At 37.9% G+C, this 144,179-nt stretch overlaps 1 protein-coding gene across 1 annotated transcript; it reads left to right on the top strand.

The window, feature by feature from the left end:
- The first annotated feature begins 13,062 nt into the window (after nt 1–13,062).
- On the top strand, nt 13,063–87,536 carry LOC135081571 (dopamine receptor 2). The gene is made up of 3 exons (XM_063976314.1): nt 13,063–14,435; nt 85,250–85,334; nt 87,477–87,536. Exons 1-3 carry the CDS (start codon nt 13,180–13,182, stop codon nt 87,534–87,536), a joined length of 1,401 nt encoding a protein of 466 aa, XP_063832384.1. The 5' UTR covers nt 13,063–13,179.
- Nucleotides 87,537–144,179: the final 56,643 nt, after the last annotated feature.

Consider the following 144,179-nt stretch of genomic DNA (forward strand, 5'->3'; position numbering starts at 1 on the left):
TGAATGGGTATGATAACAGATTTCTTAAAAACATCAGGAAAAGACCCCGTTTCAAGGCACAAATTACAAAGGAAAGTCACAGGCGGGGTTAGGAGATCTTTATAACGTTTAAGAAAGCGGGATGAGATGAGGTCATATCCCACGGAGCAACTGGATTTGAGTCCCAGTATCAATTTTTCTACCTCTTCTTCATCTGTGGGAATAAGTGCGATGGACTCATGGCAATAAGTGGAGGAAGTTATGGTAGCAGCAGAGCACAGCATCTTAGTAGCAAGATTCCTTCCAACATCAACAAAGAATGAATTAACTTTATTCACACCTGCCTGAGGATCGCTGTCCGTGATCAAGTCTAGGGGATCATTATTAGTCTGCTTAAAGTGTGTTACGTTTCTAATGACTTCCCAAAGTCGTTTACTGTTATTACCAGCTTTAATGATCTCCGACTTATCATATGCACGTCTAGCCTTTTTCAGTAAGGAGTTACAGAAATTTCTGTATCGCTTGTAGATAATGACAGCATTAATATCGTCTGGGTTTCTCTTTACTTTTTTGTGAAGACTATCTCTATGACGCATACATCTTAGAAGACCAGGCGTGATCCAGGGCTTCCTAATGCTCTTACGACAGGAGATCTTATGCAATTTCGTATTGACATGAATGGCACCTCTGAGAAGGTTAATCAAAGACTCAGCAGCCTGATTCGGATCTGAAATTTTATAAAGTGAATCAAATTCTATATTTTTCATGGAAATATCTAACCCAGGGTAGTCAAGTTCAGGCCGAAGTTTAAAAGAAGGAGTAGCTCTTTCTGGTAGCATTAGATTAATGGCTACACTGTCATGATCGGTTATGGATGATTGGATAACAAAGCAACTTACTCTTTGGGATGATACTTTAACCATGATATGATCGAGACAAGTGCGGCCATGCGTAGGAATAGTGTGACCAGTAGGCCTAAGATGCGCGCCGTGATAACTTTTATCGACGTCAAAATGTATGAGCAAAATCGATAAAATGGCGTGATAACCGCTTATTGCGGCGCGCATCTTAGCCCTACTGGATGGATATCAAAAGTTGCTAGTAGGTCGAGATAATCCCAGGAGCGGCCATCCTTAGTGTTGGCCACAATATCGATGTTAATGTCACCCATCAGTATTATGTTTTTGTAATTAGTGAGCTGTGAGACAACAGAATTTAGTGATTTAAGAAAGATTTGGATATCCTTATAGCCAGGAGGACGATATATTGCAATAACAACAGTCGAGCTGCTAACCTTTAATATTAGACAATTGGCGTCGTCAAAATGTGGCTCTTCCGCAGACACTTTAAGATGTGATTTATAATAGACAACAACCCCTTCATTTTGAGTCAAGTTACTACTGGTAGAGACACAATTGTAGCCATCAACTTGTGGCAAACATTTTGACGATAGTAGCCAACACTCAGTCAAAACCAATAGATCCCAGTTGATACTAGTCCTGACTATAAGCGTAATAAAATTGTCAAAATTACATGAGATGCTCCTTATATTTTGTGAAAGTATGTTAAGAGTGTTAGGTGCGCCAAGAACAGTAGCCTGACACTCCTCTGGGTCACAAGAGTAGGCAGGAACCGTTTTAAATGAGTCCAAATCAGAGATAACCAAGTTACAATCAGGATTGAGATTATCGAATTTTAATAAAGACAATTGCATATTGGTCGGATTGCATTAGTTTGGAGCCAGATAACTCTCCAACAGAGTCAATACCACAGACATGATATGAACCGACAGTGTGTTCGAACGTATGAGAATAGATGAGAGCATTGTGAGTTGTGTCTATCATTGCGTAGTTAGATCCAGAAGTCTTTGTAAATGTGACAGAGCGATAGTGATATTGTTCATGAGTACACTTGCATAACACAATAGATGTAATAAAAAGATCAGCACAATTAACTTTAGTGATATAACAATTAATAAAGAATACAAATACTAAAAACAGAGATTGAAAGTTCAAAACCAGCATGCTAATACGGGTTATCTGCCCCACAGTACGGCTCAGAGAGTCCATAAAGTATAAATATATATAGAATATAGTATAAAGCTTGACACTTAATATAATATTTTGAGTATAGAACCTAATTCTGTAATCATTAATATCATTCAGGCTTAAGCAAGCGCTTAAGACAAGCCATAGAGTTGATAATGATTGACTTTTGGCCTTCTCTTTCCCGAAGAAAAATCCGGCCATTTTGTGTCCAGCAATATTTATAGTTGTGCGCATGGGCGAAATTCCTTGCTTCGAAAAACAGTTGTCTCATGCTGCCCGGTAGATGATCCGCAATAAAAACTGGACTCCTCTTACCGCCATGTCCCAGATGCTCCGTGTTAAGTTTTTCGAGGGGAGGTCGCTCTTTATTAAATGTACGACAGGCTTCCAGCACTTTGTTTTTGAGGAGAACGCTTTGAAACTCCACTATAATAGGCCTGGTCAGGCCTTTCTTTCCTGGCAGCCGGTAAACATCCCGGAGGTCGCTTTGACTTACAGTAGATCGTACAGCATCGCATGTTTTCAAGACGATGGAGGCCAGCCTCTCGTTAGTTTCGTTTTCTTCAGCGGGCACGTTCCTTATTTCCAGAGCAGACGAACGTGAGAGACGCTGGAGGTCCTCAATCTTCTTTTCTAAATCCATTATGTGGTTCTGTGTTTCTACACGTTCTTTCTCTAGCCTATCAATGGAGTTCTTCATGCTCTCGAAGCCCTGGTTTATAAAATCTAGTGACTTTTCTATCTCATAGTTGACCCGTTGTATGTCCACGTTTTGTTGTTTCACAACAGCTATGTCAGATGTTAGCTTTTCGAAGGATGCATCCTGTTCCTTTTTCCATGTAGTGAGGAGGCCCATGATCCTGTCCTCCAAGGATTGAGTGGCCTTAGTAAGCAAGGGGCTGGACTCTAGCCGTTGCCGCTTGGACCTCGATGAGACATTTGTGAATTCTGGATCACTTTGTACTTCCGTGATGTCTGAGGTAGATGAACCACGTACCATGTCTGTCCCTGAGGATGATGGAGGCGAACGTTCCATTCTAGGCATGTCGACTGAGTGCTTCGGCTGGATTTGAAGTTATAACACACGTCACGCGGTCAAAGCGGAGAAAATATTAGTACAGCGTATACAAACACACGCAGCAGTGTCGTAGCACGTTTGGACGAACTCGTAGTCTCTACGCAGATCTCGTAGCGTTCCGTAGCAACTCGTAGCACTGATCAGAAGGGCCTGCTTAAATTTGCCGCGGCCGCACACTCACTTGTTGGTGCATTGGATACAAGCTCGGTCCGGGGCGCAACTTGCCGAAGAGCTCCAAGTTCAAATCCGGCCGTCGACCAAATTTTGGTAAGTGTAAACTTGATCGCTCCACTGCGGCGCGCGACACAAGGGTGCTCCGGTCACCAGCGCAGTCCGAGGGGCGAAGTCTCCGAGAATTTGTCGAGCACCAAAATCAAACACACAACACGTCCGCACCGCACCAAAGCCGAGAGGCAAGAGGAAAATTAAAAAAATCAAAATGATGATATCAAATTTCTGACTTCACCATACCATTTATATGACCATGTTAACATGGTCTAGTGTCGGCTCATATACCCATTTACCTAACATCCTGTATATAAAAGAAAGTCGTGTTAGTTACTCCACTTATAACTCAAGAACGGCTGAACCGATTTAGCTGAAAATTTTCAGGGAGGTAGTTTAGAGCCAGGAGAAGGACATAGGATACTTTTTATCCCGTTCGAAATTAAAAAAAAAGTCTGCTTATTTATTGCCATTAAGGCGGAACAAAGTTCGCCGGGTCAGCTAGTTTTAATATAAAGTAAGAAAACTTCTCAACGCACATTTCGAGCGGTTTTTTTTTCTCTCCTGAAATTTTTTATTTTCGGTACTCCCGAGGTTTTTACTCGTCAACGACGATAATATCTATGACATTACAGACTTTTAAACATATTCTTATACGGTTACAGATGATCGCCTTAACTAAATACAGGCATTAATTAAATCTTGGGTCTTATATCGCATGCAATAGTTGAAGCCACCAAACTTTCCTATTGGCTTTCGGTAAGGAAAAGCGACTTTTCCCTGTATATCACGGGAAACAACGGAACGAACGGTGACGTGTATTAATTATATCGCTAAACCACCGGCTCGTTCGCTGCCGTTGTAATTTATCAATCGGTAGTCATGTGTAAGGTTGTAGATATTTTATCTTTCGTTTCGTTCGTTCGTTTGTTTCATCCAAATGACGTCCACTGCTGGACATAGGCCTCCTCCAAGGTTTTCTTTATCAACCGGTCCTGCGCTACCCGCATCCAGGCTCTTCCCGCGACCTTCACTAGATCGTCGGTCCACCTAGTGTGTGGGCTGCCCACGCTACGTCTTCCGGCCCATGGTCGCCACTAGAGAACTTTTCTTACCATGGGCCTCATAAGAAGGCTCAAAGTCACCCAAAGAGCGAAGGAGCGGGGTATGCTCGTAGTTTCTATGTGTGATCTTTCGTTTACTGTAAGATATTTTATTAACGTCTTTGGATGTAAGTTATGTTCCATATTTCTTTCATGACAATAGTTACCTAGGTCCTGTTGATTATGTATTTTTAATCATTTGTTTGTCTAAAGTGATAGTCTGCGTCTCTAAGAACTTAAAGTACAATTAATGTATGCGACATGATTAAATCGAAGTCTATAAATTGCAACGTTTTCTTCAGACGCGTTTTTATATTAACGCAGTTTTTTATTCAGTTTTATTCTAGAACTTTTCACATAAGAAACTTAGCAGTAAAATAAGGTCAAGACTCAAGTGACAGTCGATTTATCAAATCCAGTTTTTCAATCAGTAAAATATCGAGAACAATATTTCAACATTCTTTCATTAATTTAACGTGATCGTTAATTAATTTCGTTATGATTCGGATGAATTATTTTCTGAATTTTCCACAGTGAAACTATTATCCGCCAGACAGGAAATGTAATTATGACGGATATTAATTACGAGGTCTATCAGACCGCGTACGGAGGAACGCGTTCTCAAACATTAATCACTTGGGAGTGTCACAGTATCACGAGAACAGCCAATTGACAAAACTCAAGTACTCATTAATACTTTTTTTTGGTGCAGACACGTATTAAGTAGATATTTCATTTTTGTTATAAAATAGCACCTAAATAAATTACATTAAATGCCACAGTGTGCCGCGTGCTTATTACTCGTATACTTTTATGAAGATTTAAAAAATCTTTTTTAAATATTACAAAACCTACAACTTGACTGGCTATATCATTTAGACTGTGTACCTACGGATATTTGTACGGACGAAGGCATATCAGGCTGAACCAGAAACACTGAGATCTTTTTCATTGTAATAGGAGTTATTATGCAACAAAAAACATAGTTATGTAAGTATTAAAGCTGAGTTGCACCACCTAACTTTGACCGTAACTCTAACGATAACCGGTGTTTTTTGTATGGAGTTCGACAGATTTTTGACTTTTGTCAAAGCTAAAGTAAGATGGTGCAACACAGCCTATAAGTACCTATTCTGTTTTTTTACATTGCCGGCCCTTTGCCCCTTTCTCAAATATCCCAATAAGATATTGTTACGACCATTCTTGGAAGTAGTAAGCCTATTATAGAAACATCTACGTCTTATGTTCACAATAATTCAATAAATAGTTGTGCCGTCAGTTATCTCCAGGTGGCAGTTCCTTATAAAGAACGTTGTGTAACCCACGAGCACTAATTGTTGAAAGTAGTTTTATTTAAAACATAAGACAGAGTACACACAACCCCCATTATAATTCAATGATTGTACGCCGTCAGTGCCCGTCAGCTATCTCCAGATGGCAGTTCCCCTAATTACCCCAGGTCTATCGCCGTCTATAGCCGTCGCTGGAGTTCGTTAATCACCCGACCGATCAAGATGTGGCAGGACTTGTCGGATGTGTGTCCCCCGCCTAAATAATTAAGTGCGAATTCAATCGCTCATTTTGAATCAGATAAATTCGGGAAATGGAAGGAATGTGCCATGTTAAAGTAAACGATAAGGTGTAAGTTTTTAGACTGCTTTTCCAAATGTGCGTAAATGCGTAGCAAAGCTGTAAAACGGGCAGATCCTTGGTGGAAAAGCAACCTTATAGTAGGTATATCTAGACTTAAATATAGCAAGTGACAACACTAAGGCTGGGTTGCACCATCTTACTTTAACTTTAACCGGTTATCGTTAAAGTTACGGTCAAAGTTAGGTGGTGCAACTCAGCCTAAGTTTAGACACAGGTCACGTGGAATTATCTGTCACAAAATATCTTTATCACGGGTTTCAGGTATACAAGATTTTATTTAGAAAGCAGGTACACTATGTAAGAAAGAAACATAAGAAACCATGAACAAAAGTAACGGATAGTCAGCATTTTTTCAATTTAAACTGATGTAATCACACCCAATTGTGTTCAGAGATTAATTTTTATCAAATCTTACTACAAATGCACCTTTATTATCTTACAAACAATTGAGTTACAATGTGACTAGGAGAGATTTGCCACCCGCTGCGCAATGAATTCAGAAAAGGAAAAACTGCTCTTTAGGGCAAGACAAATATCACAGACGTTTGCTTACTCTATGGGTGGGTAAACGACTCCTTGCTATTAGGGAGATTCACTCGAGTACCTACTGTTGACAGTAAAAATGGGGCGGGCAGGTTATTGCGACGATTCCACAGGATTGTTCACATTTCCGTGCCAGGAACATTTAGGCTGAGTTGCACCACCTAACTTTAACGGTAACTATTAGATACGATAACCGGTGCTTTTTGCATGGATTTTGACAGATTTTTGACGTTTGATCGTCATAACTATTGAACTTTAACTACCTATTTTTGGGTAGGTAGGTATATTCTTGTTTCTACATAATTTTATTCATATAGGTACCTAATGTGGTACTATTATATTCCCAGCGTATAGGCCATTTTTAAATGGTTTCCCAAATAAGATAATTGAACTAAGATTTTATTCTCCCTTATACCTCTTTCTAAAACGTATGTACATCTTACCAAAGTTAAGTAACGTGACGGATAGGTAATAGTGATAGACCAAAGTAACTTGCTCTAAGGCGTCTACTGCAATTATTATTCGGTATTATTTGTTAATGCGATGCTGTGTGTGTTGGGATTTAAACTGAACGTAAACATTGTCCAACGAAACACTTTTTTTTTAAACCACACGTCACAACGAGCGAAGTCTGCACTAAGTCCCATACATTTGTGGCAGGATTACACGACATAGAGGTAGCTACAGACGACAGCACATCTCGCTAAATACTGTTCTTATGTAGTTCTAACAGGTTCTATTTTGCAATAAAACTGTAAGTCTGATCGTATGTCCGACTTAATTAATTACCAGCTGGTTATTTCTAAGTTTAAAGGAATCTGTGGTCGGCGCCGTCTGGCTTTGATCCGGCCTGCGATTGTCTGGACGTTGCACTTTGCACATGAAATTGTAATTATAAACTATAGTTAGAGAGGTCTACTACTGCAAAATAAGTTTATTCACTTATTAAAAGGTCAGCCATAAGAAAACACAATGAAGAATCTAGTGATTTATCAATTTTATCTTAGAGAAAGATATTTTTGTACGTCGTGCTCGTGTAACTGGTTCCATGTTGTGATTAGTGAAAAATGTATCTACAGCTGTAAATACTAGGTACAGCTATTCTCGAGCATAATTTTTGACTACAGCTAAAAAGGACAACCGACGGCACTTCAAATAAGTCAACATTTTTAAATAGCAACTAATAACACTGCCATAATGTTCATCTTGAATGGTTTGAAATTCTTGCTAAGAGTAGGCGCACACCGTTGATTTTTAGTTGGCCGATAGTTGTGCCCGATTTTAATTTGTATGAAGAATCGGCCAAATCGAATCGGCGTAGTGTGCGCACTCCCATACATGCCCATACTGATCAACTGCCCGACTAAACTATCGGCACACGAAAAATCAACGGTGTGCGCCTACTCTAATTGTAATTATTTATAAGGTAAGCTTATTTACCTTTTGGAAACCCAGCGCCGCCGTCCCATTTTTCACTTTCCTTTCAAACCCTCCGTAAATACCTCAAAAAAGCCACTCATTGTTCTTAAACAGAAATACCGACTTTTCCCGTAAAATAATGACACAAACGTCACAACAAAATATAGCACAGAATGTCCATTCAAGTGTAATTAATTCATTCAATATTAAATCTGGTAATGTCAATGATAGAGCTAGCTGGTTTCTTCAGGTTCTTTTAAAATGAGGCTAATATTTTAAGAACACTAGAAATTTTGAACTAGTCCCACTAGGTCGATATGCTCACACTTACTCGTAACACATAGTTTAATCTTTGTCAAGTTGAGTCATTGCTCTTAGTAGTCTTAAGTACTAAAAGGTATCTAAAAATTTTAAAGCAAATTGCACTTCACTACTTACTCGTACCTTTGGCGCATGTATAGAGCCCTCTAAATAATAGCAAGAATGAATAATTTATTTTCCTGTTTGAGTTAACGAACGACTCAACTTCTTAGAAATCAATGTAAATTCAATAGATTCCGTATTATGGTAATGCTGTTTATTACTGCATCATCATCATCAACAGCCCTTTACAGTCCACTGCTGGACTATGAGCCTCCTCCACTATAGTGGAGGGTTTTGCCATAATCTCCACGCTAGGCAGGCGGGTTGGAGATCGCAGTTTAAAAGATTGATGTTTTTCAGAGAGCGCTGCTGCCCATTCTCTGTTTGATGTGTAGTCCCTAAGTCGCCTCTTACGACACCCGCGGGAAGAGTAGGGGTTGGTGACAAATGTATTCTACTCTGCCGTCACCACACGGCTTAACGTCCCTCAAGGCATAGTTTGACGACGTTTTCGGATTTTTCCCGCGATCCCGGATCCCGGGCGTGGGTGCGAAGTTAATAAAGTTTTGTATTGATGCCGAGTTCTCACGCGGCTGTATAATAATTTTACCTATGCGTTCGGAAAATAATCTACATACGTAAGAAGTTCGTCGTATAATGATGAGGATTCGTTTCCCATTCGCATCCGACAACAAAGTGAAAAGCGAAGTGACTTTGGCTCTTCATTAGAATAATGTAAGCCAATTTATTCGGTAAAGGAGTTGTTATTTACAAATACTGAATCCCCATTTACCTTTTGTATTTTTCTTGAATTACTCTGCGTGTTCGTATGAGGAATATATTATGTCGAGCCAACCAAAGGTAGGTACGCAAATATCCCTATCCAAGGTCATGTAGGTTCATTTTGTTAGTATTTTTATGAAAATGTTTTTCTATTATTCTGGTAATTTTCAACTAAGCCGATTACATTGAAAATGTTGTGATTTATGTGTATTGTTTTGTCAACACATTTTCTATTAGTCAGGCCAACCTTTACATATCAGAAGTTATTATAACTTTATTCATCTTGTTTTGTCATTTTTGTTTGGTCCATTTTGAGACGAGGTCTCTAGGTAACAAACTTTTACTGTTGTGTAACTTTACGGGTATATCTCGTAAGTCCCTTACATTTTTCAATCATGTTTTGTCCCTATTTTCGCAATGAAAGCTGAATTTGATTGGCAATAAATGAATGTAGAGATCTTTAGAAACATAAGAGTTATTGAAGGCTCTGAATGACTACAAGTACTACTATCTCAAATTCAGGTACAGCTAAAAATCTATCGTACCTATATGAAAAGGCAAGCAACATAAAAATCACTTAAACAGAACCAACAAACAGCAGATTTCATTATTCTTGAATTTACGTTAAATCGCTGTTTACGCATCAGAATCACCCCTTTTAGATTCGACAGGTTTGTTGTTACATTCTGTACACATTGTAGTCCATGTAAAGGCCAGTTTCACCGAAGGGTTAACGCCACCGATGTGAGTGACGTCACGGGTTCCACTAAGATGGAGTGAGACAAGCGGGGTAGATTGATTACACCGCCGCTTGCTTACGCGCAATTTAGTTTGTTTATTAATCATGACTTGCTTTTGGAATGCTTCTAATTTCAATTCGTGATTCGGTAAAAAATATTGATTAAGGATCTGTGAAAAAAATTGGGCTGCGGACTCCGACTTTTATTTATCTCTGAAGGAGATTGATGCGTATCAGCCAAAATGCGTGGACACGAACTTGGATTAGTTGGTCTTAAATTAAGAGTTTTTTTCTTTGAGAGACGAACACCAAATTAAAACTGGGCGATTCTTATTAAAAATAAATAAATATCCCTGGACTTTTTACACTGCGCCTCTAGACAAGTCTAGTCCCAAATCCCAATGTAAGTAAAACTTTTACTTTAATTTCCCTACTTATTTCAAAACGACTCGTGAACCCTCTATAAATAGTTCTTTAACCTAAAGAAAAGTAAATTTATAAGTGACGCTTAGCTTAGTGACGTAAACGGATTCTAGTTAGTGGACAACATCGAATGCATTTTTAATGTCCAACTTTCGGACTGCCTAGACCGGTTGAGTCTCTTTCCAAGAAACCTATTAGGTACGTCATATTACAGTAATGGCACTTAGTTGACATATCGTTACGATTGGACAGGCACTGATTACACTTGCCATGGAAGTTTGCTTTGTTGATTCACTTTTAGCAGTGAGTTGGTTTTACTGTGCAAAGGTAAAAACTGTCAAATTAGGGCAATTTCAAATTTTTAAGACTAGATATGATTTGATGTTACTTTCATATCAAACATATTAAACGCGCTGTAGGATATTGAACATTCTTAAAAACTAAAATCAAAATACCAAACCAAAAGTTTTAGCCGATTCGATCACTTCATACGAAATAGGCATAAAATTCCATTGAAAATAGTAAAATATTTTAAAATCGAAATGGCTTGTGATCTAAAAATCACTCTGCTGATATGGACTGCTCGATCATCCAATATGAAGCGTGCATAGAGGGGGATTCTAAACGCAATGACGTATGCATTATCGATCAGGAATGCGAGTTCTGCTGAACACAAGCTTGTAGTAATAATGTGGGTAGTAGAGTACTTAATGCCCAACTAAGCGCGATGTCTATCCATCCTGCAATCTTTTGAGAATTTTGTAACGACGCAGTAAACCAAATCCTCCATTTACCTTTGATGAATTAAAGAGGGTCAGTTCCTGCAGCGGAAAGTAAAAAATACTGATTATGATGATTTTGGAACAAAAAATCAAAGAGAGAGAATAACAAGAATAGGGGACTAAATATGGGGAAATATTTTAAGAAAATCAAAGTCAGAGAGACACAAAATTTAATAGAAGAGATTTAGTTTCAATTTCATTAGGTACTAACTAGGTACTCGTAATATACAAAACATAAGAAGTGTAGCGTAGGCGGTCACCAAATCCATTTTCGTTATAATTATACTTACTTGTGTCTTGAACTAATAACGAGTATTTAAGTAACACCTATTATTAGTACCTAGGTATTAAGTTCACCGAAAAGGTCAGAACGTCAAGTTTTACGTCAATACAATGAGTTTCTTAGAACCATTGCATTATGACGATGACGTCTTGGCAAGCATACAATAGAAACAATGAAAACAATCGCGGTCTTGTCATTACAAAGTTAAGCCTGTTTTCTTCCCCACAATCAGATAATTGGCAAGCGAAGAGTGAATTAATGACCACCTGCCAGGAAACCTGATAAAGTTCATGGGGAGCTAATGGAAACAAGCAACCATTTTCTATGGCTATAGATACAGTTTTGCTCTATGAGCTAGCCGCAGAAAAGTATAAATTGTCTACGTATGCCGTACTAAATACATGTTCTTTTTGATATGTTTAATAACCCACACCTACTTACATGCCTGCCTAAAAAATGTGTTTTGATACTCATTTCATTATATTTCATTGATCTCAGTGTGTTTGTGTATGACCTCAGTTTTTTTAATTAATGGTCAAGATATTTTGTAACGACTTTTATAAAAACAAAAAAGTAATTGATATTGAAAGTATTTGGAATAGTAATTAGGAGGAAAGTAGTGAAACATTAAGCATTTAATTTTTTCGATCTCCTTCAAAAGAAAACTATTCCCAAAATTTTTTTTAATGTGGTTAACTTCAATTTTACAAAAAATTACAGCTCATCATCCGCGTTGAGTGGTGATCAAATTACCGCATCACCTTCAAACCGTTTAATTGGCAAAGATTCCATAACATTGTAAAGTTTGGACGCGCAGGGCGGGCGGGCGCCGTCAAGCGCACGGGCGGCTCACGCCCCACGGCACACAATTCGTTTGATCTCGTCCGCCGCCCGCCCGAGCTATTTGTGTACAAGGACACCTGTGATGACGCCGGTTGGCAAGACGATACCAGATCAAAGTTTAACTATTAGGTGTGTTTTGTATGGAGATTGGATCAGTTTTCTGCGAGTTACTAAAAATAGTGCTAAAAGTTATGTGCTGTAGCTGTAAATAAGTTTAGGAAACTTTTAGAAGATTTACATACTGCTTCTTTGTTTTTTATAGTTAACATTTTTACAATGTAATAAATGAATACTTTATTCTTGCTGAAATCAAATTAATGCGTTTTTATTATATCTTGTTATAAGATGAGAGTTAAAGGGTAATATTCGAAGTATTAATAACTAGTACATTTACCTATTGTAACATTGGATCAACATCTAAACAGTAGTTTTTACGTAAATAAGTAATAAACATCCATCTCCAACGTCATATTTTTTACAATTCTAACATCTACATACATATTATTACCTACCTTGTGTTAAGTTCTAACTTTCAGGTTTTTTTGGTCAAAAGTACACAATTGTGTACACACGTTTACGTTAATTAGAATTTATTTTCGAAGAATTTTTCCGTTTTCACCGGAAAAATCAGGGAGGAAAAAATATAATAATCTTTTGTTTTGCTCACAAACAATCATTTACAAAACCTCACGTCTTGCAAACAATACGTGTTAAAACACTTTCATTTTTGTTACAGAACGCGGCTAAGCATATCTGCGGGCACCAGAAAAAATATGCCAACGAAACATGTGCCAGAAATTGGAGTACGGGAATACAATGCCTGCCAAGAACGTAATCTCCAAATGGTTGCGGGCGAAACAAGGAAAACATAAACACTCACCATGGCGCTAGTGAGCAAATAGCCATCGGAAAAATATGAACGCGACCGGGCCGGATATAGTGGTGGCAAGAGGCCAACTGGACATATCCTACCGAGGCCCTGAGTACACGGTGGAGCCCTCCGGGGCCTACAATGCGGTCATCGAGTTCAACGTCACGTTCGATAACACCTCCAACTACAATCTCACAGATGACTCAGAAGAGCTTTGGAACGAATACATCAAACTCCTCCAAGATCGCGCATTACTCGTCACGTTCCTTCTTCTCTTCTCCCTGACCACAGTTTTCGGCAACATGCTCGTGATCTTAGCTGTGGTCAGAGAAAGGTACCTTCACACCTCCACCAACTACTTCGTGACGTCACTAGCAGTAGCAGACTGCCTCGTCGGGCTGGTTGTAATGCCTTTCTCAGCTCTGTACGAGGTGCTGGAACACACGTGGTTCTTCGGCGTCGACTGGTGTGATGTGTGGCGATCGCTGGATGTACTCTTCAGTACAGCATCGATCCTCAACCTGTGTGTGATCTCGTTAGATCGATATTGGGCTATCACAGACCCTATCACATATCCGATGCGAATGAGTGGAAGGAAAGCTGCTTTCCTTATTGCAGCTGTGTGGGTTTGCTCCGGCGCCATATCCTTCCCCGCCATCGCGTGGTGGCGAGCAGTGCGTGTAGAAGAAGTGCCAGATTACAAGTGTCCGTTCACGGAAAACTTAGAGTACATAATATTCTCATCGACAATATCGTTTTATTTGCCTTTGTTTGTGATGGTGTTTACGTACTACCGCATTTACCGCGCGGCGACGATACAGACGCGGTCGTTGAAGATAGGAACTAAACAAGTGATGAAATCGAGTGGTGAATTAGAGTTGACGTTGCGTATACATAGGGGTGGGACAGTGAGGCAGAGAAGTGACGCGTGTCACGGAGTGTGCACGCCTGAGGAAGCTGATCAGGAGCCCCTGACGGCTCTCCAGAACAATGGACTGTCGCGGTCTTCCACGCGTCTCACGAATGTGACGCACAATAAACATTTACCAAAAAACTTCTCGTTATCGCGCAAGCTTGCGAAGTTCGCGAAAGAGAAGAAAGCGGCAAAGACGCTGGGTATAGTGATGGGTGTGTTCATAGTGTGTTGGTTGCCGTTCTTCGTGGTGAACTTGCTGTCGGGCATATGCTCGGCATGCATCGCCCACGAGGAGATCGTGAACGTTGTGGTCACGTGGCTGGGCTGGGTTAACTCTTCCATGAACCCAGTCATCTACGCGTGTTGGAGCAGAGATTTTCGGAGGTAAGTGTACCTTAATTAACTTTACTCTAACCTAAACACAATTTTGCGTCTATACTGTTATTCAATTACCACAAACAAGGGGTAGAGTCAACCGCTCAAATGGCCTATAATGTGCTTAGATGCCTACTCACTAAAACATGGCCCTTCATTTATCAAAGCGCTTATTGAAGTGATATTATTATCCACACGGTAAAAGCTTCCGTTGCAGCCAATTTATTTGGAATTGAGTTTCCAAATTCCAATATGTAAGCGCGTTTTGAAATGAAATGCCGTTTTGGGTCTGAATCAATCCGTATTATAAAGGTTAAAATTAACTATTACCCGTAAGATGATTGTTGTGTTAAATTAAAGAAGAAAGAAAATGTAAAGAACATAGGTACTAGAACGACATCTACATGCTTGATTACAGAATTTTTATCAGGGATTTTTCGTAAGATAAAAAATATATTTTTTGTAACACGATACCTATGCGTCTATTTTACATAGCGTTGTGATAAAATTGCATTTTACGTGAAACAATGTTAACAAGCGATTCGCACTATAACAAAGATATATTGAGATACAAAAGCTTTTAAAACAGGAGTGCCTGCGAACTGCACAGTCACACTCATTTGCATATTTACAATTGTTTTAAAAGTGCAATTTAATTTTGCTACAGGAACATTATCAATGTGCATTTTTGGCCAGATCCAAAACTATTAAGATACTGAAGTATAAAACTCTCATAGCTGTTGCAATTCGTCGTTGGGATTTCATTGCGAGTGGACGTGTTGTGGTGGCTCTTAAACAGTTTTTGAATATATTTATTTTTTATTGTGATTGCCTCGGGGCTTCGCCCTCTGTGACCGCGGGCCTGCGTGTCCGGCTTTGGAGCCCCATCATTGGAAAAGTTGAGGTAACATTTTTGTGTCGCCGCACTGAGATTTGAACTTGGTTCCACTTGCGTGGAGGCCGCCGTTCTCGACCGCTAGACCAACAAGACTAGGCGCACCGCGGCGAATTTAGTAACCACAAGGAACGCACAAGATGAGTTGTATTGCATGTAAAAAACCGTGCTCTAAGGAACTATTGAGATGCCGACTGTGTACAGGCAAGTTTCATTATCAGTGCCTCAGCATTGATAGGCAAAGATTTCTTGCTATTACTAAAGAGCAGGCGTCGGCTTGGATATGTCCGTCTTGCAGCAATGTAACTCGACGCACACGATCTAATGAAAACACACCCGTTCGCCAGGGTCATTTATTACCGCATCCTACAGACAGCCTGAATATGTCTCTGGACGTGCCTGACCCGAGCATAGGCAACTCTCAGTCGTCCCCTCCCTCAACTAAAGCGATGAGTTCTACTGTGAGTAACACCGAATCAAAAGATGAAGTCACAATGGAAAGAATCAGTGCTCTTCTTGATGAAAAGCTAAATGTTTCGCTTTCGCTTTTTATGGACAGTTTTCGTAAAGCAATCAGGGATGACATTAACCCTTAACCACCTAGCACCTATTTCTGTCCTTTAACCACCTACGTGCGGTCACAGAGACCGCTAATAAATTATTGCGATTATTTTGGGATCTATGATAAGAAATTAAAGTTCGATTAAATAAAATGCATGTCTATACCTATTTGCTTAATTTAAGTGTCACAAATTAGCAAAAGTATTATAAAAATGGAATAATGTCTATGAAATAAGGAATATGGCACCAAAAATAACTATACTAAGAAAATGAGATCTTTATTCTAAAATACTTAAATTTTTCACTTCTTTTTCTTATTTTTAATAATTTAAATAAACTAAAAATAAAATCAAATAAAAAAACTAAACAAAAAATAAAAAAATTAACAAAATTGCAAAGCCTCAACTTTTGCATTTTTTCGCGGCAGTAACAACACATTTTTTGCGAACACTCCAAACAAATAGGTACTTTACACACGAAACATAGGTAAGCCGTTTTGCGTTTCTTTTTTGGATGACACGTAAAGCATATTTTACGAACTTCAAGTCATCATCATCATCAATTTTTTCATCGTCACCCATTTCAGATTTAGATCCACTTTCTTCAGCCTGCTCTTGACCAACGGTTACATCAGGTTCGATGTCGCTGCAATTGTCGCCAGAAAGGTCATCTTCGTCCGAGATTTCTTGCTGTGAAGCCATCTTATAATATTTTCGAAATTTTTACTCATTTTGATTCTAAAACAGTAATAATAAAAAGTCACACAACCACCTACGTGCGGTCACGGAGACCGCTGGCGAATTTATTTTACTTACCCTGGCCAAACGCGCGCACGTACACACTCGCCGAGCGCTAGCGCGACACCGAGTGGTGTGTAGAAAAGGTACATGAACGCGCTTTGTCGCACGCCACTCACACGCGGAAATATTTGAATTTGAAAAATCGTTGCGGTCTCTGAGACCGCAGGTAGGTGGTTAAGGGTTAAGGAAATGGTTAAGAGCGAAGTAGGGTCAGCATTGAGGGAAATTAAGGATGACTTCAGCGCTTCCAATGATTTTATCTCCGCTGAACAGACGGCTTTACGATCGGATATTGAAAAAAGCGCAAACATAATAAAGCATCTCGAGAAGGAAAATATGAATTTACAATCCGAAATAAACAGACTCAATATCCGCTTGGTTGGCATCGACAAGATCTCACGCAACTGCAACATCGAAATACAAGCAGTGCCGGAGCGTAAAAACGAAAATATTTTGGCTGTGCTCAAGAAACTGTTTGAAGTTGTGAAGGCGCCGGTGGAGGATGGCCAAATTAGCGCTTGCCGCAGGGTGGCTAAATTGAATAATGCCTCTTCCAGGCCACGTAACATAGTAGTAACCTTTTCCACCCCACGAATAAGAGACCTGGTGTTGTCTGCAACCCATAGATACCACAAAACCCACACTGGTAATGGTTTAAGAACTTCCGACCTAGATATTCCTGGTGAACCGTGTAGAATCTACGTCACCGAGCACTTGTCCCCAGAGCAAAAGACATTGCACGCGGCAACTAGAAAGACTGCAAAGGAACGTAACTACAAATATGTGTGGGTAAAATATGGACAGATATATGTGCGCAAGGACGACTCAGCAGGTGCTATTCTTATCCACAACCTGGACTCCTTAGATAAGTTACGCTAGTGTTAATTTTTTTTCTTTATTTAGTTAATTATAATTTTGGTATAGCCTGACCAGGAACATAAAAACCCTCGCCATGTTGCGGAAATCTAATGGTACTAATTTCTTTTAATGGCAACAATAACTAAAAACTTCATTGACATGTCACCTTGCATGTCAGTCTATTGCTGTCAAAGTGTAAACAAACTTTATTTTAAATGTGCGCAATTGATTTTGTGAATGAAATTGCTAAAATCTTTTTATAGTCGTGAAAGAAAAGTGGTTCACAATGTGTTAAAGTATTTGTCGAAGAGAAATACCAAGGGTTCGGACAATATTTTCATTGAATAATATTTCCAACAAAGGTTGTCAAATTGACTGACATGTTTATCGTATAGTACAGTCCACTATGAAAATTAGCTGTGGTTTGTTTCAACTACCTATTTTAAAGTTTTTTGTCACTTTCTAAGTGTTGAATTTTATGGAATTGGGAAAGAAGTACCGAGTTTGAAGCATTCATGAGCAGACATTGCAGTTGAATATTCAAGTTCTGAATTTGATTATGATGAATAATAAAATAAATCCTACTAGCTCGATTGATGGTTTCATTTAATTTATTTAAACCAGGTTACCTATAATAATATGTTTTCGTTAATTTATGAAAATATTAAATTAGCCCGTAATCCTGAATCCTGATACATAAAGTTAGCCTATTAATTTAACACAGGTACGACTGTACTCAGTGTTGCACTATCAAATGCAATTGATGCGCCTCTGTGCCAGGGTTTTTATGTTCCTGGTCAGGCTATAAAATATTAATTTCTCAATATGTATAGTATGTTCTATCAGAATTTAGGAAGAGCCAGATCCAAATTGAAAGATATCTATTTAAGTTTATTGAACTGTGATTATGATATTGTTTGTTTAACGGAAACTAACTTTGATTGTGGTGTGTACGATAATGAGTCTATAGATAATAGATACAGTGTTTTTCGTAGGGACCGCGAGAGCTCTTGTTCGGTAAAGCAGAGTGGGGGCGGCGTTCTTCTTGCAATAAAGAACAATATTAATTGTGCCCGTCAATTCTCTTGGGAGAGCAGGGTCGAGGACATTTGGCTTACGATTTTTTCAGATAAATTGGGTGAGGCTTCTTTACATGTATGTCTTTGCTATTTGCCGCCTGACCTGCCATATGACGATATCAGTGCGTTCCACAGTAACTGCCAGAGGGTTGTTCTTGACTCAGCGCCTGGCGATAACTTTCTTATACTGGGAGATTTTAACACCGTAAATGTGACCTGGGAAAGACTTGACGTATCAAAATCACTCTCGGCATCTAACCCTCGAGACCACAAAGCGCGTTTGCTCCTAGAAACAATGAACACTTGTAATCTTTCTCAATTTAATTTAATTCCTAATGGCAATAATCGTTACCTAGATTTAGTTTTTTCTACCCTGCCCGCGTGCGCCATTGCCGTTGTTGAATCTGAACCTCTGTGTCCTCCGGATTGCCATCATCTAGCGTATGTCATAAACATAACTGGAGTTATAGTGGATAAGCCACTGAAACCCCAAAACAGGAAACGATACAATTTCGACAAATGTGATTATGTTATGGTTAGATCTGAGTTGTGCGATATCAATTGGGAAACGCTTCTGTCATCTGCTGATATTAATGCATGTGTTGACATTTTTTACAATAAAATAAATGAAATTATTTCAAAACATACTCCGTACAAAAGAAACTCTTCTTATAAATATCCCTCGTGGTATAGTTCAGCATTGATTCGCTGTATTAAGGAAAAGAACAAGTTTCATAAACGCTACAAAAAATACTCCAATCCTCGAGATTACGACACTTTTTCACTGCTTCGGAGCAGATGCAAATCACTCATACTCGACTGCTACAGGACCTATCTATCAACAATCGAGAAGTCTCTACCCGAAAATCCTAGTGCATTCTGGCGTTATGTGAACGATAAAAAGTGTGGTGTTACTATTCCTAACCAAATGACATTCAATAATAAAACATGTTCGGATGGTCAAGGCATTTGTGAACTCTTTTCGGAATATTTTGGGTCAGTTTATGACTTGTGCACTCAGTCTGCTGTATTGGTGGACATGCCTGATGTGCCTAATTTCTCTTTGCATAATATTGAAATTACCGCGGAAGATATAGACACAAAAATTAAACAACTTGACACGCGTAAAGGCCCTGGTCCAGATGATATTCCACCCAAATTTGTTCGATATTGCTCTGAGGAACTGTGTTCTCCTCTTGCCATTATATTTAATAAATCTATAAAGTCTGGTATTTTTCCCACTCGCTGGAAGGTCGCACATATTATACCCATTTTCAAAGCGGGTGATAAAACAGCATGCGCTAACTATCGGCCTATAAGCATCCTCTCTTGTTTGGCAAAATTATTTGAGTCACTCGTCTACACTACTCTTTACTCTCACTTGAATAAGTATATCACGAACAAACAACATGGCTTCGTTAAAAATAGATCGACACTTAGTAATTTACTAGTTTTTAATAACTATCTCTGTCAAACTTTTGCTGTTAGAGGCCAAACGGATGCAATTTATCTGGATTTCAGCAAAGCTTTCGATAAGGTTAACCATTACTTGCTCTGCCAGAAACTATCCCACTATGGGATCCACGGATGTCTGCTACGGTGGATAATATCATATTTAAAAAATAGGACTCAGCTCGTTACTGTGAAGGGTTACACATCTTCACCCATACCGGTCACCTCTGGGGTTCCACAAGGGTCGCACCTTGGACCGCTCCTATTTGTCATGTTCATCAATGACCTGACTGACAGACTATCCTCTCATGCCCTCTTGTATGCCGATGATCTCAAGATTTTCACGAGTGTTGATAGGAAGAGTAATGCTCTGGTGCTGCAGAACGATCTAAAGGTTATCGATGATTGGTGCTCGTCCAATAAAATGTCCCTCAACGTAGATAAGTGTTGTGTTATCACTTTTACAAAAAAGAAAAATAGATTTGTACACTCTTACTTAGTGTCCGACCGAATTTTCGGTTTCGGTTTCGTTTTCGGTTGAGTTTCGGTAAAAACACGAGTTTCGGTTTAGTTTCGTTTTCGGCGGCAAACTTGCCGAAACTACGACCGAAACCGAATGTGCATTCGGGAGTTTCCGCGCTGTTATCGGTCATGTTCGGCGCGTTGAATGAGTAAATGAATCCGATCAAAGCCAATGTCGTGATTCGCTCGCTTGTTTGTTTGCTGTTAGTTTTGTTTTGTTGTGGTATCGAGTTTTCGAGTGATTTATTTTGAATTTGCTAAGTTTTATCTCGTTTTATGTCGTTATAACATAAGAGCGGGTAGTAGGTAAACATCAAAAAAAATATTCAATTTGACTGATAAAAGTATAATCAAGTTTAATGTAACCTATAAATTTTTTTTTGGTTCGCAAATTTCATGATATACCTACGTAAACAAACATTAGTTAGGTAAGTTAGTAATGACTATAGAGCATTTCATGGTGATAATATTATAGATTCAGAGTTTCAAAGTTCATTTTAGTATTTATCACCAAGGTATCCAAGTGGCAGTACAGTAGATACTAACTTACGTACCTACTACCAATTTTAATTTGAGAAATTATTAAGGTAAAATACCCGACCTAGGGACGGGTTATGTAGATGTCCTGAATATTGCGAGTAATTGAAAAAAATCTAGCCTATAAATCCTTCTTTTTCTTTTTTAATACATAATTTGATACCTTTTAGAGTAAAAAGGCGCTTTATATGTTCAATTTTAATGCAATTTAAAGAGAAAACAATAAATACTGACTAATTATAATAACGTTTTCTTTATTTTTCCCTCAAAATATGAGCCTTGTAAGGAAGTTTCGGTTTCGGTTTCGGTTTCGGCCGAAATGGACACCGTTGCCGAAATTCGTTTTCGGTTTCGGTTTCGGTCGTAAAACTAGTTTCGGTCGGACACTACTCTTACTACATACGCGATCAATTAATATCCAGAAGGGACACCGTCAGAGACCTAGGTGTTTTGTTCGACGAGCAGCTAACATTCCGTCCACATTACGACCAAATTGTTAAAAAGAGTAATCGTGCCTTAGGATTTATAATAAGAACTACGAAAGATTTTAGGAAACCTCGCAGTGTGCTATATCTGTTTAATAGTTTAGTCAGAAGCATTCTAGAATACTGCAGCCCGGTGTGGTCTCCATATTATAACGTCCATATTGAAAACATTGAAAGAGTCCAACGTAGATGCTTAAGATACATATCACGCAAGAATCACTACTGTCGTTCACTAAAAGACTATAGTGAAAGGTTAACGGAGTTTGACGTAATTCCTCTAAGTACCCGCCGCAGAAGATACGACCTACTTTATCTGCATAAAATCTTGCACTCCCGGATAGATGCTCCAGATCTTCTCTCCTCACTCAGTATTAATACCAGACATAGATCCCGTGGGTCGAAGTCTAACATCTTCGCAATACAGGCATACAAAAACAATACTTCTTACTACAACCCTCTAGTCAGGATGTGTCGCGCATATAATGAGTTGGCTCGTGCGGGCAGGGACATAGATGTATTTAATAGTAAATTTCCTCAGTATAAAAAGGCTATATCCGACTTGCTCAAAAATGACGAAACGACAGCGTCTCCCGGTGGGAACGGTGGGTAATGTCTTCTGGGTAATCTTTTGCTTCCGTCGTAATCACCGCAATTAGTATAAAATATCTAATAAAATTTCATAATATTGTGTTGTAACTGTTAGAGTTAAGTTAGAACTTTATTTATTTTTGGATAGTACTTGTAATTTAATTTAATCTATCATGCTGTGTATACTAATTTTGGCTTACGGTCCAGTATGTAATTAACACTTTTTCTTTACGATGAAGCCCAGACTGTAAACTGTTTGTATACCTATTACAAATAAATAAATAAATAAATTAATAGAAACTTATGTGTATTTCTGTTCTAAAAAATAAATATCTTAAACCGTGAACCCCAACCAATAGTGTCGTATTTTGGGAAGAAATGACGTCATATTACATCTAAAAAAGTCGAACATTTCCAATAAAGTAGCATTAACATTCTGCTCGACTTTGCTCTGTTAGCGCTGTAATACGCGACAAACCTCTTTTTTCCCGTCAAAGTGGATAAAAGTGGAAAGAAATACAGCCAACGCGTTGACAAATATTGGACCAAAGTTAGAAAACATGAGTTACTTACTTTCAGACTTGATCAAGAGTTAAATTGTCGCTTGACACGTTTTCAAGTAAATGTGATTCAAACCGTGTCAAAGATTAGGTCATTTATGATTTGAGTGGATTTAATGGACTTGCAGATTAATTAATCGGATTTCTTTTATAATTCTAGGATAACACTAAGAAACCATCTGTCAGATCGATTAGAACCAGCCAACGCCTGTCTTTCTTTTCACATAGCATCTTAAGAGGACTTTATACTAATCTATTTCATGAATAAAAATTTATTGTGCGCTATTCAAAAGTGGACCAGAGTTCAAAACGAAATAAGTTTGGCCTTATTAAAGTATCATAGAATAAATAAATGGCCAGAAATTCCATGCTCATTTCCACCCTAAATATCATGTTCTCAATAATTGCGCCGTTCCGTTCCTCGGCTTTGAATTTTTAAAAGAAAAATATTTTTTTGTATCGGATGAAAGAACTTGAAATCCTTTAGACGTGGATTCCGAATCTCTAAGATTACCCCTTCCTTTGTGCCTATTTAAATTTACTTCGCAAATAATTTCAAAGTATTATTTGGGTCAGCAGAACATTACCACTAATGGTATGGTTACGTAGAGTAATCAATTAATTTAATTTATTCGAATTATGTCTTACCGAAACCGTATTCTAGGATAACAATGTCATGATAATTGCTCCGTTATGTTAGGGAATAGAACCTTGAAGCTGCTAATTAGATGATTTGTAACTTAGGTATCACGATGGTGTAGTTTCCCGGTAAGTTACTTTTTAAGCCATAGTCCAATTCTGGGTTCGGTTGAGTGATTGACTCGTGAGTGAGTGTAACGGGACTATTCCCACCTCTCGTTCCCACCACTGCAACTCCTGTGTAGCCAGGATCTACAGCTTGACCGCCACAAAAACCCAACCAATGAAGGTCAAGTTTGTCCCGGGGGAAAGTTAAACTGTCATTGGACCCGCAACGAAATTAATCAGAAGAACATAGGAGGAGTTCGAAATTAAGGTTCGACTTCCCTCCATTGCAAAGCGGATGACAGGTGACAAACAAAGGTTTAAAACCTTTAAGAAAAAGATTATGCACCACGGACAATAAATTAAATTAAGGGGGCCTATCTTATGAGCAATTAGCAACTACCTGCCAATAATATTTTTCACAAAATCGCTTAAAAGCACGGAAATTTTTCCGTGTCGCGCGTGAGTGAGTGTAAGACAACACATTCTTGCATTATGAAGAACTGCGAGTAGGCAAAAACTGAAACAGCGCACTATATCAGAGCAAGTGTCGCTTCTGTCACCGGACACAATTAAATAGTCTATTACCCACTACCTTTTAGGGATCTATTCATCTACCCTCACATTTACTACCTACTCTTAATCTTTCTTTATTCAATAGCCAAATAAGTCTATTACAAACTATGTTGCAGGCAGAAAAATATCCTATTAGGTTTTGGCAGTAAGTACGTTGTGCCAACGTAAGTATGCTAACACTCTTACGTAAACTGACAACAGGAAATGTCTCTAGGAAATTGAGCTTCTTGCTACATTTTCAGATTATAATATAAGTTGATATTGGTAATAATTTCCGCTTCTCTTTATTTATTACTTTTAAAAGCCAATCAAGCACTACAGTATGTAATTATTATTATGACTATAATTAATGCTTACTATTTGCCACATAAAATCAAATGCAACTTTCGCCCGTAAAGTAATACTTTATTGCACGTTATTTGTTTTTAGAAACATTACTATGAGGTCTCACAGCGCGCGTGGACGCACTGGGTGGCACACGAACCAATCACATAGCTCTAATTAACGCTATGCGTTCGATTTGCTGCTTCACTTAAGAGCGTTTACGCCGTTTGGCGCAAAAACAGTACTTTTTCAACTCGTTACAATCATTAACCAGTAATACTACAAATATGTTATAGGCATAAATAGTTAGGCAATTTCGTCGTCTAAATAGTTAATTGAGAAAATATTGCGATTAGTTTAGCATTTAAGAATTCTATCAAGATAAGTCCACACAGGTTTTGTAAATTTCCACTTTAGCGTCAGTTTACAAGCTGAAATTTTTATAAAAATACTGTGAAAACGATTTAACAAACATTTATATCCTATAGCATAGATCCTTAGGCAAATAGTTATCTGAGAAAATTTTTAGATTTAAGCATTTTACAATAAGAAATCACAAATTAAAAGAACGTGAAATACCCAAAAATCAAAGTGATTTTTTCACCAATATTCTTCCTTTATTCAACACAAAAATAGCTTAATATAATAGAAGAATATCTTATCTAAAATATTTACTTTGAAATTTAAAATAATCCATTGTAATTTTTTTTCTATGAGTATTTGAAAAGTACTATAAAACGCCGCGCACGAATCGTTCAAATTCAGTCATTCGCTTCGCATCGCTCGCACGGTACGGACGTGCGCTCCGCCTCGCCCGCCCGCTCGCATGCGCTGCGCTCCGAGTTCTTCGAGCTTATCGCCCTCGCTCTGCGAGTCTTGTTTCTGTGGTGTTTTGTCACAATTACGTGGCTTGCCCGCGGCTGCGCTTGGGATACCTAACGGTGATAACGAACAAGCGTAGTTAAACGCCTTTCTAAAGGCGGTTCGGTTCGATTGGGAGCGACCGACAGTGCCTTTTTCAAGGCGCTGAAATTTCCTGCCGCCGCCGGTATATTAGGCTGTGAACCTTGGCCTCCTGGAAGGCACGTTTGAGAGGGTGAGGCGTTCCTCCTCGCCCTTGAGACACTCGGTTTCATAGTCTTTTCACTGCCGGGCGTGACCCCCCCTACCCCTCCCTACTTTCCATCCCTGAAGGAGCGTATCCCTGGTTGTTTTTGCGACCGGGGCCCTCCTGAAGGACTGCTAGGAGTAGGTACTCACCCTACGTCGCGGCGTTGCTACGTTGCGGCGTAGTTACATTGGTTAGGGCACACTTTTCCCACTCACCCCGCACGGTTTACACCGACTGTGCGGGACTTACACACCGCTATAACCACCGAGTTTCTTGCCGGCTCTTCTCGGTGGTTGCGACTTGCGAACCGGCGTAGATTCACGCGTCGCGAATACACCCTCCATGCCATGGACACGGAGGAACTCTTAAAGTTCCTCCGGGCCACTCACCCGGAGGTCCTCTCCGGGTTTAAAGCCCACATACGGGCAAAGACCCTCGCAAGCTCTGTGTATGAGGAGCCTGCTTCCCCTTCATGTCCCGAGGACGCCATGTGCGATCCGAACTCGGCCCCTCTACCAATCCCGCTCACGAACGAGCACTCTATTGTGATAGATCACCAATCCCATGCCCCCAGTAGGGACATGGAATGTGACTCTGTCTCAGACGCCGATGACGGTGGCTTCACCACCGTCAGTCGTCCGAAGAGGACCCGCAAATCCGCGGCCTCTCCCCCTCCTTCCCCCCCTGCGAAGGCGCTGAAGGCCAACTCGGGCCTCTCTCAGCCCTCGCAATCTTCCCAGCCATCCGGCTCGCAGTCGAGCACCGGGCGGACTGTCAGAGTCCCCCCAGTCTTTGTCCAGGACAAGGCGTCCTGGAACAAGATTTCCGGCGCGCTTAAGGAGCGTCACATTAACTTCTCGCACGCTAAGTCGTGCAACGTAGGAATTAAGGTGTCCTTGTCCACCTCCGACGAGCACCGAGCCCTAACGCGTTTCCTAGATGAGAACCGTATCGGTTATCATACTTTCCCCCGCGAGGAGGAAAGGGAGCTGCGGGTTGTTATCCGTGGCATTCCCAAGGAGCTAGACTCCGCCTCCATCTTGGCCGACCTCAAGGCCCAAAACTTCCCCGTCAAACAGGTTCATCGTCTGTACAGGACTCGTACACGTGAACCTTTTGACCTTGTCCAAGTAGTCTTGGACTATTCCGACGAAGCGAAATCGATTTTCAACTTGAAATCGGTTTGCTTTATATCCGGGCTCAAAGTTGAGCCACCCCGAAAGCGCGGCGCTCCCGGCCAGTGCCACCGCTGTCAACATTACGGGCACGCTGCCCGTAATTGTCACGCCCGTCCTAGGTGCGTCAAGTGCCTAGGCGATCACGGCACAGCCGACTGTGTCCGTGACAAGGCCACAGCCACCGAACCACCGAGCTGCATACTGTGTGGTACCCAGGGTCATCCTGCGAATTATCGCGGTTGTCCCCGGGCCCCACGCACTCAGCCGCGTGCCCCCATCCCCTCTGCCCCCAGGCAGATCAATGCTACTCGCAACTTTGCGGTAGCAAGTGAGGCTCCTAGCCTCCGTCCTAATAGGCCCAATGCTTGGGCTAGGCCTCTGGCCTACACCCAGGCAGCCAGCCTTACTCCCGCACCCGCCCAAACAGCTGTGGCCCCACCCGCGCCCCAGCAGGCTCCTCAACCCCACCCAGCCCCTAAGGCTACGCCAAAGGCACCTACCCATCAGGCGCCTAACCCTAGTCCCCCTGCCCCTAAGGCACCGGCCCACAAAGTCCCGGCCCCTCAGGCCAAGCCCCAGCCTACACATTCACCTGCGGCTGACATTAAATTGGTCAGAGACTTCTTTGGCCAAATTAATGTCGGCGAGATGTTTGTGATCGCCGCAAAACTGCGCGCGACTAATGGCGAAGGCAACATCATGGATAGGTTATCTATCCTCGCCGAACACGTAGACTTTTGCTACGCTATCTCTTCTTTCCACGCTCCGTAATGGCTAATCCCACCGCTAGGATCAAACCCCGGTCAATCACCTTAGCTTTTTTCAACGCTAACGGTCTTAGACAGCAGAAGGACGAGGTTACTCAGTTCCTTACCGACCACCAGGTCGACATCTTTCTGGTTCAAGAGACCCTCCTAACACCCTCTATTCGCAATCCTAGGATAGCGAACTACAATATCATTAGACACGATAGGCCCACACGTGGCGGCGGCACGCTTATTTACTATAAGCGTTCTCTGCACTGTGCTTTAGTCGATCCCCCTTCTCTCTCTAACCTAGAAGTCTCACTCTGTCGGCTAGCCATGACTGGACACGAGCCCATTCTCATCGGCTCGGTTTACCTCTCCCCGAACAAGACTCCCTTAAGGAGCGACTTTGAGGCCCTGTTTGCTATGAATAGTGCAGTCATTCTTGGCGGCGACTTTAATAGCAAACACACTCATTGGGGTTGCGTAACATCCACTGCCAACGGCATGATGCTAAGCGAACTCTCTGAGGAACTCATTTTTGATATCTTAGTCCCTATGACGCCCACTCACTATCCTTACAATGTCGAGCATCGGCCCGACATTCTTGACATGGCAATTCTAAAGAATATAGGCCTCCGCCTACACTCTATAGAAACCATGCACGCGCTCACTTCTGACCATCGCCCGGTCGTACTCCAACTAGGCTCTCCTGAGTCTACACCCACTATGAAGACAGTTGTGGACTGGGACAAACTCAAGGTAAAACTTGGGAACTGTCAGAGCCCACAACTGTCCTCAATCCCCGACGATATAGTTTCGCCTCACGAAACTATTCACGCGATCGATGCCCTCACTAGTCACATCTCGGTCGCCATCGGCGACTCGTCTAGGCAAGTGCCTGCGATGGCTAACCACCGTCTCAGGTTGCCTGACGACGCGCGAGAGCTATTGAGGGCAAAGAACGCAGCCACTCGCGATTATGACGCTTATCCAACCGAGGAAAACAGAGCCCGCCTACGTTCCTTACAGCGCGCTGTCAAGGCTCGTATTGCGGAACTCCGTAACAATCAGTGGGATGATCTACTTAAAGAAATCTCGCCATCTCACCAAGCCTATTGGAAGTTGACGAGAGCCTTTAAGTCCGACACCGTAGCGTCCACGCCACCGCTTTTACGTCCCGATCAAACGCTTGCGTTTGACGACGACGCCAAAGCCGAATGTCTAGCCGACAGTCTAGAAGCACAGTGCTCCCCCAGTACCCTCCCAGTAGACTCTGCCCACCTCCGCATGGTGGACAGCGAAGTCGAACGTAGAGCCGCCCTCCCTCCGACCACAACCCTAGACCCGACTAACGTCGACGAGGTGCGAACGATAATCAAAGGTTTCCGTCCCAACAAAGCCCCCGGCCCGGACCGTATCTCTAATAGAGTCTTACGCGCCCTGCCCGCCCCCCTAGTATACCTCTTAGTTGCTATTTTCAACGCGGCCATGTCTCACTGCATCTTTCCCGACGCGTGGAAAGAGGCAGAAGTCATTGGCATTCCGAAGCCCGGTAAAAAACTGGCTGACCCCACAAGTTACAGACCCATCAGTCTCTTAAAGACCATGGGTAAGTTATACGAACGTATAATTGTTTCTCGATTAAGAGATTATGTTTTTTCTAATAATCTCTTAATAAACGAACAGTTTGGCTTCCGCGCCTCACATTCCTGCGTACAACAGGTGCACCGCTTAACGGAGCATATACTTAGCGGCCTCACTGCTAAGCCACCCGTAGGGACAGGAGTGTTATTCTTCGACGTAGCGAAGGCATTCGATAAAGTCTGGCACAACGGCTTGATTTACAAGCTTTACGAACTCGGTGTGCCTGACAGTCTCGTGCACATCTTACGTGACTTTTTATCGAATCGCACCTTTCGTTACCGAGTAGATGGCTCCCTCTCCTCCCCCCGCCCCATAAGAGCCGGAGTCCCCCAGGGCTCCGTGCTCTCGCCCATCCTCTTTTCATTGTACGTCAATGACATCCCCAAATATCCGCATACGGATTTAGCCCTCTTTGCGGACGACACCGCACTCTACAAGTCCGGACGTAATCGGAATTACGTCATCTTGGCGCTCCAACGCGCAGTCACACAATTAGGCGAATGGTTCAGGAAGTGGCGTATCGAGGTAAATCCCGAAAAAAGTGCAGCAGTGTACTTTTCTAGGGCTTTGTCTGCGAAACGTCCTCCGGTTCGCACTCGTCCTAATGTCCCCACCCATCTCACCTTATTTGACCAAACTATTCCTTGGAAAAGTGAGGCCAAATACTTAGGTGTCACCCTCGACCAGAGATTAACGTTCGCTCCGCACCTCAGACGCGTCTTGAGCCGTGCAAACCACTACATCCACCGACTCTACCACCTAGTTGGAAGGAAAAGTAAATTGTCACTTAGAAATAAGTTGACAATTTACAAAACCTGCATCCGTCCAGTGTTGACTTACGCCAGTCCGGTGTTTGCTCACACTTCCTGCACAGACCTTAAGAAATTCCAGACCCTCCAAAACAAATTCTTACGCCGAGCCGCGGACGCCCCGTGGTTCGTGCGTAATACGAATCTCCATAGAGATTTCGAGATCCCATCGATTGATCACTTTATGAAAGAAGCCTCTCGCCGCTACTTTGATAAAGCGATCAACCACAAGAACCCTCTTATCGTTAGCGCCGCCACGTATACACCCCAGAAAGATGTCGCTGCCCAATACCGACGACCTAGGCATGTCCTAGACGACCCGGACGATCCTATTACCGAATTTCTGAACACAGACATCACTGCCTTAAGCACGCCAACTACTCCACAACACAGTAGCTCGTTACACCGTACTCGCCGGCGAGTACGAGGCCCTGCTTTTCATTTCGGACGGTACAGACATGTACCGGGCCGGTTCTCCCCTATCCGTCCCCCGGACACGGCCTGAGCCGAGGTCCGAGCCTACCGTGGCGCCCTCAGGCCGCGTCCGTAGTCCCCTCGATCGGGCCCACTAGAGTGAGCCCGCCGTAGGCTGGACTTTGGTCCAACACCGCGGTGGGCAACCCTCTTGTTGGGTTCGCCACTGATCGGGCGCCTTATGCGCTCGATACGGCCCGATCGCGAACGTCGGTCTGCGACCGACGCGGACGAGCCTGGGCTTCGCTTCGCGAAGCCCACACTCGGCCTCGTCGGCACGCGCACCGACGATCGCCAAACGGCTAGAGTACCTTCTGTACTCGCCACTCTGCCCGGTGAAGCTGGAAAAGCTCCTCAAGCTACCAGCGCGCGTCCCTTCAAAAAAAAAAAAAAAAAAAAAAAAAAAAAAGTTCAAATTCAGTCCGCCTCGAGGCGTTCCAGAGTGAGGTCACGTCGCTCGGTGCTCTGCTGACATGTGTCACGCGTACGTTGATCTTTGACAGGTAGCTGGATTTTTATAGTGTATCCGCAAAATCTTGGTGGTAGATTTTGCGATCACGTGGTAATTAAAATATTTTATTGTTATTTTTCATTACAGTCTATTTTTACTACAAATTATATTTCAGACGTAATGAAAAATAAAATTAAGTTATTTTTAGCGATGAAACGAAAACGAATGACGAAAATTTGGAACAGCAAGTTATGTATGTATACCTACTAATGTTATAAAGAGGAATAAAACTAATAATTTATTTGCCATAAATAGGTGGTTACAGAATAGTTAATAGGAATGCTCTGCCAGCAGGGTCCCACCTAGTTGTAGGGGGAACATACACAACATATTACAGTCGGTAATCTTTGCGGTAGGTACCTCGGATTGTAGTTAGTTGGACAGTGGTCATTTGACGGCCACTTGAATCGTCTCACCCCTAAGCTTTTGGCTACCGCTGGCGCACTAAGCCGGTTGATGCCTAATCTCGGAGGCCCGGCTGCACTGAGTCGCTGACTATACTTTTGCGTCGCGCGTTATATGGTCCTATATGGGGCTCGAGTATGGCACAGTGCTGTGTAGTCGTGGAGCATCCTACTGTTCAAAAAAGCGCAACGCATGATATCACTGAGGCACAGGCTGAGGTAATTCGTGGATACCGCATAGTATCCGCAGTCCGTCTATTCCCGGTTGTGGACACTGACTATGTCCCTACTGAGGATAAATGGGAAAAAAATTATTGTCATTAGTGGCGACGTATAACAATCCTACTAATATTATAAATGCGAAAGTTTGGATGTCTGGATGTTTGTTACTCTTTCACTCAAAAACTACTGAACGGATTTTGTTGAAACTTTACAGTATTATTGTTTATAAACCAGATTAACATAATTATAGGCTATAATTTACGACGATATGTGACAAATAAATTTCAATAAATAAATAAGACGTGTCTAAAAAGCGCAATCTATCGTCATTGGTTAAAATCTACAGCGCTGGACAAACTACTGTTTTTGACGTTCGTAAATATTCATGCGGGGGAAGCCGTGAAACGCCATCTATCAACATGATAACAAACAACAGATTTTACGAACTAAGGAGTAAAACGAGGTCCACGCGTACGAATTATTAATAAAATTAATAATATTTGTATTCATCTGGTCTTACTTGACTTTTACTTTACGTATGTCATGCACGATGACATTTGCGTCAATATTTGTGTGCGTCCCCACTAGGCATAATTGGGATGTATTTTTCTAATTTGTCATAAGTTGTGAGAAAGCCTGTAGCTACAACTGGGAAAGTATGTGTCACCACTGGTGACGTGCACCACGAGAGGTGGAAACCAAAAGGCATAGGCTTGAGGATCTAGGCCCTAGAGTGCTGAAGGGTACGCCTGGCCGTCAGCCAAATTTTACGTCGCACCATAGAGGCAGTTCTGCCTGTATTAGAGGAGTGGGTGCGACGGCATGATCGCCTCACACAAAGGGCGACCCAGGTTCTACCGGGCCATGGGTGCTTCGGGCCATTCCTCCACCGTATAGGCCGAGAGCCTGTAGATGGTTGTCAGTTAACACTGCAGTGTTGGCACGTGAGTCACCGCAGCAGACTGACACGCTCCAACAGTGCCCAGCCTAAGCGAACGAGCGGCGGTTGAAAATGACCTCTCCCTACCAATCGGGAAGATGCGTGAGATAGATAGATAAATTGTTTATTTGTTGTAACACACCTTTTTTAATGCTTTTAACACACACATTATGTATAGTTGCTATTGAAATTCAATTCAATATCGAAATAAAGTTAGTTAGTCAAGAAACACACTAGGTGACGCCACTGGTATTTTGTTACACAGGTTAGTAATAATTTCAACAGTTGCAACATAACAAAAGTGACAAAACAACATAAGATAAAGATGACTAGCGTTTCAAATAGTTCCCTGCGTCAGAGTGATGTGTGCCGCAGCGATGCAAAAAGCAAAGAGCTCAGTATAAACACTACCCTCAAAAGGGCAGAACACTGATTTTCAGCTTTTGCTAGAGAACGCATGAAGCGTACAGGTACGGAATGAACCCGCTCGCTTTCGGAAACAATATCTACAATCTACATTAGTATAAAATATATGATGAGACAAATAATGTTATGGTATAGTGTGCTTACTTTCTGTGAAAGTGTTCTTTCACAGAAAGAAGCAGTGGAAAGGGGGAGCGAGAGGCCTCAGCCGACACTCCGGTTATCCGCCGCCGACACCCTGGGCGCAAGAGGACAGCTTATGGTCTCCAACTGTCCCTTCCTAACAGGCCTCGGTTGCTAGACATGGAGGTGTCTGGTGGCGGCTAAGGACGAATGCTACAGGCAACAGCCAATGGCGATGTCCCGCGTTCCCTCATATCACTCATATGGATCATGGCAGAAACAGTCAGGTTTTTAGTGGGTGTAGGGGCTACCCACCTTCTGGTAGGAAGAACCCCACATAACCCACTAGCTGCCCCCGCAGCTGGTGGGTATGAAATGTTATGCATAATCCGGATAAAAAAAGAATAGTAAACAGGAAAAGTTTGTTTTGAATAGAACCGATTTGAAAAAATCTCTCACCATTAAAATTCAAATTTTTTTCTGCTGAACATAGGCTGTATAAAATATTCTCAAAATAGTAAAAAACCTTTGATAATTTAGTATTTGATAAAGAATTTACGTATTTATTATTGATTAGGACTAATGTATACCATTATTTATAATTATGGAGTCGGTGTTGGAAGATTTGAAGATTTTATAGTTTCCTTGAGCTGTCACTTGACAGCCTGGCACACTTTTACGATGGTGGATCAAAGTATTTTGGTTTGACTATAGAGCGTGAGAACACGCACACAGTCATAATTATTTTAGTGTGAATAAAACTAGCATCGAAATTACCTAAACTTGACATGCCACGCTAGACGTAAACGCTCTTAAGCAAGCATCGTTTGTGAATACGGGCGTCTTTATCTATCTTATTTGACAAATTGATAGAACTCTGAAATAGGAAAAAACAATTGAAAATAGAATTTTTAATCATAGTCTACCTAAAACACATTTAACCTAGGTGCCGATCACCGACTTTTAGTTGGCCGATAGTTGTGTCGGGCAATCAATCAGTATGGAGATGTATGAAAGTGCGCACATTACACCGATTTGGTAAGTATCGGCCGATTCTTCATACAAATTAAAATCGGGCCCAACTATCAGCCAACTAAAAATCGGTAGTCTGCGCTTAGGTTTACTGATAATTTTTACTATGATCCTAAACTTATGTCCAAGTGGCACAAACATCAATGATTACGTACATCGTGGCCACTAATACGACTTGGGCAATCACTTAGCTGTTGATGGATGGCTTAACCCTAAAACCGCGGCGTAGGCTATATTGCTCAATGCTTAATCATTACAGAAACCATATATCAGCTGGTATCCGGATATGGATCTGAAATCAGGATAAGTGTATGTCAAGCGAATTAACTTAGGGTCCCGTACAAATTTACCTTTTTTTTAACAAAATGTCAAAGTATTTGTTCAAATTGTGTTTCAAATTCTTTTGTTGGATGTGGATTATAGAATATACTTTATGGATATCACGTCCTATTTATTACTACTCCACTTTATAATGAATAATGTAAACGTTTGTGAAGATAAATAAATATTTGTCACCCTTTCACCTAGCCTTTCATCCAAATGAAAGGATTTTGACGAAACTTTACAGTAATATTTTTAAAACATCAAATACATATTATTAGGCTAAACTTAGTGAACAAAAGCTAGATTCAAAGATTAATTATTCACTGAGACAAGGTAATACTTACAGTAGATATTAAAATAGATGCACCGCAGCTTACAGCTAGTAAATATAGAGCTGAACGTTTGTCCCTACAACAAAAAATTGTTGCCCCATTCTGTCTTGTTACGGATGCATCAAAACGTGACACGTTTTATCACCGCAGCATAACCCTGATTTATTTTAGCTTTAACCTTAAAAATTCGCGTCGAAGCAAAATGATTTACCGAGGTTTAGATAGGTAATGAGGCTAAATGATTTATGGCAGCGGTCGCAGCTAAATTGACATCTTCTATCTAACAATTTAACAGGACGTGCGTGGAGTTTCTGATATATTGTAGATTGGAGACATGTTTTAGAAGCTTTTTAGAGCTGTTTGAGCGATAAGAGCATTAGAAAGTACGTTATTTACGTTAGTTAATCAATCAGTTATGTTCAGTAAGTTACGTACGAGTATAAATTTAATTTATTAGTACAGAATTCTGCAAAAGAACACAATTCAGGTTTAATTTCAGCACAACCCGAAAAAAGCTTTATTTTAAAACTCAGTATTACCACAAATTAATCACTATAATTGCTATTAGTGTTCGGTGTTAGTATATTAATCCAGCATAGGTATTATATGATTTTGTGGCTAGATAAATAGTTAATTCTTTCATGTGCAAGTAACTAGGTACTGCAATAAAGACAAATATAACTTCCAGGATTCGTTTCTTCAAACATTCATTGTTTAGCAGAACCGGAAGGCTCTAAAAATATTTAAACAGAAGAAAACAAGAAGCTTTGCACAATCTGATAATTATTGTCAAAACCGATCAATTATTAACGTTCTGTTAAAACGCGATTTTCTATAGATTTTGTATGGTGATATTGACTAACTTTCATTTTTAATGCAACTAAAATATAATACTTAGTTGATTGAGTTTCCAAAATCAAAACGGTAAGGCCCTTTAAGTTTTTTTTTGTAATTATTGGCAACAGATACGGTACGGTATTTGTATTACGGTAATAACAAATGTAATAAATACTCTATTATTAATTCAGAACAAAATGTTCCTGAAACTGCAGTGTTTCAATGAGAAAAGGCTCAATTAAGAGCGCGCCAGCAGCAGCAATCCTTTGTCATGCATGAGTCCACACGTCTACTGCGCACCAATTAGGCGCGCCTGTCTTCTGAATGTTGACCGCTAACTAAATATCCATCGCCATGAAGACCTGAAACCAGACTGAAACTGAAAATCATCGTTGAATTTTTCGTGGTATTTTGTTACACAGGTTAGTAATAATTTCAACAGTTGCAACATAACAAAAGTGACAAAACAACATAAGATAAAGATGACTAGCGTTTCAAATAGTTCCCTGCGTCAGAGTGATGTGTGCCGCAGCGATGCAAAAAGCAAAGAGCTCAGTATAAACACTACCCTCAAAAGGGCAGAACACTGATTTTCAGCTTTTGCTAGAGAACGCATGAAGCGTACAGGTACGGAATGAACCCGCTCGCTTTCGGAAACAATATCTACAATCTACATTAGTATAAAATGGGTCCATATTCGGTTGCATAAAAAATATTGTCATAATTTAAGAGTGCATAAAGTTTTTTGGCATACTCATAATTTCGCATAACGTTCATACAGAATAAAATCATAAGGCATATTTTTTTTGCCATAACCACTTTTATTATAATAATATTTTAGTATATATTTTTTCTGTATTCTTGTTTTTTTAATAAAGATTTCTAGGCATAACATTTATTGGCATCTAAACCAATGCCATAAATATTACCATTGATAATATACAAAATACCATAATGTTAACAAATATGAAATATAAAAATGTTATACATATAAAATATAAGTTAACAAATATAAATAGACAAGCAAGCAAGCAGCAAGCATGCAATAAAACAGCAAGCACGCAAGCATGCAAGCAAGCTGCAAGGAAGCATGTAAGCATGCATGCAAGCAAGGATGCAAACAAGCAAGCCTGCAAGCAAGCAGCAAGCATGCAAGCAAGCAGCAAGCAAGCATGCAAGCAAGCAGCAAGCATGCAATCAAGCAGCAAGCATTCAAGCATGCAGCAAGCAAGCAGCAAGCAAGCAAGCATGCAAGCAAGCAGCAAGGAAGCATGCATGCAAGCATGCAAGCAAGCATGCAAGCAAGCATTAGGATTGCCTTATCTCCGGCGCTGCGGGAAGTGCGGTCCTTCCGCTCTGGCGTAACATATACCCGGCATGCCATGCTCGCTTCCGCAGCTTCGGCTTGCTGGTCGCCTTCGGCGACCAGCCTCAGCCGCTCCAGCTCGCACGGCTGCCGGATATATGTTACAGCGAGCGAGGACCGCACTCCCTCCGCGCCTCCGGCTTTTAAATTACACTCTAGTATAGGGCAGACTAGTACCACGTGGAAGAGACCACGGCCAGTCGGGATCTACATAATTCCAGACCAGGCAAACTTAATGTTGTAAAAGAAATGTGGACTGTATAATATGTGCGTTATAATAGATAAGAGGGATTCGAGATCAAACAGAATGTATTTTCACGAGCTTAAATTTTCTAAGAGACAGGTCAAAAATTAAGAACAAAAATGACAATGACACAGAGAATTACTTTTTACAAATCTATAGACCGAAAGAGTAAAAAGGGGAAGGAGGATCGTTCGCAACATCACAAATACATAATTATTTACTCTTCAATGTTGGTTGCTCTTATAGACAATAATTATGACTTTAAATGTTATAAATAATTACATTATGTTTATCGTATTTTATTAAAAACAAACTTTAGGTATATAAAAATTATGTTCTTTACATTTATGATTATTTAAATTATGGTATTGAAAATTAGATAAAGTTATTATTATGCCTAAGAAACCATTATGCATTTAGTAAACTATGCATATCAAAGTTTATGCAAAAAAACGTTATGCAAATCCTGTTATGCCAAACTAAATTATGATGAAAAACGTTATGCGTCTGAGAGGGCACCCGTATAAAATATATGATGAGACAAATAATGTTATGGTATAGTGTGCTTACTTTCTGTGAAAGTGTTCTTTCACAGAAAGAAGCAGTGGAAAGGGGGAGCGAGAGGCCTCAGCCGACACTCCGGTTATCCGCCGCCGACACCCTGGGCGCAAGAGGACAGCTTATGGTCTCCAACTGTCCCTTCCTAACAGGCCTCGGTTGCTAGACATGGAGGTGTCTGGTGGCGGCTAAGGACGAATGCTACAGGCAACAGCCAATGGCGATGTCCCGCGTTCCCTCATATCACTCATATGGATCATGGCAGAAACAGTCAGGTTTTTAGTGGGTGTAGGGGCTACCCACCTTCTGGTAGGAAGAACCCCACATAACCCACTAGCTGCCCCCGCAGCTGGTGGGTATGAAATGTTATGCATAATCCGGATAAAAAAAGAATAGTAAACAGGAAAAGTTTGTTTTGAATAGAACCGATTTGAAAAAATCTCTCACCATTAAAATTCAAATTTTTTTCTGCTGAACATAGGCTGTATAAAATATTCTCAAAATAGTAAAAAACCTTTGATAATTTAGTATTTGATAAAGAATTTACGTATTTATTATTGATTAGGACTAATGTATACCATTATTTATAATTATGGAGTCGGTGTTGGAAGATTTGAAGATTTTATAGTTTCCTTGAGCTGTCACTTGACAGCCTGGCACACTTTTACGATGGTGGATCAAAGTATTTTGGTTTGACTATAGAGCGTGAGAACACGCACACAGTCATAATTATTTTAGTGTGAATAAAACTAGCATCGAAATTACCTAAACTTGACATGCCACGCTAGACGTAAACGCTCTTAAGCAAGCATCGTTTGTGAATACGGGCGTCTTTATCTATCTTATTTGACAAATTGATAGAACTCTGAAATAGGAAAAAACAATTGAAAATAGAATTTTTAATCATAGTCTACCTAAAACACATTTAACCTAGGTGCCGATCACCGACTTTTAGTTGGCCGATAGTTGTGTCGGGCAATCAATCAGTATGGAGATGTATGAAAGTGCGCACATTACACCGATTTGGTAAGTATCGGCCGATTCTTCATACAAATTAAAATCGGGCCCAACTATCAGCCAACTAAAAATCGGTAGTCTGCGCTTAGGTTTACTGATAATTTTTACTATGATCCTAAACTTATGTCCAAGTGGCACAAACATCAATGATTACGTACATCGTGGCCACTAATACGACTTGGGCAATCACTTAGCTGTTGATGGATGGCTTAACCCTAAAACCGCGGCGTAGGCTATATTGCTCAATGCTTAATCATTACAGAAACCATATATCAGCTGGTATCCGGATATGGATCTGAAATCAGGATAAGTGTATGTCAAGCGAATTAACTTAGGGTCCCGTACAAATTTACCTTTTTTTTAACAAAATGTCAAAGTATTTGTTCAAATTGTGTTTCAAATTCTTTTGTTGGATGTGGATTATAGAATATACTTTATGGATATCACGTCCTATTTATTACTACTCCACTTTATAATGAATAATGTAAACGTTTGTGAAGATAAATAAATATTTGTCACCCTTTCACCTAGCCTTTCATCCAAATGAAAGGATTTTGACGAAACTTTACAGTAATATTTTTAAAACATCAAATACATATTATTAGGCTAAACTTAGTGAACAAAAGCTAGATTCAAAGATTAATTATTCACTGAGACAAGGTAATACTTACAGTAGATATTAAAATAGATGCACCGCAGCTTACAGCTAGTAAATATAGAGCTGAACGTTTGTCCCTACAACAAAAAATTGTTGCCCCATTCTGTCTTGTTACGGATGCATCAAAACGTGACACGTTTTATCACCGCAGCATAACCCTGATTTATTTTAGCTTTAACCTTAAAAATTCGCGTCGAAGCAAAATGATTTACCGAGGTTTAGATAGGTAATGAGGCTAAATGATTTATGGCAGCGGTCGCAGCTAAATTGACATCTTCTATCTAACAATTTAACAGGACGTGCGTGGAGTTTCTGATATATTGTAGATTAGGGACATGTTTTAGAAGCTTTTTAGAGCTGTTTGAGCGATAAGAGCATTAGAAAGTACGTTATTTACGTTAGTTAATCAATCAGTTATGTTCAGTAAGTTACGTACGAGTATAAATTTAATTTATTAGTACAGAATTCTGCAAAAGAACACAATTCAGGTTTAATTTCAGCACAACCCGAAAAAAGCTTTATTTTAAAACTCAGTATTACCACAAATTAATCACTATAATTGCTATTAGTGTTCGGTTTTAGTATATTAATCCAGCATAGGTATTATATGATTTTGTGGCTAGATAAATAGTTAATTCTTTCATGTGCAAGTAACTAGGTACTGCAATAAAGACAAATATAACTTCCAGGATTCGTTTCTTCAAACATTCATTGTTTAGCAGAACCGGAAGGCTCTAAAAATATTTAAGCAGAAGAAAACAAGAAGCTTTGCACAATCTGATAATTATTGTCAAAACCGATCAATTATTAACGTTCTGTTAAAACGCGATTTTCTATAGATTTTGTATGGTGATTGACTAACTTTCATTTTTAATGCAACTAAAATATAATACTTAGTTGATTGAGTTTCCAAAATCAAAACGGTAAGGCCCTTTAAGTTTTTTTTTGTAATTATTGGCAACAGATACGGTACGGTATTTGTATTACGGTAATAACAAATGTAATAAATACTCTATTATTAATTCAGAACAAAATGTTCCTGAAACTGCAGTGTTTCAATGAGAAAAGGCTCAATTAAGAGCGCGCCAGCAGCAGAAATCCTTTGTCATGCATGAGTCCACACGTCTACTGCGCACCAATTAGGCGCGCCTGTCTTCTGAATGTTGACCGCTAACTAAATATCCATCGCCATGAAGACCTGAAACCAGACTGAAACTGAAAATCTGCGTTGAATTTTAGCGGAATTTGTGGATGAATTTTAAAGTCTATTTTCTTCTCTTCTTTCTTCTGATAAACAAAATCTTCGTAATAAGTTTCAATAGATAGAAGATAGAAAGGACATCACTATTTGAAATTCTTATGTTTTAATTTTTCCATCAGAAAATCTAGAAACAAACGTAGATCGTAAGGCAACGAGCTGACGATGTTGGTTTCATTAAGAATCTTATAATTATATTCTTTAAATATATCTTTGATTAGATAGAGAGAACACTCTTATCAAAGATACAAGATTAGATTATGTGTAGGTACCTAATGTGCTCACACATAACTATGAAAACACGCAAAAAAACCGGATGGGACGCATCAAATACATTTAATATCAAACAATCCATAGTCCAGACAATGTATGCTTTAACGACGGTGTAGAGGGAAATACGCGGAACACAATTTCTGACTCCGGGACTTTATTTAGTCTAGTTAAGAGGAATATGACTTATGCCACGTACTACCTAGTATTAAGATCTTCATCACAAACCTGCGTTTAGTTCCTCCATCGACAGAGAAGGTTTAGTGGAGCGTGAAGGAAGCGCCTTTGTCATGCATCAGCAGTGCTTGCACCAATTATGCTGCGCACCTGATACCTACTCCGTAACGTAACTAGGAGCTATAAATACTTGGTGCCCTTGTTTGTATAGAGTCTATAAGGGCATTGACTGATACGGTCTATTAACACAACAATACTTATGCTGGGTTGTCTTGTACCATCTTATTTTAACCATAACCGATGTTTAGTTTTTATGGTTTAGTACGGAGTTTGACAGACTTTTGATGTTTGTTAAAGTTAAAGTAAGATGATGCAATCCAGCTATTAGAGATGCTAACTCTTATTATTTACTCGGCTTTTGAGCCTAATACGTAACATTTAATCGCATAGAATAGATTTATAGAGAACACTAATTGTTTTTGTTATTACTGTCATTAAGAAATAAGTAATTTTAATGAATATTCGATATTGACCGTACCGCGAAATACCTACATGTTTTTAAATAAACATATTTAAATTGTGAACAAGCTAAGTTTTGGGCTAAGTGATGCTACTAAATTTTATTTATGACTTCACAAACGAAGTTCTACTATTTCTAAGTATCATAAAATACGTGTCTATAGTGTAGCCGTATAATCTTTCATGCAATATACCAAAGCACTGCACCCACAAGAGCGCATAGATTAAAAATAATAACCGAGTAGCGTGAGCGATGATACCACGCCTACTTTAGTCGGTATAATGCTATAAATCAAGACCAATGCAAACTGTTCATTAAATCTTGGTCAGCAGATAAGGTAAGGTAATACCTACATAATAATAAATATAATTGTATATCCTACCTGACTGACTGACTGACTGACATAGTGATCTATCAACGCATAACCCAAACCACTGTACGGATTGGGCTGAAATTTGGCATGCAGGTAGATGTTATGACGTAGGCATCCGCTAAGAAAGGATTTTACGACACTACACCCCTAAGGGGATAAAACGGGATGCACGCGTACGAAGTCGCTGGCGGCCGCTAGTTAGTAATAAGACTAATGCCCGTTTTCACCATCAATCCCTAATTTTAAGTGAGCCCTATGAAAACAAAATGCCTGATGTGTTACCGGATCATTTGAAAATTAGAGATTGGTGGTGAAACGGGCATAAGTAACAAGTAACTTATGCGACAGTTTGAATTTCGAAATCTCTACGCTCAGGCGTCACGAATGTTAAGGAGAGTATACACTATAGCATTTCTTTGTAATTTAACGTTTTTGCGAATGGGACAACACAGGTAAAATGTACGACGTTTGGTACGTAAGCTCGTTGTTCTGTTACAAGTAAATGCTATAGTCTATACTCACCTTTAGCTGTTTGGGGGACTGTAATTGTCACTCGTAAATTTTCGGATTTTCCATAAATCTTTCAGGCTTATCTCTCTACCGAGCCCGCGGTTTCGATTCTTGCATTTCATGTATTGTATCATACAAATCTCCTAAAAATATAACAACAATAATCAGCAAAATAAAGTCAAATAATCTTTCAGAGTAATTTGTTAGGAGAAATTAATGTAATGTCACACTAGAAACGCCAGAAACGCGCGCGGATGACTCCGTACTAGGTAAGTGCGCTTTGTGCTAAGTGATGATTGTATTTAAAATGAGGCAATATTATACAGTGTGAGTCACGTTAAAGTGTACATATGAAAATAGATAAAACTAGACCTGTTTTTATCGACAAAAAAGAGGTCAAAAAATTTTTGAGATTTTTTTTTAATTTTTTATAGATTTTTTTTTTCTTCCAATTACTAATTGTAAAGAAAACGTAATAACTTTTAAACTAAGCGGTATATCCTAATAAAATAAAAACAGTAATAATGCTAAATATCAGGCGATACTAAAAAAATACATAAAATACACAAAAAAGGCCAAAAAATAATAAAAAATTATACTTTTTGAAAAAAATCTGCTTAAAAATTCGTGCTTTTTGGTTATTTGATAAATTTCTCCAAAAAATGCCCCCATAACCGGTGGTTTTTATTACTTTGTATTGTTCTCTATCGTATTATCTTTGTAAAACCAAAAATCGCATGTCTCTATCCCTATCACAACATTTGCTATGATCGTTTGAACAAAGGCCTGCCACAACATTATTCTCCGCTACAGGTAGAGACAATTTTATTTTTAACTAAAATGCTTATTTTACTTCGAAATCTTTTGTTTTTATTTGAAATCTAACTTGTCTTTATCAAAATTACAAATCTAGAGCCATTTTCAGTTTTGTTGTTAACGAAGCGTTGAATGGCGCGCCCGGAGAGGCTTAGTTCAAACGATCATTGCAAACGTTGTGATAGGGATAGAGACATGCGATTTTTGGTTTTACGAAGGTAATACGATAGAGAATAATACAAAGTAATAAAAACCACCGGTTATAGGGGCATTTTTTGGAGAAATTTATCAAATAACCAAAAAAATACGAATTTAAAAGCAGATTTTTTTCAAAAAGTATCATTTTTTATTATTTGTTGGCCTTTTTTGTGTGTTTTATGTATTTTTTTAGTATTGCCTGTTATTTAGCATTATTACTGTTTTTATTTTATCAAGATATACCGCTTAGTTTAAAAGTTATTACGTTTTCTTTACAATAAGTAATTTGACGAAAAAAAATTCTATAAAAAATTTAAAAAAAATCTCAAAAAATTTTTGACCTCTTTTTTGTCGATAAAAATAGGTCTAATTTCATCTATTTTCATATGTACACTTTAACGTGACTCACACTGTATGAAAGTTATGTATCCAGCTCTACCGGCCTCTAATAGTAAGCACCCTAAAATCTAGTCTATCTAAAAAGTAGCGTTGCCAACCGAACTTCAGCTCTATCAACATTTCCAGGGATTTGACACGGGTTCATAAATATGCCTCCAGTTATCCCGGGTCGGAATTAGTTGACGGCGGCGTGACCGCAAAATACACGCCCCTACAATCCAATAAGCTTTATTAATTTTGCACTAACGGTCTAACCCCAAAGTTGACAGTGTCAACGTGACACTTGATAGGTTTTTGTCAACATTGTTAAACAAAGGGTCAAGCTAGAAACTTTTGAGCATAATAGATAGAAGTAATTTAAACTATAGAAGGATTTTTAATTGGAAATCAATTAAAAGGAAGCTTGTCACAGGTCGTGGCTGGAGATATCTAGCAGTAGATAAATGACAGGTTATCGGCAAGCTACAATAAGGCTGAGTTGCACTAGGTACCTAACTTTGACCGTAACTTTAACGATAACCGGTGTTTTTTGTATGGAGTTTGACAGATGGTTGACGTTTGTCAAAGTTAAAGTAAGATGGTGCAACCCAGCCTTATTATGGTGATCCAACAACAACAAGCAATGTCTTTTTAAAAGAAAAACTTTAAGATAGCGCAATTAAAATTATGTCAGATAAGGCTCATAGGATAAAACTCTTAAAACTCAATTCAGATGCTTGAAACTGATATAACATAGATTAAAGCTTATGAATTGTTTAATTTTATACTTAGGCACCTTAATTAAAGTCATCAATCAATAATTTTGTGATGAGAGTAATATGTCTCGTCAGTCGGAAGCAGACATTCCAAAATCTAAGCGAACACAAATTACGAGCAAAGGTAGTTTAGTAATACATATATAAGAAAACTAATTTGTTATCTAAGGCTGAGTTGCACCACCTAACTTTAACGGTAACTATGACGATAACCGGTGCTTTTTGTATGGAGTTTGACAGATTTTTGACGTTTGTCAAAGTTAAAGTAAGATGGTGCAACCCACCCTAAATGTTATATCTACGGGTATTACAAGGTATTTGATAAGAGAGAGAAGAATTAATGAGGTTTTGCTACTTAATTTCTTTCTTTCCAAAGAAATCGAATTATACGTGGGTGGAGCTGTAGGCAATACTTAGCTTCAGTAAATATTACTCTTATAATAAGACTATAAGAGATATGAATGAAATTATTAAAATGTGCTCGAGGAAAAACTTGTAAAGTAGGTAACGTAAGAATAAAGTAAAAAATTGTAATGAATAGTTTTTAATTTTATTTTGTCTGAAACTATTGTAATCTAACTTTATAACTTTGTAAGCCAAATAACTTATTCTAAACCCAACTGATTGAGTGACTGATATGAATGAATAATTTATGATATTGCAAATTAGAAATTAGGCTTAACGTCATTTCAGTTATATTTATACCTTAACAGAAGTTTTACGTTTCACACATTGTTTTAACTTAATTAGACGTAACGGACCACTTTATCCGGCTTTTATTCTACAACACAGTCCCAGAAGGATTTTAGTTAAAACTGGGCCATTAGTTAAAAGGTAACGCGGCACGGCTAGGGCTGCCACCCGTCCGGGTTTCCCCGGATTTTACCTAGTTTCGTTTGTAGTCCGGGTTCAACATTTTTAGTCCTAGGCCGATGCCGCACGACGTGACTGTGTTTTAAATAAAAATTACCTTTTTTTTCAAAATTTTATTTTACCGTTTTGTCGGCGTAATTTACTTACATACCTCCACAAAATTACAGCTCTCTAGTGCGAATAGTTTCCAAGTAAAACCTCGGACAGACAAACAGACAGACATATCGAAACTATAACGGTTCCTTGTCAGGACTACGGAACCCTAAAAACCTGTTGACAAGTCCGGGTTCTAAGTTTACATCAAACGTCGTCACTAGCTAGCGCGTTAAAAAACATATGAAGATTTTAGTTCTTGAAAGTTTCCGCTGTACAATCCGTCATACATTTGATGTCACTTTTTTACGCGCTCACTAGTGACGACGTTTGATGTAAACTCACACTAAGGCTAAGAACTCACGGCGCGATTTTGTTTCAAAACTCATGGGAGCGGTTATTTGCGCGGTTATTCTTTGAACTCACGGCGCGATTTTAAATTTTATATCGCGCCGCGTGCTAAGTCACTAATACAAAATGGTCGCCCGCCGATCGGGCGGTTTTCGCGCGGGTGAAAACCGCCGAGTGGGACCCGATTACAACCGCGCCCGCTGCGGGCGAAACCGCGTCGTGATTTGTGCATTAGTTTTTACATAAGTATCTGCATTCTACAGTAGCTGCGGGCCCGCAACCGCCGCGGGCGCGGGTTAAAATCGCGCCATGAGTTCTTTGCCTAAGCCCTCTGGTTGCCAAATTGTAGAGATGGCAACCCTAGGCGCGGTGAGCGCGAAGACCGTGAAACGCGTTCCACACTCAAATGAGCTTACAACTTTAGACATGCTGTATTAATTTCGGCACAAATTGTAACATAGAATAACGTATGTGTGGAATAATGATGAATTTAGATAAAATTTACACGTATCCAGGCACAAAGGATTGGCTCGCAAAATATTAACAACTTTATTTGTATGAAGGTACAACCGTACAACCTACATGTAGGTATATGGGGTTTAAAATAATAATAATTTTAAGCTTACATTGTAGCTATTAAATTGCTCTTTATCATATTTTTTGTTTTAATATTCGTCAATAAGCCCACATAGAGGTCAAGAGAGGTTTGTCTTTAAAATTCTGAGACAATAATATTGAGAATTCTGAATGGTGCAGAAAAATTTAAAATCTTTCAGCTTTTTTCCGGATAATAAAAGTAGTTACTTAACACTGTAAAATATGTCTCACCTAAAATACTCTTTTCTCTTTGATGACTTATTTTATTATCCGATAGGATTTATGCCCTAACTTCTTCTTCTTCTTCCGTCACAACTAAAATTGTACTCATGTTAACGGTACTAACCTACCGTGTTACAGTACTGTCCACTAATTTAACCACGACGGGTTTTAAACTGGCCTTATTCATAAGACTGGCTCAAGCCAGTTCCACAAACTTTGCAGTTTGTATCGCAGTAGGTACAAAAGTTTGATACTTGAAACTTTGAGGGCATTTTTAAGCCCGGACTATAGAGGAAAATTTAGTGAAAAAGTTGATACTCCGTTGTCCATTGTTGTAATTGGTTAATGTTATAGTACTTTTCTTTTGTTGCTAATACAAATATTGCCAATTTCATCAGTCAAACAATGTTAATTCATTTATAGCTCTCCCTGAAAACTGATTTAAAAATATTGTTCGTTCTTTTATGTCTCAACCTATAAATCATATCCACCCAGAGCTATATTTTGTGAAATGGTTCATCGCATTTTCACATTTCGATTTGAAAAAGGTGCGCATTAAAATACTGGCACAAATATACTTATTGTTTTAAACTTTCATTGTCTCTATCATAATTATTATTACTTACTGACGGAATTGCTACCATGTATACCTTAATTTTGAGTTCCGATATTTCGGCACTGTTGCAAGCGTCAACGTCCTTTCGGTCACGGAGTAACAAATATCAAAAAAACCTACGTATTTTAAAAAGTATAGTTTACCTACGGTTTTGTTTTGTTTTTAATGCTTATAATTATTGCAAATATTGTGCCAAAAAATTATATGTTGCCAACTATATCAACCATAGTTTAGTTTATTTATTAAAGTTAAGCTTTGTTCATAATCTTTTCTATTATTTATCTAATTCGTTTCCGTCTGGTTTATATTTTTATCTAAAAATTACAATACGAAAATATATTCTAACGACACAAAGACGCAATAAAATATGTTTTCTAAATATTTGGGGAGCAGAAAATACAAGATAAGGGCGGCAGAAGCCGTGAGCGTGCATGGGGTATGAGTTAAGCGACTTCCTTCATTCATCCCTTCCACAGAATAGATCATAGATGTAGGTATGTAGATAGAGTATCGCGTTTTTTGTAAATGTAGGTACCGTTAGCTTCAAAAAGTTCTTGGACATCCAAACCAATAAGTTCGCAACACATCTTTGTTACAATGAGAACAAGGTTGTGATATCAACTTTTTGGGTGTCACGAACTATTTGACGCTGACTGTACTTTTTTTTTTTTTCATTTATTTACCAAATAAAAAGAATTACAGACAAAATTTGTTTTGACAGCATTCAGGAAACCACTAAGGTTTGTGTTGATGCTGTTGCAGTTCTACATCGATACTTATGGTTACAATAATAATTACAATTAATTTACAATAACTTATTTAGTGGTATGTAACTAGAGCTATGAGAATGCTTGGTCATTTGCTGCGGTAGGGCAAAGCTATATTTGGGACGTGTATAAGTGTTCTGAAATGGTCTACTAGGTACTCATATTAATAAAGATTTTGATTTGATTGTTATTGTCATTTTCTGTGATGTAGAGAAAAATATGTTGTACTTTGTCAAAGGGCTATTTTAAGTTTTGCGAAACATAATGTAACGTTGAATGTTTTTTAACATCAGAAAAACACCATACAGATTTCGTGAGAATCTATACCAAAATGATGATGACTAATTTGTGTATTTAGGTATGTTTATTTGTATGTAACACAGTCTATTTAGTTAAAAGCTTCGCTTTGTTTTTTTTACTATTCCCTCGGTGCTTACGCATTATTGTGGCAGAAAGAAATCTGGGGTATGATCGTTAAAAACAATGTTTATTGTTTTGTCAATGTCATTCAGACAACTGTTTGACCTTTGACCTAAGCAAGCAATGTAATCAAACAATATTTCTTGATTAACTCAACGTGCAAATTGTATAATCATAATCTCTTTGGGAAGCGACCGCGAGCGGTTCCGACGCCTCGATAATCCATTTAAAGTTGCTCGGAGGTAGTGTTGCCAGGTCAGATCTTAAATCGGGACTAAGCAACGGGACACTGCATAATTAGATTCACTTGTGTAGGTTCTGTAATTTAAAAAATGTACAACAGCAATTAAGGAACAATATTACATACAAAATATCACAAAAATGTTTTGAGGTAAACGTGTTCAAAAGCAAACCTTTTATTGGTATCTGTGAAGCCCTATAAGTAAGCTAAATACGAGTATGAGCTAGTTTTAGGATTCGTGGAACTGTCCAGCCGCCTACGGAGATCGAAATAGCTTTCCTCGAATCTCGACGCGGTCCGATGCTGATACCGTTAGGTTATTTTTGCCAAATATAAATATAAAACCAATTAATAAGCTTTTATAAGTCTTCTTCACCCTACGTCCGACTAAACTAAGGGGTAGTTCGTACAAACGTGTAGCGTTCCTTCAGTGATCAACTGGGACACTTGAAATAGGGACATCTTCAAACAGAGTGACAACACTACTCGGAACTCATCTTAGCGATTGGGCCCGTCGCCGCCGACTCATTGGATTTGCAAGCAAAGAACGATTTAAACATTTAACCGAGGCAGTATTCAAAGGTTAATAACAGCTTAGGAACGCCTGGAAGAGAATTCGATAGATAATTGGGTTACGAGAATAATTAAATAACAATTAACTCTCTCAGCATAAACATTGAACCACTGATTAAAGGAAACATAGGCATTCCAAGTTTACGGACTTAAAATTCTTCCTTTCTGATGTGTTCGGTAAAAGCTGAATAGGTATATCGTAGATCATAGTATTTCGACTGATATGTGCCTTTAGGTAAAAAATATCAGCATGTGACCTTTAGTGGATAAAAAATCACAGTCCATTGGGCTAGTATTCGATTTGCCATACTAACGAACGCTTCAAGACTATTTGTTTATAAATTCTTCGAACTGTTTTAAATATTTGATAGCCAGCATTTTAACGCGACCGGAATAATAAAGCAGTTTAACTGGACGTTTATATCATGTATTTATCTTAATGGCTAACTTACCAAAGAACATTTAAGTGGAGTTAAGCTCGTTAAGTTAATAAACAACGAGTAAACAGACAATCTAAGCGGTTAACGGACTACAGAGGAGCATTTGCGAATTACTTTTTAAATATTAAAGTCAAGATTTACTGTGAATTGCAAAATGGCGCTTTTAAGTAACACAGATTGTGGTTTGTAACAGGGCAACGTAAGAGATGCTGTGGTTGTTTTGGACAGTAATATTTAGGTTAGGTACCTACATACTTATTTACTAAGCAGATATTCGAGTGGGTTTATAATACCCGCTCATGACAGAATCATATTTATTTTCCGACAGTGAAATATTCTAATGGAATCAAAAAATAAGGATTAAGAAAAAATATAATATATTATTCAGGGAAATACCACAGAGGCATTAGGGGAAATATGTAAGTATAGCTTCTCTACTGCAATTCTCACAATTTCTCTCTTCTTCCGATCGTGTTGTAAATGTAGCTGCAGGTAACTAGGTGGCTTTAAGCCAAGAGACGGCCGCTGAAGTTGGTCTTTTGTAGGGTCCGCCGCGAGAACACTCCGCAACTATTGTTCGCGGGTCTCTTTGACAAGCGTTTTGTCTTCCGAAAGCGGCCCGTTTAAAACTAAGATGTCAGCGCGAATTCTTATTGTTGGAGACACTGAATAGGTACTTTAATAAAATGTTTGGTACTTTTCTTTTGTTTATCTTGACTTGTTTTCATCTATACTTATAATAAATCTGTAGAGAGGTCAATTCTGTACATGAAATATATTTTCAAAATAACTATCAGGGGGTGATTAGTGATCGATACTGATGCCAAAAATGCAATCAGTAAAATTTTTGTCTGTCTGTCTGTCTGTCTGTCTGTCTGTCTGTCTGTATGTTCCTTATAGAAACAAAAACTACTCGACGGATCTTAACGAAACTTGGCACAATTATTCTTCATACACCTGGGCAGGTTATAGGATACTTAGGAATTCCCACGGGAACGGGCATTAGCGGGAAAATCCTTTTGTATGAAAAATCTAAACCGCTTAAGTTAGACGCTTGAAATTTGGCAAGCAGGTATCTTAGTAAACTTGAAGCTTAGTTATAACAGGATATTGCAAAATTCCTACGGGAACGGGAATTAGCGAGAAAAAACATTTGTATGAAAAAATCTAAGCCACGTAAGATAGACGCTTGAAATTTGGCATGCAGGTACCTTAGTAAATTTAAAGCTTAGTTACAACAGGATATTGCAAAATTCTCACGGGAACGGGAGTTAGCGGGAAAAAACATTTGTATGAAAAAATCTAAACCGCGTAAGTTAGACGCTTAAAATTTGGCATGCAGGTCCCTTAGTAAACTTAAAGCTTAGTTACAACAGGATATTGCGAAATTCCAACAGGAACGGGAGTTAGCGGAAAAAAACATTTGTATGAAAAAATCTAAACCGCGTAAGATAGATGAAGGGGGTAAAACGGGATCCACGCGTACGAAGTCGCGGGCGGCCGCTAGTCGTACATAATTTCTTCATTACTGAAGATACTACTTTATTTCTTTAATTATTTAGTTCAATACACAGATCACAGAAACTAAGGGAGATGTAGCAAGGGGGCAGGGCCGGTGTCGCAGCAATATGCCCAAAAACAGAACACATTGCTCGTGAAAGCAATTATGATAGCAGCGACGTCATAATGTAAACAGTTTACATTGCTTGCGTAGTTTTAAAGATTTTTCGAACGTTGAGTACCATTACCGCAATGGATAATGAGCACATAATATTTGATTACTTTGTGTGTTTGATTACTTGTAAGGAGACACTACTCTATATCTCTATGGTTCAATGAGTTCATAAAATATTTAACCAGCCAGCTGCAGCTACAATTTTATTTTGAACTAGCGGCCGCCCGCGACTTCGTACGCGTGGATCCCGTTTTACCCCCTTCATCTATCTTATGCGGTTTAGATTTTTTCATACAAATGTTTTTTCCCGCTAACTCCCGTTCCCGTAGGAATTTTGGAATAGCCTGTTGTAACTAAGCTTTAAGTTTACTAAGATACCTGCATGCCAAATTCCAAGCGTCTAACTTAAGCGGTTTAGATTTTTCATACAAAAGGATTTTCCCGCTAATTCCCGTTCCCGTGGTAATACCTAAGTATACTATAACCTGCCCAGGAGTATGAACAATAATTGTACAAAGTTTCGTTAAAATCCGTCGAGTAGTTTTTGTTTCTATAAGGAACATACAGACGGACAGACAGACAGACATCAAAAATTTTACTGATTGCATTTTTGGCATCAGTATCGATCACTAATCACCCCCTGATAGTTATTTTGAAGATATATTTCATGTACAGAATTAACCTCTCTACAGATTTATTATAAGTATAGGATAGTAATAATGAGCCTCCCGCGGTTTTCATTCATCAAAAGCCAGACTTCTTCTTTATTACGCCTTCTTTAGTATGCATATGTCATTTCTATTCGTATATCAAAACACGTGCTATAACTACTTGAAAGTTGCAGATATTTTTATAAAATTATGAATTTTATAAAAGTATCTGCGGTTTTCATATTCGTTCTAGAACTGCACAATCGTGGCTTAACACCATTATTCTCGATACAACCTGCGACTGTCAGGTAAGGCTGCGCAAAGCTCGCAAATGCCAGACGCACCGCCGCCGCGGGCTACAGCGATTTGTAGGGAAGGAAGGAAAGTTAATGCTGGACTGTCAAACTTGGAGAGAAAAGTGTTGTGGTTTTACTCTCGTATTTAAAGTTATCGTAAACTTATGAAGCTTAATTATGTTAAAATTAATTAATAGATAGCGCAGTGACTTCTACACGGGCCCGTTTTGTTTGGAATATTTAAATCTGATAACCAGACTGCATTGAAGAGTGTAGCCAGGATCTACAGCTTGATAGTCAACTAGCGGCCGCCCGCGACTTCGTACGCGTGGATCCCGTTTTACCCCTTAGGGATACTTAGAGTTTCGTAAAATCCTTTCTTAGCGGATGCCTGCGTCATAACATCTACCTGCATGCCTTTCAGCCCTATCCATCCAGTGGTTTGGGCTGTGCGTTGATAGATCACAATGTCAATCAGTCAGTCACCTTTGAGTTATACATATAATTTAAATTTCATTTTAGTTCTGAAACGCAATCTAACAACAGTATGTCTCAGTAGTCACCCAAACACAAAAGATGTGAAGAAAACTATAGAAAATATACATAAAACAAAATGTTGAATTCCGCTTTTCAATACCGAAGCGCATTGGTTTCAAGTATTGATTTGAGAATTTGCTATCCCAACTTGCACAATACTGGATGGAAAATGGAAACTCTTGCATGAAAGAATTCCAAGCAGATTGGTTTTGCTAGCCTCGCATGAGCTACGTGATTTGAAACCACGGCCAATTCAGCCATGGACAAAAATAGTAGAGTTTAAATTTAAGTTTTCTTAAAATATTTCAAATTAATTAAAGACAGACGGAAACTATGTACAGATAAAGTATAAATAAAAAGATTTATTATAAAGGGACCTAGGTCCCTTTATGCTAAAGAAAAACTGTAAGAAAAATTCATAGTTTAGAAAATTCAAAAGACTCGTATGTGTGATTTAGTAACTAAAATCTTTTTTTGTTAGGCAAACCTTTATTAAGATCTCTCTTTTATACGAGATTTGGTCCTAAAGCCTTATTTAAGCTAAGTATCTCAGTAAACTTGATCTGCTTTTAATTTTATTTGCACTTTAAAATAAACATATTTACTGTGTTATTAACACAAAACTTATTAAAAATTTTGATATTATTAGTAGAAATACTAATATTTCTGTGACGACCTCTGATTTAAACTAAGAGGGACGACAACAGACAGGTCTTTAAAAGGTTTTAATATTGTTCATCAAAATTTACAAGGCCTGGCTGGCAAAGAATTAGAATTAGAATTGTTTTTAAAAAAGTACAATGTCCACGTATTATGCATAACAGAACATTGGCTTAAAAAATATGAATTAATGTTTTATATAGGTAATTATAAAGTTTGTAGTTCGTTCACCAGGGAGTCGGCTATTAGAGGGGGGTCACTCATACTATTAAATAACCAATTTAAATGCAAAGAAAGGAAAGATATTGTTTCACTCTCAGTCGAACGAACTATTGAGCTTGCGTGTGCAGAGCTAGAGCAGTATATAATTGTAAGTGTGTACAAGCCCCCATCTGCAAATTACCAATTATTCGAATCCACTATGGAGGAAGTCTTAAAAAAGGTATTTAAATCAAATAAGAAAGTGGTTGTATGTGGAGATTTTAATATAGATTTATTAGATAATACTCAATATAAAATAAGATTCTTAAACCTGTTAAAATCTTTTAACTTATTAAACCTCTTCAATGAGCCTACTAGAATCACTCCAACATCAGCTACTTGCTTAGATAATATTTTTTGTAACTGTAATATTCAAAGTAAATCAATAATTAATTGCCTTAGTTCAGATCATAGTGGACAATTGGCCACATTTGAACACCATCATGTCCCTAGTACAGTGGATGTTGTTTGTAGGCCAATAACAACTAACCGAATTGACAAATTCAAGAAAAACATTTGTGGTAGTATTGATAAACTAATAATAAATGACAATAATGTTGATCGAATGTATGAGGATCTATTCAGTGTAGTGAGTGATGAGTTCAAAACCACATTCCCACAGAAAAAGATCCGAATAAATTCGATAAAATGTAAATTTGACGACTGGGCTACAACCGGCATTCACAAGAGTAGAAATAAAATGTATGAATTATATAGACTTAAAGCTGATACGCAAGATCCGAATGTTATAGAATACGTTAAAAATTACTCGAAAATATTTAAAAAGGTTTGTGTGGCTGCAAAATCAAATCATCTTCGAGACATGATTTTAAATTCTAATAATAAAGCTAAGGCTACTTGGAACATAATAAATAAACAAACATGTAAAAATAAATCGAAGGATAACACCTTCTCACTGAAAGTCGGAAATGAAGTTATAAATTCAGATACAGATTTTGCAACCACATTTGAGACATTCTTCTCAAACATTGCGTCCGAAACAACTAAAGCATTGAATTCATCGCCAATTCTTGCAGAGTCTCTCTTAAAATCTAATGTCACCGAGTGCCAGTCTCTACTCCAGTTCAGGCATATAGATTGTAATACAGTAATTAAAACCTTCAGAGAATTGAATATGAAAAAAACCGAGGACCTTTTTTTTTTTATATTAATATTGACACCATAGCTCCTCACCTTGCATTCATTTTTAACACATGCATTGATCAGGGTTGCTTTCCTAGTTTAATGAAATTAAGTAAAATAATCCCATTGTTCAAGGCTGGTGATAAATGTGACCCCTCTAATTTTCGGCCGATTTCTATTTTACCAGTACTTAGCAAAATTTTTGAGAAAATTATATTTCATCAACTTCTTTCTCATTTTATTATCAACAAATTACTTCACAATAAACAATTTGGTTTTACCAAAGGTAGAAGTACTACTGACGCTGGAGTAGCACTACTGAAACACGTCTTTGATGCTTGGGAGAGTAAAAAAGACGCTGTTGGTATTTTTTGTGACCTTTCAAAAGCGTTTGATTGTGTAGACCACCAAACCTTACTAAAAAAATTGCGACATTATGGTGTTTCGGATGAGGCACTTGATCTGTTGAACTCGTATCTCACAGGCAGAAAGCAAAAAGTTTGTATTAATGGAACTGAGTCTTCTGGAGCACCTCTTACCATGGGTGTGCCGCAGGGATCGATATTGGGACCTTTGCTATTTCTTATTTATATTAATGACCTTCCCTACTTTGTAAAAGATCTATGTGATATTGTGTTATTTGCTGATGACACATCTCTCATTTTCAAAGTTGATAGAGGTAAAGTAAACCTTGATGATATAAATGACACACTCTCACAGGTTTTGCATTGGTTTACTGTTAACAACTTATTGTTAAATGCAAACAAAACTAAGTGCATTAAATTTACCTTACCTAATGTGAGGCAGGTTCCCACACAGTTGATGGTGAAGAATGAACCATTAAATAGCATAAGTTCCACAACATTCTTGGGAATCACTTTGGATTCTAAACTTCAGTGGGGTCCTCATATTGAAACCTTGTCAGCAAGGCTCAGTTCAGCTGCTTTTGCAATGAGAAAGATAAGGCAATTAACTGACATTGAAACGGCAAGGCTAGTTTATTTTAGCTATTTTCACAGTATAATGTCATACGGCATATTGTTGTGGGGCTCAGCTGCGGACATTGAAACTGTGTTTGTTCTGCAGAAGAGAGCAGTGCGGGCCATTTATAACCTTGGACCCCGATTTTCCTTGAGAGAATTCTTTAAGGAGATTAATATACTGACAGTAGCTTCACAGTTCATTTATGAAAACCTTTTATATGTTCGCAAAAATATAGAGCAATTTACTAGAAAGAGTGATTTACACAAGTTCAATACAAGAAACAAAAATAAACTTGCCGTTCCAAATTTCAGACTGCACAAGATTGGTAATTCATTTATGGGGAAATGTATTAAACTTTTCAATAAATTACCACAAACTGTTGTAGAATTGCCCATTCATAAATTTAAAGCACATATCAAAAGCACCTTAATGAAAAAGGGCTACTATAAAGTTGATGATTATATAAAAGATAAAAATGTTTGGAATGTTTAACTACCTAGCTCGCATCAATACTTATGATTATAATTTTTTGTATATTCTAAAGACTGTAAACCCTTGAAAAGGAGGCTGACAATAGTGACTGAGTTTCTTGCGCTGCTTCTTCTCAGCACTGGCCCATTTATTGTCCCGAAGCAGTGGTAGGGTTAATATTGGGACGTGTAAAAGTGCTTTCTAAAAGCCTATTTGCAAAAATAAATGAATTTTTATTTTATTTTACATAAAAATACAAGTAACTATACACTTTTGAACACGTCTTTTTCTAAATACGGCTCGATTTTCGTCTACTAGTACAGATTATGGACCATAATGTCTTTTAAAACGACCGAGGATCGAACTAACATCTTCTTACTGAAGCGTTTTCCCGCAACCCCGGCTATAAAGCTCGTACATGGGCGCAAATTGCACAAGATTGTGCTAATCGCCTATAAAATGCATGCTTTGGATATAAAAACTATTTCAAGCCTTAGAGATTCACCGAAAAGGTCGCTCTACTATTCCAAATATTGTTACTTTTAGTTTTAGCTTATTTGCGCCTCTGTGGACCTACTTTTCAGTTTTGATACAGCTAATTTGTTTGTTAGTTGTTATAACTCAAGAATGTAGTAGTATTCAAAATTCCCTAACTTTCAAACTGTGTCCTGTTTATGACACTTTTTTTAAGTTGCAATTTTTTTTTTCATTTCGTATCTAAAGAAATCGTCAATCATGCAAAAAAATAACGTATAACTTTATTATTTTCGTGTGTTTATCGTGAATTTAATGTTGTTCAAATAAATAAATTTTATGTTCATAATAAAATGTGAAATCTTGAAGTCACTAAGGCAGGAGTAGGTACTGTTCTATTCAATATTTTAAGAATGACTTTATGAAATAGGTAAGATCAATTTTAATGCTAATTATAATTAAAACGCGGTTACCTATTGTATGGTATTTTGAATTAGCCTACGATTGTCTGTGGTTTAACTTGATTCAAATAAGCCGCAACTAAACCGCCTGTGGTTTTGTTCAATTGTTTATGGATTAAGCAGCTTACACACCGAACCCGCCAACCCGCCAAGTCGTCGACTTTTGACATATTTCAAAAGTCATAGAAAGTACAAATCGTCGACACAATATTTCTTTTTAACCCCGGCGGGTTTGGTTCTTTAGTTTAACAAGTATTGTAATATTTTCAAATCCATTGGAATGGTTGTAGGTATTCCTTCACGCTCCAGTGCCTATGCCCTGCTTATGTGACCAATAACAAATGGAGGTTCACACTACTCCGTCTCTTGGGTCCGAGCGGATTAGTGGAAGGACTTGTAAGTTAAGTGGCAACCTTAGGGGTTATCAAACCACACTTGGGCTTCAAATTAGGCTTAGCTGTAAACAAATAGGAGGCTTTTTCTTACTTGAAATACCTAGGTCCACATTACAATTTCATAAAGCACCCATTACTTAAAACAACATCAGGCGAATGCGATATAAACCCACACTAGATTTTACAGAATACAGATGCCAATTTTCATAATAGGTAGGTACTTAGTATAAACGAGAAAGTTAATGAGAATTTCTGGATGACTGTCTGTCTTTCACGCAATTACTATCACTACTACTACAACTACAAACTACTAATCACGTATTTAGATGGCATGTTTAAACATAAGAATGTTACCTAATATCAAAACAAGTACTAGGTATCTTAAATCGTAAGCTCGTAAAAGTACGTCAATACGTTAGTTTAATGATTTAGATGAGACTGGTCTTCTATTCATTGCTTATCATATACCTATAGGTTGTTTTGCATGTAGGTTGCTTAAATTTAGCACAGCCACCACTCATCTCTACAGCATACCTACGAGTAATTAACTTCTCCTAAGGGAAAAAAGTGATCACTGCACCGTTCCAGGTTCCAGCTCTAAAACAAGAACCTATGAAATGCCCAAAGCATTTAACGTGGCCCGTTAAAAGTCTCGCTTTTTCTATTTGGACTTTTACATTTCGGAGCAAAATCTTCATGCTCTTATGTCTATCAAAATAGAGCTTAAAATGGCGCAATTCTAAATACCTATTTGAACTAATTGGTGCTTGGTATTTGGACGGTTTGCAGCGTCCATCGACGAATTAAAGCAAACATGGCATTTGAATCAATTGACCAATTTTCAGCTATCAAAGTTATTGGTGTTCTGTGTCAGTCAGTGCTTTTACGTGACTGGAGTGGATGTTAAATATTTGTGTCTTGAATTTGATTTCAGTTCAAATACCAAAATCTTGAATAAACAATCGAATGAGTTATTTCAAATGCTTAGAACGGTATGTAAGAAGATTTCTATTCGATTAAAACCAATCAAATACCTGCCTTGCTCTGCATAAAAAACATCTATCTAATAGGTATAAGTACTTTATCAACAAACGTTTAAAACTCATTTTAATTCAGATAAATAACAACCACACATTATCATAACACTTTACGCGTTCGTTACAGATAAGCCGAATACCTACTTCTGGTGCATTACCAGTCTCATCATGGCATGCCCTTAAGCTAATAACGACAGAGCAAGTTGGTGTCACGTTCCGCTTTAATAAATAGCTGCTTCAAAGGAAAATGGGCATAAATCAAAAATATTGAAAAAACAGTCAAACAACCACATTCAGACTACGGTCTCGTTTAGTTTGGGAGTGTCAGAGTAAAGTTAGCCGTCAGAGTAGCTTAGACACTGCAGTATTTTTGTTAAAAACCGCAATCTGAAATTCCCAAATCGATGGCTCCTACGTATACTGGCGTAAGTGAAAAAAGTAAATTTTACAGGAGAGCCATTTTAGCGGCCAGAACCATATTTTTGGGTCATATCTTCTGATCTACTAAAACGAATTTAATGAAATTTCACATTTAGCCTTAACATGTAATGCTTTTGCTACTGCTGTTATCAATTTTTATATTTTTCTTATATATTTTGAGATTTTACGCATTGCCCTTTTACGTCGGCATATTTCTATAATTTCATGTATATTGTTCAACGTAAAGAGACTTAAATGACAACGTAAATATAATATTTTAAGCGATTACTCTCTTTATTTATGCATGTAATTATTTTAATTGTTATCATGTGCTATATCAATAATAAATCAGTTAGAAAAAGTCGTTTAATGTACCGTTTTACGTTTTAACGCAAATACGCCCATATACTGTGCTCGAGATTTAGTTAGGTCTTTTAACATAATGTGTCATATTTTAAAAAAATATAAATAACTTGAAAAAATCGAATTGCCTAAGGCGGGAATTGAACCCACGATGCCTTAGGCAGTTCGATTTTTTCAAGTTATTTATAATTTTCAAATTAGTTTGAGATGCGACTCTTAACGCTAAAAATTATATAACTATATAATGTGTCATAATTTATAAATAAAACAATTTGCTAAATATTTTCATGGCTTTATTTAAGATTTGTATTATAAAAAATATATGTTTATGTAAGCAACTACTCGTATAGATTGACGAATCGTATGATTGGGCTTTATACGTGGCTTTATACGCACATACGCCTATTTGCCTAAAATTTTATTTTGTATCTAATGGAAAAAAATTTTTTTTTTCTTACTGATGTTATAGATTAGAGCAAAGTGAAATCATTGCTTAAATAATTGGAAAAAGGCGTAAGCGGCAGTTTCGCCCTTATACGTAGGAGCCATCGAAATATTCGTATAAGAAGTGCCACGGTCATGTATTCTGTATTGAAAATAAGCTTAACAAAAGTACCAAAGAAATCCCCAAACTGGCTCTCTGAAAAAAAGGTTTCTGACTTGTAGCCAGTTTGCATATAAGCAGCGAAATGTACAAAATGAAATCACTTTACATTTAGAGGGTGGCAGCGCCGTAATCTCGGGAATAAAAACTCTTACGACCTCCCCGGCTCGTGACGAATTTAAAGTCGTGAAATAAACCTTGATGGCAACTAAAATACGGTATATATTTCAATGCAGTGGGATTTCGCGTTAAGAACTGGGCATACATTGGTGAAACGAGGTTTTTTGTCAAGCCACAATACCGCACGGAGAGTGATGTGCGGACAACGGCAGATCAGGCTACACTGTTGAACCTTAAAAGCAGTTGAAATAAGTGCTATTTTGCTTACAAAAGTGTACTGTGCTTTTGTAGCCGAATTGGCGCCATTTTATTAAGCGTCTGGCTACCGAGATTTTGTGGGATTTCACGAAGGTTTGATTTGCCAAAAAGGTTGTGAAACATACTATTACTTACTATAGCTGTCAAATTTATTATAAACGACCAAATTCTTGTTGCTATGTTTTTTTTTTTTCAGTATTGATCATAAACTATATTTTTTTCCTGCGTTTGAGCTTTCACGAGCATGAGTATAAATGAATAACAAAAAAATACATAAGTTATACGCAGGCAAACAAAACTTTTAACCTTTATCTGCTTCTTTCTTACATTTTCTACATTGCTGAAGTATAATGATTGTTTTGGTTGAAAAAAATGCTGAAACTGTTCTGAATTTATTTCTGGTTAAAATACAGTCAACTGTCCATTGCAATTTGCACAAAAACAGTCAACCTGATTATGCAGCAAGCTGTACTCATTACAATGACGTCATAAAATTTTACACGAGGCCGCGTAATGAACTCGCAATAAAAATGATATATACGACGGGCAAGCATATATTGCAGTGTTAAATTTTATTCTTTGCCTTTTTATGCGTGGCACAAATCGCAAAACATGTGTCCAAGTTGTAAAAAAGGGAAATGTGTTCTTTATTATGCGTGGGTGAGGCATCGGATTTTGGAGCTTTTAAATAAAAACCTTCTTGTGAATTAAAAAGTTTTTTATAAAACCTTAATTAGGTTCTTAAAATTCCAAAGCTATAAAAAACCACGTCTTTAAAAATTGTTTTTGGTCCATACCATGAATCAATTGACGTACTTTTTATGACCTGTCAAAACGCAATTCGGCCAGAATAAGGAAAATCAATTGACTATTTTTTTATCTCTAAAGTAACAATAAAAACTTATTTTATAATGTTAGTATAGTGCCTTACTGAACCTTACAATTATTTTTAATTGAATCAAATACCTAACTGGGTACTTCGTAAGTACTCCAGTTTAGTACTTAAGTAGCTGTGTGTAAATCATCTTTATCTTAGAGTCTAAGTAATGACGATAAATCCTTTGCTGGCTTCTCTCCAACATTTCTTTGTCGCATAGTAGATACATAATAATTACAACATTTCATACCACTTACACGGTATTTAGAATTAAATGCACTAACTCATTTAACTAAATACATTGTCAAGTTACACATAGGCTGCATTCGTCCCCACTTCCGCTTCCGGTCTGCAAGTGAACTCCGCAATGTTGGCGGAACTGGCAAGTTTAGCGGGCGCAGTGCTGCCAACATTGCGAACATTAGCTGTATTGTCGGAGCTGGTACGAGTTATATTGTTGCAGAAAGTAGAACAATAAAGCACTTCCGTTTAAGATGTGACACGCGATTGGTATTTTTATTGACATAATGGGGGTTTAAAAGTTACTTAATGCAGTTGTTTTAATAGTACCAGCCATTAAAAGCCACTAATTGCGTTTAATGAAGATAATAACAGTTAAATGACGTTTAAAATGTTGTTTAATCGTTTTGGAAACGTTCTCAACTCTATCGTTTTACAAAGCGGAATAAATTCAAAAATAAAAATTGTAATTTAATAATAAGAAACCAGTCTTTATCATTGTGCAGTTAACCCCTTAAGGCCTATCGTCCACACCAGCTCACATATAGGCCACGGCAATTAAACACCGAAGTCGGAATATCATGCATTTATTAACTGAACCTCACGCTACGACTGAAATGGGGTATTTCATGTGAAGATAATACAGGGTGGGATATTCCAGTTTTGAAAACTTCTGTTATTGTCATTTATTTTATTAGACTAAGGTTCATCATTGAAACCAGTGATATATTCTGTCATTTAGGACACTCTCTGCTTTTACTTTGATTTTGACTAAGATTTAGGTCCCAATTTACGAGATCCAAAGATTCCGTTTTAATTTAAGATCTTTTAACAATATTTCATTGTGATTGAGCTCGAGAGCTTATTTAAAAAATAATAATTCAAAATGTCTCCTCATTTTAGGTCGTAAATATCCAAACCTAGTAAGCTCATACACTCAACTCTCTAAGTTACTCTTATAACAATACCGCGTCAAAAGATTATTAAACGTCAACATGCAGCTCTCATTTCCGGAACAAAGACAATATTGAATCCGGGACTGATCTTCATTCACTGTTTCTGTCAAAAAGTCCCTACACCCTATATACCAGGGGAAATTAATATTTAAGGACTTATGGGGGAAATTTCGTGGATTTCAAAAGGTTAAGGATCTTACCCTTTGTGACTTACACTTAAAGATATTTACATTAATAAATCAAGGAAGACCCAATAATAATGGATTATTTAACGTCATGTGTCATACTCGTAGCTGACAGAGTTCGTCAACCTACTTACTCGTAAGGATAGTGTTATCAATTATTTTAATCAATAATTTTCTTCCCGCAACCAAACAGTTGTAGTTCACCTCTTTTGTTTGTACTTTATAAATGGAAAAGACATTTAAAAAAATCATACCTACAATTATACCCACAAAAAATACTTGGTTGGCAAAAAGGATAAAAGTGTAAGTGAAAATAATTCCTTAAAATATTTTTTCTGCTTTTGGTAATAATTAGATTTTTATTGAATTCTACTTTTTAGCGATGTCATTAGTCTTCCCCTGATTGAATTAGTCCAAAGACTAAATCCACTTTCACTAAATCATCTAGATTGATATTTATGTAGGTTTTAGTACTTTTTTAATCAGACTGAGTGCTCGTTTATGGGTTATTCGATTCATAACTCGTCACTTTACCGAGTGTTTCGACGTTTATTTGAATTAATAACGCTGATTGAAGAAATAATTCGTGTATTTCGATTACTTTTCAGATTAATTTACAACCGTTGTTCGTTCGTGTTTTCTTGCTGGTAATCGAGTGAAGTTGACGCGGGCCGCCCCCGCGCTCCCCTCCAGGCTCCTTGCTCGTATACAACTTCAGACGTATTATGTGCGCTGATGCGCCGATAGATGGCGTTAACATGCCGCCGGCCTTGGAAGCTCCAAGCTTCCAAAATGATGATGATCGAATCTTCATGCGTGTGTCATCGAAGGGCTCCCCGATGATGCCGCAGGCGTCGACGAGATCGCAGGCGTCGACGAGATTGCAGGCGTCGACGTTTCAGCTGCAGTGGGCAGTGGTAGTGGGCAGATCTTTGAAAAGGCCCGCTGTACTGTCCCCGTCGCGGTGCGAATGTCAGCGACTCGTGAAACTCCGTCTCTGCCAGGGAAGACGCGTATGATTCTCCCCAGGCACCACTTGAGAGGCGATTGATGATCGTCTTTGATAAGGACAAGACTATCTAGTTTTATGTCGTCCTTCTGCGTTTTCCATTTTGTTCTTAGTTGAAGCTCTGCCACGTATTCTGTCGACCAGCGCCTCCAGAAATGTTGCCGTAGTTGCTCGACTCGGTCGTAGCGTGCCAGGCGACTGCTCGGCACCTCGGTGATGTCTTCACAGGCTGGAGCGGTCAACGGTCGGCCGATGAGAAAGTGGGCAGGAGTTAAGGGTAAGAGGTCGGAAGGATCTGTAGACATAGCTGATAGAGGACGGGAATTCAGGATGGCTTCAATTAGTACTAAAACAGTGCTAAATTCCTCATATGTTAGGTGAGCATTGCCTACTATACGTCTAAGATGATGCTTGCATGATCGAACTCCTGCCTCCCAAAGTCCCCCAAAATGAGCAGCGTATACTGGGATATGTTTAAATTTTATGCCATCGTTGGCAGTAAAATCTATAATTTTATCGATATTATCTTGAATTAATAATGGAAACTCTTTTTCTGCTCCAACGAAATTTTTTCCGTTGTCAGAGTGTATTTCTGCGGGTTTTCCGCGCCTTGAAATAAATCTCTTTAACGCTAAAATATAATCATTAGTGGATAAGCCACTTACTAATTCTAAATGAATGCATCTAGTTGTAAAACAAACGAATAAACAAATGTATGCCTTTATTAATTTTGAACCCCGACCTTTGCGGTTCAATATGAAAACTGGTCCCGCGTAATCTACGCCAGTGTACATAAAAGGAAAACCTGCCTCTAAACGTTCTTTAGGTAAATTACCCATTATTGGAGTTAAAGTTTTTCCTTTCAGGCGTGAACACCTTACGCATTCATGCACTGTTTTTCTAGCGAGATTCCTACCAGAAAGCGGCCACCAACTTTCGCGTATAGTGCACAATAGGTGCTGGGGTCCAGCATGTAATAAATGTTTATGATAGTATTTAAATAAAAGACCGGTAAAATGATGTTTGCTACACAACAATGCAGGATGCCGTTTATCATAATTAAACCTGGACGAATCGCATAACCTACCTCCCACACGAATTAATTTATTATCGTCAAGAAATACATTTAAACTTAAAATACCATTCGCTTCTTTACATTTTGTTAGTGGTATTTCGTTTAATAAGTTGTTGTATACAGTCGGAAACATCTGGGCTTGCGCGCAGCGTGTCACAACAACTTCTGCATCGTGTAACTCGGCGACTGATAAGGGACCGGTGCGTCGCGCATGCTTATTGCGTGTATTGTGAATGAACCTCAGTAGGTACGCTCCAGTCCGCTTCAATCTATTAAACTGTGAAAACCTTTTGAAGTCGAATAAGCTATCTGCATTTGTACAAACTGCACTAACTATTTTAAGTTTTAACTCGGGTAGATCTTCACGGATAGGTATCGCTTGAGTATCCCTTGACCAGTCTGCACAATGTAAAAAGGTAGGCCCGTGCCACCACAGGTTATTGTTCTTTAGTGCATCGATGTAAAGGCCCCTTGACACTAGATCGGCTGGGTTTTTATCGCCGTCTATATGCAACCACAGTGAATCGCCTGTCAACTCGTTTACTTCTGTTATTCGATTTTGTACAAAAGTTTTTAATAAATGTGGGGACATACGTAACCACCCCATCACGATTGTTGAGTCCGTCCAAAAGCAAACAGAATCGAATTTTAATCTAAGTGACTCAACAATCTTTTTGTACAATCTCGCACCAATTAAAGCACCACAAAGTTCTAATTTTGGGATACTGATCGTTTTCAAGGGAGCAACCTTACTTTTTGCACATAGTAGATTAAGCGAGACTACTGAATTCTCATCTATTGTACGAATATATGCACAAGCGCCGTATGCATCTTGTGATGCGTCTGAAAAAATATGTAGTTCCGTACGATGAGTGTGAGCTGCCCTAACACATCGTGGAATTTTAATGTCGTGTAAATGTTTTTGAATCGAATCTATGAATTTATGGAATTTTTCTGTGACGTCACTCGGTACTAGGTCATCCCAGTCGATTTTACATAGCCACAGCTTTTGTAAAATGATCTTAGAAATTATGACAACAGGGCCTAGGAGACCTAAAGGGTCATAAATTTGAGAAATGATTGACAACATCTTTCGTTTAGTTAATTGAGTGTTATCGCAGTTCTTACCTAACTCGGACGTAAAATGAAGCAGGTCATTTTTATTATGCCATCCTAAACCGAGTGTTTTTGTTTGTGTATGCTCGCCTATTGCCAACTCTTTTGACGAGTTTGTCGAGGTTACGTCACAGTTAAATGTCCATTTACGTAATGGATAGCAATATTGCCTTAAAATTTGTGATATTTTTTCGCAAATATTTATTAATTCAGCAGGATCATCGCATCCTGTAATTAGATCATCAACGTAAAAGTCCTCTTTGATAATGCGCGATATTTTTTCATCGTCGCATTCCTGTGCTACCTGTTGTAGGCATCGCATACTAAGGTACGGCGCTGACGCAGTGCCATACGTCACGGTATTTAACCTATACACGTCTATCGGATCCGAAGGGCTTTCTCTCCAAAGTATAAGCTGTAAATTACGCTGGTCTTCATGAATGAGCGTCTGTCGAAACATCTTCTCGACGTCCGCGCTTGCTACCCAATAATATTGCCTAAAGCGTAATAAAATCGAGAAAATATCGTTTTGAAGCCTAGGTCCGATAAACTGTAGATCGTTTAAGGATTTATCAGAGGTAGTGGCGCAGCTGGCGTCAAATACTACCCTTAATTTAGTTGTAGTACTACTCTCGCGAAATACGCCGTGATGCGGTAAAAAATAGTGTGGATCACTGTACTCGTTTATTTTTGTCATGTGACCTAAATCCCTATATTCTCGTATAAAATCCGCATACATACGTTTATATTGAGGCATACGTTCTAACTTCCGTTCTAACGAGCGAAATCGTTTATAGGCAACCGAATATGAGTCACCCAACAAATCAGCTGACTCCTTTAGAGGTATTCGAACTGAAAACCTACCATCTATTTCCCGTTTTGTCGTATTTTTAAATATTTCCTCGCATTTACGTTCATCACAGGTAAGTATATTTTCGCGAGGGCCACTATCCTCCAATTCCCAAAATTGACGTAATTGTAAATCGATAGTTTGTGTAAAATTGCATTGAATGTTTTGTTTACAACGCATTTTATTCGTATAAATTGGTCCGGAAATCAACCAGCCCAATTTCGTATCTTGAAGGTACGGACCACTTTTTAATCGTATTTTATTATCGTTTAAAATTTCCCAAAATAAGTCCGCACCTATTAATAACTCGACTTCCGAAGGTAGATAATAAGTAGGATCAGCGAGCTCGATGTTGTTTGGAATTCGTATAGTCTCAACATCGATACTCACGGGCGGTAAGAATGACGTGATACGCGGTAAAACAAAACATTGAACGCTCGTAGAAAAATCGTTTAACTTTGAGTGAATAATCAAATCGCATAATTTATTAGAGTGTGACACCGATTGTCCCACACCTGATATTCGAACAGTGGACTGTAAAAACTTCGTATACTTAATTCGTTTACAAAATGTTTCCGAAACGAAACAATGTTGGCTCCCGTTATCTAGGAGCGCTCGTGCTGTGTGTCGCTTATTATTATCGTCCAGTACCTCGATTAGCGCTGTAGATAATAGAACTGGTCGCGTCAACACCGGCAGAGGTGTATTTTGTGTTTGATTCAATGATGAATGCAATACAGTTGATTTTAATTGTGACGTACTGGATGCATTATGTGATGACGTATTAACACAGTTGAGGGAATCTTTATGTAGTAAGCTGTTATGTTTTTGTTTACATTGCTGACAAGGGCCGAAAAAACAGTCTTTAATCAAGTGACCTGGACGTAAACAATTGGGACAAAGGTTGTTATCATTGACTAATTTATGTCGATCCTCAACAGACAAATTTAAAAACATACTACATATGTATAACGCGTGATTCCCACGACATAATACACAAACACGATTACGTTTAGCTGATTTATTGTTTTCCGATTTCGCAGCCACATAACTATAACTATGTGCTTGCACTGCTGGAGATTTCACATTTTGAGACTGTTTATTGCTATTATTGAATTTATTAAAGTTGCTGTTATTAGAATTGCTATTATTATTATTCACGTTTATTATTTCTAATAAATCAGCTCGGTTCTTGAGAAAGGTCAGCAAATCGTCCAGTTTCAAGTTACGGTTAGAACCATTTGTAATTAACGCGCCCTTGTGATTCTCCCACTCACGTTCAGTGGATGAATCGAGTTTACATACGATTAAATACATAATCAGAGTGTCCCATGACTTGGTGGGTTCTCCTAATGATTCTAGGGCACGTAAATTACGCAAAATAGTGTCAATTAGTTTTCTAATAAGTAAAGGTGATTCCCTATTCATATTTGGCAAAGAAAACAACGACTTTACATGGTTGTGTATCAAAAGACGATCGTTTTGGAATCTATTGACTAATAGTTCCCACGCATGAACATAATTTGCATCTGTTAATTCCAATGCGCCTATGACCTGAAGTGCACTACCGCTAAGCGATGACCGCAAATAATGGAACTTTTGAATCGCATCTAAATCGGTACGGCAATGAATCATAGTACAATAGGAATTTTTGAATTCTAGCCAGTTGTCATAAGAACCGTCAAAGGTGGGTAATTTAATATCAGGTAATTTAATTTGCATCGACTGACCTTTTTTGCATAAATTACCGCTATTCGTAACAATATCATCACTATTGTCTTCCAAAATCGATTTAGCAAGAGAAATACATCCGTAATACTGTTCCTCAAAACTTTCTCGATATTCAATAAGACTTACAAGATCATTTTCATCAGAGATTTCCTCTATTTTACTTTGTAATGCATTAAATTCATCAAATACAGACTCCAATTGAGAAATTCTTAATTTTAATTCAATTAATTGAGGCTTTGTCAAATCGATATTTTGTAATTTTGAAATATATTTATCGAATGACGTTAATCGAGCTTTGAGTACTCCTCTTTGCCTTTTTAGGTCTGTAACGGATGTTTTTAAAGAAGTAGAACGTTCTTTGGAGGTTGACCGACTACCCTCCCTAGAAGATGTTTTAGGAATTCTAAGCTTAGAATTTGCAGAAACATATTCCTCATCGCTCATTATGGGAAGAAATTAGAAAGCAAAGAGTACGTACGGTTTTTTGCAGGATCACCTTATTCGCTTACGGCGCACAGCAGGCTGTGACGTTGCAGTTGTCACGAACACCACAAACGGCTGGAATTTTGAAAAATAACACTGTTTCAGCACTAATCGATTAGGATGGGACGTGAAAAGGAAGGATAACACCTGACCGTTGATCCGATTGATGTGTCTTGGCCTGGTTCCTCGTCTTTGGCTTCAGTTTCAGGATACGCGCCGGGCAACGACTTCCGTGCAATATCTTGAGTCCAAGGCTCCATCCGGCTCGAAGGACCAATGTTTCGACGTTTATTTGAATTAATAACGCTGATTGAAGAAATAATTCGTGTATTTCGATTACTTTTCAGATTAATTTACAACCGTTGTTCGTTCGTGTTTTCTTGCTGGTAATCGAGTGAAGTTGACGCGGGCCGCCCCCGCGCTCCCCTCCAGGCTCCTTGCTCGTATACAACTTCAGACGTATTATGTGCGCTGATGCGCCGATAGATGGCGTTAACACCGAGTCTGTTATTATTAAGTCTACAGCATTAAGGACACGGTATGATTTGATTATTTGATTAGAAAAGAATTAAAGAATTTCTTTTGTGTCTGTACAGTTTTCCTTTTAAATCTATGTTTTTACATTCACTACTTTCTGTCTCTATTTGTAGAGGTTCCTTAAAAAATTATGGGTTCCCAAATACAAACAAACACAAACTTTCATGCCTTGTTTAACCCCCTCTAAGTATATTTACGTTATTTATGGGGAACGAGCATTTAAGGGGAAGAAGTAATATTGAATAGCATGGAAAAATCTTAATCAGATGTCGGTCAAGATCTGTTCAAAACGTTCATTATTCTGTAAGAAAGCCAAGATGTAATAATGACGTCTCCAGCCTAATCAGTCCATCCCTCCCAAGCCCTCAGAAAAAGGCTGCGGCAGACAAATATGTGATCAAAAGCATTCATTTATATGCTTTTCCTTTTGAGCACGCCCCAATTTTCTACCAAAGCTAGCAAAGCCGTAAAGAAAAATACGCTTATATTCTAGCCTATTTGGAGCTTCGTTAGACGTTCGTATTCGAAATTTGAAAATTAATGATTGTCAAATGATATAATAATATAACAATAAGGTCTGCGCCGCTTGAGTTGCATAATCTTGATTTTTAAAAATATATTATTATAACTGCCAGTCTTTTTTCTGCTGAAAGAGAAAATTATCTGTATTTAAAAAATATCTGAACTGCCAGTCATTTTGCTGTGAAAAGAGAAAATTGATGTCAAAATTGAAAGTGACCCGGGAAAAAGAACATCAACGCCAGTAATATTCTGAGAGCTCAGAAAATTCGGGTTAACAACGACTGGCGAGATAGATTACTTAATTGTTTGAATTAATGATCGAAAGGCTTAAGCCTGCGACAAAATTAAATCGTCTCTAATAAAATGTAAAAGAAAAATAAAGTTCGCAGTTGTTTTATTACTTTCGGGGCAGTTTTTTGTAAAACCAATTTATTGAAGTTTGCAAAATGGAATTATGGAAATGAGATATTTCATTTTTATCTGATAGTCAGCTAAATTACGATTTTTCTTAATAAATAGAACGCAAAAGCGCAAAAATATTTAAAGAAATGGAATTCTCTACTTAATATACTTAAGTAGGTACTATTTATGTCAACTGTGCATAACTATTATTTGCATGATTTTGCGAGCTTACCATGAAATTTGTTTATTATGTAGGTATCCAAAAGAAACGTGAGGCTTAGCTGCAAATATTAACGGTTGCAGAAAAGAGCAGTTCTGTTATAAATGGTAGAATGTCTACACATTCTTCAACTTCAATCGGGGTCCAAGGTTACAAATGGCCCATTTATAACCTTAGAGCCCGATTCTACACATTATTTTAGAATCAAGGCCTATTCATAAATTATATTAAAAGCACAGAGTAATCCATATAAGTAAATAAAGATAAGTAAGTGCCTATTTGCAAACATTAAATTACTTTTAGAAAAAAGGAAGAAAGAAAAAAGATTTTTTATTTAGTCCAAAATCCTTATTAAGACTACAACATCAGTACTTATACATAGATGTTTAATTTGAACCAAAATGGCAGCCACTCAGCTGACTATTTATTATGATGATGACACACGACTATACTTTGCCTTCGGAACAATATCAGTGTAGAGACGTATGAAGCAACGCAACAATCAACATCAAACATATTTCTCCAGAAAATAAATATATTTTATATGCTCTGCCTGGTCATCAAAATAAGATCAAGCCAAAGAGTACGGAATAAAATCACGAGTACCCTACGTAAGGCACTCAGGCATCAGCACGAAAACGGAATACAGGATGAGGTAATCAAAGGAACTGACCAGCTGACTCTGATACCACAGAATAAATAAACCACTAACGTCGGGTGCTATATTGATACCACAGAATAAATAAACCACTAACGCCGGGTACTATATTCGGAGACGTAAATCTATCTGTCGATACGGGCAAAAGATTCGCTTAGTTAGCAAATAAATAATTCAAAGCTGCTAAGGTATATCAGGATGTATGAAGTGGATTTATAGTCTTCAACCATTTCTATTTTATATTCGATTAAATTAAGGCAGATGTAAACATGTACTCAGCTATAAGTTCACAAAAATAGAATCCAGGTTCAGTGCGGTTTGTGTATGATAGACAAAAAGGTTTTAAATTACACTTACCACTACTATTTCTGTAAGCTATATTGAGACGTACGTGAGCTCTTTTTAAACTAAGACTAAATATCGCATTCTACATTAAAATATGCAGTAATTATACAATTTAGTAGATTATCTTAAACTACGAATATAAAATACGATACGTTATGTAGGACGTCAGAGAAAATGCCCTTACAATATTGCTGTGGTTATAAAATAATACTATCCGGAATTCCGGATCAATAACAATAAAAAGATCCAAAACACGTAAAATCGCGCAAAATGAAAAGGCATAAAATTAGAAATGGAATACCTAAAGGCACTAATAGCGCAAGTATCACGTACCCAATCTGGATGCAATTCGAGCAAGTGTAGGAAATTGGCCGTTTGCTGCGACGCGCAGTAATGCGATGCAATAGAACGAACAACTTTTTAAGCTTTAAAGGCAGGATGAATTAATAGGTGTAGAATTGAATTTAAATAAAAAAGAAGTAGACCATCTTCTCACATATTCCAAGAAAGAGAAAAACTTGCCAAAACACATTTTGCTAACTAAAAAATTGCGATGCGTTGTTTTGAAAAAAAATTTTTTTTTCGAATGAGCGTATTAAGCAATACCTACTTTGCGATGTGATTGATACCTTAGGAAAAGTTTTTTGAGCATACGTCAGTATACCAAATTAAAAAGCATTCTGTCGAGTTAATAATCTCTTCCTTTTTGGAAATGGTTAAATGACACTACTACCAGGTTTATACTATCCTCACATAGTCAATGGGGAAGGAACATCTATGATGATAAAATTATGATGAAAATGTATTTACTTTCGGGTTTTTCTTTTAATAACTTGTTATGTTTCCTCTGATTAACACTTTTGTGTATTTGTCTATCCTGTGATTTATATTTTGGTCTGAAAAGATCATAAAATATGAAAATTGAGGTTGCGTCATTATTTTATTTACAGAACCTCGAATCAGAGCAAGGATATTTCTATGTTCAAATCACGCAGCCAACTTTATGGCGTCATAAAAACCAAAACATGAAAATTCAATAAAAGATAACTACGTCTTTAATTACAAAAATATTCAAATGAGTTGATCATAACGGCTTTTTCTATGAGTACCTATAGGGGAAAATAGACTTTTTATCGATATTAGGTAAATTTCGATCAAGGTATAAAAAATCGTTGGTATAAATAAAGCAAGCAAAAGTTTCTCTAAAATAATGATAATCAAGTCTTCCCTTAAAAAAGATGAAACAAAATATATTTCTCTATGCGTGGGTCTTTTATGAAACCCGCCAACTTGTGACCTATTTTTGCTCAAAGAACTTATTATTATACACAAAACTAGCTTTTTTTCAGCGTAAATAATGCGACCGCAATAGCATAGTAGCTCACAAAGAACGCCAATATTTACATATTTATATTGCTGAGTATCTTACCCGGACTTTATTGCTATACTTGTTGACTCCAACTGTCCTTGAACCCATAATGTAGAGTCGATTTTACCCACAAATTTGGGAGAGTGATCTCTGGCAATAGTATTGGGACCACAAATAATCTGCCCTTATTTCGTAAATCAATTTTATTGGATAAGTCAAATTGGATCTGAGTCTATGGTTTTGTAAGTAGAGGGTGGTTGTTCCTCGACTGTAAATAGAATAATTAAGTTTTTAAATATATGGGTGTCGTCAGATAAGTGGATACCTAACGATAGAAGTACTTAGTTTTAGTCAATTTCATATTTTTTAACTATGACGCATTCAAAATACGACTTATTGATACTGTATACTTTTACCAAATAATTACGTACTCCAGTAAATTTCAGTTTGCAGTTATTTTGCTAAATCTATAACTTGCAATTCAACTCGTATCAAAAGGTTATTTATTTATATGTAAAAATAAAGGTATTAACTTAGGTAACTGCGAGAATATCAGTCGCGACTCATGACGTAATGAATTTTTATTACAACATCATATTACAAGTATCGGTGGAATTCTCGAACTTAAATGGCAACACTTAGTTTTTTGGATCAGTTCCAGAGCCGCGTCTGGAAAACTTGGGGGGTTTGATGGGCATCGATATAGCAAGTAAAGCAATAACTACAATTTTGGAGCGTAAGTCGAAGGTAATAAGCGTTACAGCTGCCATGAAAGTTTTCAGTAGGGCGCCGTCAGCGGAATATCTTTAGGAGAGATAGATATTGAAGGTCAATGTTACTGGCCGTCCTTTAAGGGGCCTTCTTTCTAACGTGTGTGTCATCAGTGCCTTTAAGGCAAAAGGCATTTATGGTATCTTTAAGGGATAGACCATTTTATTGGCTAGGGTTTTTCTAAAGAGCTCTATTTATCAACTGTTGCTACATCCTTAGTGTTACATTTTGACACTCAATGGGCTCATATTCTACGTTGCGTTAGTTAAAACTAAATTAAAGCCTGAGATCGTTTTTAATATTGATTTTATCTAGAGTTAGAAGATTCTTTTCTCTGCAAAAAATTTTCCGCACACAGTTCACATAAAAATAAGGAATATCGCCTTATTCATTAAGGTGACGTAAAAAACTGACGATCAACATGACACCCAATTTTTTCCGTTCCCTTGGCTGCTGCCTATAACAAGATTAAGCAAAAAATGTTTACGACGTTAAAAAATATATTTTTTGAGACCTCGCCCCTCAGGGGCCCGTGTTAACGTTTCTCCCCCTTAAAATTATTCATAACGGTGTCATCGTATGTAGCAATATATTTCGCTGACTATACTACGTCTCATGAACATGTATATGTATGGAAAATGCAAGACAAATACGAAAATATGAAATCTGTTTTCTTAACACTCTTTTTGGCACGTTCATGATTTTATCTGATCAATTTATGTATGGAAATTATGTTAAATAGCATAGTTAGGTCGGAGATTTGTTATAATAAATAAGTTTTAGTAGTTATTATGTTCTGTATAGGGATTGCAATCCAGCGGCGTTTTCAATCCAGCTGGATTCTTGCTGGATTGACCTGAATCCAGCTGGATCCAGCGCGGATGCAGCAAATAAAAGACGACATTTTTAAGACTTTTTTTTATTAAGTAACTAGTTTTCCGCCCATGGCTTCGCCCGCCTGAAATAAGGGCTGTTTTTAGGGTTTTCCCAGACATATAGTGAATAGTAGAATGACCACGACCACTCTGCCAAGAGCGTAACGAATAAGAAGAAGAAATAGTCATACACCATAGAAATGTTAACCTCGCACTCGTTCGGTCTCATATACGCTCATTTCTTTTTACAGTACCTTTTCGTAATCTAATTGACCACTTGGCTTTGGCTTTTGTTTATTAAAGTTCTCCTTCTCTCTATTAAGTTCCATCTCAAGCTCTTGCCCTAAAGTCATTTTAACGGGTTCTGCGACATCATCTAGACCATTCTCTCCTAACTCCATGATATCTTTATCTTCTTACACATTTTGTTTATTTACTCGTTTTAACAAAGTTTTCATCTCCTGCCATATCGCATTCTTTTTGGCAAAGGAAAATAGACAGTTTTTTTTACTGCTTCTTCATACTTTTTTGGATTTTTCAATCACACTAACGTCCCAGTAACTTCGGAGAGGCGCCGTTCAACGCACAAAACAACAGAACGGCAACGTCACCGCGACGTTTTGAAAATGGCGGCAATTCGAAACTAAGCAATAGAAAATTATACGTTTGCGGATCCGCATCGCTGGATCCAGCACTGTATGCTGGATCCAGCATGTTTAAAAAGGCGCTGGATCCAGCTGGATTGCTGTATGCTGGATCCAGCAATTGCAATCCCTAGTTCTGTATGGTTCTGGGCTTCATCTGGGATCACAAAACTGTACAGTAGGTTTGTATTAAACCACCTTCTTCAGCCAACTTATTTTATAGACAAAAATAATGAAACTGTCCGAAGAAGTTAAGGCATTGTATAACTTTTCTTGCAAAATTAATCGTTACAACTTGGTTACGCAGATGTACGCAGTTTTATTTTTATTTTTAATTCCCAAATAGTTTTGTCTGCAGGTAGAAAACTGTTTGGTTTCCACATCTCTGTGGTCATTCTTGGCGTTTCTGAACGTCAAGCTTTGACACTCTTCACCGTAAGAACTTAAAACGCAATGTTCATCTTCGCAGTCTCGCGAGTGAAAAAACCGCACTTTTATCTCCCGCAAATCGCATCATAACTAGGGATTGCAATCCAGCGGCGTTTTCAATCCAGCTGGATTCTTGCTGGATTGACCTGAATCCAGCTGGATCCAGCGCGGATGCAGCAAATAAAAGACGACATTTTTAAGACTTTTTTTTATTAAGTAACTAGTTTTCCGCCCATGGCTTCGCCCGCCTGAAATAAGGGCTGTTTTTAGGGTTTTCCCAGACATATAGTGAATAGTAGAATGACCACGACCACTCTGCCAAGAGCGTAACGAATAAGAAGAAGAAATAGTCATACACCATAGAAATGTTAACCTCGCACTCGTTCGGTCTCATATACGCTCATTTCTTTTTACAGTACCTTTTCGTAATCTAATTGACCACTTGGCTTTGGCTTTTGTTTATTAAAGTTCTCCTTCTCTCTATTAAGTTCCATCTCAAGCTCTTGCCCTAAAGTCATTTTAACGGGTTCTGCGACATCATCTAGACCATTCTCTCCTAACTCCATGATATCTTTATCTTCTTACACATTTTGTTTATTTACTCGTTTTAACAAAGTTTTCATCTCCTGCCATATCGCATTCTTTTTGGCAAAGGAAAATAGACAGTTTTTTTTACTGCTTCTTCATACTTTTTTGGATTTTTCAATCACACTAACGTCCCAGTAACTTCGGAGAGGCGCCGTTCAACGCACAAAACAACAGAACGGCAACGTCACCGCGACGTTTTGAAAATGGCGGCAATTCGAAACTAAGCAATAGAAAATTATACGTTTGCGGATCCGCATCGCTGGATCCAGCACTGTATGCTGGATCCAGCATGTTTAAAAAGGCGCTGGATCCAGCTGGATTGCTGTATGCTGGATCCAGCAATTGCAATCCCTAATCATAACGCACAACGCATTCGCAGCAAACGCATCTACGCATTCAAAGCTCAAATTGCTTGTGACCCGAACCCCCTGCAGGGGAAGTGAAGCCGATCCATCTTCATCCCGGAGTGTCCCGGAGCCAGCAGTGGTCGAGCTGACGGAAGGGGGCCCGAGATTGGCTCAGAGGTTAGTGGGACCAACTATTTCTCCTCTGCAGGCAAAATCATTTGGGAAACGTAATTTGGACTTCCGATTAAGATCCCGCCTGGTGTGGCTATTTACACGCCACACCATAGTTTTGTGGTCCTTCAGCTTGGATATTGCATCAGCAATTTTCGCAGCATAATTTTCATGAAATTCACGTAATTTTGGTGAACTTTTAGAAAATTCCAAATTTTGACATCTGTCGGACATCTTTGGAAAATTTTCAAATTAAGATTTTAAAATTTAATTTTATCGCAAATAATTTTCGGGGTTATTGCATTATTGTTACGCATTATAATTTCAATAGGTACGGTTAAGGAACCTGAGGTTATTCTGGGTACAATTTTGGACCGAACGTTCGCAATTCCGCATATTCGCAATTCCGCATATTCGTAAATAATTTTGATATTTTTATTTTTTGTTACGCACTTTTATAATTAATAAATACGCACAATGGAGGATTTTCAACGTAAATTGAAAATTCTTCACGCAAAAAAAGACGCGATATTTCAGAAAGTGAATAGCATTTACGAGCTTTCTTTAAAAGTGACATCATTTGTGGATACTCGGTCAAACGAACACTTCATGATCGAGTCGGAATCTATTGACGCATTACATTCCAAATTTGAGGCTATTATAGATAGTATAAACGAATTTAGTTTATTAGAAAACGCAGCGGCAGTGCCTGATTATAGCCCAATGATAGCTTTGAGGATTTATACACTCGCATCAAACGGATGAGGAACAAGATGAGTGCCTCTTCAGCCGCGTCATCAAAACCGGAAACGCATACTCATAAGATCAAATTACCACCTATTGACATTCCGTCATTTGATGGTAGCATGGAAAAATGGCCGGTTTTCTATGAATCCTTCAAGGCTAATATACATCATAATCCCCAGCTGACCGACTCGCAGCGTGTGCAGTATCTGGTAGGGAAACTTACGCATAATGCCCTGAAAATTACAGCAGGCATAATTCCGACTGGTGATACCTATCGCGTACTTTGGGACAGTCTGGAAAAGAAATATCAGGACAAGCGTCGATTAGGCATCCATTACTTAAGCAACATCTTAGATTCCAAAACTTGTACATCATCTGCGGGAAGTTTGGATAATTTCATACAACGATATGCCTCTTCGGTCGCAGCTCTAGAACAGTTAGGTATAGAGGATTTGACTGATTTTATATTGCTCCATTGTGCCCTACGCAAGGTTGATGGGCAAACAGCTCACGCCTTTGAATTTTCAGTAAGAGATAAGGAGTTGCCCACCTCAGATGATTTTATAAAGTTCATGCAAGATCAAACTAAGATTATGACGCTTTCTAATAATTTCAGTAGTTCGAATTCGCAGTCGAACACACGCGGCTCGAACAAACCAGCTGAGACTTTATATAAATCTTTTATGTCAAACGCAAATAATAGTAACAGCTCTTGTTTATATTGTAACGAGGGCAACCATAGAATTTACAACTGCAATCAATTCAAAGGTTTAAGTTCTCCGCAAGCGAAGTTTAATTTTATTAAATCCAAAAATAGTTGTGTCAACTGTCTTAGCGCATTGCATACGTTAACTAATTGCAAATCCACGTCAGTTTGCAAGCAGTGCGGTAAGAAGCATAATACACTTTTGCATTTTGAGACGAGTAATGATGATATTCGCAAAAATACGCATACGCATGCTGTGCACATGAGCACGTCCGCACCGGTTCATTCCGCCGCAATGGACTCGAACCCGGAATTACGCGCAGTGAGTCGCGAACCCGTGCAGCTTACCCATACTGCGGGGAGCGCAGCTTCGAATGAGAAGCCACCGCAAGGCGGTTCTTCGCTGTCTTTTAGCGTTAAATTAAAGCCTAATTCTACAATTTTACTTTCAACCGCGCAAGTGTATGCCATGCAGCCTAATGCTAACAATTATAAACGCATTATTCGATGTTTGATAGATAGTGGCTCTCAGAATAATTTAATTACAATCGATTGTTGCAAATCTCTGAATTTAGTTGTCATTCCACTTACGAATTCATACGTAAAGGGTGTTGGTTCATCATCGAGGCCAATACGTGGATACGTGGACATGGTGATTCAGTCGCGTATTGATTTAAACAATAAATACCGAATACAGGCGTTAGTGGTAGATTCTATAACTGATCAACTGCCTGCGCACTTTATTGAGAATTGTAACATGGAGTATTTGAATGATTTGCCGTTAGCGGATCTTACCTGGAATGTGCCTGGTAATATAGACCTAGTTCTAGGAGCGCAACTATTTCCGTATATTTATCTGGGAAATCGAGTGGATTCTGGCTCACAAGCTCCGCCAGCTTTATCTACTGCTTTTGGTTACGTGCTCATGGGAGGTAGTCAAGGTGTTAATAATAGTGCAACTTCATTCTCAGCATTGGCGCTAGATGAAATGGTACATAAGTTTTGGCAATTAGAGGAGTTACCGGTCAAAGGTTATTTGAGCCAGGAAGACACGATCTGCGAGAATTTATTCGCATCGTCTGTCTCGCGAGATGACACCGGTAGATATTGCGTATCTTTACCTTTCTCCAAAGATCCTAGTAACTTAGGCAATTCTCGCACTCCCGCCCAGCGACGATTTATGGCCCTGGAAAGGAAGTTTATACAGGATCCTTCGTTGCAAGAGCAATATAATAAGGTGATCCAAGATTATATTGATAACGATTACCTGTCTGAGGTTACTTCAAATAACGCTGATGAGGGATATTATATTCCACACCACGCCGTCGTGCGACCTGACAAACCCATGCCGCGCATAGTACTAGATGCGAGCGCGAAGACACACACTGGTGTGTCCTTGAATGACATTCTTCACGTCGGTCCTAATTTACAGGCCGATCTGTTTCTTTTATTACTTGATTTTAGACTTTTTCCGATAGCCATTACGGCTGATATTAAACAAATGTATTTGCAGATTGGTGTTATTGATGACCATCGCAAATATTCCAAGATATTGTATCGCTTTCATGGCAATGAGCCTATCCGCACATTTCAATTCAACCGCGTCCCATTTGGGCTTAAATCAAGTCCGTTCCTAGCTATGCGCACTGTGCGACAGCTAGCGTCTGACTTGAGCGCAGAATATCCTGTCGCAGCTAGTATTGCTGAGACTAAGTTTTATATGGACGATCTCGTTCATTCTGTTCCTGATGAGAAGACTGCCGCTTGTTTGGCGCAAGAATTGATCTCGCTATTCAAGTCCGGTGCATTTGACTTAGTCAAATGGTGTAGTAACTCTCGTACTTTATTGGAGAATCTCCCTGAGTCACACCGGAGTCCTATAAACTTTTCAGAAGGAAACAATGTCTCCTCTAAGATCCTTGGTCTTTCATGGGACCCTGTAAATGATTCCTTCCATTTTAAGGCATCTCAGATGATTGAGAAATGCACAAAACGGAATATTCTTTCGGTTGTGGCCCGCCTGTTCGATGTGCTCGGTTTGATAGCTCCGGTTATATTATACGCCAAGTTACTTATTAAAGAGCTTTGGCTTAGTAACGCAGGCTGGGACGATACACCTTCCGAAACAATAGTACAACGTTTTTCTGCATTAATCCAAGAGCTACCCTTGGTTTCCACTGTGAAAATTCCACGTCATATTGGGGTTTCTGATAGTTCTGTTGTGAATATCGTTGCCTTCTGCGACGCAAGTATGAATGGTTACGGTTGTGTTGTTTACTTGCAGACGATAGATCAGGAAAATATAACGGTCAGATTATTATGTGCCAAATCAAAGGTCTCGCCTACAAAAATTCAAACGCTCGCGCGTCTCGAGTTGTGCGCAGCGCTTTTAATGTCCAAGTTAGTAAAACTTGTGGCTGATACTTACCGCAAACGCATTACTATCGCAAATATATACGCATTTTCTGATTCTACGATCGCATTGTCGTGGATACGCTCGTCACCGCATCGATGGTCGGTGTTCGTGAGCAATAGAGTCGCGCAAATACAGGAGAATATATCTCCAGATAATTTTCATCATGTCAGAGGAGAAGAGAATCCGAGTGACTGTCTCTCTAGAGGCTTATTGCCTTCTCACCTCGTTAATAACGATTTATGGTGGAAAGGACCCACATGGATGCAATCGCTACCATCGGAGTGGCCTCTCGCATCTTTTTCTCCTACTGATTGTATTGATTTACCTGAACATAAGGCTAGCGCATTTAATTAGTATTTAACATTTCTGAGGTGTACACTGTACCCTGGTACAGATGGTGTCACTTGCGTAGCGATGGTTAGGACCAAATATGGTAACTTTAACGTCCTGTCGTGAAGTTGTACCCAGTACCTACGCAATAATATATTTTACTTTAACGCGTTTAATTGTTTATTGTTAAGTTATTAGACTCGAGGTCTGAGTTCTTTTGATTTATTTATTTTTTCTTTGAATTTACACCGTTGCATTGCAAGGATTGCAACGTATTAAGTTCACATTAGTGAGTTTTTTTGAAAGTTTCTGCGAACTTCCAAGGCGGGGAGTATGGTTACGCAGATGTACGCTTAACTTTAGTTTATTTTTAATTCCCAAATAGTTTTGTCTGCAGGTAGAAAACTGTTTGGTTTCCACATCTCTGTGGTCATTCTTGGCGTTTCTGAACGTCAAGCTTTGACACACTTCACCGTAAGAACTTAAAACGCAATGTTCATCTTCGCAGTCTCGCGAGTGAAAAAACCGCACTTTTATCTCCCGCAAATCGCATCATAACGCACAACGCATTCGCATCAAACCACCTACGCAGTCAAAGCCCAAATTGCTTGTGACCCGAACCCCCTGCAGGGGAAGTGAAGCCGATCCATCTTCATCCCGGAGTGTCCCGGAGCCAGCAGTGGTCGAGCTGACGGAAGGGGGCCCGAGATTGGCTCAGAGGTTAGTGGGACCAACTATTTCTCCTCTGAAGGCAAAATCATTTGGGAAACGTAATTTGGACTTCCGATTAAGATCCCGCCTGGTGTGGCTATTTACACGCCACACCACAACTTCTCATACAAATACCAGCGGAAAGTTCTCAACTGGTATCAATAAACAACAAACTAAGAAAATGAATTCCTGCAGCAAACTCCTTAGGAGCGTTTACATTTTATTTTCCTTGAATACACAACTTGCGAGATGCAGGGCACAGGGCTGTAGTTGGAGGTTAATTTATTTTTATAGTTAGGCTGCGATGTTAAACTATTAAATAAATTAATATTCTTTAGTAATAATTGATTTTTAAAGTGACTGTCTTCTGAAATAGTCACCGTCGATACTGCTGCACCTTTTAAATCTACTAGGTATGTAAGTACTAAACGTTAAGACACCCGCACACAGGTGACTTTTATCACCGTGACAGTGTGTCTCCCATAGATAAGAATAAGTACCTACTACGTAGTCTCTCTCGTTCTCTTTATAAAAGTGTAAAAGAGCAAGACATACTGTCACGGTGACAAAAAGTCACTAGTGCGCGCATACCCTTACCTACTGTTTTACAATTTCAAGCCATTTTACGGCAAACATTATTATTTTAATTAAAGTAGTATCAAGGAGGGGAAATGCATGTGTGACACAAATTACAAATGTGTCACACATGCATTTCCCCCTCCTTGATACTTACTTCAGTATAATGTTTTTGGGCGCAATTACGCAACATTGTTATGACACAAATAAATGGTTGTTACCATAAGGGGCCACTCTTTGCCCTGCTACGGCCCTGGACCACACAATAGAGACGCGCTGCATTAAGATATGCAGTTGCAATAAGCAAACGCCCTAAGCCGCTACAAGGGGAACCAAACTTTGATACTGAGTAATGTGAAACTCCGTGAGCATACAGTCCTTGTTAGTGTAGCAACTTCGCATTTATGACGAAGTGTTTTAGGTTCCATTTTGCTGGGCAGATTTGGTAATTTTAATATATTACTGTTGTTTTGGAGTTAGTGTTAGCTATGTGTAGATTAGATTGTTGTTTCTCTGATTTGTTGCCATCTTAGCCGCCAGTAACTTGAAAAACTGATTAGATTTAAAAGGAAAACTTATTAGATTTATGTATTATGAACGTAAACTAGGCACTAGATTTTATCATTTTTACTACTAAAAAATTTAAAATAAACTAGCGAGGTAGATGTAAACCTTTTAATGTCATATTCTTAGTCTAGAAGATACATAAAATCTTGTTCACACATTGTTGTCAAAATATATTTCTTGTTGTTAAGTTAATATTTAGTAACCATGAACCTTAACAAAGTTAACAACCGAGAATAAAATATAAATAAGTTACACAACAAACACTTTATCCGTTACGAAAAGGTGATTCTCAAAAAACACAAAAATTCGCAACATTTCATAAATCTTTCCCAAACTAAAACTTCATAACAGCCGAAATTCCGAAATACTCGTAACGCAAACAAAATGTCTCTCAGCACAATTTCGCTGGACGTAACAGATGCAGTCAGCTTTAATAATGCGGCCCGAAGTTTTTCCAAAAGCGGGGAATCACCCAATATTTACATGACAACGTCGGCCGCTTGATTAAAGAGTGAGAAAGGACACCTCGATGTCAAAGCTGCTGAAAACGAGACATAATACAGGGTGACTTTGAAATCGTTGGCATCCTGTTCAAAGTCACCCTGTATACGCTTGTATTTAGGGCTCTATGTTTTTGAGATACGAGGACTCTCCTCTGTCTAAATATCAACAGTATTTGACTGGCTATATGCGAATTCCATTTAAGGCAAAATTTTCAATGGTCGGATAACTTTAAACTGAAGAATAAGACACATTGACAGTATTCAGTAGGGCAAATAAGTCAAAATAACAATTTTATTTTTCAGTTAAAACATAGTGATGATTAAAAAATCAGCTCTAAATATTTTAAAAAATATTTTATCGGGTTTAGTGTTGAAATCAACCATTTTATCTCAATTAAGTTCAAAATAATAAATAATTAGAAAATGTGTTCGGTTTAATGAAATTCAGGATTTTTCATGTTTGATTTATTTAATTCTGAGATTTCTTTTACAGTTTTGTAGAATTGAAAATCTCTGTCATTATTGCATCTAAAAACAAATGAGGATCAGTTCTGATTAGCTCCTTTGTTTAACCTTTCATGCTGATAAAACAAATGAATAGCGATAAGCTCCAGCTCTCATTTGATGTTATACAGGCTTTATGAATTGCCGTCCGCTATTCATGAAGTAAACAGGCAAGTCAAACAAATTGAAAATTCCGCTCATTAGGGTTATCAACGGCGCAATTAAACCTTAATCGAATCCGCCTATCGAGAGGAAAAAGCGGATTACAATGCTAATAGCCTTTTGGCACCCCTGAAACTTCATTTCCTTCCCTGGTGATAATTCTAATGAGTGTTTAAACTTTTAGCACCCTCCAGTCTAATGAATTGATCAAACTGAACGTGAATTTACGGGGTTGTTTCGGATATTGCTATTATGAAAATGATGACGTGTGGATTATGAGTTATTAGTAAATTGTTTTAAGTATCAACGAATAAATTAATTACCTAGCCCTAAACCAGAAAATGGCGGTGCGCTGGATGCAAGTCGCCACCAACCGGCCATAGTGGAAATCATTGGGGGAGGCCTATGTTCAGCAGTCCTATGGCTGAAATGATGATGATGATGAAACCAGAAAATAACAACTAGCTATAACTGAACCAATCTGAAAATCATTGGGGGGAGGCCTGTGTTGAACAATAGACGTTCTTTGGCTATAACGTTGTTGATGATGTTATAAACAATTTTGAACTAATATGAACATAATGAACAAATTACGTGTTTGACCCTTACAGCTTTCTTTTAATTTCAACATCAATCTTTTAAACTGCGATCTCCAACCCGCCTGCCAAGCGTGGGGATTATGGCAAAACCCTCCACTATAGTGGAGGAGGCTCATAGTCCAGCAGTGGACTGTAAAGGGCTGTTGACAGCCCCCATTAGGATTCAAATCCACTAAACAGCTTTAAATTACCTACATCAGCAACATTCATCTACGAGCTTACTATATTATGTTATCGCTGCTGAACGTATAAAATCATTTCTAAACCAAGACGGAAAGCGAGTTTTTTGCCATAGAAATGAAATCTTCTTAGAGCAAGAATTGCCCACTTTTGAGCTTTTTAAGCTTAAGCAAACAATTCATTAATTAAACCTTTTAATTGTTGCAGGGCATTTCTAAGAATACTCTGCGTGTGTTGCCCCAGAAAGCTGAGGCGAAAGTACCAACCTCAGCTCCGCTTCAAGCAATCCCAGGTGAGCTATATATGTAACTGTCATAATTACACTTGAGAGCAAATAAATTGGACCACAAGCAAAGCATAAGGAAAAGAATACAAAATAATAAAGGTAGACTAACAATTTAGGAAACTTGTAAAAAATAATTTTCATTCTATTGAATCAAGATCCTTGATCTCTGAAGTTGATCTCATCCAAAAGACAAAGCGATAATTTATTAATCTGTTATCTCGTGCTTTTTAAATTCGAGCCTACCGTCAATACAATCCAATTGAAAGGAAATTATTAATAGAATTGGAAATGATACGAAAATATCAACGAAGGCCGTGTTATTTTGGTCTTTGTATCATTGAATAACCATTTGAGGGTTCCATTTAACTTCGAGTAGGTATTGAGGATAAAGTAACATATAATTGAATTTGTTCGTGTTCGATCGTTAATTCATTGAGCTTTACATTTTCCATTGATAGGTAATCCAAATAGAAGCATAAAGTATAATTGTATCAAATAGGTAACTAAATTCATGCTGCTTAATTTTCTAGAAAGTTAAGAGGTTATAGAACTTATCTAAAAATAGTATTAGCCCGCGGCTTCACTCGTGTGAATTTTGGTCGGCTACTCAATCAGCAAATCTTTTCTCTTTAAAATATTGGCATGATGCGTTACATTTTGAAATCTTAACAAATGGTCCGATTAACTTGCTCTCAAGTGTACAGACGATAGAAAATATTAAAATTTGATTTGCCGTTAGCGTCCGCTTTTTAATTTAGATGCTGATTTTATTTCCAGTTGCGCACAACTCGCCGTTATTACTCATCGAGCGAACTGATGGGCATTCAGCAACTCAGGCAAAACTCCTGCGAACAGACATACATATAGCGACATATTTTTATATATCTCCATGTCCCCAAGTGCCTTTAATCTTCCAAGAGTTAGCGAATTAGAAGACGCCTTCAGATTTTCGGACTTAGGTCTTTTTCTACGGAGGTACGTGTGTTGATGAGCATCAACTGCACTTTTCACTTGTCCTAAATGTATAGAGCAGGTCTGGGGATAGGACAGACAGATATTGACGTATTCATATTGGTTCATTAGACGTGGCTATTTCTAAGCTGAAGAGACCAGTACAATCCGCATTGATGCAGTCTTGAATGTCTGGTTTCAAGAAAGTAACAAACTCTACATTTACATAATCATGTGTTTCATTAACTATTTTCATTGAAGAAAATCATGTTCATAGTAAAATTCTCAAACACTTTTGCTTTTACGATTTTCATTTCAAACCAATTGTTTTGATTTGGTTTTGCTCAGGGTTGGTGACAACTCTCCAATTATGTCCAATCAATTTCCTTTTGTAATTAAGATCTGGCAAAACGATTTTTTCTCTTAAGAATTTATAGGGACCTCTTTAAATAATAATTTATCAGTTAGGGAACTTTTAACAACCTCTTTGCAAAAAAGATTTAAAATTTAATTAATTCTTAAGTCCCCCTGGATCTGCTCAATTAAACCTCCACAAAAATTTTGCGTCTGCACTTGGTTTGTTCAAAAACTAATTTTGTGTCCCCCTTACTTGTGTGTCTATCTCACTTCACTAACATTTGCAATACCCCCATCTGTTCCCTGCATGACGCTTTTATTTGGAATACAATGTAAATTCATTGATCCAATTTGTCTTTTTTGATTGCTCTGTTTTTTTCTGTGCAATTATTTGTACTAGTTTAGCTAGCGAGTAGCGACTATTGTTTGAAATAGAATGCATGCATAGGGTAGTTGACACCACAAATCAAACATAGGTACTTTTCCTGTAGATTTGTTTATAAAGGAAGCTCTGTCATGACATTACTAGTATGTGAACTCAATTGAATTTTGCAGCAAATTGAATATTCGGGTTTCAGGGCTAGATTTGGGTAAAAGTTTTTAAGGTGATTAACGGTGTCTACTACCAATTGATTGTTCAAAAGTGTTATATCTACTATTTACCCGTTTGTATAGATTTTATATTACAGATATTATCGTTTCACTTTTCTCAATTCAGATGTTAACCTGCTTAGACCATTTGAGACGTTATCTTAACTATACTTTCTATTGATTCCAAATCCATATCAATGTTGATGATTTGTTGATGCTTTTGTATTCACATGAGCATTTGTTCCACAGTATCCAGTGTCGACGATGATGTACTCATCTGTGTCTCAGCACGAGATGTGTCGCTTGTGACATCAGGCGCGCGCGGGCACTTGCCGAAACGCTCGCGCGCGATGCTCCTGATGCAGGGCGCGTCGCTCGCTGCGGCCCGCGCGCCGGAGCAGCGACGCCTGTCGCGCTCGCAGCCTAGAGCGCACGCACGCGCCGTACGACGACGCGCATCTACAAGTGCAGTGTTTAGACCGGCATCTGTACCCAGGACATGGCCCGTGCTGCCAAGACGCGGAATCGCTTAGTGAAATTAGTTTAGAAAGCGATAGTAGGAACCCTTCCATCAAGAAAAGCAAAAAGAAAGTCACTTACCAAATCAAAGCTGACGTCATCTCTAACTAAGCTTCTTCAACACGCTGCTTACTTAGCATCTGGTCTATCCATCACTGTCTCTCATGCCGGCATCTTGCTTTGAGTGAGAGAGAAGGCAGCGCGCGCTGCTCCTGATGCAGGGCGCGTCGCTCGCTGCGGCCCGCGCGCCGGAGCAGCGACGCCTGTCGCGCTCGCAGCCTAGAGCGCACGCACGCGCCGTACGACGACGCGCATCTACAAGTGCAGTGTTTAGACCGCCATCTGTACCCTGGACACGGCCCGTGCTGTCAAGACGCGGAGTCGCTTAGTGAAATTAGTCTAGAGAGCGATAGTAGAAACCCTTCCATCAAGAAGAGCAAGAAGAAAGTCACTTACCAAATCAAAGCCGACGTCATTTCAAACTAAGCTTCTTCAACACGCTGCTTACTTAGTTTCTGGTCTATCCATCACTGTCTCTCATGCCGGCATCTTGCTTTGAGTGAGAGAGAAGCCAGCGGACGCCTGTCGCGCTCGCAGCCTAGAGCGCACGCACGCGCCGTACGACGACGCGCATCTACAAGTGCAGTGCTTAGACCGGCATCTGTACCCAGGACACGGCCCGTGCTGTCAGGACGCGGAGTCGCTTAGTGAAATTAGTCTAGAGAGCGATAGTAGGAACCCTTCCATCAAGAAGAGCAAGAAGAAAGTCACTTACCAAATCAAAGCCGACGTCATCTCGAACTAAGCTTCTCCAACACGCTGCTTACTTGCATCTGGTCTATCCATCACTCTCTCATGCCGGCATCTTGCTTTGAGTGAGAGAGAAGCCAGCGGACGCCTGTCGCGCTCGCAGCCTAGAGCGCACGCACGCGCCGTACGACGACGCGCATCTACAAGTGCAGTGTTTAGACCGGCATCTGTACCCTGGACACGGCCCGTGCTGTCAGGACGCGGAATCGCTTAGTGAAATTAGTCTAGAGAGTGAAAGTAGAAACCCTTCCATCAAGAAGAGCAAGAAGAAAGTCACTTACCAAATCAAAGCCGACGTCATTTCAAACTAAGCTTCTCCCACACGCCATTTACGTAGTTCCGGGTCTACCTATCTGTTATTGTCGTTCGTGCTGGCATTTTGCTCTCAGTGAGATGGTGACGCTGGTCGCGTGCGTTTCCTGGAGCGCACGCACGTGCGGTATAGATAAATAAATAAACATTCCTTCCTAATTGTTGCTCTTGAAAATATTATTGAAAGAAAACCTAGAAAAATAAATTTATCAAATCAAATCTTGTAATTAAATTAGTCAATTAAAAGTTTAAAAATCCCAAAAATTACTGGACTCCTACTACAACATTCATAACTGTTACCTTAGCTGGTGGACATATTATAAAACAAAACGTAAACTAGTCTGAATACCTACTTATGTACGAGTACACTGATGGTTGGACTCACTAGACAGATGTCACAATAATAGCGCTAACAACATTGACTATCTTATTTAACAATCAAGAACGCACTGCACCGTACGATGATACAAATATGATACAAACCTCGATGCACAAAAGGGAACCTAAAGTAATACAACATAAAAGGCCATAGTACTGTATAATGGTTGTCCAATACGAAAAAAAGCTCTCTTTGCCCTTAAGTTATTATTCACAAGATGAGTTAAATTAAGTGAACTCCTAAAATGGTAGGTACATGAAATCACTCTTTGACACAAACCATACCAAAGCCGTAATCCTCTAGTTAAGTGATCTCAAATCAGGAGCTGTGATTTACTGGTTAGCTGTAAATATTTTATTATTAGTTCAGCATCCGATGCTTCTGTACATTTATTAGAGGGAAGTAAAGCGCTTCAATTTTGTAAATAAGTGTGTAAATACTCAGCAATATTAGGAGGACATAAGAACTAAAGTTTGTAGTTATAGGTACATTGTATACATCGTGTGATTGAACCACGAGTAATGCGAAAACTTTATTCACTTATATGTATTTGTAGAGTTTATAATGTTGAGTCTTAAAGTTAATATTTCGCACACAGTGGAACAAAAATTCTTGCGATATTACGCCCTTATTCACAAACACTACTATGAGCTATGAGGTCTCACACTGCGCGTGGACGCACAGGGTCACACACGAACCAATCACAGAGCTCTATTCCACGCTGTGCGTTCGATTTGTTGCTTGACTTAAGGCTTGGTATTTCTGCTAAAGTAGGTATTTCGCGCTGTCAAAATCTGCGCGCGCAATACTTCTCCGAAGACAGCGCGCCAAAGAGCTCTCGCGGCTACACAGTATAGAAATACGCAGTTGGTTAGATTAGGTTGACTTCCTTCCGTTCAAGCGTCACACTCACAGCACTTTCTAATGCAAATCATATCCAAGTGATACAAATTAAAACAACTTTCAGAATTTTTGGGAATATATTTTAGAATCGTATAAATATAAAATATAACTGCCAAAGTAAACACGGTTCAAAGAGGCGTGGCGTCACCCGACCTTCCGGAAGTTCCGCGCCGGCCAAAATAATTTCAAGATTACGTCACCCGACCTATTGGTAGGTCCTCGGGAGCTTGAGCGATTGGAAAAACATTTCATAATCAGTTACTCGTAGTAGCGATTATTTAGAGCTTGGATAATAAATTATAGTTGTTGCAATTCACGAAACTTTGCATGTGGTTAATTACATTAATCAGTACACGCATCAATTTTGTTCAGTCTTTTTGTTTATGTACGGGGCTCTGTATCGAAAATCACTATGAGCATCACACGCGGTTACCTGCCGCAGGCACCCGCTCTGAGCACTCATGGGAGTTTATGCAGAGGTCGCTAGAGTTTGACTTTGAGCTTTGTTTATAGTAATTACGAAGCAGATTTTGATGGGAAACTGCACTGTCTTGAATTCGAAAGGGTAATTTGACGGTGTTAGGGGAATCCTAGGAATAAATGCAGATCCTCCTCATTGAGATTGAGACATTTCAATTTGAGATTTCACTTGACATTGATTGCAATCTGACATGGAGTTTTCAAACACTTTTAAAAATAAAAAGTAATTAAATCAAAAGCAGTAAGTATTGATATCAACTTCGAAGCAAATGACTCCTAAAATAACTTTCTACACCTTTTACACGTTTGTCATTTTGTCCAATACAAACTTTGCCCCCTTTTTTCACCCCCTTCATTTCATGACCCCATTTCGGAAAATCGGATGCCTACGTCATACAAAGAACACACCTTCAGGTCTCTACGATATCCGTCAGTGATTTAGGACAAAGCATTTTTATTAGTTGTCCAATACTCTATCGTTCCAGGTATGTCATTGACAGGAGGGCGCTACTATCTTAATGGGTTATTTATTAGTCCCAACTTTATGCCACTTGACATTTCAGAATCGTTTGACTTTAGATACCTAAGCGATTTAATATTCGGAGTCTTTTAATGAAATCAAGTTCTAAAATAACTTGAGGTGTTGTACCCGATCAAGCTTTTCATTGCAGGACAGTTAAATAGTTTTATTATTAGTTTCTTCTTTAAGTCTTAGATAAAGATAGGTAATTTGAAACCCTATTTTGTTTTATTCTTTTTTTATTTTAAATATTTCACAATCCAAACTAATATTTACTGTAAGTAAATGCTAAATAGTAAATATTAGTTTGGATTGTGAAATATCCTATCCTACTAATATTATAAAGGCGAAAGTTTTGATGTCTGGATGTCATGATGTCTGGATGTTTGTTACTCTTTCACGCAAAAACTACTGAACGGATTTTGTTGAAACTTTACAGTATTATGTTTTTCAGAGAGCGCTGCTGCCCATTCTCTGTTTAGTATAATATAGTGGAGTCTATAGTGGAGGAGGCTCATAGTCCAGCAGTGGACTGTAAAGGGCTGTTGATGATGATGATGATTACAGTATTATTGTTTATAACCCAGATTAACATATAGGCTAACTTATGACGATATGTGACAAATAAATTTCAATAAATAAATAAGACGTGTCTAAAAAGCGCCATCTACCTATCGTCATTGGTCAAAATCTACAGCGCTGGACAAACTACTGTATGACGTTCGTAAATATTCATTCGGGGGAAGCCGTGAAACGCCATCTATCAACATGATATCTAACGGGGGTAAAACGAGGTCCACGCGAACGAAGTCGCGGGTGGCCGCTAGTTTATAATAGGTAGCTTTCCCTCCGCAACCTTATTGGTATTCCATGGATGTGTCTTTTAACTGATTTCTGTTAAACATTTCATGTAAAATTTGTCCAGTTATAACTCCATTTACATCTGCATCTGTAAACAAGGGTTCATGTTCTCTAGCCCAGATGCCGAGTAAACAGAATCATCTTTCAGTGACGTGCAGCTGCCCCTATATTTGACCCACTGACCTAATTTTTTATTATTTATTTGTATCAGTGTGCTCTTCTAAAGAGTGTAAGACGATTGTAATGTAGGTACTATTAAAATGTAATTTTAACTCATTGGTTTTGTCTCATATTTGAGGAATGTACTATGTATCATGAGTAGAGTCTTCGTTTAAAAGGATGCGAAACGATTTAAATTTCAATAGGTAGACAAAATTGATAATTCTTAATTATCAAAAATTTTAGCTTTCTCCAGTAACACTGATATTATTATACTGTGACTCATCAAAGTCATCATTGTCAAAAATATTGACAAATCGCGAACTGTCACGGCCAAAAAACTGACACGCGTCCGTCCTCCGTAAGCGCCACCGCGCGACTGATTGAGATTGTCCAAGCCGTCATGGACGATTTTTTCCACATTTTTTAACATAGTAACTAAATAAGACGCAATATAAAAATTTCATCCGTTAAAAGCCCTCAAGTTATTTCTGAACTTTAGTTTAGTAAAAGATTTAGAATCTCAAATCGCTTATTTTAAAAATAAAACCATAAATAGAAAACGAATAGAGGTAACTTTGGGAATTTATTCTATCGAGTCAACTTCATCAAATCGTGTTTCCATCCGTTAATAGCCCTAGAAAATATCCTCAACTATGCCCAATAAAAATCTTAGCCTTTAATTTTACTGTTTAGTACCTCAAAAATGAAAAATGAAAACCTCATTTTCGCCATTTTCTCTGCTACCCGGCCTTAAGCAAGCATCGTTTGTGAATACGGGCGTAATATTTACGCACCCTATACCACATTATCATACGTGAAATGTATAATATTTTATTTTATTATTATTGTTTAAATTACTCCAGTGTCTGAAATTTTGCGTTTCAATTACACGCTGTATCTATAGTATAAATAATGTAAAATTTATAGTATGTAAATCCAAAATACCTAGTCATTTTTTATCCCATGATAATGTAAATTCTTAAAATAGAATTATATTGTGTTATGATTTTAATAATAGTGCGTTTTTATACCTTGTTAAAGCAATAAAATATAAAATACATAACTCCCAAAAACCTATTTTTAAAAAGTCGAAGACTGATCAATGTTTTGGAAAAAAACACTAGTCAATACTTGAAACCTAGTCATCTGTAAAATTCAGTATAATTAAGATGCTTAATTTATTTAAAATTTAGATAAAATGTGTATAGAAACCCTTAAATACTTACTCGTACCTATTATTATAATGATTAATGTTGTGAGCTGTTAAGGCAGTATTTTATTTTTAAGTAATAATATTTATTATTGTTGTTATTTTCTAGAAAAAACTGTTCTAACATTCCTTCCAACAGTATTCATATTTTAGAGAAAAGAATCAAATTTTAAAGTATTGTGTAAGATATTTTTAATAATTTATGGTCATTTGAGAAGTCAATACATTTTAAAATAAATTCATCACACTAAGTTTCTTTAACTACAATACAATCTGCATATCATTGTATAGGTATGGTATTACAAAAACAAAATTAATTAAACCAAATGAATCCTTACCTCGATCTCATTATGCGTTATTATACTAACAGTAATGGCGTATAAAACTGTTAAGTACCCGTTGTGATATTTTAACTAATTATTTGCTCAATTTTGTTTATTTAATAACCGTTGTTATCTAATTATACAGAGCTGCAAACGTAATATAAATAAATGCCTCTAGTCAACATTTCAAAGTATTTCAGCATATAAACATAAAATGATTTCACTAGAGATAAAAAATCCACACCAAAATAACCACAAATTATTTTGTAACCCAGCCTAAGAATCAATAGGTAATACTGATTCTTAGACATCTTGGGTTGCACCATCTTACTTTAACTTTAGCAAATGTCAAAAACCTGTCAAACTCCATACAAAACACACTGGTAATCGTTATAGTTATGGCTGAAGTAAGGTACTGCAACTCAGCCTTAGTATTAATTTGTCAAGTAGGTCATTATTTATCTCCTAAAACATCCTTCTACTTTTCATTGCGCTATCTAGTCCGAAACTAAGCAATACGCTTAAATATACTTAAATATGTATGTACATTTATTTTGTAAATACATACAAATGGAAAACACCCATTTATTGTTACTGTTACTATAAATAGAGAATTTTAAATTGTACCATGTGTTCGATATTGTATAATTTGTGCAAATAGCTTTCACTTCGCTATTTTTCACTGTTGATGTTAATTGTATTTAAGAATTTTTAAATCATGGTGTAATTACATTAACTTAAAATGTACAAAGTAGTCGGCCGTACTGTAGCGAAGTGGATTAGGAAAAAAACTAAAATTAAATAAAGTATGTACAAGTAAATCCTTTGTAACTATTCCCATTTTTTTCACGAAAAAAAAATGTATAATAATAAATAATTTATCTGTTGATCAAAAACATTATTAAATATGTTGTAAAAAATACCTCATAATGTAAAATCCTCCTGTAAACCTAAATTAGAATCAAGCAAACCTTTTCATACTCTGAATCAAATCCATTGTAAAATACTCATATTTAATTGCATTGATTATTATTTATTTATTATGATAATACCCTTCTAAAAGATTCCAAGCATCATTGATACCAGTGTGCCTGTCTTACACTTACTACGTATGTAAAAATATGTAAATACAAATTAAATTATATAAACTTTTAAAAAGTATGTAGAAAACTGACATAGATTTACGTTCTTATCTATTGTTAATAAATGTAGATAATAATTATCTCAAAATTGTGAATAAAACATGTATTATTATCTGAAAATGGGTTGTCGTATGGATTTATATAAATATTTTTTCTAATTCTTTTGTTTTATTTGTATTCCCATAAATGTACTTACTTATCTTTAAAAAAAGATATATTTTAGTGTAATTATAGCATTTTTAGTTATTACCTAGAAGATAGATATGAGAAATTGATAGTCGCCAATTGAAAGTAACTGAAAAATCAAAACATGTTTACTTATTTCATAATTTAATTCGAATTCATGAGTAACTCTGAATTGCTCTGTTCCTTATCTTTACGAGTCATTGAGTCTTCATTGGTCCCTTTGTTTTTCTTTTTTTTTTCTCCTCATCTCGCCCGCAATCTACTAAATAAGTTATCAATACTTGCCTTTTGGTAAACAATACAGGCTGGAAACGATAAGTGATCTCACTCGATTATATCTAAACTATACAAGATATAAATAAAACCTAGTTACTGGTCCTAAAAGTGCTTCGTGAGCTCTACAGAATAAACTGGATCTATCCAAAAATTCAATGTTTCCAGCTTCCATACATTTGGAATATTAAAAACTACACAAGGTATCACCCTGTATATAAGTTCAGCATTGTCTGCCTAGTAGGTACTTATGTTTGTATTTGTAGAGATACCCTAGAGAGAGTTCCATAGTCTTCACTTGAGCCTTCGTCTGTATATGGCATTAACTCCGATGTAAGTAATTTTAATCTAGCTGCCACTACTACAAGATTTAATTTCGTTATGCGCATAATCACAATGTAGGTAATACAGCCTGACAATTGCGTACAGAATCAAGCTTCATTCATTTTGGTTCAATTTCGCGTGGCTCCATTATGCGGTAATGAACGCGGCTTAATAGTACTCGTAAGAACAAAGTAAATCCGATTCTGCGCCTTCGTGAACGTCAGTCTTGAACGTCCCGAGCGCTAACTGGTGGAAACCGAACAAAAGCAATCAGAAAACTTCAATTAAATTAACGGATAAAAGTAATTAAAAGCTACAAAGTTCACCGACAATTTAAATACACAGAACGGAATGACAAAGCTAGTTGATTATGGGCAAAGTAAATAAAAATAACAGAAGAGTTCCCCTAAGTAAGGCTTTTATGCAAAGATTTTAACTTTTAAAGCAAACTTTTTGTTTGGTCTCAGCAGAGGAAATGAGTAAAGCGTAGAAGTAGAAACATTTTGGTTTGTATAATTTTGATGCTCTACTACAAAGACACAGAAGTGGATGATTCCTACAAAAATATACACAAAGTTCGTGGTTTAATGTGACGGCTCTAACTGAGCATTTGCACTAATTACACACAAAATAATCATTTCATTTTCGTAGCTTTAATCGGGTTTTTCACACGTGTAGCCTGTAATTTTATTGTGATAGCGACATTGACACTGCACTTTTGTAAGTCAGATTAACTAACTACAAACTGATTGAAGGTAGGTACTCTTTTATGTTAGAAATAGAGAAACAAGTAGTGGTTATTTTTGCTTCTACGCATTTGTCGTTATTGTATCTAGCCAATGTTTAATCTGTCTTATCAACGTTTCAACTAAGATGATGAGCTGACGAAAATTACGACGGTAGACATCGTTAATTTTTAAGGTTTCTCACTGAAATATTAATTACGTAACTTAGTTTTGTAGCGTTTAGCACGTTCATTAAAACAAGAATCTAGTAAACGAGAATTCTAGGAAGAAGAGATTATTTTCATTAGACATTCGTAACAATGTAATAAATCTTATTATTTTAGGTATTTAGGTACAATAGTTTTCATTAACGTTTGAAATTATAATTGATAATACCAAGTAACTGTGCGTAATTTCATAGAGAGATTATGTTCAAACAAAACCACATACAATAATATGAAACATAGACTTCTATGAAACATGTGTAGTTACCTACTTCAAAGGATTATTCCTTTTTTCCACGATACAAGCTGTTGATCGTACATACAAATCTTAACACTAGAAGTGCCGAAGATTACGACCCCCCTAAAAGCGCCGCTGGGTCAATTTTGTCCCAGCATGTATTTTGTAACATTTTTTAGTTTCAGGCATGAATATTATGGTTAAAACTATTTGTAGTATCCTCAAAAAAAGGTGGTTAAAACAATATGTACTTATTTCTTTAAAAATATAAATGTATTCAGTTTTAATTTGGAATTATTAAAATTTAGATATTTTTGGTTTCATTTAAAAATAGTCACATATTACGTGGTGGTATACTGTATTAAAATCATGAAATTACTACTTTAACTAGTCATTATTATTTTTAAAGAAAAAAAAATATCTTAAAAATAATAGTGCACATTTTGCACAAAGTTTTTTTGTATGGTTTTTTGTCTATCTGGTGTACTATGTGTTTAGTAATTTCTATAGGTATGGTTATTTTTCTGTTATCTGTACACAAACAATGAAGTTTTTGACCAATTACAATGAGAAGTATGTATGTACGTTTAATCTTCAAAATTTTATAAGTCACACATTTTAAAAATGTATCAAATCATACAATGTATGAACTGGCTTATGTCTAGAGGCCATCTTCCTACTAATATTATAAATGTAAAAGTTAATAAATATTGATGAATTGAAGGATGGATGGACTGATGAATGGATAGGATGAATGAATAGGTGGATATATGCCTGGAACTTGAACTAAGTGAGTATGGATTCATGGTTAAATCGATGGATGTTTTTTCACTCTTTTACGCAAAAAATACTAAGCGGATCTTAATAAAACTTTGCAATTTTATTGTTAATACTTCAGAATAACATAATATAGGCTATAATTTAGAATAATATTCAGTTATTTGGTCAAAAAGCAACGATAAGTGTCAAGAAATTAGGTCTTTCTATGATAAACTTAATTTCTCACAGGTGAAGTCACAGGCAAAAACTAGTACAATATATTTACATTTCTGCATTGTCACGAGTCACCTAAACTCTCCTCACCTCTCCACTTTCGTATCTCCTCGAAAAAAGGACTCTTCATCGAATTATTGTGGCAAATACCAGGGTGGGACAAAATTGACCCAGTGGCGCTTCTAGGTAAAACCGATTTTAAAAAATATTCTATTAATGTTATATTATCAAAAACATTAAAAAATTATAAAATTCAATAAATCAGAAAAAGTCAAAAAGTTTTATGGACTTTCGTTGAAAAATAAAAAAGTTAGAGCTGATCAAACTCGCGAGTGGGACAAAAATGGGACGGCGGCCTTTCTAGTGTTAAGGGATTCCGCATACAAAATGTGTGACATAATGCGATTTGGAATTCTAATGCCTTCACAACACGCCTCTTAAAAACAAATGCTATTCAGTCGCTACACAGCTTCCAAAATAATATCGTCACCTTAGCTTTATGGTTCAAAACAAGGGTATTATTTCATATGCTAAGTTTCGATAAAACCAATGGAGCTAGGCACTTCCAACTAGGGTATCAGAAGTTCCGAATGTTTTCGTCTCTCTCACGCATAGCGAGATGCAGCATGAGGGACAGTGATAGATAGATCTGAAACAACGTACCTATACGTGGTTAGATAGTAGCCCTGCAGAGCATACAGCTCACATCCCGGCTTAGCAGGGCTTATTCTCTCCGCAAACAGGAATCTCGCGAGCTGAAGAAACTTAAGTTCTAGTCGACCGTCTCTCAAAGTGTTCAGCATACCATGTAATCTATTGTGGGCTCTATATACCGAGCATAGAGCAACGTTTTGTGTGTCAGACAATCGGCGTAATGATGTAAGCTTGAAGAATCTGAGACTCGACGATTTTGTAATGTCAAATGTCTGTTATGTTATTCTTTAAATAAAAAATCTGAATGGATGGTTTAAGAAAGGTTATAATTACATTCAGCACTCCTGCTGTCAATACTACAAGTTTATTTCTTTATCTGTGGGCTGACTGTGAGTTTACATCAAACGTTCTCTCTAGTGAGCGCGTTAAAAAATGTGTGACAATTTTAGTTCTTGAACGTTTCCGCTAGGGGCGCTGTACAATCCGTCATACATTTAATGTCATTTTTTACAAAGACAACCAAGTTTATAAAAACAAATACAGAGTAGCTTTTATTTCTCTCTCAACTAATTTTTATTTTAAGAGCTGCCGAATACTGCAGTTCTATCACTTCAAGATCCATGTAGGCAGCAGACAACTATTGTCTGCTTCGTACTTGACTTTGTAGTCTGAAGCCGTTCCGAGTGTGAATGATCACAATAAAACAGTAATGGCTGCTCGTCTGATTCACTAGTCGAATAAAATGTGCATTGCACTGTTTTGTTTGCAAACAAAAACATTCTGTAGCTTTTTCAATTGGAGTCGGGACAGACCCATGGGATCACGCCGCTACGGCGCGGAATAAATCGCCCACAAATAAAGCGCCCAACGTTCCAACGAATTTTATTTTAGATTTGTCTGCGAGTATTTTAGCGTTGTTTGTAAAAGGCTTGACAAAGTTAGCTGCAGTTCTATGATTTTTTAACGAAAACGGCTCTAAATTGATTTGTTAGTTTAGGGTTAAAGACTTTCGAAAACCGGGATCAAAACTATCCCATGTTTTTCCCTGAGTCCCAATCTAGATAGATGATATATCTATATATAAAAGAAAGTCGTGTTAGTTACACCACTTATAACTCAAGAATGGCTGAACCGATTTAGCTGAAAATTGTCAGGGAGGTAGTTTAGAGCCAGGAGAAGGACATAGGATACTTTTTATCCCGTTCGAAATTAAAAAAAAGTCTGCTTGTTTATTGCCATTAAGGCGGAACAAAGTTCGCCGGGTCAGCTAGTGTATTATAGAGATCTATAACATCAACGGTTATTCAATGGCTCAAGCGTGATAAGATGAAAGACGGACTTCAGCATTTATAATATTTCCACTGAAAAGTTCGAAAAATTTTAATGGTGAAAGGTCCTTTACTCCAAACTTTACATTTCTGTTGCACAATAAAACCTATAACAACTAAGACTCCACAGCATTGCAGTATAGCTAATAACCATGTCAACTTAATTTTGTTAACATTAAGTTCAACTCTTGTATAGTCTGAAAGCTTACGGTGTTAAAGAAGCGCCTATAAATCCTCTACTCCAGGCACAATTGAAGGAGCCAGCACGCGCCAACTTCGTGATGGATGCACCGCTGCAGCTGTGGTTTTCTAAGGATCTTACAGAACTTTAGCAGAATGTGCTGGAAACTTTAAACTAAGTCAATGAGCATTCACAAGTGGGGTATCGTTTAATGTTACACGAGGAAGTTTCGTATGAAATGTGTATCTTTATCATAACGGGCGTTTTAAGGTAGAGCTACTACAAGTATGGTTAAATTATTGATGTGCCCTGTTACCAATATTGAAAATAAGAAATATACCACTTTAGAGTTTTAGAATCATTCCAAAACTTGATTTAAACTCAAGGATTGAGACAAGTCTATTGATTGATCGATATAAATGAACAAGACAAACATTATCTACTTCATAACTTTCTCTTATGGTAAGGAAGTAAACTTATTAAAAAGTACTCTACACATAAATTAATACTGCCAACAAAGCTCCACAACAATTACATTTTACAGCCAGAAATCAAATTCTACGTGCACTAATGGATTGATGTCTAAACCATGGATTCGCGATAAAATCTCTATGAGGGTAGGCTCATTTACTATTAATTGTTGCTTACAACAGAAGCGTAAGTTCAATTTGAACCTAAATACATGGTAGTAAGAGATAATATAGTCAGACAAATCGGTTTCACTGCATGATATCACAGTAAATTATGATAACAGTAGCTCCGTTTCGCTGAACGGGTAAAATAAACAAGCACATGTTCCGTGGCCTAATAAAGGCATAAAATGTGTATTAATACACCTTACAAATAAAATTTGCGCATGGTTTTAAATGTTTAAGTTAGATAATTAAGTATTGTGAATCTGTCTTTTCAATTTTAAATTACCAGTGAAAACTCATAGGCTTGTGTAAGACTTATTATTTTTATTCTATATGTATCATAATATAAGCTGTACGTTTTCCTAATAAAGAAAAATAAAAATAAAAACACATTACACAGAATGCATAAATAAATAATGTTTTCTAGAAACAGAAATTCCATAATGTCCTTATTACTACTTGTCCTACAAACACTTTAAACTTAGGATCAAACTATTTAGTTGAAAGCGGCTAATGATTATGATGAGACAAAGATTCAAAAAAATATGACTTTTTTGCGATTTTATATTTTTAACTCATTTTTTTCCTAGACTTTTACAAATTTTTCTTTATTATTATTGTTAAATGTAATCCACCTAGCTAGGTACAGTCGCGGAATGAAAAGGTTCGTCACCTTAGTGTCAGTTTTCGCTTGCACTAATAGGTACTGTGAGAGTCAAACCTGCCAACATAACAGTGCAAGAAACAGTGCTGCTAACATTTAAATAAATATGACGTTTGCTAACGAATAAGTGGGTCTAGACAAAGTGCACTTTTTGATCGAATCCAAAATCGAATCCGTCAAAACTCCATACAAAAAAAAGGCTTTTCGACCACTTTTCGACTGGTTTGCGATTAAAATGTGCACTTTGTCTAGACCCAAAGGTTTTGCTTGTTTATTTTTCTATCCCATCAGTGCAATGCAATGATGACATTGACCAATTGACAATAGTTTTTTTTTTATTTAAAAGAAATAATAATGGCAGTTTGAACCAACAAGAAGGTTTTAGTTTATCAATCATAATAATCTTCTTGACAAGATAAATCGTCAAACAACTTTGATCTGAATAATTTTGAACTTTACTCACGAACAGTTAAAGATTATTTTCTCTAACTCGAGATTATTCTGTAACATAGTTTCAAAAGGTAATATGTGCTCGCGATTCGTTGAAGGAATCAATTTGAAAACTGACGAACCTTTTCATTCCGTGACTGTACATAGCATTCTGCCCTTTCTTATACTGTGACCAGACGGATTAGATCGGTGAATTAGCTCACGCGAGATAACGTTAAGTGGCGTGCCCAATTCGAACGATGGATTGTTAGTTCGAGAGCTGCCGTCGATGACTCCAAATTGTTACTCCAAGGAAGTGTAACCAAGCTGTAACTACAATTTGTCGTGAGCTATATTATTCCATTCAAATATTCACTTGATTGCTTTGCTGCTCTTTTTGAGTACATTTTCTACATAGCAGTACTTCTAACTTCTAATCCGCACTATACATGATCTACTGCATTATTGTCTACTGTGGCCAGACGGATAAGATCGGTGGATTAGTTCACGCGGGATAACGTTAAGTGGCGTGCCCAAACATTGGAACTGATGGATTGTTTGGTTCGAGAGCTACCAGCGAGTCCGTTGTAGTTATTGAGCTACCTACCGAGTTAGTTTCATAATGTTCACCGACTTGAGTGTGGGCAATGGTTCCTGTAGTACAGGTACATACACCTAGCACAGGTGTCAGGGGATTAGCAATTTTTGTACTTATTTTTATGTCAATAAAGTTATAAAAATCAAATCAAATATGGACTCAACATAAGCAAAGCTACGAGTCTCTACCTACTGGAACTACTTGATAAATTTAAGCCTCTAAACATAGTTAGATACTTTATAGTGAGAAAAAACTATGTAACTGTTAAATACTGAGTAACATTTTATCTTTTTAAAACGACTAAAGCTTGACAATTTAATAAAGCCTTACAGAAACTTCTTTACTCCAGTCTTATCTTAGTAAATGCTCAATGAAAAGTAAAATCAAAAGATTAAATAAATTGCGGAAAATAAACCAACAATAATAACTAAACTGTAGCGCGGATAAGAAATCGAGTAAATACCACAGCAGCAGTTATTGTTAGGGTTGTCTTGAGCCCAAAAAAAACTACTAAAATACCCATTTTTAGCGTTTATTTATTATTCTCTAATGTGCTGTCAACATCCATACTCATGTAAGCTGCAGGTGGAGAGATCATCAAGACAAACGAATCAAATTAAGGCTGAGTTGCACCACCTAACTTTAACCGTGAAGCAGTGGTAGGGTTAATACTGGGACGTGTAAAAGTGCTTTTTTAAAGCCTACATACAGAAATAAATGAGTTTTACTGAGTTTTACCGTAACTATAACGATGACCAGTGTCTTTTGTATGGAGTTTGTCAGATTTTTGACGTTTATTATAGTCAAAGTAAGATGGTGCAACCCAGCCTAAGTCACTAATGGTATCTGCACATTAATTTTTGGTTACAGAAAGATTATAAAGGTAGGTAACCAATCTTTACAGATTGGGTTTAATTTCTAAGCTACAGATCTTGTCTGAAAAATGTGGTAGGTCTTGAACGAAAGGTAAAATCAAAGAGTCATATACCTTTGTGCACATAAAAAATGCATCCAGGTAATTAAAAAACATCAAAAGAGATCATTCTCATCTATTTGCTTCTTTTGAGCTTCACTGTAATACATTTCGGCGCCTATAATACTGACAATTATAATTAATTCTAGTTTAATTGCAAAGTTTTTTTTTCTCAAAGCAGCAACCCTACCTCGTGTAATCTCGGCAAGCGTGAAGCGGACCGCTCTAATGCCCCCCGAGAGGCCAACCGTCATTCAGCTCATGCGACTTTACATTAGTAAGGAAACTCTCGCTTCAAAATATCCCTTTCAAACAAATTCTCACTATAACTTCAACGAAATATAGTTCAAAATAAAATGACACAAAAAATTCTACAGCTGTCATCGAATTTGAGTCAAACTATGAAAACAACAACTTTTGCGTTGGTTCCTCAGTTAATGTTTCGTAAAATAGAAAATCTGATGAATCTTTAAAGGCACAAATTGAAAATTTTGAAACGGAAAATTTAATTTGGACTCTACCGTAGTTAGCTATTTATAAATTTTCTTTGATTGTGAAATCTTAGAGGTTTGCAAAAGGACCATTTTACGATAGAAAATCATAATTTTGGGATTATTATTACAATACCTTATTCACACTTAGGTATCTCACAGAATATAGTGTTTAGGAAAAAATATTAAGGAAACAAACAACATGAATTAATACATGTAATTATTTATTCCTGAACTCCTTTTACTAAGATTAAATTGCAATAAATATTTCTCTTTCTTAATCGTTCAGGGATGACCTCAATACCGAAATACCACGATTATGATAACAATAACAATAAACAAGCGGCACGTGTAATCTTCATTGTGCCACCCAATCACCTAAATCGCCCATACAGGGTGCTCTCTTCTGGGTTACCACAAATGTTATCGGCTTACAAATGCTCCGTATATGGAATAATAATGATATGACAGTATCAAAAGTTACTTGATAGCTTGATACTTGTTACTTGATAGATTGATTAAAAATAGCAAACCTGTCGAAAAACAGTCCTATTTTTTTTTTCAATGAATCTAACACGGCGTATAGGTTCTTAAAATACAGTGGTTATTTCTGTTTGAAAATAATACATAGGATGTGGAAATCCTTTGTCCAGCATATGGCGTAATTTGGCTGGAACAAACAAATGAATATAAGAAAAAAATAATATGATTATACCCAATGTCATTTCTAATATTAATTTCTGATTTCCAAACATTTTATAGGAAACTCAAATACACGTAATAGGTCCCCTTAATAAACTTGACATCAGTTTAAGCTGTACACAAAATGTAACAGCCTGTATAAACCGATCACAACACCCCCGGGCTACGTCAAATCGCATCTGCCAACTAAAACGTTTATCGCCAATACTATCTTATGTTTACAACAATAACTCTGTTATAATAGCGCCTTAATGTCTTAAGCATTAAGGATCAGTATCGGAGTTTTGTACCTGTGAAGTGTAATTACAAATATTATTAGAATACATCGAAGCTTCAGAGGGCACAGTACGTTATTGTAAAAGTAATACATATTTTTATTTTCCGCAGGTTATATGCACTGATTTACAAGGGTTCTCAACTACTTCTACTCACTTGCTCAAATTTAAAGATGTTTGAACTTTATTTTATAAAACGAACACGATTACTTATCGAGTAAGTATACTAAGCAAGCTAATAATTTTAAAATACCTACGTAACGTTACATCTTTAATTCTTCAGCTGACTGTTGTTAATCGTTCAAGCTCCGCGAATCTAGACACAATAGATAATCAATTGTTATGACATTAATTAATGCCGTCTGGGACTCAATCGGTTAATGCAAGTTAAATACATTTTAAGTTATTGAAGGTCCATATACTGCCATCTGTATCTGTTCTGTAACAGAACTTGACTATCCAAGCGAACACGACTCCAAACGAATTCGAATACTTGTTGCCTGCAAGTACAGAAACATTTTTTAGCTCTTATTAATAATCCTACATAAGATGCCAGTGTTTAGCTTGATGTACTGTCGTCTACAAAGTTAGCTTACTGCTTAGACTCAATATGCACTATGGCAAGGGAGGGAGACTTCAGAAACTTAATTTCACTGTTAGCTGCGAGGCACGTGGGTATTATAATTAAATAAAGTTCGACGTAGTACGGCCCCGCCATGGGTTTTTATTTGGGAACACAATACGCAAAACTTTTCTCGTGGACAGCCGAAAGTTTTTATTAATATTTTTCATGAATACCAATCGAATACTTTTATTAGGTACCTACTGACGAAGAATTACTTAGCAGTTATACAGGGTGTTAGGTAAATGGGTATATTAGCCGACACTAGCCCATGTTAACATGGGCATATAAATGGTATGGTGAAGTCAGAAATTTCATATCATCATTTTTTTTTTTTAATTTTCATACAAAATATTTTTTATAAAATCCGATTTGTATGAAAATTAAAATAATTAAAATGAAGATATCAATTTTCTGACTTCACCATACCATTTATATGACCATGTTAACATGGGCTAGTGTCGGCTCATATACCCATTTACCTAACACCCTGTATAGATCAAAATGCTCTATCGCAAAAATTGAAAAAACAACCCTTACAGAAATATATTTCTATAATAAACATCTTTTATCAGTGAAATAAGTTAGTCATATTGGCAGTTTTTATGAAGATGTGGCAATATTATTTTTATAGATAAAAGTTATCTGACGATTGAAAAATTGCCTCTAGTTATGGGACCCTTATACAGTGTGTTTGGGATAGGGCTAGCGATAATTTAAGGCGATGTTGTGATGTCAATTTTATCGACAATAACGCCCCCCTCCTTTTGGAATGGGGGCGGATTTTTTTATTTTTTATGCGACTCTACATAAAAATTGTTTGTATTTATTATGTGCCCGTCTTATAACAGATAAATAAAAAAATGCATTTGTAAGCCAATAACATGTGTCATTAAAAAAACAAAATGAAAAATAATGACTAAAAAACTTTTAAAAAAATTGACATAATAACATCGCCTTAAGTTATCGTTAGCCCATCCCAAACACACTGTATACATATCAGCCCGTGAATGTTTATCATACATTTTGAAAGGGAAAATCAAAGTGAATTAGGTATTTGTCTCTTTCCATGCAAATTAAGCCTCTACTTCTACGAATCGTGTCTTATAATTATTTCAAGAAACAACGATTCCTTACAATTCCTTTCGCGCTAATTTGTAGGACTTATGGTATGGTACAAAGTTTTTAAAATTTTCTAGCGTTGAGAGTCGCATCTCAAACTAAATGTATATTTTTAAGTGACCCCTTTGGAATTTTGTTTTCATAGGGGTCACTTAAAAATTAGGAATTGATGGTGAAAACGAGCTTAAGTACCTCAGATGATGAAGAGCAGTCGTCCGGCAAGCGAAAGGTCGTGGATTCGATTACCACCCCACACAATTATTTTTTTTCAAGTTATTTAAAACTTAAGGTACAAATCTAAATTAATACGAACGTCCACGTACGTATAAAAGGGAAGGTACGACGTGTTCCAAATCATTCAGTCGGAAATCGACTCGGATACAATTCGCAATCTTAGACAGCAGTAACCAATTTCTTGCTCGTATAGGATTTCTTCAGTACATATTTGGGACGTGACTACAATTTTAAGCAGGACCTATTTTGACGGTTTACTTTTATGGTTAGTGTCGTGTAACAGATGTAAGACACCATTAGACTGCTTCAATACCGACTCAGTTTATTATTACAACTTTTCTTGCATTTTTTCATACACTTACAACAGAAACTAATGGATAACAAGAGTTCATTTCAACAAGGCGATGTTCTATTTTTTAGTCTCTTTCAGTTGATTCGATTTGATTCACACATTAGTGCCTGTAAGTACAAAATGAGCCCTGCAGTGCTGACTTGGTGTGTCTAGGTAATGTTTTTCTTCGAATCCTTTATTTTTATTAGTGCTTTGAGAGTCTATAAATTTCTTTTTAGGCGCATTTTAGGCGACAATAACAGTTTACGAGGAGGTAAATTTTTAGTGTAGTTCAACGAAATCAAATTTTATGCAAAATATAATAATACCTACTTAGTTTCGAGTAAGTTTAAATCAAAGTATAATGTAAAGAACTCATAACAATTCACAAAGTTCATTTAGTAACACATAAAAGGCAATAGGAAGGGAATCGCGAAGGGTTGGTAATGGTGTATGTGTTACAGTCAAAACTCATAATCGGTCAATATCACTTTTGACTAATATTTGCAGCAAAATTATGAATTTTGTCTGATTGGTAAGATTTTAAATCGGACGAAACCACCTTTGATTGATTTTTTGCAGTTAAAAGAAATTTTTACTCACGCTCTGTAACTTTAACGCTCTTAAAACCACTTTTGACTGATGTTTGCAGTCAAAAGTGGTTTTGACCGAATATGAGTTTTGACTGTAACATGCATGAGTGGAGGCAATAGTCTGCTGCGAGTATGTTTGGCACGCGGCGTATGACGGCCGTGGGCGTTAATGCGGCGAAATGCCGATCATCTGAATGGCGTCGCAGCAATTGAACGATGCACCTACGTAGATAGAGTATGTGCGAGTATGGTAAATTGGTAAAGTTAAATGGTAGAGTACATAATTCATAGAGACAAGTTCACGTAGTTATTTACGTCGTGGTCTATGCAACGGTCATTGTTCATAACTTTTACAGGTCCCAGTCATATTTTAACCCTGCCACTGCTTAGATAAAAAAAAATGGAGCAGCACTGCCTTGAAAAGAAGTCGAAGCAAGTTTTCCTCCGCTATCTGACAGCGGACTTGCTCATAACATCAAGTCTAATAAATAGACAGTTCAAATGTTGTAAGTATGTCCATTTCATTAATTTAATAATTGTTTCGGTATTAAAAATTGCCATGTTGTGTGTTGGTTTTCATTTGTAATATCCGTATCCATTTAGTACATTAGGTAACGCTTAGGTTTTTTTAACACGTTTTAGGGTTTAGCATTGCCCTACACTTTTATTTGAGCACCTACCGCCTACATAACTACACGTGACGGTAATCCGAATCTGCTAACGCAAGTGTAGGCGACAAAGCGTTCCCATTCGCAAAAAGGAGCGTTCAAATAAATAACAATAATGTATTCTATTGAGAATGAAATAAAGAGAAATAAACGTCACCTGTGTGACAGGGCTGCCGCGCTCCTGAGCGAAGTTGTAAAAGATAACGTCATGTGAATTTATGAATTCTTTTGAGTTTCGGTTTTGGAAAGCTTTTCATTTCTTAGTGGAGATTTTTTTTCTATTTGAGCATCTGTTTAGTAATTAGACTAATTTGTAGAATATCTGATAAGCCTTATAAATAAATAAGCTGATTCAAGGTTCTAATAGACTGAGGCTATTTGCCTCGGTTTGCGTGCCTGTCAACAAATGCCTACTGTTGTGGTTGGTTCCATTCCCACTAGAGACACCTTTTACGCAAAGATTACGACACAGAGCCGTGACCCCAAATCATGGAAGATTGAAAGATAACCATGACGCTTCTTCATACATTACACGACGCCTACCAGAAATCTATTGCCAAAAATCTCCGTATCTAATGACTTCAGTTAACCTCATACTTCTCTGAGTCGTATTTTTTCCAAAATAAGTATGCTGACCGTGAAACCTTAAGTTTTATATTTTTTTAAGCATAACAAGGCAGATATTCTACCGCAATCGCACCTGGTGTTAAGTGAGATGCAGTCTAGGATGCTACATATATGCCCTGTAAGTGCCTATTCACTCTCGCCCTGAAAAAGCCTGGATTAAAGTGTTCGAGAAAGACAAGTATTATAATGTTCGCGTTCTACTAATGGATTGTCTTTCTGTGAGGGAAAAAAATCAAAAACTAAGTACCTAAATTCTTGGCAACCCTATCAGTGCGTAGGCAGAACCATTTACAGCAACTTTTTACGTAGTGCGCAATACAGGGCAACAAATAGGGCGTATTTATCTATTACCCACTGTGAATAAGACATTACCCTCATGAATATACTCAGAATACCTCTGCCCACAAAGATCTACTCATTATTATAGATTAGCTGTTAGGTTTGATAAAAAACTAGCGGCCGCCCGCGACTTTGTACGCGTGAACCCCGTTTTACCCCCTAGCTTAGGGGTTGAATTTTGTAAATCTCGCCGGTTTTTACAGTGAGCGAGATTTGCAAAATCCTTGGACTTCAACGAACATTTAAAAAAAGGAATTGGTAAAGTTGGTCCAGGCGTTGTTAATTATGCGCTTACCAACACATTTTGCGATTAATTTTATATTAGGTATATACCTAGAAAGTTTCTTTTCATTTTCAGTTGGGAATAATGGGATCGAAGTAAGAAATGGTTTATTAAATGCACTTTCATTTGTTTCTGTAAGCAAAAAAACACTTTTTAGCACTACAAATTCCTAAACTCCAATCAGATGTTCTTTAAGATAAGAAGTGCCTAGTTTTAGATACGCACTGCAGTATATCTCCTAATCAGCTTACAATAGAAGCAAAAACTGCCTTCGCAGAGCTCCATTAAACGTCTAAGGGATCAAAGGCTGTATAGCGGAGTTTCTGTAGCCTCAAATCAGGTCGAGAGAGAATCCTATGGCCCTTGACAGCGAACGTTTTTATAAGCTTTCCGCTCAAATAAGTAATTCTGTGTAATCAGACACATTACGTGAAATAGTACCTAATGGGCGAACACATTTTGTTTTCAACCATCACCTAAATTAAATAGAACCTAGTCATGTACAGTCGACAACATAAAAGATTAAACTTTTTTTATTCATTCAACACTTACGTAATAATTTTTCTATGGAGACCCATGAAAATTTTGTTTCAGAAAGGAACTATCGGTACCAAATCGATAAAATATTTTTGTTTTGGATAGTCCCTTTCTCAAAAAAGACTGTTTTTAAAACGTCTTGCCACAACCAATAAGAGAGAATATTCAACCGATTTTACGCGTACGAAGTCGCGTGCAAAGTTAAGTTAGTTTAGGTATAAAAAGAAAACACATTAAGAAGAGAACGGCAAAACAAACGATTTTATTACTAACGCAAACATATGTACCCACAGCAGTTCTTTGGCTGGCTAATGGCACATTTGGGCCCATTCCCTTTAATGGGTCCACAGCACATGTATTAGCGCTGGGATGACGCAATAATCGCCCTTTTCTAAGTACGCGTTAGTTTAGTGTTAGTCGCTGTTTTGCGGGCTTACCTAACTTTTGTGTTGGGATTAAAGTAGGCCATGTAGTAAGGACCGTTTTGCTCCACCGAGTTACGACTGGAATAAAATATTATTATCAGTGTGCAGCGATCTTTATGATGTTACTGTCTTCAACACATCAGACTCATTTTTGGTGCAAATTCACGTCATAAACGATGACAAACAACAGCATGCAAATTTTAGCTTGATTTAAGAATGAGAAAGAAAAAAGAAAACATGTTCATTCAGTATCACACCTACATAGTTAACAAAAATTTAGAAAAAAAATTACCTACTATCGTCAATTTATTTAGTTCATTATTAACTCATCAAACCGAAAATCTGACAGAAAATCTTTAACTTTATTTCTTGTTAAGGTAATTTATGACGGGATTCGGGACTATCGCAAAATTCATCACAAAAATGTTTAGGATTATACTTAGGCCCAAATAATTTAAAGTCTGAACTGATGGGAAAAGAAAAGACACGCGTAAAGTCATTGAGTTATAATGTACTACGTACGTTACCTAATGTAACTAAAAGGAACATTCAAACCAAATAAATCCCAGGGTGGGTACAAACACCACCTTTATTTTAAGAGGCAGTTTGGTCAGCGCCTAAGATAACATGAGATTATTGCCCACACCAAATGAGTAGTATCGATCGGTACGAACTTTTCTGTACCTTGAAATCATTATTATAAGCACATCTTTTCATACAGACCAGATGGGCTATGATGCGCGCCGTGATATACTCTTATCGACGTCAAAATGTATGTGCAAAAATAGATAAAAAAGCGTGATAACCGCTTATCACGGTGCGCATCCTAGGCCTACAGTAGGACTAGGAATCATAGGATGCGCGCCACGATAAACTTTTATCGAGGAATTTTACTTATCGATCATTCACGATAAGCCCATACATTTGTCGTCTAAATTCATCTATAAGATTTTAAAATGACGCCCCTGGCTGCAAAAGTATGAAAGAGTATTCTTCACTTGACTCTAAAGTACCTTCTTTTGGCTATATTTTTTTTACAACCTGTATAGCCACTTGATCCTGCTTTGACCCCAGGGAGCAGTAAGGGGTTACTAGGACCCCCGACCTCGTAATCGAGGTTGGCTAGTAAAAACCACACGGTGTCTTCCTGGTCCATTAGAGAGAAGGTTTTAGGTGCCGTGGGTGTATGAAGGTACTGAGTCAAGTGACCTTAAACTAAATTTTCATTCGGTTGAGTTGTTCAGCTAATATGATTGGTTCCATCTACGCGCCTAGCCTAGTGTAAAGTATTCACAGAACTATTTTAATCCCTATCCCTACTTCCCTATTATTTCAAGCTACGTCTATTTAGATGCGAAAGTTACTCTGTATGTATGTTACCTATTCACGCTTAAACCACTAAACCAATTTTAATGAAATGTTAAATAAGTAGAGATAGTTTGAAACCCATGGGAAAAACAAGATTAATATTCCGGTTTTTGAAAGGGGATAAGCGCACGGTTAAGTATTTCTGTAAACATGGGTTTAGAACTTTAGACCAAACCAGTGAATGCTCATTCTATCCCCACTTTGTTGTGTGTAAACAGAGAGAGACGACAGAATCTAAGAATGCTATAACATTATGTTCTAGAATCCTAGTTCTTGGGTTTGTTGATATTCGCATGGTGTAAACGCCGAAAACGAACTTGTTTTACCCAAAAATATCAAGAATCTAGCTCTTTTTTTTGTTTGTTCTAAATTCACCTTGACAGAACAGAAGGGCAAGTCTCTGTAAAAGAGAAGAATCCCGGGATGTAATTTCATAAAACACGTTATTTTTAAACCATCTATCTATAAACCTAACGGTTAATTTTAACACGAAACTGAATAAACCCGTCCATTTGCAAACCGCATCCAGCACCGATATCTAAGCATGGCTCAGTGACGTCATTGCAAATCAGATCTCGCTATTGATGCAACTCACATGACAGGCCCGACTAGTGCAGCGAGTGAACTTGGCATTCGGTACTATAAGTACCTACGTATAATAGGTATACAACGGCGCGCGGGGAGTCTACGAGTAAACAACTGTATTTGTCTGCTCCGCAAAATTTGTCTTTAACAGTGGTCAAAAGTTACCGATTGGAGTTATATCGGTACTACTTCTGTAGCGGAAAACCTAAGCTATCTAGTGGTGTGACTCCCGTTACAATCTTCTAAGGGACACCGAAGATATAAGCGAAAACAATTTGGAAATAATCGTTCGCGGACTTCGCCATTTGAACCCGGGCGGCGCTCGGTGTGAATCATCGTGCCTACTAGTGCTGTGCTGCGTGCGGTCAAGTGCTTCGTCCCGGGATGGCTGAAAGGGGCTACTGGTGTGCGGGATGCCGCGGAAGGATCGACGATGGAGGAGCATTTATGCAATGTGTAAAGTGTAAGAAAATCTACGATATCTTATGCGCCAATTTTACTGAAACCATGTTTCTTACACTTTCACCTGAATTTAAGAACACTTGGATCTGTGTGGAGTGCCGCAGTAAGATTCCAAAAACCGACAATTCTCATACTCCTATACGTCATTACAATTTGCATGATATGAGTATCTCTAGTGATTGTCCAGATATATCAATGAGCAGCCCCGATAGGGTAACAGTACGCGCTGGAGCACGATATGCTCAAGCGACCAAGCAAAATGATCCTGATCCGGTAAAAAATATCCTAGATTGTATGCAAGCTACCCTATTGAAGGAACTGAAAAAGGCTCAAGATGAGTTTGAAGCGCGATTAACAGAGAAAATCAGTACAGTACTTACTGAGCAGTTTTCGGTATTGAAATCGGAATTACTGGACAAAATATCTGACTTGACAATGAAAGTGACAGATCTAGAGAAGAAAATTGAAGATATGGGTGCCTCCAGCACTAGACCAGAGAAAACCAAAGTTCCCAAGGTCTCCAGGGAAATTAACATCATTCCTGGGTCTACTAACCCTAGCCTCAAACAAATCATAAACAAGCGTAAACCATCAGACAAGCAAGAAGGAAGGAGAAATACCGGGGCTACTAACGGAACGCCTACTAGAAACCTCTCTGCTACTCAAAACACGCAGACTCCTATCTCTGGCAAAAAAGATGAAGAAGCCGATGACGGTGGCTGGATACAAGTGAGACGGAAACGTGCGCATAACTCACTCCCTGGCGTGCTGCGAGGAACTGCTGTGCCCGGAGCCACGTCACTATGTGCTGCCGAGAGATGGAGATATCTTCATCTCTACTATGTACAGGAAGGTACTACAGTAGAGCAGGTGCGTACCCATCTTAAGTCTATTTGTGATAGTGACATTTGCACAGTGGAGGCATTAAAGCCACGTGGGCGCTATGCATCATTTAAATTGGGAGTTCCTGCAAAATATGCTGAAAATGTTATGTCTTCCAATAACTGGGCAGAAGACATCTGCGTGAAGCCTTGGCGTCAGTCCTTTCGTGTCAAGGAAAGTAAAAAGTCAGAGTCATAGACGAATCAAAAATGTGTCCTTGATCTACCAGAATGTTCGAGGGCTGCGGTCTAAAACTAGCGTATTTCTTAATAATGTTACTCAGTCGAGTTATGATATTATAGCTTTGACTGAGACATTCTTGACAAGCTCCGTGTCCGATGGTGAGCTCTTTCCACCGGGCTTCACTGTGGTTCGAAAGGACCGTGCGGGAGATTCTGGATGGGGAGGAGTTCTGTTGGCAGTACGGGATTGTTTCAATGTTAGAGTGATTAAAGATGTTGATGGTCTCACACCCGACATGGAATTAGTTTTAGCTATTGTAAATCTTAAAGGAATCAGTTGTTTATTTTGTGTTGTATACCTGCCTCCAAATTACAATAATGAACAGTATCTAAATGTATTGACATGTATTGAAAATGTAATCTGTACCTACCCGAATATGAATGTTTTAGTTATAGGTGACTTTAATCTGAAGTCATGTAGTGTTAACGTTAACATGAATTTTAATCTATTTTGTGACTTCTGTAATCTCCGGCAATATAATAATGTATTAAATAGATATGGTGGTATGTTAGATCTCGTGTTGGGCAACCTCGAACCCGAGCAGGTTACGGTGTCTACAGGATTGGACCCCTTAGTGCCAATAGACCAGTACCATCCTGTACTTGAAGTTAGATTTCAACTTTCGATTGGTTTCCTGCCCACCTCGCCACCTACTGATGTACGCCCTAAAACTAGGCCTGATTGGAACTGGCGTAAGGCTGACCTTCAAGGTTTATATGGGACGCTGGCTGCTATGGATTGGTCTGATTTGTTTGGCGTTGACGATGCAGATTCAGCTGTAGAACTGTTCTATTCAAAATTATATGATAGCATAAATTGTTTTGTACCATCTAAAATCAAATCCACGTGTAATAAACGGTACATTTATCCTAAATGGTATACTGCAGACATTATACGTGATATTAAGAATAAATACTTTCATTTGAAACGCTATAGGACTGAAGGTAAGGAGTTCAACAAAGAACTTTTTAAATTCTATAGATGGCGAGTTAAAATATTAATAGACAACGCTCATAAGCAAAATTTGAAAGAACTCCAAAAAAATATTATCAACGACCCGGGTAAATTCTGGGAGCATGTTAAAGATAAAAAGAGGGAGAGATGTCACATCGATGCTTTTAAGTTTAACGGCAATGAAGTGACTGGTCAGGCTGCAGCCGACGCCTTTGCCGAATACTTTGGCTCAGTGTTTCAGAGTGAGGTTCCACAGCTAGATTCTGGTGAGGCTGCACGTTCAGCACGTGCGGATGCCACTGCCATTTCTATAGATATCATTGACAAATCTGATCTAAGAGAAGCAATGAAGCGCATTAAGGCGCGATCATCTGGTGGCCCCGATGGTATTCCAGTGTTTCTTGCTAAGGACTGCATATCTGCTCTTCAGGAGCCCCTTTTGTACATATTCAACCTCTGTCTCAGACGCTCTAAGTACCCGAAGCAGTGGAAGACATCGCGGGTTACGCCTATTCCTAAGGGGGAGTCCACTATGGATGTCTCTGGTTTTAGGCCTATTGCCGTGCTTTCAGTGTTTGCGAAAATTATGGAATCAATTTTGAATCTACGTATCGGCAAACAAGTCAACCACTTGCTGCATGATGATCAGCACGGCTTTCGAAAAGCACGATCGACCACTACTAACCTGGTTAGGCATGTCGATTATGTGCACGCTGAGATGGATGCTGGTCATCAGGTAGATGCAGCCTACTTTGATTTCAGAAAGGCGTTCGATATGGTAGATAATGATATTCTCCTTCAGAAACTGGCTCTTATAGGATTAACTCCAAAACTTTTGGATTTTTTTGCCAGTTATCTTGAAAATCGAAGTCAATTTGTAAGAGTGAATGGATTTGAGTCTGATGAATACTACACGCGATCAGGTGTCAGTCAAGGTAGTACCCTTGGACCCACACTTTTCTTAATCTTTATAAATGACCTACCTACATGTGTTAAATTTTCTGAATGCCTACTGTTTGCGGATGATCTCAAACTTTGTTTGGGTGTCTCCAGTGTTCCAGACGCTATAGCATTGCAAAGCGACATTGATGCGGTATTAGAATGGAGTTTCGTCAATCGCCTAGCATTTAATACTGACAAGTGTAAAGTAATTACTTTTACACGTAAACGTTCTCCATTGAATATTAATTATTATTTATATGACACTCCACTGGAAAGAGTTGCTGACATACGAGACCTAGGTTTAATGTTAGATTCTAAGTTGGACTTTCACAAACATGTGACAAAAATTTGTAAATTGGCTAGTAAGTTATTAGGGTTTGTTATAAGGACGTCTGCTCAATTTGACGATATTAGGGTAGCTAAGATATTGTATAGCGCATACGTCCGTAGCAAGCTTGAGTATGGTGCTGTCATTTGGGATCCCTACGAGGATAAATATGCCTTAATGATAGAAAAAATTCAACGCAAGTTTGCTCGCTGGCTGTATAAAAAGAGATACGGATATTACCCCTATTTGTACCCGTCCTTGTTTGTCTCCGGCATGGTTGATTTGGAAACCCTTAAGTTTAGGAGGATAATGTCAAGTATAATATACTATTTGTCGATTATACATGGCAAAATTGATAGTCCACAAATATTAGCGAAAGTAGGCTTATCAGTGCCCACGCGCATACCACGGGATGTTACCGGGATGGTTGAACCGCGTCGCCGCCCTAGGCTGCTACACCGGCCGGTCACGCGCACCACTCGCGCAGCGAGCGCGCCTTCTACCCGCGCATTACGTTTAATCGGGGACTTAGTTGCTCAGCACGATATCGACATATTTGCCGACCGCTTAGGTACAATAATGGTATTAATTCATAGATTTTTGTGTAAGTAATAACTTTGAATAACTTTGACATTGATCTCTGGACATAAATGTATTTATCTCTTATTCTTATTAGTAGTCTTAGGTATGACATTCTATTTTGGACTTAATTATTTTATGTATTTAATTTTAATGTTATTTGACTATTATTTAATTTATCGTTTTAAATATTTGACAATTTTACATATTGAAATTGATATTATAAATTATCTGTATTGTATAACTTGTTGGCGCGTTGGACTTTCTGTAAGCCTTCAAGCAGATTATAAATAAATAAATAATACAATACGTAATAAGTAGTTTTAGAAAGAAAGAAAGAAAAATATTTTTATTTAGTCCAAACATCCTTAGACTACTTACAACAAGATAATTACTTACTTATCTACATAAGACATACATCTATTTAACTACTTAAAGAACTAAAATGGCAGCCACTCAGCATGTGCCATAACATATCCTAGGACCTAGAGCGTAACGCTGGTATTCTGTGGCAGCCATATTAAGTGGATAGTCACTAATGTTTTAAGTTTTACACAAAAAAAAATAACACAGTACTCTTCAAGTGTGTGTTGCGTATGTAATGTATGTATATGCATGCGTGTGTTAGTATTATTAATCCTACCTAGATCATGTAAAAAACCAGATTGACCACCCATTTTACATGCATTAACTTATTACAGAAGGCTTTCGTGATGTCAAGATAGACGTTTACATTTGCAATTTGTATTTTAGACAAGTTCTGCATACTTTGTGCCCTGCCCATTGCCACTTCAGCTTGCTAATCCGTCGGGCTACGTCAGCCTTAAAAAGAAAGGAGCTGGATGCAGGCCGCTACTGACCGGGCGATGTGGAAGTCTGTGGCGGAGGAGTATGTTCAGCAGTGGACGTCCTGTGGCTGAAATGATGATGATGATGATGATTATAGACACAATAATATAAACTCCAATTTAAATTAGTCACAAAAATCTCTTAGCATAAATAAATTACAAAGTATAACCTACTGCATAAATCTGCAGAATATAAGTTTTTTATCTATTTCACTTCGTCCACGGCTCCACACTGCAACGTAAAGCATTAGTCTTGTCAGCGAAGGGCAGCGGGCTGACCTAAGACCTGCCAAGACAAACTAGTACAGCTACAACACATGAGACTATACAGTTTTGTTGCAAAATAGACTGTATTACAACGAGATAAGAACCACTGTATTTAGCTCAATGTGCTGCCATGCGTAGCAAGACAAAGTGCTGCTGTGATAGCAGAGAAAGAAAAAGCTGTGCGACCAGTGTTAGAAGATACGGCTATTTTCATGGCTTAAAGGCGTATTTTCTTACTTCTTTTTAAAGAAGACGGCCAATTGGCTTATTAACTAGTTCTGGTCGCCAATTACTTCTCTTTGAAGACGACCACTTGGCCTGGTAGTTGCCTTTGCCGAACGCCAACTGTGTTTGGAGATTCGACTCCCGGTGTAAGTTTTTACAGAAGCTAAGGACTATTTTACATGTTTAAAAGTGTTAAAGTAGTAATTATACAAATATTTTTACTATATTATTATAATTTATGTGAGTACGCTAACAAAGCCACAGGTGTTGGCTAACATTAAAGCATAATAATATACAAATACGAGTACTGTACATAATATATGCCTTAGTTTGTGGGCGAGAGAGCGTGGGAAATTAACATACAGATGACAAAAATAATTGAACGTATAAAAATAAACGTAATCCTGTATTCAACTGTCATACAAATAAAGTTGGAAGATAGGATAACCAAGCATTCTATTTGTTATTTTTTCAGAGCAATGAAGTGGTATTTAATTAATAGATTAGTAACAAAAGCCTTAAATACCCTAAAGCATTAATTAAAGCCATTTGCGTTAGTATTTTCGAGCAAAAAGGTTGTACAACAAATTAAATAATACAGCACCATAAACAAGCTTTACAAATTTTCCAGCCGCTTCCTACGAAAACCGTTTAAGATTTAATAACTTGGTAGGTACGGCAATAAACTGGGCCCACACGTCTATTGTTGGGCTTAAAGCCCTGTACAAAAGATTCAACGATAATTTACATCAAATAAATCGCCCCGGTCGGCTACTGGCCGATAATGAAATTTCAGACGCGATTTAACGCTTATAGGGGTGGTGCAGACCGACGATTTTTTTACAAGTGCTCTACATATTGAGTAAACAGTCTTTTAAAAAATACAAAGTCAGGAAGGAAAGGCACGGAACTTTGGGACTTGCAGTGCAGCACCATTAAATAAAATAACACATTATTATGTCGTAGCCTAATGCAGTGTTCTTCCCTTATATCAGACAGTTCTCGAAATTGCATGTTTTCATTTAATTATCCGGTTAATCTTTCTTTACTAATACTTACCTTCTCGTAATAAACGAGTTATACCTACCTACCTACTACTTGATAACGTCTGTGTGTGCAAGCTACACGAAGCTTTAAGTAGATTGAGAAAGAAAAAAAGCTGTTTCTAGTGCCATTCGCGTTGTGCTTTTTCCAGAAATCGGACGTCTACGAAAAGCCTTTTCGCTCAACGTCCACGAGAGGGACCCCTATAAAACATGATGATTGCATTGAGCTTTCCGGATTCCGAACGGTTGGCCCGTTCTCGGAGAATCCATTACTTCCCGTATTCCAGGAATTAATTGCTGAATGATGTCGAAAGATATTCTGAATAACTCGCGAAACAAACCGAGCACGTAATCGGCCATTGGGTATTCGCCATTTAGGCCCAATTAAATGTTGGAATATTGAAATAAGATATTAATTACTTATTCCCTGTAATAAAGTAAAAACAGCATTACGAGTATCTACATTTTTTAAAGAACCTAAGATTGTATGAACTTATTACGATCTTTTTTCTGTATTTAACCTTCTTTCAATTAGTCGGACTTTACTCAGAGTTAGGCGGGTAATTTGGTAGTAGGTAATAATTATGCATCGAGTCAATCCTTCCTTATTGTTCTATTTTGACGAGCGAAAAGCGCTCCCTACCATGCCTCCCTGTTCACTGGTTCGTGAGCTAAATATCCGAACCTGTCAATTATGTCGAGTTTATATTATTATACAAAACACCATTCACAGTCAAATGCAATGAGGGCTATCGTTTTTATACTTAACAGTTGGCACCCCTGGCGATTGACAGGACCTTACTCTACAGTGGCGCCATCTTGATGAGTGCAAATACGATAGTCCTCCTTCCACTTTCGCGCTCACCAGTTGGTGTCACTGTCTTCGCTACTAGCAAGTGACAGGACCTTACTCTATAGTGGCGCTAACTGGTGAGCGCTAAAACGATAGCCCTCATTGAGCAAAGACAGCTTTTTGGCCATTAGAGAGTCTTTCAGTTAATTACTAAAATCAAGTTACTGGACTGAAATTCAAATTGAGTACGGGCTGTGTAACAAGTCTTTAGCCTTGTCTTTCGTTTGACAATCCAATTCAAGACACCAAATAGACCGAGAGTAGTTGTCCAATTGCCGCGTAGAGACAGCTCATCCTATCATTGGGTGCCCGCGGGACGAAGCGGGATCGAAGCCTTTTACCGTTGATTGCGTTTGAGACATGATTGAAGGTGGCTAAAACCCGATTCGTACCGTCCACTGGCCAAAATAGAACCAGACGGAACGGTCGAATGCACCTTGGGACTGACGAGACAATGTAAAAGGTTTTCCTGAAGTAAAAACATGATGTACTTTTAGGACAAAAAAAGATGTTAACATTGCGAACAAAGGCACATTCTTAGGTCATTGGGAATTTCAAAAAGGAGCCAATATTTCCGAAATAAATAAGTACAGTCAGCGTCAAATACTTTGTGACACCCAAATTGGCCAAAAAGTTGACAACACAACTTTATTTCAATTAGGTATAACAAAGACGTGACTTTTTGGCTACTTTAGGTGTCACGAACTATTTGACGCTGACTTTACTAGTTAAATATTATGTATAGTATAGTCTAATTTTTAGAACTGACAGAAAATTAAATCGATGTCATGCAACAAAAGTGAACCTAATCTCTACGAAAAGGTAATTTGTCATCATTCTTAGGTTGGGTTGCACCACCTAACTTTGACCGTAACTAGGTATGACGATAACCGGTGTTTTTTATATGGAGTTTGACACATTTTTGACGTTTGTCAAAGTTAAAGTAAGATGGTGTAACCCAGCATTACTTTTTGTTCATACATGAACCATCAAAAGGGAATTATGAAACCGACCTAACACAATCACACTTAACCCATAAAAACACGACGCCAACCGAGGATGATACCAAACAATGCGGCACGCAAACTTTAAATAAACAGCAAAGGTTCTGAACAAAATCAAACTTTCGCCGAACCTGAAGGCTGAGGTGGCAAAGACTAAATACTCGTAGAACTTTCATTTTAAAAACCATCACCATTTTCTACCTATTTAATATAATGTCAACTGTGACTTTTTAACTGCTTAAATAAACTGTAGGCAACTTATTATTATCTACACTATTAAATTTATTTATTTATATTTATTATAATCCACACAATATCTATTTATACTTAACACATTTACTTATAATCACATACACCCTGCGATGCGTACTAGTTTGTCGATATCGGTATCGATACGCGTATCGACCTTTCGGCCGGACTAGTTCCGCGTCGTACATAAGCGTTATATACCTGCCGAGCGCACGGCGGCGCCCGCGCGTCCCCCCGCCAGTCGGATTCCTGCTACGACGCGAAGCGCACGCCGCTCTTACTAACCGCTTTAACTATCGATCTGTTATTTGCTCATATACTTCTACTTTCGCTTATATACTTCCTTCCTATTGACTTTCTGTGCTTTATGGAACTATTTTCCGCGTGTGTATGTGCTCTTCTTATTCTATTGTGCCTTCTGAACTATATACTTTGTGCTGAGAACATTGTGGATGTACAATATACCATTTAAACCGTGAGTTGCATTTATTTACGAGCATCACCTATCTCAACACACCTAAAAAACTTAATCCAAGGATATCTGTAAAGATTTTGATACAGCTTCACTAATAGACCAACTTATTTCCTAGAAATCGAATTGTAAGATTTCTCGGTATTCAAAATCTAATCTAATTGTTAGAATATTAATGTCTCCAAGATTACATTTTCCTTGATCTAACCGAAAGGTCAACGCACCCATCTTTTCCAGAAAAAACCCCGCCGGCGAGGCCTCTAACCATTTATGCCTAAGATCCAGAATAAAACAGAGCCGGCAGGGGTAACAAAGGCAAACAAAGTTGGTATCTCCCGGGTTTCATTAACGTCAACAATGCCGCTTTTAACGATGATTGTCTTGCTTTCTCACTCGCAGCGAATTTCGCTCGCCGAGATCGGTTCGCGGGAGTGACGTAGTTTTTTTGTTCACTATTGTAATGATGGCGCTATACCGAGCAACAGAAAATCTTTGGGGATTCCGATGGTAAGTAAATAGATAGTTATAGGTACATACTCGTACATTAATTGTAATAAAGACTAATTTAATTGTAATAAAGCTTTCGACTATTGCGTTAAATACCTAATACACAATATGGCATAGTAGTGTGGTGAATCACCCTGAATGCAGTAAGTTGATTGGGCCAATGTGTAAAACGAAATACTTAGTTCTAGATGTGCTGTAAGATGATGTCAGCAAAAGACAGTTGCCAGTAGCACATTAGGCTGGGTTGCACCATCTTACTTTAACTTTGACAAACGTCAAAAATCTGTCATCCTCCATACAAAAAACACCGGTTACCGTAAAAGTTACGGTCAAAGTTAGGTGGTGCAACTCAGCCTAGCAAGACTGACTAACTACTGACGACAGACACTGTGGCGTCTTATGCAGCTGTAATAAATGCAAATTTTCAACGAAACTATACAGTCTCAAGAATTACTGACGTCTATAATCCTACATCATTACATCAAGACCGCGACAGTTGGTGCATTTGGCTGTTTCATTAAATTTTCTGCTTTAAATCAAGACTTCTAACTTTATTCGCTTCATTTTACTTCTCAACCAAAAGTTACTTAAACTTTCTCGTCATTTTAAAATTTTCCAAAAACAAACTGCACAGCACATTTTCCAGACATGTAACTGAAAATAAAATTAGATTCCTCCGTGTATTCTTCAAACACGAAAAGGTTGACCTTTGCTAAACTTTTGCATGCAAATGAAGGGTTGAAGTCTGCAGGTAGGCGCCGAACAAATCCTGCCTTCAAACCGTGAAGTTCTTTCACCCGGGAGCAATCACTTCTAACAATAAAACAAACCTGAATCTGAATCTTTTGAAGGGTCTCGGTTACAGAGATATACAGCACACGTTCGCGTTATTGGCGAATAAAACTGTCGGCGATCATCCGACCGATGTCGTAAAGACGCTTTACACGTACACGAAAGTCATGTTAAACAGCCCATTTGAGATATTTTATGAGAACCTCCTTTTATTTAAACATGTATTTTATGTTATTTTTTTCTTATTTGATGATAAGTAATGATATCACCGAAAGACTGTTTACAATTTTACAATTTAGGCCTGTAATATTTAAATAGTCGTTACATTCCAACTCAATTATTGTGAAACTCATCAGTGAGAACTTCAATAAGTAGACCGTAGTTCTCAAATCACCTTAATTTTTAAGTATTTTTTATAATTAACTGTAAGTACATGGTTTTCCTATGATATAATTATATGATATATAAATTATAACATTGGATTAAGGTCAATAAACATTCTTAACTTTTTATAGCAAAAACAGATATTTAAATGGTGCGACATTGAAATATTCTTTTGTACAAAACTTATTTTTAGCTTATATAGAAAAGTATCTTAGGTCGAAATCAAATATCAAGGGTTGATGGAAAGTTCAACTTTATCTACAAAAACAATCAAGTTTATTCCATACTTCAAAAGAATTCGTGGTAAAAAATCCAGTTATTTTTACAAACAAGTCTGCTAAGTTTTGTTTTTAAAGCAATTTGTACATTAATAAATTTTAGTTTTGAAAAATCTTCTCAAAAGTCCCAAAGTAGCTTGATGACGTCAGGAAAATATGATCTACTCGAGTAAAGTATTTTTTTACTTGAGACCAAGGCTGGGTTGTTGCGCCATCTTGCTTTAATTTTAACAAACCTTAAAAAATTTCAAACTCCATATAAAAAGCACTGGTTATCGTTATAGTTAGGTGCTGTTAATGTTAGATGGTGCAACTCAGCCTAAAAGATTTAGAGATAATTAAGTACATAATATAATAGTTAAAATATTGACTCTACTTATTCGTAGAGCTACGTACTCGTAGTCGTTATATGGTCGTAGCAAACCAAGCATCGTAGCCGCGCGAACCGTAGCAAAGCGTTACGAATGGATAGCCGTAGCGAATAGCGCCATAACTTACAGCTCACAGGTGGTTGCTTTTGTCAACACGGTGTAACAGCCACAGTTGCTTTAGTACAGTCGACAGCACATCAGCCTTTACATTTTTATCACAAAATAGTCCCTATTACAACTGCATAAAATGCCACAATATTTAGTTTGATGTTTCGTCGTCGTTTGTCAGAAAGAAGAACGGTCATCTGTGACCCAGGCCCGACAGAAACGAGACATACCTCAGTTTTTTTGTCATGTCTTAATTAATTAAATTATATATTTTTTATATTCGAAATCTATGTATAACACTATATTATTACCCTTTGTTTTTGTTCAGGCGTCATACAAAAACTAATACAAAATGCCTATTTATCACCAAAATTGGTAAATGTATGTACCTAAATAGCTGCTATGGAATGTATCTAGGTGACCTGGAGATACAGCCGCATTATACAGGGTGGAAACGAGAAGTTACAAAATCCAAAAATTCAATGTTACCAGCTTCCATAATCTGTAACCTATTATTGGTACCATTTGAAAGAGCTCGTGAAGCACTTTCAGAATCAGTAACTAGTTTTTCGATATCTTTGTATAGTTTAGAAATAATCGAGTGAGATCACTTATCGTTCCATATGTATAACCACCCTGTATAATCCGGCTGTATCTCTAGGTCACCTAGATACATTCCATAGCAGCTGTAATAGACATTTAGGTACATACATTTACCAATTTTGGTGATAAATAGGCATTTTGTATTCGTTTTTGTATAACGCCTGAACAAAAACAAAGGGTAATATTTTGGTGTTATACATAGATTTCGAATATAAAAAATATATAATTTAACTAATTAAGACATGACAAAAAAACTGAGGTATGTCTCGTTTCTGTCGGGTCTGGGTTTTTTTTGTATGGGGCGTGACCGTTCTTCTTTTGCAAGTATACACATTTTACAAAGAAAGTATTGTCCAGTTTTTTATCATAAAATTAAAACCAGTGTTAAATATGTAGTATACAGGTATACCTACTAGTATTTCAGGAAAATCAACGCTAGAAGAAACTACATTATTTTTCCATTTAACCGTACTGGCAGAGAGTGAATTATTGTTCGCGGTGAGTATTAGATTTATCTTAAGCAAACACTATCTTGTACCTACCAAAAAATAAAATAAATACAAAACCTTTTTCATATGACGACATTTACCTACAACTACATAGTAGTATAGCTTGAAATTTGCACACGTTTTACCAAGTAAATTCTACTTTCATCATTCCTACAACTTACCAGCTTATTCCCAACTTTGCTGCTTTAGGCCGTATACAGAAAGAAAGCTGGAAACTTATAAGCGCTTACCAGCTCTTGTCAGCGCTGGTCCGTTCGTTCACAAAGGAAGCAAGTTGAATGGCATTTTATATGGCAGCGTCCAGCGCTGACCAGCGCGTGTTGAAACTTGTCAGCCGTGCAGTGCACGCACATCGGCGCGCGTTCATATATTTTCCTGCGCGGGTTACCAGCGCTGTCAAGCGCCGGTAAGCGCTTATAATTTTCCAGCTTTCTTTCTGTATACGGCCTTAGGCAATAATATCGATAACTTTGTTCCCTGTCAGTTAACCTCATTACTTGTACCCTCCAGAGAAATACCGAGCACAGCAATACATGAAACCAGTTATATATTCATTACGTAATATTAACATGTTTTTGCAAAGATTCCTCCTTGAAATGAGGCTATACGACTGAACTTAAAGAAATTCCTTGTTTAGTTCCAGAGAAAAATAAAAATAAATTCATATTATTGTTTAGGAATTCAAAGTTCAATGGCTCTAATACAATACAGTTTTAATGCAAAGCTTTTTATGGTTTTAAAAAGTGTATCTCGTGCATAGTAATGTCTTGTAGATTGTTTATTATAAATAAATAAATAGTAATCTAGATCTTAGTGTTTCAAGTTATTTAAATCTCCTTATTTTACCAGGAATCAAATCCATCTAGTATGTTTTTCTTTTTTTTTTCTGTTTTACCATACCATGTCATTAGGGGCGAGCGAAAGGGTGTGTTACTTATATGCGTTTAACGCTGTAACGCTGCCAATTCGCTCATTGCACGGTCTGTCCCGGCCGCTTGCTTTGGTGTTGGCCTTGAGGGAGAGCGCTGGTTGTGTAGATCCTCAAGGCAAGCCTGACTGTTATCCTTCTCGTGGTTGCCGCCTGTTTTTGGTCTGGTTCCTTATGAAACAGACGTAACGGAAATGGTCAGACGCATCCCATGCTCCTTAACACCCTTTTCCTACCCCAATCCTGCTTTGCTTTTGCATTTCCTTCCTCTCCTAGGGATACCACAAACCTTGAGGTCCTTAGCCTCCTCAAAAAGTGTGGTCATGGCTACCTTGGGAAAGTACCATGGACGATTTCCCCCTAATTCAAGGTGTGATGCGAACCGTGCCGATGAACGCGTGGCTGAGAGGGAGCTCAGTCTTGAACGGTGCCTGCCCGAGACCAGAGCGATTCGGTGCAGTATTCAGCTCTTCCCTGGGCATGCGGGGCTCTGCCGAGGGTGACCGATTACTTCCCTAGCTACTCGTGGGAACTTTTATGAATACCTTTTCCATAAAAACACCCAAAACTCCTCCCTTAGGGGAACAATTGGACAGGCCTGACGGAGAGCCTTCATTGACCTCCAAATCGCCTTGCTCCAAAATTTCGGAGAGTCTCTCGGCTATGTCTGTGGGGGGCACTAGTGCTGAACCACAAACAGAGTCGACAAAGACCCCGAAGGACACAAAGCGTGCCAGGCTTTGTGGTGCGGCCAGGAAGAGGTTCCGGAGGCTGATTGCAGCGGAACTTGGTGCTGAACAAGCCCTTGCTCTCTGCAGGAAGCCCTGGGATCAAATTCCGGTCGACAATCCTCCTCCCGATCCAAAGGCGAAAAAACGCCTACGTTCGGAGGAAGAATCCCCGCGGGAACAGCCGAAGAAAACCTCTAGGCTGGACGTCACGGCAACCCCCCTCCCTAAGGTACAATACAGCGTTGTAGCTGGCGCCGTGCGAGTGGGTGTCCGAAATTCGGCCCCCATGAGCGAGGACCAGATGCGACTGCTGCATGACGCCCTTCTCGAGTCCATCGCCAAGATGGCCGGGAAGAAGGGAGTCCCGCGACCAAGATTTGCTGGTTTCTCCTACAAGACGGGGTGGGTCCTGGTTAACTGTGAGAACCAGGAAAGCCATGACTGGCTTGTAGGAGAGATCAGGCAAATCAAACCGTGGCCTGAGGCGGAACTCTCGACCATACCCGAGAGCGAACTGCCTAGGCCACAGGTGGGGACCACTTTCATACCCATCAGCGAGGCGGCAACGGTCGAAAAGGCTTTGCCGCTGCTGGAGGCGCAGAATGATGGTCTCAACCCGGGGCTATGGCGAGTTCTCCATAAGCGGGCCGAGGCGGGAGGGACTGTGGTGACCTTCTCGTTGGACGATCCGTCGGCGGAGACTCTCCGTGCAAATAACGGCAGAGCTGGCCTTGGCTTTAAATATGTAATATTTAATGTCAGGGGGGCTCTGCCGAGGAACAGCCCAACGTGGAAACACCTAGGCCGTCGACTTCTGCTGGAGTGCAAGAGGCAAAGAGGAGCCCTGCGGGGACCTCGCGCCAAAGGCCTCCGCTGAGGTCGACCAAAGGCCGGGGTGGAGCCACGAGGGGCGGCACAAGTCGTAGGGGGGTAAGAGGTGGCGGAGGGAATAGAGGACGTCCACGTCCCCCACCCAAGAAGCCTCACACACCCGCCCTACGCTAAGCCAATGGCTCCCTACAACAGCAAAGCGAGGATCTTGCAGGGTAACCTCCATCATGCAGCAGCTGCGACTGCGGTGGTGGAGTGTTGCTTTGCCAAACAGAACATAGACCTCGCTCTGATCCAAGAACCCTGGATATCCAACGGCAACATCCAGGGGCTAGGGGCCGCCGGTAAGATTCTCTTCAATAATGGTGGCTATAGACCCAGGGCGTGCATCGTTCATAACAAAAATATTGACCTTTTACCTGTTCCAGAGCTTTGCAAAGACGACGTGGTCGCAGGATACATCAATCTCCAAGGGTGGAGTGGGGCTAGAGTAATCGTCTGCTCAGCCTACCTCCCCGGTGATAAGCCCAATCCCACAGAAGACCTGGTGAACGTTGTGGCCTACGCACAAAGACACAACGCCGACCTGCTTGTGGGATGCGATGCCAATGCCCACCACACCTCGTGGGGGAGCACCGACATCAACAAAAGAGGTGAGTTACTTTATGACTTCCTTCTATCTAACAATCTGCATACACTTAACCTAGGATGCACACCGACCTTTGTAACGTGTAACAGACAAGAAGTTCTTGGCATAACTTTCGCAACGAATGCCTTAGCCAGGCACGTCATCGACTGGCAGGTAAGTAATGAAAACTCTATGTCAGATCACCGACACATTCGATTTAACCTGGAAGCATCGCTGCCAAGGCGAATCGAAACCTACACTGATCCAAGGGCTACTGACTGGGACCATTTCAGGGACCAGTTAAAAACCAACCTTGATGTGATCCCAAAAATCATCAGAACTGTGGAGTGCTTGGAATTAGCAGTGGAGGTAGTCACAGTAGGAATAACCAAAGCCTACGAGGACAGCTGCCCTGTGAAAACCAAAGCATCCACAAGTAAAGTCTCATGGTGGAACTCTAAGCTGCAAAAGCTACGAGAAGAAACCAGGAGACTCTTTAATAGAGCTAAAAAATCCCATGAATGGGACACATATAAGAAAGCTCTAACCAAATATAACACTGAGATCAGGAAAGCAAAGAGAGCATCGTGGAGGAAACTGTGCGAGGATGTCGAAAGTCTTCCTCGAGCAGCAAGACTCCAAAAAATGATCTCCAAAACTCCTGTTAGGCAGATTGGGCTTCTGAAAAGACCCGATGGAACTTTCACTTCATGTGAAAACGACACATTGGAGCTGCTGGCAGCAACCCACTTCCCTGGATCGGTGGGCAGCAATTGCTCGGCGACTACACATAGCAACCTTCGCAGGCCGAAGAATGACGACTGGCGGAGGGCTGCTATAATCATAAGACCCAACCAGGTAAAATGGGCCATCAGCTCCTTTAAACCATATAAAGCGTGTGGCGAGGACAACATATTCCCTGCTCAACTGAAGGAGGGGATGGAAATCCTCACTCCACATCTGGTCAAAATCTTCAGAGCCAGCTTGGCCTGGGGACATATACCGGAACGATGGACCACAGTAAAAGTCATATTCATTCCAAAGGCTGGCAGAAAGGACTACGCCTTGCCAAAGTCCTTTAGGCCAATAAGCCTCTCATCCTTCCTTATGAAGGTTATGGAAAAGGTAATTGACATCTATATTAGGGACGTAGCACTAAAAACGAAACCTATTCACCACACACAGCATGCCTACCGCAGAGGTAAATCTACGGAAACAGCCCTGATCAGCCTGATTGACAGGGTCGAAAAGGCACTGGAAGACAAGGAAATCGCGCTTTGCGCATTTCTAGACATAGAGGGAGCTTTTGACAACACTCCTACTACACTGCTGGTCGAAGGTCTGGTTGCAAAAAGCCTTGACCTGACGACCACGAGATGGGTGGAGTCGATGCTCTCCAACAGGAGAGCTAAGGTATCTCTGCTTCAAACCACTATGGAAGTTACAACCACCAGAGGATGCCCGCAAGGGGGCGTGCTTTCGCCCCTTCTCTGGACTCTGGCGGTTGATACACTACTGTATAAAATGGCCGACCTCAACATTGACACTCAAGGGTACGCTGACGACCTTGTTGTCATAGTAAGGGGCTTCTGCCAAAGTACAATATCTTCCATAATGCAAAGAGCGCTAAACACCATAGGTGGGTGGTGCAAAAGAAACAGTTTATCAGTTAACGCTGATAAAACTGTCATTATTCCATTTACCAGGCGTAGACAGTTGAACAAACTAGTCAAACCCTCTCTAAATGGAAAAGAGATCGAGTTTTCCACGGAAGTCAAATATCTGGGCGTCACTATCGACCAGAAACTAACATGGAATACTCACCTTAATAACATCATACAAAAGGCAAAAATTGCCTTAGGCTCCTGTAGCCGCATGATGGGCAACAATTGGGGCTTGAATCCCCGATCTGTCTTATGGCTGTATACCACTATCGTGAGGCCGACTATATCGTACGCCTCTGTAGTGTGGTATCACAAAACCAGCCAAAAGACAGTAACAGTTAAACTAGGTAGTCTGCAAAGGCTTGCCTGTCTCATGGCAACTGGGGCAATGTCAACCGCACCTGGGGCGGCCCTGAACGCACTACTGTGCCTAACGCCCCTAAGTATGCACATTGCTAAGGAGGCGGAGGCAAGTGCCTACAGATAAGACGCTCAGGGGGGCTTCCATTGCATATCCCAGAGAATGAGAACATTACTGGAGGCTATAAAGAGCACACCTACTCTTTGCATGACTTCTGACATCATGGTTCCAAGTTGTAGCTTCCAAAAGAACTACAAAGTGGAAATACCACACAGGGAGGACTGGCTGAACAAGCAAGTCACCTGTGAGAAGGGCAGCCTTATATGGTTTACTGATGGGTCAAAAATGGGCCCTAACGTAGGCTTTGGCGTGTATGGAGAGCAGCCGAAGCTTAGGCTATCTCAAAGCCTGGGCAAATTTGCCTCTATCTTTCAGGCAGAAGTCTACGCCATTATTGAATGTGCGGAAGCTAACCTGCGAAAAAATTATGCCAACCACATAATTTACATTAACTCAGACAGTCAGGCCGCGCTGCTGGCCTTAAACTCCAACTTAATCACCTCAAAGTTGGTAGAAAACTGCATGAGTCGACTAAATACTCTAGGAGAACGAAACAGAGTAACGCTGAGATGGGTTCCAGGTCATGCGGGAATCGAGGGCAATGAAAATGCCGACGAACTAGCCAGAGCGGGAGCGGAGGGAACACAATATGGTCCAGAACCCTTTTGTGGTGTTCCCAAAAGTCTCGCTCGAATGACCCTGGAGAACATCTATTTAAACAAATCCTTTATGGCATGGTCAGACACGCCAGGATTAAGAGCCATTTTACATTTTCGTGCGAATTTCTAAGATTTTGGAAGCATGAATTACTATCTTAAGCAACACCCAGAGATTATTTAATAACTGCGAAAGATAGGTCAATCCTTGGTGTTGACCATTAATGAAACGGATTTACTAAAACTCTTTTGCTTAATTCACAGTGCCCCATCTCCCACAACCATTTTACGGGAAAATTGCCGCAGACTCATTTTCAAAGTCCTGTATCTATTATTTATGCTCATATAATAAGCTTAAAAATATATAGTAATCATCGGACATATATTCTTGTAGTCCATTAATGAAATAGATTCTTGAATTTCATTACCATTATTGAGTAAAATCTAAAAATAATTTGGCAAATTTGAAGATTAACGTCACATTTTGATCGTGGTTTTTGGTTTAAAAACACAGCAATAACTGCAATAAAAGTATCTCAAAATAAAGAATATTCATTGTAGAATTGATTTCTACAGTTATTGTTTAAATATTAGTAACCACTTTGTCAAAATATTGATGTGAATATCAGTATAAATTACAATGCGCAAGCCGACATCGATTAGTATGGCGCGAGCGCCCGTCAAGGCAGGACCTGTGTCATTTTTCCCGCCGTGACGTTTACGTGCGTTCGTGTCGTAAAGCGGTGATTTGTACGGCGACCAAATACATTTGATACTATGCCGAGAGCCTGTTTCGAGTCGGCCGGCCGAGCAGAAATTGAAATGATGAATTTTAATTTCTTTGACGGATCTGGGTGTAACTATGTATAATATGTAGGTACCATGTATTTAATTTAATAAATAAATTATAAAAAAGTATATCCATTATGCTAGCACCCTTAACACAAGCATATTGGTGGCCTACTTTTGGACTAGATGGCGCTGTGAAATTGTTCAAAGATTTGTTTATTTATTTATCCGCTTTGAGTTTTGTTTCGTGAAGAAGAAAAAGAAGCGTTTTGTTTCGAGAGGGAAGCTTTGTTGTTAAATCTATACTAATAAAAGAGGAAAGATTTAATTGTTTGTTTGTTTGTTTGGAGGCAATAGGCTCCGAAAAAAATTCTCTCACGATTTAGAATCCTAATTTTTTTCTATGTAGGCTATAAAATATTTTCAAAAACTTTAGTACAAAATCTTTGATAAAATTCGACGTTTAATAAATAAATTAGATAACATATTAATACTTTTTTTTCAGTACGATTTTAGTACTTGTTTTTCAGAAATTCTACGATTTAACTAAACTTCTAGTGTTTATATTTTATGCATAATTTATTAACTTCTAAAATATACATATATCCTATTGATAGATGACGTGCTTCGTATTTTATTAAAATTATTACCTGACTATGTTAAAAAGGTGTGGAATGTTATTTTGGAGATAACTTGGTTCCATAGAAATATAGAGAGATGCTAAGTAATGCGCTGAGTTCGAAACTCAGTGTCGTATTAGAAATTCACACACACAAAGAAATCAAATTATGTGCTCATTATCCACTGCGGTATCAGTATTCAACGTTCGAATAATCTTTAGTACTATGCAAGCAATATAAACTGTTTACATAATGACGTCGCTACTGTCATCATTAAAGCAATGATCACAAGCAATATGTTCCAATTTGTCACATTTCCCTTTAGTTTCTGTGATCTGTGCTTGTTTCTAAGTTGATATCAGTGAAATATTCCTTAGTACTTTTGATTTAAATTATTTTTTTTATTTTGACACGTGTTTGAAAAATCAAGGTCAGATTACAATAAAATAACAAGTGAAAACGTAACATTGCATTGCAACTCGCAATTTCGCAATATTGATGAGGAGATTCCATTGGAAAGTCTGTATTCATTCCTAGGATTCCCCTAACACATCAAATTCAAGAGAATTCAAGAGAGTGCAGTTTCCCATCTCATGCTTAGGGACCACGGCTTAAAATAGTGTGGTTGCATAGAGCCTGCAACGGGCAACCGCGTGCGCAGCTGCTCATACTAATTTTCGATAAAAAGCAAGTGTTGGCGCCCTCACGAGTTTTAGCGGAGTTCCATATGGTAGCGGGAGTAGACTTAATGGAAATCTATGCTTCTCCGACGACCAGTTGTATGTGAAATACTCCAGAGTATGCGCACACAATAGCCTGGTGATTTTAGCACCTGAAGGAAAAACAAAAAAACATTGTTTACAAAGAAATCTGCGGCAGGTGTAGTGTTTTAACTTTGTTTTAGAAAGATCTCATAATTTTGTAAGTATTCAAAAATTTAAACATAATAATTTGTAGATTTTATATCAAAAAATATAATCATTTATTTTAACAAAATTAATTTTCTTAGAATATTTTAATTCTATTAGAACCATTTTCCACTTCATCGCAGAAGAAGTCGCGGGCAAAAAGCTAGTATGAAATATGTAGTATTGCCCGCGGCTTCACCCGCTTGAAATTTAGTTTGTCACAGATCGTCATAAATTATAGCCTATACATTGTTATTCTGGTCGACGCCAGGGATGGATGAGCGTCGCTGTCGCTGGCGACAGGGTCTTCTGGTTCAGGGTTCATGGCGTAGGTCTCAGGCAAAATGAAATCCACTCGTAGAAATTAATAAACTCAGTGTATTCACGAAAATAATTACACACAGCACTAGAGTCGTATAGGAACTGAGTGAACCAAAGGTCTTGCGATAGGAACTTCCGACCCGAGTGATAGTTGAACACAGACTGCCTAGTACTGCTGTACTGTACTGTAAAGTTTCATCAAAATCTGCTCAGTAGTTTTTGCTTGAAAGTGTAACAAACATCCAGACATCCACACAAACTTTCGTATTTATAATATTAGTAAGACTAGTAAGAAGTAAGATAGTAAGATGAATTATTTTAGTTATTTGTTTACTTATAATAATATTTATTTATTTATTTCTTAGCTCTGTCTGATAATGGATCTGGAGGAGATGCAATAGCCACCTCCGTAACAAAACAATAGAACCCTATGGAGTTTGGGCTTGTGTGATTCGCCTTGACGAATATTTCGTATCCAGGGTCCGATGATGGAGCTGTAAGGGGGCAGATTTTTTTTTTACTATGTGACTGTCTTTATTTTGTACTTAATATATATTTTACATATTATACCTATTCGTGTTTCATTATGAATCGAAATATAAAAGACTTATTAAACTCTATTAAAAATTTAAATTAATTTATCAAGTTTGAATACCTCATTCTACCTTAAAATAAATAACTTAAATCAAGTCTTAACACAGTCACGGCTCAAGATTTTTTTGTCCATTTCAGCGTTCTTTTTACTCTTTTGACGTTGCGTTGACAGCTTTTACCTAAATTCGCGCGGAATATTTTTGTGAAATGGCTCTTAACTCATTCCAAAGCTCTCATAAAAGCCTATGATCGAAAAAGCTCTAAGCAGATCATAGGACTGAGTAGGACCAAAATGCGCATCTTAGTTCGAGCCCTCACTGGACACTGCAGCTTAAACAAGCACTTGTCCACTATGGGACTGTCCGAAACAAGAACGTGCAGGATGTGCCAAGAGGCAGATGAAACGCCACTACACATGCTCACGGACTGCGGACCTCTGATGCGCAAGCGGAGCTTACACCTGGGCAAACACATCCTAAGCCCACAAGATGTAAAACATATCGCCCCCCAAAAGATACTGCACTTCCTAATGGATGCAGGACTCGGAGGCGAACTGTAAGGAAAACAGCGGCGATCACAATAGATCGATAACGGTCGCAGTGATACTAGGACTTTATTGAACTAGAATAGCCGCTCAACACAAATAAAAAAAAAAAAATACCATGTCATATTGTCCTGAGGGTACTATTTTATCCTACTTTTGGTACTTTCTGTTTGTAATATGTGTTTCTATTATGCAAATAAACGTTTTATCTATCTATCTAATACAAAATAACAAAAAAAGTGGGCATACCTACTTACAAAATTTATACGGAACATCAAGTTACTTCTTATACGAAATACTTACCTGCTTGTTAACTGACTGTTAATTATATTTATTTATCAAAACCTATAACAGGGCTACCTGATGGTCCATTAAGCTACTTTAGTAATTTTCCGATCTTGTTTGATTTCGTAATCGAAGTAGCGTTGAAATAACAAAAATAGTTATCAGTTCATTTTCTGTGCAAATAAACGTATGATTTCATTTCCACCTGCACAGGTATCGAATCGTGGCTGCGTAGGAAAAAACAGGAAGTGAAAGATAAAATAAACAACTACGCATCGCTCGTTCCCCGTCAATTTGCCACCGGAAGCGGGGACAAAATGAGGCTGCCTCGAGTGCCACGAGACACCACATGAGAATATCTTAATTGTATTGTTGTATTTAATGAATCAGAAAAACACATACCTACTCGTATGTTATTACTATCTCTACGCGTGATTATTCACTTGAGAAAAACTGAAGGAACTGGTTTTTTAAAGTGAAAAATTAACTTTAGTTTGGATTGTCCAAAAATGATGATTAGAAGTAAGTACATTAATACTTCTTCTAAGGAACTACACTTTCGTACTAGACACATGCCACATGACATGTAAAATACACTAACAAAAGTTGTGCCATCGTAACATGTGTGGAAACCATGTTTTCACGTTCCTAGTGCAAACAAGGCTTTAGGGGCCTACTGAATCAACATATTTTCGCACGGGAAATGAAAGAGGGTTCTCCATGTATTATACAAACGTACTCATATGTGACGTATTTGTATATGTTACAGGAAATGTATGAATTCTAGGAATTGTATACTATTCCTAGGAAATGTATACAATTCCGAAGCTATTTAGGAAATGTATAAAATATTGCTTCAGAGATTTTTTAATAAGCACATATCCTAGGACATGTATACTTTTCCTAGGAATTTTATAGAATTCCAATATTGTATTAGGAAATGTATAAAACTAAGCGGCACAAGCGCGGTCATGTGATTTGGTGCCCCTCAGTACGCCTAAAATTTTATTTAGACAAACCACATTGACCGATAGGTACTTTTAACTCACAACTATTATTGTTTAGCCTGAAAGTTGTTTTCGCACTATTATACTTTGACTGAAAAAAATATTTGCCTATTGGCATACCTTTAATACTCAATACTCAATACTCAAATCTTTATTGCATTTCACAGTGTACATTAGGTCTTAAATATATAATTGGATCACCATGAACCCTGTCGGGCACAACAACAATGGAGAGGAGGAATTTAAAAAATAATTATTATTATTGTATTAAACTAGATTCTTAAATATTATTAATTAGAATAAATATTAAATTATTGTGTCCAGTGTATTATTATATTATAAGTAATATAATATTACTGTAATATATTTTTAATTATAGGTTATGTAATTTGTTTTAATATTGTATTTGTTTTAGATATTTAATTTTGTGTATTCTATTTGATATTTTTATCTTCTAAAAATTCCTTTATAGTGTAATAGCATTTTTTTATTAGTATATTTTTGAGATCGTTTTGAAAGTGTTTATTATCTTTCATATTTCTTAAGTAATCTGGCAGTTTGTTGTATATTTTAATGGACATTACTAATGGGCTAGAAGAGTAGTGTTTCATTATGGAGGCCGGTAGTGCTAATTTATTTCTATCGCGAAGTTGATATTTGTTAATGTTACCATCTCGTTTAGTATACAGATTCGGGTACTTGCGAACGAACTTGCATATCTCTAATATGAAGATACAGGGTAGTGTTAAGATTCGATGGAATTCAAAATGAGGTTTACAACTATCAGTGCTTTCTATGTTGACCAAAATTCGTATAAGTTTTTTTTGCATCGTTAGTAAACTGGGAGCTTCGGTGCTACTTCCCCATAGAATGACGCCGTAGCTGAGCCACGAGTATGCGTAGGCGTAGTAGGTAGTAATCGCAGTGGCTAAGTCAGTGGTTTTCTTTATTTCACGAAATGCGTATGTAAAGCTACTTAGTTTGCGGCGTATTTTTTCTATATGAGACTTCCAGTTTACATTGGTATCAATAATTATACCTAGCAGTGTATGTTCATTTACATTTATTATTTCAAAGTTGTTGTTGTCAATATTTAATGTTAAATTCAAATTCAATGGTGTTTTCTGGGATGGGTGAAAGGACATTATTTGCGTTTTCGACAAGTTTATTTCTAAGTTGTGTTCGGATAGCCAGTTTTTTGTTTTGTACAGAATATTACTAAGTATTTCGTTTATGTTTGTAGAATCTTGACTTTTGAAAAGAATAGATATATCATCCGCAAACATCACACAATATTCATTCAGAGCTTCGGCAAAGTCATTGATATAAATCAAAAATAATAAACACCCCAACACGCTACCTTGGGGTATTGAAGCGTTTACACTTATTGTATCAGATTTGATTCTTTCAATTTTTTTGTTTTGATTATTAAAGTGTTCAATTTCTATTGTTTGCTTTCTATTATGAAGGTATGATATCAACAAATCATGACAAGTACCCCTAATTCCTATATCATAGAGTTTATTTAATAATATATTATATTGCACTTTATCATAAGCTTTTGTCATGTCTATTAATATCCCAATTGCGTATATATAATTATTGGCGTATTCGGTGGGTTGTATCTGATGTTTGACGGGCACGAAAGGAATTTCTTTGATTACTGTGTGAAGCTTTTTCTTTATTAGTTGTAGGTTCTTGTTCGTGGGTAGTAGTGGGTTGTGTTTGATCTGTCATCGATTTTCGGTCTATTAGTTTCCCCTGTATGTAAAGTTGATTGTTGCGAATGATAGCATATAAGCCGTTCCTTCTTGCTGACATCATTTCATCGTGCATGATCTTTCTTTCTTTTTTTTCAGATTCATTTAACAATGGAGACATAGCTATCTTTTCATTTCTCAGGTTCTTATTTTGGTTTAAGATGTATCTTACCATTCTTTTGCTTAGAAGTTCTACAATCAGCGGTCTAGTCTTACCATTATATTTTCCTATTCTTCTTGTTTCCTCGATATAGCCCTTTCTTTCGGCATCACGCATATTACGCTGAAGTATTGGAAAACCCTAATTTTAACATATCTTTTATTAACACCTTTGCTGCGGCAGTAACTTTCTAATACTTTCCATTCCTTCGGTACAAGGTCATTAAACCTGGTATTAAAACTTACATTGTGGCGGCACAAGGCTTAAAGACCTTGTAATATTTAAGATATATTAATTTTATTTTTGGCTTCATGTTAATAGATATTGTGTTTTTTTTCTTTGAATATTAATAATAATGCATTTATTGACATACATCTGAAGGCGTTCGTGAATAACTTGTTTAGTATAAAAATTATAGCTATATTCAAAATACAAGGCTTATGCACCCTGTGCCGCACTGAAGTAGGGAAGTCTGGTGGGTATTCTAGGGATGTGAAATACAAATATCGATAGTTTAAATTAAGACTTAATAAAATTTTAAAAAAGTAACAAACAAAGATGTTGTAATAATTTAGTCTAAATATTTTACAAATAAGATATACGTGCATAAATACTTAAATAAGCTATATTTACAGAAAACATTATTTAAGAACATTTAGTTACAACTTCAAATGTTTGTCACGAAAAACATTATTTAAATTAGCAATAAATCGTGTAGCAAATTAAATTATAATCAATTTGCAGTTTTGATTTTGTTTGTTTCTCTTGACGCCATGTCGACATGTGCGTTTCTTACGAATGCGAGGCAACACTGGCTGCACGTAGCTAGCGTGGGGTGCGGTACCAGGTGCGCAGGGTACAAGGTGCTTCGACCTGGTTTCGCATTGTGAAGACATTTTATTAATTCCGTGCGGTACCAGGTCTAAAAACCTGGTATTAAGGTAGGTACATCATTGGATTCTATTTTAAGAATACATCATAGATATATATTCATCACTTTCCTACACCGGACCCAATTGAAGTTATGCCTTACGCACGACAAGGAAGACTATAATTTTCTTAGCCGCACGGTAAGCGAGACGTACACAAGGTCTATAGACCTGGTTTCGCACTCAACGTGTTAAACTATTATTGACATGAAGGTTTTAGTACTCCTGTAGCTGGATAACAAAGTCTCGGTTAGGTTAGGTTAGACTTGCGACCTTGTCACATACACAGCGGCCGCGGCGCGGGAGCGCCATTTAAGTTTCGGAGAAAAAAAAGAAATCTTAATTACATTTCCGATTGCTGTTTAGGAAATGTGTCTAATATAATTTACATCACACATTTCCGGGTGATTTTAGGACTTATACACAAATCCTAGGAATTGTATACAATGACGGATTTCATACATTTCCTGTAACATATACACATTATTATTATTTGTGCGGCGCAGGTGGGAAGACGGAAAATAACACGCAACTTCACACTTGAACGATTTCGTAATCATTTGAGAGCATTGCACGCAAATAGCAAAAACCTACTGCATGAATTATGCTAAACTACTGATAAGAATAAATGTGAGACTGGTAAAAAGGATAAGTATAATTTCTATTGAAACGTTATTTTAGAAAAGGATGCCGTTAAGATTTTTGTCTTCTTTTATGTCAACCAAACGAATATATACGATAGGAACCGAACCCGGGAACCCCGACTTCAAACCACTAACCCGAATACCAATTTCATGTCACGTACCAGATCAGCTCTCTTACTGGCTTTAACAAACAATAATTAAATAACAAAAAGCATTTACGAAGTTAATGCCAGTTGAAGGGCCCATGACAATTACAATAAAGCCAAAATTCTCTAATTTGTATGCTGATTGTAGAAAATGAGAGAAATTCGCTTCAAAAACGGAGAAAATGTTCGCTCTGAACTGAAAATAAACTTGACACTTGTCGGAGTCGCTCCGAAGTTTTGCTTAGCTGTTTCTGATAGCATTAATGTTGTTCCTGTTTATATCAGTATAATTCTTTATGAGTTTTTCTTGGAACGTCGTCTATTTCGTAACAAGTGGGATTAGTCCTCTTAACATTGTCTGTACGTAAGTTAACGAAATGTTTTCGAATTCGCATCCTTAACACCTTCTTTAAGCTTTCTTAGAATAATTCTAATTCCACTCTACCAAGTGTCCTTATTAATTATACAGTGCCTCATGCGATCTTTATTTTAAACTAGCGGCCGCCCGCGACTTCGTACGCGTCGATCTCGTTTTACCCCCCATTCATCTATCTTACGCGGTTCAGATTTTTTCATACAAATGTTTTTTCCCGCTAACTCCCGTTCCCGTGGGAATTTTGCAATAACCTGTTGTAACTAAGCTTCAAGTTTACTAAGGCACCTGCATGCCAAATTTCAAGCGTCTAACTTAAGCGGTTTAGATTTTTTTATACAAATGTTTTTTCCCACTAACTCCCGTTCCCGTGGGAATTTTCCAATATAATAATAATAAATAAATAATAATAAATAAATAACTTTATTGTGTCTTTAACAATGCACATGGTATCTTAACGAAAAAATTACATTTAACAATAGGAGCTGTATTAAGATAGGGATCATTAACGTCTATACTAGTTACATTTAAACTGTGTGACAGACGCTAATTCTTCCACCAATTTAATTTCACAGTTGTAATTTAGTTGATGATGCCAAACATAATTTTAATTAAGTACTATAGCTTTTGGTAAATAGGTACCTACTTGTGAGTGTGTGAGTGTCGTGTGTGTGTGTAGCTAAGCTTTAAGTTTACTAAGGTACCTGCATGCCAAATTTCAAGCGTCTAACTTAAGCGGTTTAGATTTTTCATACAAAAGGATTTTCCCGCCAATTCCCATTGCCGTGGGAATTACTAAATAGCCTATAACCTGCCCAGGAGTATGAAAAATAATTGTACCAAGTTTCGTTAAAATCCGTCGAGTAGTTTTTGTTTCTATAAGGAACATACAGACAGACAGACAGACAGACAGACAGATAGACAAAAATTTTACTGATTGCATTTTTGGCATCAGTATCGATCACTAATCACCCCCTGATAGTTACTTTGAAAATATATTTCATGTACAGAATTGACCTCTCTACAGATTTATTATAAGTATAGATATAGAAGATGATTTACGATGCCGCCATTTTTATTTAGCTGTTTCACTGAGCGGTAGGAGTTGTAGTCGGGTAGTACGTCTATAATTGAAGCCTCCGACAACCAGCACTCCGTCAGAACAATGACGTCTATGCTTGAGTCAAGACGTTTTAGTGCAACGGAAAAGTCATCAAAATTATGTTGTAAGCTTCTTATGTTTAGTGATATTATTTTAAAATTGTATGTCTCTGAGTCAAAGAAGTTTTTACAGGATTCCATGGTACTGCGCGAATGATAATCTATTGTTATGGTCTCGTCAATGTCATTAGATAAACTAACTGAAACCCTCTTTATAGACTAAAAATTGATATTATGGTTTATATTTCAGAGATTTGTTAGTCATTTCGCAGGTACGAAAGCGTGAGTTTAGTGTGCACATACTGTTGAATTTTTATTTTAAATGAAGTAAATGAGTAGCATAGCAATGAAGTATTTAACAATGGAAAATATATTTAAGTCATACAGTCCTAACAAAAATGTTAATCTACTTATTATAACTTAATTCCCACCGAGAAATCTCGTCTCAAACATATTTTATACTCCAAGATTTCCCCATATCAGAAAGCGTCATTGCCTTATGTACGCCTTAAGTTCATAGGTATTTGCAGGCAATTCCAAGCTGGAAATTCTCACCCAATCGCCTGATAACAAGCCACTGGCTGTAAGCTGCTAAGCTATGCTTAGCTTAGGATAAAGCTCGCCTTAGCTCATTCGGTTTACTGGTACTTCAATTGAGATTACAGAGGTCACTTCATACATTCTAATGCGATTTCTTATAACAGATTGGATACTTGGATGGGTGTCATGAAAAATAGTTCACATTATGTGCAATCGACAGCACAAACTTAACACAAAATGTCCATCTTTTGATTTTTATATCTAATAAAGGTACTTTCCTAAACAATTGCTGCATAAAGTTTCAGATGTTAAAATGACTTATTTGAAACAAAAACTGAAAAACTTTATCAGCTTTCTCAACACTCGTCATCTCGTATCTCAAAGCAAAGGTAGAGCTAAATTTCGTTTTAACGTCATAAAGACGTCTTCAAAAGCCTAGAAACTCTTACCTTTAGGTTCTTTTAGGTTCAGATCATAATATCAGCTCACAAGCACTGTATAGTGTATAAGTGTCGTGTATAAGCACAAAGCACGTATTACACGACACTTATACTGATCTTTCAGACAAACATAAGTAGACTGGAAGTAGCTGACACACCCATAGGTCGAACACACTACTTGCCTGTGGGTATATAATGTAACATATAAACCAGGGAAATAAACATCTTTCTATTCTATTCTATTCTATCAGCTAACAATGAGTTCAAGTCCCTTGCAAAGTTGCAACTTGAAAGAGTTAACCAACCGCTTTACCACCATTACTTAAGAACAAGTTGCAAGTCATCTATCAGCAACTCCTCAATTGACGTTTAGTTAATCGCAACCAAGTTTAACTGCCACAATTGTTCCCACCGAACTCAATTTAGCTAAGCGTTAGTCCAGATGACGCGTTTTTAGTCACGCGTTTCGAATCGCGCTATTAATCGACGGCTCTTCAATACATAAGTATTATAGGTTCAATAGATAGGTACCTATTATAAATCCTTAGGCCAGGTTCAGATGATGAGCGCTGCTAACGCGCGTTAGCGTGTATTCCGTGAATAAAATACAAGTAGTTGTAAACGCGCGTTAGCAAAACGCGTGTTGAGCGCTCATCATCTGAACCTGGCCTTAGAGCTGGTCCAGATGACGCCTTTTTTACTCGTGCGTTTCGAATCCCTCGTTTTCATATGCAAAACACGCGACTGAATGTGTATGAAGTTATGAACCTCTAGTAAATATCTCAAAATCACGCGATTCGAAACGCCCGAATAAAAACGCGTCATCTGGACCAGCTTTAAGTGTTGGTGGCGTTGGCTGACTTCTGCCAATTACTGGAGCGGCGATAGATTTGTGGACTCGTCAGCGAACTCGGGTTTGTAATAAAAAGTAATGTTACCATTTTGTATGATAAGAAGCCCTATTATTTATCAAACAATGAGCTAGAGGGGAGAGCTCGCTGATTATTGAAAATTTTGCTTTTAGACGAACGAACAAAGTCATGAAATAGGGAAAGAACCTACCTATTTTTTTCAAAATAAAGCTATTAATAAACTATCAATAGGATTTTTTTTTAATATGAAAATTTACCCTTAATGTAATGACTTACTTAAAATAACCCTCCTTCTGGCGCAATCAGGTAAAAAAAACATGAAAACTCAACTTAAAATTGTCACCAACGAGCTAAGATAACGTTTATTCGATATTTGAAATAAAATATAGCTACATCTACAAACCAGTCCCGACTTCAAAGCCGACAAATTGAGTTAAGGGACTTAACTTGTGAGAAGTGATGGAGCACTACTCGGGAAATAAAGTCGCCAGCGCCATTTTTAAAATCAAATATTAAATTTATCACTTTAACAGCTCATATAAACCAGAAAGACTTTTAGTATGAAAAAGATAGGAAATTCTACTTAAGAGCTTGCTTATTTATGTATCTTACGCCGGTATTCACAAACGATGCTTGCTTAAGTGAAGCAGCAAATCGAACACACAGCGTAATTTAGAGCTCTGTGATTGGTTCGTCTGTCACCCTGTGCGTCCACGCTCACCTCATAGTAATGTTTGTGAATACGGGCGTTATACATTAGTTAAACAAAACACATAAGTGTTTTAGATTAGAAAATATCGTACTAGATTTCTTTGTAAATATAAACTTAGGTTTAATTATCAACTT

This window comes from Ostrinia nubilalis, chromosome 20 (assembly GCF_963855985.1).
Source record: "Ostrinia nubilalis chromosome 20, ilOstNubi1.1, whole genome shotgun sequence".
Lineage (NCBI taxonomy): Eukaryota > Metazoa > Arthropoda > Insecta > Lepidoptera > Crambidae > Ostrinia > Ostrinia nubilalis.

Bases quoted from the DNA above. Each gene is read 5' to 3' on its own strand.
- LOC135081571 (XM_063976314.1), top strand. From the start codon at position 13,180: ATGAACGCGACCGGGCCGGATATAGTGGTGGCAAGAGGCCAACTGGAC. The intron at 14,436-85,249 runs GTAAGTGTACCT...TAATTGTTGCAG, and splicing joins TGGAGCAGAGATTTTCGGAG to GGCATTTCTAAGAATACTCT. The intron at 85,335-87,476 runs GTGAGCTATATA...TTTGTTCCACAG, and splicing joins TCCGCTTCAAGCAATCCCAG to TATCCAGTGTCGACGATGAT.